Raw genomic sequence first — 144179 nt, 5'->3', positions numbered from 1 at the left:
TGGGTAAGACCAATAACATAATTTTGTCATACAAATTTTAACATTTAAGTCAGTTTTTAAAACAGTTGCATAAAACTGTATTTGCTGAGTATTAGCTAGAATTTTGCTAATGGTTCAGAAAGTCAGACATGTTAAAGTAAAATAGCATGAAGGGATGATGTTTTAAAAAGTTAAAATATTTATTGTTTTGCTTCCAGAAAGAAACTTTGCTATTAGCTGATGCTTGCTGGAGAATGTTTTTGGCTGAATGTTATTGTTGATTTACTCTGAAGGATGTTAAGTTGCAGGAATATGAAAAAATAATAATCCTCCTTCACTACTACATTCATTACAGATTGCAATTTTGCAGTAAAATGCTTGCTCTCCCCCGCCCCCATATGAACACTGTTCATTCTCATTTCTTTTAAAACTGCTCCTTTACCTTATCTGAAATAAAATACAAAAACTTATACCCTGAGAGGAGATTATGGGGATTGCCTCTTTTCTCCAGAAAAGCTTCATTGAGATAAAGAAATTAAAGCAGTCATGCATACAAAGAATAAAGGAAGTATCCCAGATTCACATATTGAAATTAAATTGTGAATTTTCAGAATATAGCAAAAGATATTCTGCTGCTTGCTTTATTGAAAGTTGTAGAAGACCTGAAGTAACAATACAGTTATACTTAATCAATTAATAATAAGAAAAATCCTATACATGAAATTACTCCCTGCCAAGGCACAGGCTGTTATCTTATTTACCACTTAAGCTACTGTGGTGGCTTTCATATGTGAATGGAGTAACATCTTTCAGCACATATGGGAATTCTTAGGGTGCCCAACGGTACTGGTGATCTCAGCCCCACGAGGTAGATCAGACTAGGAAATCACCTCCATAGGACGACTAAATCTACTTTTATTGAGATTGGCTATAATAAAAAATCTTCCAAATCTGATTCTGCTGTATCTCCTCCCCTATCTTATACTCCAGTGAATTAAGGAGGTATCTGCCTGAGCTGTTTCCAAATATTATCTCACTCTTCTGACTTTAAAATGTTTCAGAAGCTTTTGTCTAGGTAACAGTTCCTGCATATTTCCCTCAAGGTCATCTTCTTTACTTTCTATGGTGACTATGGAGCAACCAGAAGTTGTGTAACTAGTTCAGGTGTAGGTGCTACTAGTAATAATTCTGGAATTACTCAACTGCACCTCTAAGAAAGAGGTACAACTACTTTCTTCTATACCTCTATCTTCTTCAGCTGACCAATCTATTCTGTCAGCATGAGAAGACTGTTCAGTATTTTTAGCAGTTTGTCCTGAATACTTCTTCTCAAATTAGGTTTGAGAAGGTCCAACTTGGAATATAAGATTCAATCTAAGGATAATATCACAGGCATTTCCTTGTTGTTCCTTGCATTGTGTTGCTATTGTGCCACCCTGTTGTCATTCTGAAGGGCCATAAAGACTGGGTGATTCCCAGGCCTTAGACTAAACTGGTTGGTGCCCCTTTGCAGGATGTTAGATGTTGGTGGGATGCTTTGGGGTCTTCTGGGTTTGCCATCTTGTTCTCCTTTCTTTTTCTTTCATTCTAGCTTGGTTTTGCTCTCTGTTGTTTCCATTATATGGTTTTTTTATATTGTCTGGTGTATGTTTGGAGGCAGGCAGCATCAAATGAAATCAGATCAATGTGCAAGTTTTTGATTTGGTTGCAAAATGTGGTGTGCACATTACACCTCTGCTCTGCAAACTGCATTATTTGCCAGTTTGCTTCTGGATTCAATTGAGGTGCTGGTAATGACCTATAAATCCCTACATGGGGATTTATAGAAGCCGGGTTACTTATGGCATCGTCTCTCCCCAGTTACATCTACCCATCCTATCAGGACTGGTGGAAAGACATTGCCATGGCCCAGGACTTAGACTCTGAATCTGAAGAAGCTGCTCCAGCTGAACCTGTGGAATGTCAGCCTCCAGAGAGACAAAGCCAAGAATCACCTGAGGCTGATCAAACACAGGCACCATCTGAACAGATAGAGCAGTGAGATGAGTCTTTTCAGAGACTATGTTTTGGTTTGCATTCCTTGTTTGCTATTATCTTTACTCTGTTGAGTAAACTGCTAATTTCCATAGCAACTCTGTGTGTGAGCTGTAATTGAAACCTGAAGCAGGACATGGCATGTTATGGGTCCTGTAGATTATCATGCCATCCTATGGGACAAAGGAGGAAAGCCCTTTCTGTGGTGGCACTGGCCCTTTGGAACATCATCCCCCAGTGGTTAGATTGGCCCCAACACCATTGGCCTTTTGGAAGGTCCTGAAGACATAGCTTTGCCATCAGGCCTGGGGATCTGGTGGAGGAATGGAACTCACAAAATAGTTGCATTGTTTGTCAGGTATGGGTTGCACTGTCTGACAGATTATGTTTTGTGGTTTAATTGTTTTTAATTGATTTAATTTGTTTTTAATGGTTTTTTGCTATTTGGTTACGTATTTGTGTTAGTTTCTAGTTTTTTGTTATTTTTAAATGTGTGAGGTGCCCAGAATCACATATGTGGGATGGGTGGCTATGTAAATTGAGCAAATAAATAAATAAATTTAGTGTGATGTTTTATTCAGATTCTGATCATAAGAATTCTTGATACTTTGGACAAATCTTTTAGCTAGTCCATTTGTAACTGAGTGATATGGGGCTGATGTGATATGTCTTATTCCATTTTCTTTCAGGAATGTCTGAAACTGTTCAGCTACACCCTCTTTGTGTGTATTTATGGTTGAAAACTTGGAAAAGTACAATTTTAAAGGACCAATTGTGAGGACTCTGATTGCATATACAATGTAAATATAATTAAGAAAAACTAACTATTTACTAATGGCAGCCCAAGAGTCAACTGAGAAAAGAAAATAACAGGGTAATGATGAAAATGATGGAGGGAGAAAGAAGAGAAATAAAACTGCACCAAGATTTTTATTTATGGCAGGAAAAAATAGTAACATCAGCGAAGAAGATGTGAGAAAACAACAATATGAGAAAAAATCCATTCTCAAAACTGTTTGTTTCCAATATGTAATGAAGAAATATTAGGCAGTTATGAGGACAAGATGAAAGGTTAAGACCAGAGGAAAATAATACATCATAGATAGAAAAGAATGGAATGTGTCATCGGATTATAATTATCATTAATACTAGAAGACCACATATGGTGATTCCGGTGGGGAATCATGGTGGAATAACACTCTCAAGGCATGGAGAGACACTGCATCTGAGAACACCAGCTGGAAGGCAGATTCTGGCCAGTGTAATCTCCCTGGATCAAAGGGAGATCATGAGGTAAACCATGTGCACTCCAGATGGTGGTTCCTCATGAGTAAACTGCAGAAATGGAAAAGTTTTTGCAGCTGGCTCAGGAGTTGAGCTGTCAGGAGCACTGGAATTCTACCTATGCTCCTAACTACAGTGGAGCTGATATGAACATTAAGCTCTGCCTTCCCCATTTCTTAATTGCTTTGGGAAATAATTAATTTATGCATGAAGAGAGATTTCCTCTGAGGCAAAAATAAGACTTCTTGCAGTGAGTTAAACCTTCTCTCGAGATTACAAAAAAGAAAGAAAGAAAGAAATACTTGGATTTAATTATCCAAGAATTCTTGGCAAAAAGTTTAATTAAGACAAGATGTTGTAAAATGGATAAGGAGGCTGTCTCCCCCCCCCCCTATTTTTGTATTTGTATTTTTATCATTTTTACTTTTGATGAAAGTGCTTTGGTATAAATTTTCATTAAGCTAGTTAAAGAGACCAATACAGCATGGGAATCCTTGTTGTTTATTCTTAAAGAGTACATTGGTGGAATCTACGTAACAAAAGATAAGTAAAGAATGGTAAAGAATCAGACTAAGATATTTAGTTGCCATGGAGATGTAATGCTTGTTGTGGCTGAAGCTATGGAGAGCTACTAAAACAAAAGTGCCAAAACCATAAAAGGATAATAATGAAAAAAAAGGAGAGGCTTGTCTTTTTCTTTTGCCTGCTTGAGACATCTTCATCTTTGGATTACTATTAAAAAATGGCTGCTAGAAAAATGGCAAAAGAGGGTAGGAGGGGCTAGCTTAGAGCAACCTGTGGAAAAAATAGTTACACAAGAGATACTTCAGAAATTTTGAACAGATAGCAGATAAAATGGATGCTTTTGAAAAAAAGAATGGATTAAAGATTTAAGTCAAAAGAGGAGATGAGAGATGTTAAAAAGATGGAAAGTTCTATAAAGTATATATCTGGAGAGGTAAAACAAATCTATCATTGAGTAGAAATTTTAGAGTAAGATAGAGGTTCAAGATAGAGAGTTGGAAAGAAAATTGGATCATCTGGCTTTACTGGAATTGAGAGAGAGAGAATTCTGTTTGAGAGTCAGACCTGTTCCAGAGGTTCCAGATGAAAATATTAGAGAGCAGATTATTAATGTTTTGGCAATGTTTTTGGACTTGGAGGAGGAAGATATGGATGCAGAAATCAATAAGATTGATAGAATAAATTCCAGATTTTCCAGAATGAGGAATGTCCCTAGGGATATTTTGTTAGGAAGATGAAAAGGGATCAAATCCCACAGCAGAATTTTAATACAAGGTTGAAAATGGATAATACAGATATAATTGTTTTGAAAGAGATCCCTATCAGAATTTTATGTAAGTGAAAAGAATACACCTTGGCTGAAAAATTAAAACAGAAAAAGATCCCATTTTGATGGGATAAATTGGAAGGTGTTGATTTTTACTTTTAAACAGCAGAGATTTAGACTGAATTCTGTTCAGAAAGCAAGAGATTGTTTGGTCAACATCGTGATGTACTAGAATTTTCTCAAGGGGATTTTAAAATAAAATCAAGAGAAGATTTGATAAAGAAGGATATAGTTGTCAATGTTTTTCTTATGTACATTTATCAGAAAGGTTTCAAGTGGATAAAAGATTTTATGGTTTTGAACAATGCAAGACTGAGCTTGAAATAGAACTATGTACAAATGATGAACATGTAATTGCTAAAATTTCAACTTTTGTTGAAATATGAGACAAGAACAAGTGAAAGAATGTATTATAAAATGGTCTAAAACTTTTGGCTACAATATACAAATGGATCAATGGGAAAATATGTGGTTGAAAAGATTGAAATTTATGTTATGTTCTAGCTTTAAAGAGAATTTTATTAAGTGATGTATCAATGATATTTGACACCAGAGCAATTATCTAGAATGTATAAAGGTATTTCAAATCTTTGCTGGAAATGTGGACAACATGAAGGGACATTTTATCATGTATGGTGGACATGTAAAAAACCCAAAAACTTTGGATACAAAAAAGTACACTAATTCAGAAGATTTTAAAGAGTAATGTACAATTAAAACTAGAGACTTTTCTTTTGGAATTAGTGGACAGACAGCTAGAAAAAAGCCATGGAACTTTGTTTTCATATATGACAACTGCAGTGAGATTACTGTATGCTGAAAAGTGGAAAAGTTCAACACTACCCACAATAGAGGAATGGTGTAATGGTTGCCTATTCTAAAACACCACCAGACTCATAAGTGTGAATTCAAAGATATCTGATTTATTAAAGAATAGTATACAGGATCACAGAGAAAGCTGAGAATGATGAAAGGGTCCATTTCTATACCCCAGTCAGACACTCGATAGCCCAGATAGTCAAGTTGGGTTTTGTGCAACTTACATTTGGAAAGTTTGCATAGAGTCTGGCATCCCTAAGCTTGTGTAACACCTGTCTGAGGAGGCGTTCATGTTCCTCCTTGGTTTCAGTGTAAATGAGGACATCATCTAAATAAACCAGAACCCCTTTAAACAAATAATCATGTAATACTTCATTAATCAATTGCATGAAGACTCCGGGTGCCCCCGCTAACCCAAGAGGAAGGACTTTGTATTGAAATGACCCTAGTGGGCAATGAAAATCAGTTTTCCACTCATCCCCAGCTTTTATGCGAATGCAGAAGTAGGCTTCGCGAAGATCGAGCTTGGAGAAAATCTTGCCCTTTGACAAATGAGCTAACATGTCCTTCATGAGGGGTAGAGGGTACTTGTTGACAACTGAGATGGAATTTAACCCTCGATAGTCCATACAGAGTCACAGCGTGCCATCTTTCTTTTCCCGGAATAACACAGGAGCCCCAACTGGGGAATTAGGTTCAATAAACCCCCTTGACAGATTTTTGTCAATGAAGTCCTGTAATGCCTTGAGCTCCTTCTGAGTCATCAGATACATTTTTGGCTTGGGCAATTGAGCATTGGGGACCAACTCTATTGCACAGTCAGTTTTCTGGTGGGGGGATAACTGATCTGCTTCCATCTCCCCAAATACATCTGCAAATTCATGGTATTGAGCAGGCAAGCCTTCTAAATGTGGCAAGTCAGGGCACGGCGTGGCGATCGCTGCCTTCCAACCCCCGCTTGTGCAACTATCTCTGCTGTAGGAGCTTGGTAAAATCCATCTGCAAAAGTCACAGTTCTGTGCTCCCAGTTTATATAGGGGCTTCGATAGGTCAACCATGGGATCCCCAGGATTACCAAGGGATTGCCCACAGGTGCTACAATGAATTTCAAAGTCTCACGGTGGCTGCTGATTTGCATTGCCACAGTTCCAGTGAAATGGGTTGCCCCCCCCCCCCCTGCTGTTGAACCATCCAACTGTGTGAAGATCAAAGGATGCTGGAGGGGGAAACTAGGCAGTTCCAAAGCAGCAACCAGATCAGGGTGAATTAAACACCTGGAACACCCAGAGTCAACTAAAGCCCATACCTCTGTAGTTTTTGTGCGGGAACCCAATTTCACTTTTACTGCTAAAGTGGGACAGTCAGCACTCACCATAGCATCTTCGCACCCATCCTCTTCCACCTGCCCACTGGCGCTCTTCATGGCAGGTGGCTGGCATTTCCCGCCGGCTCCTTAGAGTCATCTTCAGCCTCTCCCGAGAAGTAGATTACCTCTTCAGCATCGGCTGTCCCTTTGGCTGCTGTCATTCACTGTGAGGGGGGGGGGCAATTTGGCTGGTGGCTTCCCCGCTCGATCTCCAGCCTTGGCTTTTGGGCAATCAGCTGCTCGATGGCCCTCCTTTCTGCATCGGAGACACTGACCCCTTGCGTAGTGCTGATCTCTCTCCTCATCCCAGGCTCTATAGCTTGGCTGGGCAGCAGTCGCAGCACTTCAGGGTCCCCTCATGGTGGTGGGTGGTTTTTCAGATTTTCTAGTTTACATGAAGGTATGCTGAGTGTGCTCAGCCTTTCCTGCCAGACAGATCCAGTCGTACAATGACTCAGGGTCGTCTCTACACAACGCCCAATGTAGGACGTCCTGGTTGAGTCCCTCTTTAAAACGCTCTATTAGAATGGACTCAGACCAGTCAGTGATTTTCCCAGCCAGAGCTTTAAACTCTAAGGCATAATCAGCTACTGACATTTGGCCCTGGGTAAGATCCTTCAGTGCCTTCTTAGCTCTTGCCTTGGCCAGAGGAACTTCAAAATGCAGCTTTAACGCCCACATGAAATCATCGAAATAATCAAGTGCAGGTGAGTCAGCATCATTTAATTGAACATACCAGTCAGCCGCTCGACCCTTCAACTTGGTGGCAATGGCAGTTATTTTAGCCTCTTCGAAAGGGAAGCATGCCCCAAACTGCCTCATATAACTTTTAGCATTAGTTAAAAAAAAAGATAACTTTGTTGGATCCCCATCAAATTTGACAGAAAAGTCTCCCACTCCGCCTCCGGTTGGAGTGGGACCAGCAGGCACTTGAGTTGTTTGGCCCCAGGTTACAGTAGCTTTCCCCTTACAGGGTAGGGATACTGATGGCCCGGCTCTGCGGGATGGAGATTCATCCCGGAGCCATCTCCGGCCCCGCTCTGCCAGCGGTCTGGAAGGGAGGATGGGGGATGATTGCGGGAAACTGGGATCTCCTCGGTATATCCCCTGCCCCTCCAGTGACAAAGACAGGTTTTTCAACATGTACTCCATCGATTCTATTTTGCTTCCACCACTCTTAGTCTCTCAGGGGTTCGAGAGTCCCCTCTCCTTTGTGCACCCGGTTTCCTCTCAGTTGATACCATAGTAGATTCTTTGTCTCGGGTTAACAGGAACTGATACTTCCAGGACATCCCCGACATCCCTGGTTGGGGTCCCCCACCTCATCCAAGGTGATCAACTCTGCGAGCAATTCGCTGGGTGCTGGTTGCTTTGGCTCTTCCCCATTGTCAGATTCCTCTGCATCAGAATTGGAATTCGATTCATCCCTTGACAGGTCTCGGGATTCTGAAGGTTCTGGGGTGAGATTCAGTTCTCCGCTCTTGACCGTTGACTCGGGCATCACGCTAGCCGTCTCCTCGAGTCCCCTGGTCGTGGATTTTGACTCAGCCATCATTAACTATTTTCCCTCACAAGAGACTGATCTTGGTAGGAGCTAATGGTACAACTTTGGAGATTCTCAGCTTTATGTAATGGTCGCCTATTCTAAAACACCATCAGACTCATGAGTAGGAATTCAAAGATATCTGATTTATTAAAGAATTGTATACAGGATCACAGAGAAAGCTGAGAATGATGAAAGTGCGCCAAATTCAAACTAAAAACTCTCAGTGCAAATGAAATCCCTCCCTCCATAGAATCTTCTCAAATTCACAATCCCAGGTGCTCCTAACGGTTTCTGATGGTCTGTGGGAAAAGACCTTGAGCAGAGAACATAACCCAAACACATTCCATTGTACTGATTTCACATACAGAGCCTGGGACAAGGTCTCACAGCAGCTCCCTCCCAAACAGAAACGCGCATCAGCGCCATGGCATGTGAAACGTTACAATGTATAAACTACATTGAATCAGTGAACATGACATATGGTTGGTGAAGATGATGGAACATGCAGAGATGGCTTATACGCAAAATGTGCTTATGGTTTGTGGTTTTGATGAATAGAAAAAAATTGGATAATAGAAAAAAGTGAGCTTTTTTTGTAATCATAGAGTAAGAGATAACTTTGTAATCATAATTATATTTTCTGCAAAGGAAATTGGAAACTTCTTTCTATTTCCTTTCCTTTCCTTTCCTTTCCTTTCCTTTCCTTTCCTTTCCTTTCCTTTCCTTTCCTTTCTCTTTCTCTTTCTCTTTCTCTTTCTTCTGTATTAGTTTCTGTTAGTTTTTATGTCTCTTTAAACTTTTAATAAAATTTATATAAAAAAGTAGAAGACCACATATAAGAAGGATTATATACATGATAAAAAGCTTTCTTGGCCTGAACTCAAATTTCATTTACCTCATTGTTGCCTTGGTGGCAGCTCGTCCCTCTGTCCTTCAAGGCCATCCCCTTTATTCACTACATATGTGTACCACTTGCATGATGTGGTATTTTACCAAGATGCTCAAAGGATGTGAATCTACACAAAGGCATCCAAGAAAGCCAAAGGCAGCCATAAACACCATGCACCAGTGAAAGAAAGTAAACATCAAATGATGAATGAGGTTGTGAGAAGGGGAATTATCAGCTGTTTGCAAACAGCAACCTGACAATGCAGAATATATTCTTTGGGAGAGTTCTCCCTTGTTAAAATTCAGAATGTCAGTATTTCAGGAACACCAGGAAACTTAATGAAAGGGAAAGGCTGAAAGAAAATTGTTCTTTCTTCCAATGACTTAACTTCTGCAAAAGCACACTAAAGGTGGGCCTGATTGAGCACGCCATGACAGAATTTCCTTTCCCTGGTTTAGAGAGTACTCTGTTACCTTAGCTCTTCAATACTTCCTCTACAGCAGGATTTAGAAGAGTTTTAAGAATATTTCTGGTTTGACTTCTCCAGCAGCAGTAGGGGAAAGGTAAAGATAAAAAATTGCAGAAGTGCTATCTGGGTTATATTTTTATATCTTCTATCAGTTATGGAATGACTGAACTTTTAATTACAGTAGAATCTGGCATACTTATTTATGTATATCAGTGCAAAAGAAGTGGCCATAAAATAGAAATTTCCTTTCATATAGGTAAAGAGAGACTCCCCTCTAGCAGTCTACTTGTAGTGATGTAATTAAGCAAGTGAATGTAATTAGAAAGCTGGAGATTCCCTCACCTTGGGGCAAATTTGGAGTGTGTAAAGGGCGGCTGGGAGAGGAGGACTCTTTTCTAATGAACCTCCATTCAAATGATTTAAGAATAACTGTGGAGTCCATGAGTACTCCTGTTGAACTCTCTAATTCTCATCATTCAGAGAGACCTCTCAGACTCAGAAGATGTTGTAGATAAAAATCAGATGAACTCTTTTATACTTTTTTATAATGACAACATGGCTTCAATCCATCCTGTCTTACAAATATCTTCCCTCTCAATACTTATGAGACCCAATTACTTCCTTCCAGCCAAACAGAGAAAGTTGCACTTAGAAATAACTGTCTTCTCATTGAGCTACCTGCCTCAGAAATTCTCTTTTCTTGGGAAATGTTGAGATCAGTTGCTTTTGGAAAAATTATAACACTCAGTTCTAATTATTCTTGGTCTGCTGTACAAAGCAGAAAGACCAGAAGATCATGTGCCATTCATTTTCCTGCTTTTTGTGAAATAACAGCAACAATAGACAAGGAGGTCGGAAAGAAGAGAAGCTCAAAGTGTGGTAACACGTACTTTGTATTTAAGGGGAGCATTTCAAGTCCCCAAGATTAAGACATTCGAAAAGGAAACACATATTTTAACAATGTCAACAGCAAAGGCCTCAGACAAGTATTGCTCCAATTCTAGACACAGATGGTCACAAAGAAACAATGCAGAAGTTTCATAGAACTTTGGGTTACACACTGTCACACATACCCAGCAATACTTTTTTGAAAAGGAAATATCTTAATCTGGCAAAAGCTGACAACAGGAGAAGTTGACTTATCAAAGGATTAAGCCTACAGACAAAGATATATGAGGATTTGTTCCAGCAACAGTTAAATCCTGATGTACTTCATCATTTGCATAACAGTACCTTAGACTGCTATTGCATCTTTATGTAACTGGGATACAGATGGAAAGGGGAAGAGCAAGTGAACTGGATCTGGTGAAATAAGACAATGATTTTCACAATCTGGTGTGTTCCAGATATGTTGGATCACGTCCCATCATCCCCAGTCAATGTAGCATTGGATAATCTACCATAAAGGACCTCAAATTCTCAGAGTGAAAAGTAGGCAATTTTTTAGAGTACAGACCACAGTTACAATTTTTAAAAAGTCTGATAATCATGGTGAGCAGTTGGAAGGAACTACTCCTTATATGGCTTGGATTGACTCTTTTTATTTTTACATGGAGTAGGGTTGTTTGCTTTAGAAAATTCTAACAGCTAATCTATAATCTATCTATCTGTCTGGCTATATCCTCCTAAAAATCAAGAGAAAACAACGTTGATTTTTGGCAGTTGTAGTGAGCAAGGGCTTTAGGTATTACAAAAAAGACACATGGGAGCCATGTGGCTTTAGGGCCACAGATTCTTCATCCCTGCCTGATGGGAAGAAAAGCAATATTTCTGGCTGAGTTTTTTAGGCTGTGTTCACACCAAACTCTTATCAGTCAGCCAAAGACTTAATAGCGAGACAGGTTCCCCTTGTTCAGTATTAACCATGGTTAGTTTTTTTGGTTTTGGGTGGCTTGGGGCATTGTGTAACTCCTGCTTTTGGTAAAACTATAGCTCAAAATGTTTTGTGCAAAAAAGGAAAATAAACTGAATAAATCTGTTTGAACATAGCGTTCATTTATGTAATGATTTACTAACTCTGTATCTCCCTCCATGATATTTATTATTCCTGTGCTTTTACAGTTTTATTTTTTAAATTAAATTTTTAATGTGTCATATGATAGATTTATTTGTTAAATTCAGCTTACTTTAACCCTGCCATCATTGGGAAATAGTTGTTCAGAAACCGATCTAGTGTCTCCCTCCATACAAAGCTTGGCATTACTTTTCCAGCATTTATATATGGCAGGCATCCTGTGGGCACTCTGGTTGCTTAAGGATATGGAATTTTGAAGGTACAGATGGAGCTGTCATTTAGAAAAAGGAAGGCATATGAAGTACTGCAACTCGAAAAAACAGCTGACAATGAGAGTCACCTTGAGAACTAAGACAGCCATGTGACCTGGTGTACAAGAAATGTCAGGGGAATTGAAAAATGAATGGAGTCAAAAGAAGTGAAGTGATACACTCAGAAAAGCTATAAACTTCTCAGACAGAGCAAGTAGAGAATTTTCATAGATAATTAAACTGCCAGAGAGAAAAAGATGGAGGAGAAGGCAAAATTCAAAATAGGAAAGACACCACCAGACATCTTTTTACAAATTACTTTTTAAATTCCACTGAGTATCAGGGCTAAAAATTTGGTTTATATAACCCCATGTGAAACAGTCACTTACAAGTTTTGCTTTTGCAAAAAAGAAAAAAAGACTATGCAAAGTATTGCCCAGAGATTACCCAGCATATTATTGTGTTAATGTTTAAAAATAAAAGGAATAAATTAAATCAACCCAATCTTGCAAAACTTATTAAAGGATAAATCAAATAAAATGGGTCCTATAGGAATGTCAGAATCAATTCTTGTATTTATATGGAAAGAGCATGTTATCTGACAGGTTACCTTAGTAATAACAACTAAATTAGTTATGATTTTTATGTCCTTGTGATTTTCATAACTATATACTCTTAACATGTCTAAATTCATTATTTTTAATGTGTCAAATGATAGATTTATTTCTGTTCTCCCACTTATGAGAATTTCATAAGTAGAAATCAAGCCAGGATGGAAAAATCTGACTGATGTATATTACTTGGATTATTTACCCAACACCTATGCAAACATATTATTTTAGATGTGTAAACAAATAAGAATAAATAAATAACAACACTCATGTGGTTTAACCTGTAGTTATTAGGCCTGGGTTTTTTAATTGCTGCATTTTAATAATTTTTATTGTAAATCATTTCCAGATGCAAGTATATGCAATGTGGCATAGAATTATATTACACAAAATAAACAGATAAAGAATGGTGGGTGAGCAGCCCACCCTTAACTCTAAAATGAACCAAGTGCTTGAGAAGCACTTTGCTCAAAACTTTCAAAGAGTCTCCATAATTTCACCAGTTTGTCTCTCCCCCAAGGCACAGAAAGGGAAATGCTCTGTTGAAAATGATAAATACCCACCAAGTCTTCCTTCCAATAGAACAAAAATGCGATCTGCTGTCACATAGCATCTTTACATGGTATTATGGAGTTGGAGAAGTTTAGGGGCTACAATGAATCGAAGCCATTGGCAAAATAAGTGTGCTGCCTAGCTGCATTTTCTACTATTGTAAAATCTCTACTGCATTCCTTTATATTTGGCAATACCAGTTTCTGGGCTATTTTCCTTTATGCAGAGGAATCCAGGGCAGGAGTTCCATGCATAACTTACATGTGGAAAATTAGGATTACCTACCAAAAAATGCTGCTCACCAGAAAAGACATATTGTGTCTTTTCATTCCCTTGCCATCTTTATAGTTTCACCATAGCATGAAAACATTAAAACCAAGAGGTTTATCAACTACCCATGGAAGGGCCTACCATGTGTAGTTGGCTGGCTGTGTTTAGGTGGATGACAAGTGATGACAGAAGTCAGCAAATACTTCTGGTCCAACAGCTCATTTGTCAGCTTCTTATGTAATATTTCAAGAGAGTTCTGCAGTCTCAAAGATTTCACATTATTACTGGATTACAGCAAATTTTATATTATTTTGGGGGCAAAGGCCCTCGCAGTTTGGCCATAGTTCTGACCCCTAAGATAATGCAAATATATCATACTGTATGATAATTCAATCAGAGTAAATGGAAAATAAATCAAAATAAATATAAGACACACAGAATACTCAATGGTATTTGAATACAATATAAAAGGAAAACAAAACAAAGTGAAAGATACTTCTAAAATATAGACAATAATCAATTATTCTATTCTATTCTATTCTATTCTATTCTATTCTATTCTATTCTATTCTATTCTATTCTATTCTTCTAGATTTCTCTTTTTCAGATAACAAGGTTGCTTTCTCATTATAGCACCAGTATAATTCCCAAGCAAGTTAATGAAAAAAATGCAATGAAAAAATTAGTCCTTCCTAACAGCCAAAACAACAAATTTTTGCTCTAGGGCACAATCTGTCTCTCTTAGAAAGTACTGAAGATCAGTAACATAAGTTTTCTATGGCTGTGGTTTTTTGCATTAATTCCATGAAGCATCATTATCATTGCAATGAATGGGCAATAGATATATTTATATAGGTTTACTAAGAAATAAATTTTCTTTGCTTTGAATTAAGACTAGATTGTTTGTATTCTATAAATGCTTCCCCTCCAGCTACATTTACATTGCCAAACAGTCTCAACCTAGCAATTTAGCCTGTTGCAAACCTACTATGGCTTGTAGTAATCTCCTTTCGCAGATGGAAATCTATAAGAACTGGAACTTTTGTTCAGCTGTTCCACATGTATCTTTAATATCTCTGTTAAATGAAGAATCTAAAATAAATACACATGACTTTATGAAAAGAAAGAAAATAATAAAAAAGAAATACTAAAAACAGTAAGTCAAAACAATATTAAGCTTTTGTCCCCAACTGGTAATTACATCAAATTATTTATAAACATTACAATTGCTTCTGGTTGCAAACTTTACAGCATATATTTCCTCATTAAAATCCACCTTCTAAGTATCTATAATTGAGAAAGCCAAAGAATACCAAAAAGAAAAAAGAAAAAGTCAATAGATGTTTCATTGATTATAGAAAGGGCTTTGATTGGTTAAGCTGTGGACTATGGTTAACCAATCAGTCTTTGATTGGTAATGTTAAGCTGTGGACTATGCTTGGGAAAATGAGGATCCTAGAACATTTCATTATCATCATGAGAAACCTATGCACAGGTCAGGAAACCACAATACAATGCAAAATGGAAACACACTGGCTACAGGTCAGTAAAGGAGCAAGATAAGGCTGTATATTTTCCTTATTTATTCAATCTATATGCTGAATATAAATTGAGAGAAGCTGGATTGTAAGAACATGAGTATGGTCTTAAAGTGGAGGAAGAAACATCAATAACCTGTGCTAGGCTGATGACACTACTCTGAGAGCTGAAAATGCAAACGATCTGTTGCAAGGTCTACTAATGAAAATCAAAGGGCATAATGAAAAATGGGACTAGGATTAAACACAAAGAAGACCAAACTACAAGTACAGCAACTAGCCTTAGAATTGACAATGAAGATATTGAAGTGGTGGGTAATTTCTGCCCTTTAGGATTAACTATTAACCGTAAAGGAAGTAGCAGTCAAGAGATATGCTGCAGACTGACACTTGGTAAAGCAGCAATGAAGGCCTTGGAAAATTTATTCAATGCCGTGATATGTCTAAACCCACCAAGATCAGAATCATGCAGGCAATGTTTTCCTTATGACATTCTATGGAAGTGAAAGAAGGAGAGAAAGAGTATCGACGCTTTTGAACTTTGGTGTTGGAGAAGACTCCTGAGAATACCATGGATAATACCTGAGAATACCCAGGAAACAAGCAAATGGATCATCAGATCAATGCAGAGTTCTGACTTAAGGCACAATTTATTTATTTATTTATTTATTTATTTATTTATTCATTCATTCATTCATTCATTCATTCATTCATTCAATTTGTCCCCGCCCATCTCCTCCCATCGGGGGACTCTGGGCGGTTATCCTGTTTTGAACACATTTTGCTAAGACCTAGCTTTCTTGAAAAGTCTGTAATGCTGGGAAATTGTCCCTTTTTTCTGGCATTCAAAGAACAAAATAAAGTATAAGTTAACAATGATATATATCTACATGTTCTGCCATTTCCAATGTTATTTATTTATTTATTTATATTCCAAATTTCCATCACCACCCATCTCCCCCTTCACTTCATTTGCCATAGCATGTATGGGAAACCTATGACCCACAGGTCACATACAGCTCTCAAGTCTCTCATTATAGAGTCAGTGCTCCTTAAAAACTGAAAAAAATACTATTTTTTAGATTGAAAAACACTGTAATAAAAACAATAATAAGATATGTATGCCCTCTTAGTACAGATAGACAGTCAGACACACAATTAAAAACCCGACCTCTCCGAAAATGGGCTGCATATATTTCGCTGGTTATTTCCCACTGTGACCCTTGGCCATCATTTTTTTAAGTGCAGCCCAAGGCTACTGAAAAGTTGCCAATCTGTAAATTAATAAATGAGCTGATACACTGAGCAGAAAGCTGAATAAAGATCATATGTCAATAACTCATTTCTCCTCTCCTTATATTATTAGTTATCAAGTGCCAGCACATTCATTCCACTTCTACAGATGACAGAGCTAATTCATTGACCTGAATCTTTTCAAAAAGACAGTCCATTATGCAGATCACCCAATATCCTGCTGATCAAATAGAGCATACTGCAGTCAGAATCACCTAATTCCCACTCAGGCTGCTTTCAGTTCTTAAATAACAAAGATCTTATGATGTCATAAAGTCTAACTTTTACTCACCAGCATAGTCAGAGGAAATGGAAACTGTATTTCAATAAGGTATTAAGTGTCCTTTCCACAGATGGTGGGCCAAGACAAAAAGTCTTCTTGATGGTAGCTCCTTCCCACCATTCCTAGAGGTTCAGAGGTTTGTGCAGCCCCATATTCCTTTGTTGTAGAAAGCAAAAAACCCAATATTGTTCCAATGCTCCTTTGGCCCTGGGTGGTTATGGATGGATGCTGTATTGCCCTTTTATTCTTTGTCTAGTTCTTATTTTTGGCTTTAGTTTTATCCTTGTGATTAGCCCCACAGAGCTGTTTGGGGCACATTATAATTTTTAAAAAATCTGTTCAATCGTGTCTGATTCTCGGAGACTGCCTGGACAAGTCCCTGCAGTTTTCTTGGCAAGGTTTTTCAGAAATGGTTTGCCATTGCCTCCTTCCTTGGGCTGAGAGAAAGTGACTGGCCCAAGGTCACCCAGCTGGTTTTGTGCCTAAGGTGGGACTGGAACTTACAGTCTCCCGGTGTCTAGCCTGATGCCTTAATCACTACACCAGACCAGCTCTATATATTATAAATACTGTGAAAACAAACAAACAAAGGGTTTCATATAAATTGGGTTCATGTTCCTGGAGGAAACAAGGACCCAATTTATATATATTTCTCAACTGCAATTTTGGTAATTGCTGCCATCCTACCCTACCAATTGTATACTAAGCTTACCTACTGTAAGTGGTAGGCATACATTGCAGATGTATATCAGTGTATGCGTGCAGAAGGGAACACCCAAGCTGAAACACTATTCTGTATATAGTACATCTGTTTGGGAATAAAGGTATAAACAATAAATAGAGCAGGTCTCTTTTTAGAAAAAAAAATCCTCTGAACTGTATTGATATTAATATACGGGTGATTTTAATGTGCCCAGTCTAGTTCTAAGCATTATTCATTAATGTACCACTGTTTGCCTTCTCTTGCAGATTACTAATGAGAATAGCAAACAATGCAGGAGCTGACCCAGATGCAGAGCTTGTGAATATTTGATGCCCATGACCTTCTGTGGCACCAAAGAAGGCACTAATATCTGAGATTGGTACTTTTCTACCACTTACAAGTTCAAATATTCTGCCAAGTAACACATATTCAGTAATATGTTCTGCCAAGTAACACATATTCCCAATAAAAGTTGCAAACTTGCTTACATGTACTTTCTCAGCTATAATACTCTGTGGGAAGATGCCATAGGATTGGGGAGTATGGATGAAATGTGCCTTTTCCAACACAACACAACACAAAACTCCCACAGGTGAGTTAAATGGAGAACATGAGAAACTAACCAGATTAAAGGACATGGGGAGTATTTAAATGTTTCAGAATATAGCTCCTGCATGCCAGAAAAGTTGTACAGAGAACCAGAGATTTTTAATACATGTTTATCTTTACTAAAGTAACTCAGAACAGCTATTCATAAATCCTACCAAATAGCTTTCTTTATACTTTATACTCTCTCTCTCTCTCTCTGTATGTCAATAAGCATTTATTTCATTCCGGCAAAATACAAAATTTACCAAAAAACCCAGTGCATCGTCAGCTAATTAAACTACAAAATAAACAAACTCCAGATAATTTATGGGTCAGATATATTTAGCCAAAATTCACTTATTCTGATGTTTAATATCTAAATAAAAGATAATAATTACTATATTGCAACAATTGGTAGAACTGTATTTCTGAACAGCCTCTGTCTACAGTCCCAGTAAAGAAGAGAGAGTATCAGAGAACATTCATCATCTTTCTAGCCTCTAAACAATACACTCGGGAGACTTTTTTGGGTGGGGGGGAAGCCACAACTCTACCAAACTATTCTGTGCAATTGCTACAGCCAATAGATTTCAAAACCTAGTTTTTTTTTTAAACTCCTCTTGATGACTTGATTGATAATATATACAATATGATGCTCATACCTATAAAATGTCAAGCTGCTGTGATGATGATGATGATGATGATTTTGGGCATTCTCATCCTTTCTCATTCTTTATTATAAAGGGTAAATGCAATGGAACCACTGATTTCTAAAAATAATTGCTCTTAAGAAAGCCAAGATTCTCAGATTGATTGGAATTCCCAACTAAAAGTTTACCATTGTATGCTTAATTTTAATTGTGCTATCTTTAATTTGGATAAGTTTCTTTGTCACACAGGCACATGAAGCAACAAAGCAAAATTTGGTATCGCTCTGTATGATCTTGGTTGCTACAGGATGTAGATGACCATAACTGGCATTTCTGCTAAAATCATAGTCTAGTTGTTCATTCTCTTTATTTTTTATTCACTAACTCTCAGATCATAGACAAATTACTAAGAACTAAATTTCACTGAATATTTAGGAACATCTTTCCAATGTGGTATTTATATTCTTTCATCATAGATACCTATGATATATTCTGTAAATCTCAATGCACTCTACAGCCGCAGTTTATTGATACAGTTCTTTTGTCAGAATATCAAATTCAAAAACACAACTTGTGTTGTTCAATCAGGCAGTCCTGAATGCTAGCTTTCCAAGAAAAGGAAGGCTAGGACAAGCCTGTCTTTGTGTATTACTCACAGCCCCTGTGGAGCTCTCTTATAACAACTCCTTAAAGGGCAGAGTGCTAACTTAATCACAAAGCACAGCAGGGAGTGCTTCTTAGACAACTAATCAGGCAGAAGACCTTGCGGAGCGGACAGTTAATAGCTCAAGCCTGGAGTTTCAAGGATGAACCCTTTGAAACACACCCTCGGTGAATTCCCTAGAGTACATTGTGGCAAACACCCCAAAGTTGTTTTTCAAAATTATTTCTGCATGCATATTTTGCAGGGAGTGCCGTTACAGTAAACTCTCATCAAATACGCATAGGACATGGGCACACATGAGGGGTACACCAGACAGAAAGAGACAGGCCAACCCAGAGAATGTAACATCTTTTCAGCTTCTCCCCCACAGCCATTCTCTAAAGTGGCTAAGATTATGCCTATATTGGGGTAGAATTATTAGATTCAAATTTTAGACCTAGACTGGTATGTGGTATCAAAGCTGGCCTGTTGATCTATGATGCATTAGCTCATTGTTTTACAGATAGTCCTTGCTTAACAACCATTCATTAGTGATGGTTTGGACTTAGGATGGTGCTGCAAAAGTGACTTACAACTGGTCTTCACACATATGACTGTCACAGCATCCCCATGGTCACGTGATCATGATTCGGATGCTTGGTAACCAGTTCGCATTTATGACTGTCGCAGCGTCACATGGTCATCTGATTGCCATTTTCAACCTTCCTGGCCTGCTTCTGGCAAGCAAAATCCATAAGGAACTGCACGATTTGCTTAACAACCACATGGTTTGCTTAATGTCTCCAGTGATTTGCTTAATGACCACCACAAAAAAGGTCGTAAAATTGGATTTTCAGATTTGCTTAATGTCTACTTCACTTAGCAAATGAAATTCCAGTCCCAATTGTGGTTGTTAAGCGTGGGCTACCTGTATTTTTTTGGGAGAACTTATGATTTTTATTGTCAAGTTTTCACTAAAGAAAAAATAAAATTCTTTCTGCTCTCTAATAAATCTGGTCTCATGACTGTTCTTCTGCATGATCGTTACCTATCCCATAGGCTTAAACCCAAGCTCATCAGATTCAACAGTCAGCTTCTACTCTGAAGCATATTGTCTGCTGTGTGACCTACTCATGGAATATCCTGCTTCTTAGTAATCATTTCAAGTGAGAACTGAAGAACATTGTTAGACCTTTAACCTGACACTTTAATACAAAATTGAGCAACGTTAACTGAAGTGCACTTAGGACAATTGGAACTGGACAAGTACTTCACAAATGATGTGGATGCTACTCTAGGCACAATGGTATTTATTAAATCATATTTATATCTCACTACTTATATTATACATGTACAGCCACAAAGCTGAGGAAACCATAAAACTACACAGGAATGAGTTTTTCAAATGTAGAGATAGGAAAAACCTGCTACCTATATGTGATTTGGAAAACAACTACTTTATTAGAGGATACAAATTTTACCACTCACACAACAACTTGGCATGATGAAATTATATTTTTAATGAATGTAAGTTTTGCTACTAGATCTGTTTCCTGATTATTTCATTCAAAGAAATATATAGGGAGCCCTGCTGAATCACTACTAAATGTACTAAATGGGGCCATTCTCACAGTGGAAGCCTACTAGTCTCCCAGCAGATGGCCTTCAGAGGCAGTCACATTGCCCTCAAGGCTAATAGCCATTGATTGCCATGACTTGCATGAATTTGTCCAACCCTTTCTTTGCTGGCTGGAGAGATAATTCTCAGAAGTCCAGAAGCATGCAAGCAACAACTTCTGTTGTCTCTCTCTTGATAGTGGTAACTACTTAGCTGAATGGATATTTAATTCTGTTAACTATGAACTTGGATATTTTACAGTATATTCATCCAAACCTGTGTTATAAGTGTGGATATTTATATTTATATTCCTTCAAACCAGTTTTGTAAATTTTGTTCCACAGACCCCAAGTAACGAACCACCTCCCATAAGTTGGTGTTAAATGTATGGCAAAAGTTGTAGAGTTTTTGTACTGTTTTGCTCCATAAACCACAAGTTTTGTGTCAGCCCTTTTAAGCGAGTAATGGCCTTCAGATTACAGTGAGATCCATAGTTCACACCATTAAAATATACTTCAATCAAAACCTATGCCAAAAACTTTACAGCAGCATCTCCTGTGCAGTCTGGCGATGTACGGTAGAGTGTCATCAGCATATTGAAACTACTCCACATTGATGCACGATCTCATCCAGCGGTTCATGTAGATGTTGAAAAGAAGGGGAGAAAGGAGTGAGATCTGTAGCACTCCACAAGGAAGAAACCTATTGGTTGATCTCTCTCCTCCCTGCACCAACTCACACTGAGAAAGAATGGAGCCACCTTTTCAAAGCATATCCAAGTCTACTCACCGATGCATATGATATTCTTATGCTTATTTCATTATGTGGTGGCCAAAGCATGTGTCTGAATCACCTTTTATTTTACAATCATTGTGGTCTGTAGCACTTCCATCCTCTTCTCTTCTCTTCTCTTCTCTTCTCTTCTCTTCTCTTCTCTTCTCTTCTCTTCTCTTCTCTTCTCTTCTCTTCTCTTCTCTTCTCTTCTCTTCTCTTCTCTCTCTCTTCCCTTCCCTTCCCTTCCCTTCCCTTCCCTTCCCATGTGGGTATATAATATTGATTACATATAATATAGTCAATTTAAGATTATATATAATGTTAAAGAGGGGAAATAAAATTGAAAAAGACAAATAAAGGAGAGGAAAAGTAAAGCAAAAAGAAAACCCCAAAGTAAATAAAAAGGGAATTTCCCACACTTCAGTTAAATCTCAGGAAAAGGCATGATGAGGAAGCTCTTCCCTTTTTTGGAAGTGGGCTGCAGGCATCGCAAAAGGAGAGCTTTGCCATTGAGAGATTGTTAAAGCCTTTTCTTCCTCCTGGAGAAACTCATAGAAATTGTCAATCTAATTTTTCTGCCCATGAGTTTGATGAAGAATTTCAAAAGACATCTGGGCTGAGCTGTAGGACTCATACATCACATCCATGTCTCAAATGGGATACAAGGAGCATCCATCACCACTGAAGATCAATGAGGCAGGTCTTACTCTGCAGAGGCTGCACTGTTCAATGAAGACTAAGAGTAATTATTTGAAATATCTGCCATAAAAATAACAACAACAAAAGCTCATGGCTAAGAAGCTGACCCCTAAGCTAATTACTGTATTAACATTATTTTCCAGTTAACTGTGACCATGTCTGCTTTCCTACTTGTCAGAAGCAGTACCAAAATATCACTTCATACTTACAATTTATTTGGAACTGTAACTTGGATTCCTTTTCTCTGCAACTACCTTTTTTTATTATTGCTTTGGTGTAGCTTTACTGTTTTCTCACATGCTCTTGGTGTTCCACGCCTGTGTGTCAAAAATATATCAAAGCAGCAATTCTTTATGTCACATAGAGGAAAATGTTACATCTCCAAGACCCTTTTTCAGTTAATGTTTGTGCTTTGGTTTTGTGTGTTTTGCATGACAAACTGTATCAAACACTTCTTACATGTAGCATATTTCTAGAGTTTGGAGGAAATTATAATTAAATCTAAAAATTTTAATCAGGTTTTAGATTCCTTATTAGATGAGGATATTACTCCACTTAAATTTCAATTCTCATATCTGGAAAGTATAGTAAGCTTGTATGATGATCTTTATTTTATTTATTTTATTTTTTGCAACAAAGTATCATTTTCAGTTCCACATCAGGGTCCTCATCTAGATTATTTTCTGATATTTTAATATTTAATTGAATGGAGGAATAAACATATTATAGGTAATAATAGCTATATCAGATAATTATCAATTACTACAAGAAACTTGACTTATTTTTAAAGTTTTTAAAATAAATCTTTATTAAAGGATTCACTTTTCATAATATCAAGGCAATACATTTGAAAAAAAATTCTCATAGATATTCTGCAATTATATTGATTGTTTGGGACATCATTAAGTTCATGGTCATATGGGTATGATTCATGGGAAAAGAACAAGAACCAAAAAGTTAAATGAGAAAATAAGAGCAGAAGTTAAAGAACTTTAGAGCACATATACAGGCAACGTACTCCAAATTATATGAAACTTTTATGAGTGCTAAACAGGAAGTTTGAAAATGCACTAGAAATCTTCAATTTTCAATATTCATTGAGTTGTATAAGGCAGCTATACTGGGAATGATATGAAAGACTTAAACTAATAGTCTCTGCACTGAAACAACTGCAACGGTGTCATATTATTTCATTAAGGATTTATTCTCTCCCATTGGATTCATTAAGGATGCCCAGGATAAAATATATAGTGATTCTATCTCAATGAATCAACATTTTAAAAATGTATAATACTGAGTCAAATGTAACTGAGGATGAAATTAATCAATTTTTAATATAAAAATATATTTTCCCAAGGTTACACATGATTAAGCTCTTAATTTAGCTGCACCTTTAAACTGATCAAAATTTAATGATGTTTTAAAATTAGCCCAAATTACTTTCTATAATATGTTTTTGCTCTTTCTTTTCCCCCCTCTTTTATCCCCTCCCTCCCTTCCTGTTGGACATCACTGAACAAAAGCAACATGTCACATGTCAGATTAATTAAAAATGTAGATTTTCATGATGAGTACAAACAATTGGAATCTAATACTATTTTGCTTCAGACTCCCACTTTCAAACCTATATCAAACATGATGATGAAGCTCCCTCCAGTTCCCATCCCAGCAGGATGGGTCCTGGAGTCAGGTGACCTTGGAGGCCACCCCACTCTTCAGAACTCTCTTCCAGTAGAAATGTGATTAGCTTTATCCCACCTTTTCCTAAAGGAAAACTCTGAAGACCTACGCGTTCCATTTTGCACAGGAAGAGTACATTCTTTGATTGGAAGTTGGAATTGGAGGCACATGGTATTTGTTGGTCTTTACTTTTTGATTTTTAGGCTTCTATATGCTTGGGGTTTTCTGCAGTATATGCTTATATTGTTAACTGTGTAGAGCCTGGGGGAATGGGTGGCATACAAGTAATGTAAATCAAACAGTCAATCAATCATTGTAGGCTGTGTTTTTTATTCATCTCAGATATTAAAACAAAAGACTACAGTTGTATTATCAGAAAGGCATCTGCTTATATGTTTCTATGAACTAATCCCTGATAGGGGCTCACATCCTGGGCTTAGAAAGCAACTGAACAGTTTTGCCTTGTGTAGGAGGAACCTGTCCTGCCAAATGTGTCTTGCAGGAAGATGAGGCTAGTTATGCTGTTTTGTTTGGAGATCTAGAAGCTTTTTAGGTAGCCAAAGCCTTCCCTCTATCGACAGATTTCACTCATCAGTTGCTTCAGTGCAGCCAAAGAGGTCTTTTGTTCTTTATAGTTAATTGGCCACATATCTCCTGGCATTGGTTGTGAGTGTAAGGACAGATAGTGACAAAAAGTGCACCAGTGGAAAAGTGGTAATTTCCCCCCTGTTTCTGCCTAGCTGTAATGGGCTGTGACAACAACCTTGGGAGACAGGAGGAGCCACAGCCCAGACAATGGTTAGGTAAAAGATACCTCAGCCCACAGAAGGAATGGGGGAAGAAAAGCATCCCAGAAAGGACCCTCCCTAATTCTCTAGAAAGTAAAGGCAGGGGAGGAGGAAAGTGTTTGCAGACTTGCAAGACTCTGTTACCTTACAATAAAGGTTGTGTTAGTACTCACAGTTTTGGTTTATTGCCTGGAGTAATAAACAAATAAAGGGATGCGGTGGCACTGCGGGTTAAACTGCTGAGCTGCTGAGCTTGCCGATCGGAAGGTCGGTGGTTCGAATCCACGTGACGGGGTGAGCTCCTGTTGCTAGTCCCAGCTCCTGCCAACCTAGCAGTTCGAAAACATGCAAATGTGAGTAGATTAATAGGTACCGCTTCGGCAGGCAGGTAACGGCATTCCGTGTAGTCATGCCGGCCACATGACCATGGAAGTGTCTACAGACAAATGCCGGCTCTTCGGCTTTGAAACGGAGATGAGCACCGCCCCCTAGAGTTGGACACAACTGGACTTAATGTCAAGGGAAATCACTACCATTAATAAACAAATAACAACTGGTGTAATAAACAAATAACATAAAGCTAGTGTCCACTCAAAGGGTGGGCACTAGCTTAGTGTTATTTGTTTCTAATGAAAGTTGTTTCTTTTTTTTTAAATACCTCTTTCTGAACAGTTTTGCTTCTTCCTCAGCTTGGGACCAGACATGTTGGGGCAGCAACTCCAAACTTCTGGGAATTCCGGGACTTGCAATTGTCTCAGATGCCTTGTAGCACAGTTCTTGAAGATCGTTACTCTATCTCTGAAGTCTCCATGTCATATGATATTTGTCTCTTGGAAATTTGCATCCCAAGGGGAATAAGATCCATCACATAGCTTTTACTTTCATAACATGCCCCTCACCCCATGGGTTAGAATTGCAAGTCCTTGAAATTTCTAGCAGCATGGGAAAAAAAAAAGTAAAGTTATGTTTCACTTCCGAATATCAGTATTTAGGAGATGACTGTATATTTCTCAGTGTTAACGGATACATAACAAAGAGATATTATTTTATAATATTGTCTGCTACTTCTTGTTCAATGACATTTTTCATATTTTACTGCCTAGATGCAATCTGCAAATACTTTATCAACTTGCATCCAAATTTATCCAAATATATATATTTTGGGAGAATTATTACATTAAAACATTCAGTAATCATGGATACTAAAAAGAGTTTGTTTGCAATCTGAAATTTGTTAGGAATTACATTTAACCAGAGATGTATTAGATTGCCCCGTCCTAAGTTACTGCTTCTGTTCTGTTATTTATTTATTTTTCTTTGCCTATATTTTTGAATGTTAACATGAATGAATTTGTCTGCAGCTTTTAAACTTTTTTATTGATCTTTTTTTAAAGAAAGCAAATGAGCAAACAAATAAAAGAAAGAAAAAAGGAAAATAATTGATACAAAAATATAATATCAGTAAATGAACAAAGAAATTACCAGAGTTGTATAGTTAGTGCTCAGTATATCATTGATGAGGAACTAACCATAGAAAACAAATTCATTAAATTAATTTGAACAACAAAGAAAAGCATTTCAAAGATATTTTTGAATCTCTTATCTGAATGCCAAAATCTCCACTATTTCGTTATTTAAAGATACCATTAAAAAAGGAGAAAGAACTAATAGCTTTATAAGTAAATATACAGTATCTAACTTCCCCTTTGTTGTACACCAGGTGATATACAATATTCATAAATATTTAACATTTTCATGTATTTCTGATTTTGGTTCTTTGGTCAATTCTTTTTCCCTTAAAGACCATCCTCTAACTCAGGCCTGCACAACATACAGCCAGAGGGCTGCATGCAGAGTGCCAAGCAGCCTTGTGCAGCCCACCAATACCATTGAAAAAGGAATAAATTTACAGACACCACCGCTAATGCCCCAAAAGACATGATGCTGAGCATCTCCAAGCCTCACCGATACCAGCTCCAGCACTTCTGCCGCTCCACTAGCTATGGAACAGCTGATTGACTCTCCAGGTATTTCTTTGTGGTCTATGATAATTTTTAATTTATTAATGTGGCCTTTTCATCTCAATGAGTTGTGCAGGCCTGCTCTAAATGCTTAAATTTGCCTTGCTGCATAATATGTATTACAGTATATATGGAAGTCAGTCTTGCTTAAATTTGGTCAATGAACATATGCTGTTAATTTTGCCATTACTGTATATTCTCAAATTTTAAGTTCCCAGTCTGATATAATCCGTAATATCACTATCTTTTTTACAGTGCTTAAATTTGTCTGCATCTTGAGCACACTTACTAAGTAATAACAACAATTTAAATTGACTTATTTCTAAAAAGGTTTAGGGTCAAGACTATAAAACTTCTCTTTAGGCTTCCTATTATGTACAGTATACTGTACTATAAACTATATATTATATAATAATAGTATTGCAAAGTGAAATGAGAAAGAAAAGCTCAACCAACTTTGCCTGAAACAATGTACACAATTCAACAGTAAGAAATGATATGGGATGGAGCACTTGAAAAAGTATTGAACTGGCCCAAATCCAAAGTGCTTGTGAAAATCACAACTGAAGGTCAACTGCAAGAACTGTTTGTAACAGACTGATACAGATTGAAAAGACCTTTTTTACAGCCATCCATCAAGAAATGTCACAAAATCTTAGTGGAATGTATAAAAATAGGGATCTTCTACTTCATTATTGCACATATACTGTGCTAATGTGCCAAGACATAAGAAAATAGGAAATTGTGCAGGTCCAGGGAAAGTGCATATCTAAAAGCCACTAATTTTTAGTGCTTACTGATTAACATTTTAGGAAATAAAAAATGTAAGAAGATTCTGAGCTGAACTTTTACATCCGATTGCCTTCACTAAACAACCCCATTTCATTCTCATTTCCATCATTTGCCAGTAAATGAGGATTTAAGAGAGCCTAGGAGATGATTGAAACCGCAAGAAATATCACTTTCCATATCTATTCTTGCTTGCATTATGATTTACCACTGAATGTCCTCACTGATGTCTGCTTGGGACATTTTCACCAAACCATGCAAATGTCATTCCCTTAGTGTTACATGATAGCAATGGGCATGAAATGCATCAAACTTCAAAAGGCCCCCAGGAAGCTGGATTCATCGTTCTACAGTCTTTCCAGCCTATCTCATTTTCACCAATGTTCACTTGTAAATTTATTACTGACAAATTTATTCTGTTCCATTTTCAGCTTAATCTAAATTTGCAAGGAAGTTCACATTAGAATACATATTTCTAAATATTTCTAAATATACTGTTATGTGTATAGAGATTTCCAAACCTATCACTTTTACTACCAAACTTCTTTAGGCAGAACTATTGCCTCAGGTGTAGGTGGCAGCTGGTAACAACTTGGAGATACATTTCAATGACAGCTATGATAGTTCTCATTACTAAACAAACAGCTACAGATAGAAAATTAAACTGGGTCTAAAATAAGATGGAGAACCAACTTTTCACTGTGCAGAAAATTCTAGAGAACTATCTCATAACAGCATCATGAATCTGCTGAAGAGTTTACCTGAAGAACTTCCATCTTATGCTCACTGTTCAACTCCTAAAAGAAACTGAATCCTCTCAAGTACGGTACAAGAGCTCACCATAAAGAAAGTAAGATTCTCACACAGATTCTGAGTCAGCAGTTTCATCGTAAAAAAATAAGGTAGACCAGGTCAGGGAATATCACATGAACTACTGGATTTCTGAAATCTTGAAAGTCTGTAAGAGATTCTCTTCTTCCCACTTATATTAAAGAGAATCAAAGCAGGGGAGTCTTGATATTTTTCCTCACAATATTCTAATCAAGAACCACCAAGAAGGAAACCACAGCCGCACCAAAACTGGTAGGGCCAACTACAGCATATAAACAGGCAGCAAACTCCACACTCACTTACACTGATGATGTTATCTAGTTGAGTAATGAAATGTCTGCAAGCAAACAACGAAGCTCAGAGAGCACCAAGGACTCCACAGTTCAGCTCTGAGCTACAGATACTCCCTTCTATTGAAAAAAAAAAGATAATTGGAAGTTTATTAAAGCTTATAAATACTTTGCAAATACTACTTAGGACAAAGTGTGAGAATGTTCCTTCCATCTGCCAGTTAGTCGGTCTCAGAAAGTAGGAGCATCACTGGAGGAGCTTTTTCTGCAAACCTCAATGTCTGGACAATTAATGACACAAGAGGTATACCTCAGATTGCATGACCCTGATCAACATTCTCTAATATATGGACTTTGGTATGCAACTTCCTCATATATAAATCTAACTCATAACATACACTTAAAATTAAGTTACTGTTTAATATGCACTTTTTTCTAAGTAGCTTTTCCAAAACAAGCTTGTTGTGTAAATTTTTGAGCCATGAGAGATGGACTTGAGTAGACACCATGTTCTACTGCCATCTGCTCCATTACAGAACTTTTCTTCATTTTAAAATGCATTTCTCTCAAAGTAAGCACAGTGTGGCACTATCTCTGAAGGTCTTCCTTGCCTTCACTCGATCTGCTCAAATCATATGATTTGAGCTCCTGCCCCTTTTGCTTCCATTGTCCTAGATGTTCATCCTTTTTCTAATTCCATCTCCTTCTTCCACCAATTTCCCTTCTCTTTCATCCACAACATACCTCAACACTAACTTACATCTTGAAAGAAAAACAATAATAATGTAACTGCTTTGCAAGCTAAAACACAAGGAAACCCTCCAACTTCATTTTAAATTATCTCTAATAACTCTTTGACAGTTGTGATCATTGCAGCTTGCCGGTCATTCTCAATGAAGTATAAATTCAACAATTTTGTGATAACTGTTACTTAACAGGAACTGACAAAGGTGGTAGCATTATACCCACTGCTATGCTTTTTTTTTTAAAGAAGCATCTTCATATACGTAAAAAAGACAAGGAAACACTAGCATAACTATTGAAGGTGTACATAAACTTTATAAAGAATTAGTGATTGCTATTGATATGCCCCTATTCATTAGTACCTGAACAAATCAATTAATGGATCATGGTGGGTTATTAGGACTTAGATATTCTCAACATTACTTTTAATATACACCAAAAACTTCAGACCACATTAAAGAAAAAATAACTCTGTAGTTAATATTTCTGCTTAGTTTCCCCAACTGGTTAAATGTTCAACTAAGGCTAAATTCCACACCTTCTTGTACTGCTGATGGAATGAATAAATATCCTGCTGTATTCTGCAATTAATAAGCTATAATTTCATGGGCAGCTGTTATTAGCTGTTAGTAATTAAAATTAGTAGGTCTTTTTCTATTTCTATATGCAAGTCACTCATAATGAAGCTGATATAGGGCATGGGGTTATTATTATTATTTTTTTAATAATCCTACTATATAAATGACATTTTCAGTCCAAAACTTTTTGATTGATGACCATTGCTACCAAACAGGAAAGTATACACCAATCTGTTCACAGTTTTCCCTCCAGCATGTTATTCTTTGGAGTCCTTGGTGCGCTCTGAGCCTGCAGATGTTTCATTGCCAGACTAGGCAACATCTTCAGTGCGAAGAGGGAGTGGGCCTTGCTCTCAGTTTATATACCGTGGCTTGCCCTGCTTGTGTTGGTGGGGGTGTTGTTCTCTCCTTGGAAGTTCTTTGATTGGGCTGTTGTTTGCTGCTTGGTTGATTGCCTGAGTTAATAGTTCCTTGATTAGGGTGTATTGTGCTGTTTGATGGTTCATCTGGTGTTAACCCTAGTGTTGATTTTTGCATATCTGGGTGTTGATTGCTGGCAAGGGAGTGTACTGGTCTTTTGGCTTTTCTATTGTCTCTTTTGAATGGTATGTAAATGTTGTTTACCTCTATGTGTCTGTTGATGGCTGCTTTGTCTGAGTTCCAGGCTTCCAGGAATTCTCTGGTGTTTTTGGATTTGGCTTGGTTTAGGATGCTCACAGTTTCCCAGTTGAAACTATGGTTGAATCTGTCCATGTGTTGTGAGATTATGGAGTTCTCATCATGTCTTCTGACTGCTAGTTGGTGTTCGTGGATGCACTCTGCTAGTCTTCTGCCTGTCTGTCCTACATAGTGGCTGTTACAGTCTTTGCACTGTATGTTGTAAATAACTCCTGTTTTTTCTTTTTGGGCTATTGGGTCTTTTGGTTTGCTTAATATGTTTTGAAGAGTTTTAGTTGGTTTATGTGCTACAGTGATGCCATGCAGTTGTAATAGTCTGTTGGTGGTTTCTGAGATGTTTCTGATGTATGGCAGTGTTATCCTTTTCATAGTTTCTATTGGTTGGGTTGTAGTGGGTTGCGGGGTGAGGCACTTTTTGATAAAGTTGACCGGGTATCCATTTTGTTGGAAGATGCTGTACAGATGATCTTTTTCTTTTTTCTGGTGTTCTGGATTGCTGCAGTGTGTAAGTACTTGTCTGAATAATGTTCTTACACAGCTTCTCTTGTGGGAGGTTGGATTGTTAACTTTGGTAATGGAGCACTTGGTTGGTGTGGGTAGCTTTCCTGTAGACTTGTGTTTCTAACTTACCATCATTTCCTCTACTGATGAGGATGTCCAGGAATGGTAGTGAGTTGTTGTTTTCTTCCTCCCTTGTGAATTTTATTCCATTAAAGATGTTATTGATGGTTTTGTGGGTTTCTTCCAGTTGTTTCTTTTGTATTATGACAAAGGTGTCATCTACATACCAGATCCATACTTTGGGTTGTATGTGTGGGAGTGCTATCCTTTCCAGACGCTGCATTACAATCTCTGCTATAAGTCCTGAAATCTGTGATCCCATGGGTGTTCCTTTGATCTGTTGGTATATTTCTCCATCAAACTGAAAGTAGGTTGTAAGGCAGAGGTTGTTGAGGTCCATTATCCTGGGTATTTCTATTCTGGTGTATTTGGCTAGGTCTGGCGTGTTGCGCAGAACTGCAGTCATGAATTCTTTTGCTAGTGCTGGGTCTATGGATGTGAAGAGAGCTGTAATGTCAAATGATACCATGATTTCATCTTCTTCTATTTTTATGTTTTTGATTTAGTTACTCTTGTTTGTATAGATGTGTTACAATCTTGCAGGGTCAAATACCATCCATGAATTATTTTAAGATTTACTTCCCTAGTTTTGGCCAATACATGTTTAAGGAGTTTTATGGACTATTCAGGCCCAAACACTCTCATCAATAGTTCCCCAATGTAATTTCCTCAAACTTTCCTTAAACTCACTAAAGTCCCAGTTTCTGAGGAACTTATACACACACAGATATTTGATGGCCCAACTTTTTGCATTCTCCTATTGTAAAATTAGTTTCTCTATGGTCACTGATGGTCTCTTTAACCTTGATTTCACCCTAGAGTTAAAATAAAGTGTATAATTCATGGGGTCTGTAACCACTTACATTCAATCTTCTCTGCATCTTTAATTAACTGCTCCCCTGTTTTGGGCTGCACTTTACTATATATGTTACTTAGTCTGTAGGGACCTGCTCTATTCCATTACTTTTGCCCTTGTCAAAAAATAAAGGATGGTAAGTAAAAGGAACCAAGGGGGAATGACTGGGGCATTGCTGACTTCTCTTTCTTATTGAATAGTTCAATAAGAAAGTACATCACTGAACATTATTGAATAGTTATTTGAAGAAATATACTCTTCATATATTATATATTACCTTCTATCTGGTCTAGTTTTAAACTTTTTATAATGTAGTAATCTTACATTTTTTATATCACATTCCTTGATTTCCATAACCATATTTTGTTGGAACATTGTAAGCAATGCTCATTATTTGTCTAAACTGGAAACTCTCAAAATACTATCTTAATATTGGCACACTCAAGTCCTTGTTCACATGGTCATCATTAGAATTCTTGAGTTGAGATTTCTTTTCTTCATGTATAAAATACATGGATTGGCAAAGAAGGCAGCATGGCAAGCTGCCAATGCCTTTACCCTGCTTCCTGCAAGGTGAAGTTATTGATGACATTCCAGATGAGTTGTTAACCTCACCAAGCTATCAATGCACTTGAATAAGACACTATTGCAGCTGTATCTTATAAGATGGAATATACTACAGTATGTAATTGAATCTGAACAAAATTCAGCAATTTGTGAATATGCTATGAGCAGTTCTGAAGAACAAATGCATTCTTGGGAAGAAACAGTGGGAGGCACTGAGTACATAATAATAATTTTAAAAAATAGAAAGCAGAGCAAAAGGGGAAAATGTGATAATAGCAAACATTAATACCTGCCTTATGAATAGACACCAGGAGCAAAGAGAGATTTCTCTTTACCTTGAAGCATCATGACAGGCAAAACAAGCACCTTGCCTAGTTGGTTGAATGAGGCAGAGAACATGTATCACCCTCACTGATGACTGACATCAGTCATAAACAGACATAAAAAGTGAGTATGATTTAATGCCTTCTATTGTCTGTCATACCATGTCATTATATTAGGAACACAGCTTGAAAATCAGCAGAGTGACAAAGAGCCAAAAAAGTAGATGCACTTGCCCAGCTCAAAATTTCTTAGGCAAAAGAATATAAAAAGATGGGTTAAGATTTAGGTACTGCACTGCAAAGAAATTTTATGGCAACCAGGCAGCCTTTTATCAGAAGGAAACAGAAACCAGATCACTTCTTCATAGAAATGTCCTTTGATCAAACCCCTGTATTGGATTGTCTAGCACAGAACAGCACTGCCCGTCTCTGTTTTGCAAGTTTTAGACTCAAATCTTTCCTAGAAAATGTCAAACATTAAATCTGAGCAACTTTTGCAGCAAACTATGTATTCCACTATTAGAGCTATGCCTCTTGCTGTGTAACTGCAAATATGAGGCACTGCGGTAATATAATAAGAAAGAGAAAGGTGGCCTAAGGGTCATAAGGAAGATCAAGGAAAAGGTCAGCCCAATTCTCTCGAGGCTTTGCAAGAAGATCCAAGGAGCTCCAAACTTTATGATGACAAAGATTTCATAGGACTATGTAAACTCTAAGTGAGAACTTGATTTGGGGAACCACCTTTCAGAAATGAGTGACTTCTTTATTGGGCACCTCTGAAATGTTCAGTAAAAGACCTCGCTGGCATTTGTAACTAAGTTCAAAGGTTGAAAACAAACCTGGAAAAAGAGATGGTTACCTGAATGAGTCACAAACTGGTGCTTGTGCATGTTCCCACCTGTTCCAAATCAGTAACATATAGGAGTGCATAACAGAAAGAAAATTAAACAGACCAATAATCAAATTAAATGTCTATAAATGTTAAAACATTTGTCACCTCTGAAGTTTAACACACACAAAAATAGTGCATTGTGGAACCTTTTTCAAACTATTCAGGAATTAATTATAAAACGTATAACTGTTCTAAATGGCAAGACAGCTTGTTACTCCCAAAGTATTTTTAAACCTATCTCAAAAATATGTGTGAGTGTGTGGGTGTTACAGACAGTGGTGGGGACAACAGTGACGGACAACCACTTGCATTTCGAGCTGTGCACCATTTGGAGGGATAAGGCCCCCACTGCCTGACAAAAAGATAATTCATTTAACTTTAACTGAATTACAAATCCATGCTAAGCCAACTCAGCCTGTTAAACCATAAACTTCTTATACTCTGTGTTTGTTTTGCTTTGTTTAAAAAGAGAAAGAAAACACACCTGGACCACTGGGAAATGTTGGAGCTACTTTGACAGGTCAACCTCTCAGTTTATGTCTCCTCAGCATTCTACTTCTGATGCTCTTTATCTCTTCTTTTTGCTCGACTTCCTTCCCTTTACTATACAGTGGTAACTCTGGTGCATTAAAAATGCACCACACTGAATGTGGAGACTTTCAAGCTGTGTGGTCCTGTAACTACATAGTGGCTTAGTCTTAGGGAGACTTCTGCAGCTTTCTCTTTTTTGGATAATCATGCTAGAAACAGACTGTGAGGCACCATTCATGGCTTGTTAGTAGAAAAAGCAGACCACAGAAGAAGTGGCATTTACAGTAAATGTTTTGGCCAGCCCCAGTGCCAACCTGACCCCCATTCACTTATTGCTGAGAGATGTGCCCCAGTCATATATAATTTCACATAAGAGCATGCTCTGTATGAGTCAGCCTTCAGTCCATACATGGACAGTTGAGAGCTGAGCTGAGATCCCAACTGTGTGGGGGAACCAGTGCAGGACCACTGCAGAAGTGTAACATTCCACTAGCAAAAGACCAGCAAAGAAAATCTTCTAGCTGGCAGCATTAAAGAAGTTAAGAGCTGAGAAAATGAATGAAGCCCAAAGCTGAGTTGGCTTTCTTGCCCCCAAAGAGCTATGATAGGCAAAGAATTTAATGAGGTGATAAAAATCAACTGTCTATCAGAGAACTCATCACACCACTAAACTGCCCTCAGGATTTCCATATATGGGAGCAAACTTGCAATATGGTATATTGTCTGTAACAACCCCAGAAGCATAAAAAAGCCACTGAATCTGTGAAGTGCTTCACAGCCACTTGATGTGATTTTCTGCTTTGAAATGGATATCTATTTCAGTTCACAAATCAGATTCACTAGAGTGACTTCGCCAAAGCTTCGTTAAACTGAACAATCCTTTGAAGTAGTGAGCAGCCCTGACACAGACAAGTGGTGAAAAAGTTGACAGCATTCACTCTTGTAAATGTCCCCAAATGGTAAAACAGTGTGGGTCTTCTGACCAATTAAAATGGGGAACACCAAGACGGACCATAGTTGCCAATGAAAAAGGGATTCCCCTCCCACGCATGGACTTTGGAATGAAATAGCATTTAATAGGGGATGATGTCAGTTTCTCAGAAAGCATACAGTTTTATGATGCATTTCCTTTTCTTTTAGATGATATACAGAAAAACCACATGATGGAGAATGCTATCAAAAAAACAACCACAAATCTCACACATCAAAAGGGCGGGGGGCACCTTTACAGTGCTTCTGAATGCATGCATGTATTCTGTATAAGGAGGCTGGGTGATATCTCATCTCTGGTTAAGTCAATGCAAGAGACATTTCTCTTTTTTGACCTCAACTTTTATCTTTCCATTTAGATCCAAACCTTATACCCTTCCAAAGATTACATTTTAGTTGGAAACTTCTGTGTTGTTGAAATGATTCTCAAGAGGCCATAACCACCTGCCACATGCTGATGGAAAATATGAAATGGATTCATATACGTATGCAGTCATATACATTTCAACAATAAAAAGTGAACATCCAGTCGCATGTATTTCAACAATTTACATAGGCTTGTTTCACTCTATAAAAAATGGGAAAGTGCTGATTTCTCATAACCTAAAGATCAGTTAAATGTCAAGCTTTGGAAAGTCCTGGAGAATGTAACCACTATCTGGCCATTTGTTCAATGAACATATTCCAGCAATTCCTTAATATCTTCCTCAGCTCCTCTTTCAGTCTTCTTTATGCCCATGACATTTGTCTGTCCCTTTATAATTTCCACTTCTCTGTGCAGGCTCATCTAGAGATTTATCCAACTGAGACACATCACCAGAAAGTCAGTGACTGAAGTAGTTGTGTCAGAATCCAAAATTGAGGTCAAGCACTGGACTGAAGAACAGATTTGTATTGTAGAATCTTTTTGTTGTTGTTGTTCGTTTGTTGTAACAATGACTTGATAACAGATATATTGTTAGAAGTCTAGTCATGCTCTGGCTTTTATTTACTAGACTTCCACACTGAATTTAAATTTGGGTCCTAACAGGGAGATTAAAGGAAAAAGAAAGGCTAGAAGTATTTGGTCTGCAACCTTCCAATGTATCTAAAAATGAACACAATATTTCCTGTGTAAATAAATACATAAATCCTATGATGATTTGCTCAATATTATCCCAATAGTGAAACACAATGTTCAGTGCAGCAAGATTTCAAACTAACAGCAGACATTTTTCAATATTATAACTATGCAGCCTATTATTAGACTACTGTACATCACCTGGATTCAGTAAAACAAGTTGGTGACAAGGAGAAATATATTGACATACAACAGATGACTAGTGACAATTAAGATGGTTTTCATGGCACCCAAATCAATGTGAGGTTTTATTGTCAGGGATTTTTCTTTAAATAGCAGATATGCTGAAACAGACAAATATAACTTCAGAGTGCATGCTAAAAGCTCTAACTAATAAATGCAAGTGCAAATAATATGTGTACTGTATAATCTATATGTTTAAGAGTGTTTACTATTATTTGTTACTTTCAGTGGAAAAGAGAAATATTTTTCTTGTTATATTAGACAAATGAATTATGTGGCAACTATATTCCTTTATGCTATATGAATCAAGTGAAAAGAAGACAAATGGTATTATATTTTTATGTTATTGCCACATAAGTAGATATATTAATACTTACCCTTTTGTAATAAACAGAAATAAGTTATGCATCATTATTATCAGTGTAGGAGACACATTTGGACCCTTTCTTTTCTGAAATGCCCAGGTATATCTGTAGAGGCAAATAAAGAAGTCAAGATGGCAGGCGCAACTATGTGATAGAAACCCTCCTTTTTTGCATATCTCATCAATGCGATGCCTTAAAAGTAGGCAGGATTTCAATCACACAGTTGTAGCCACCATCTTGATTTTCTGAGCCATTCCCCCCATCATTTCCCAAGCTGTCAGCATATCACCACTATGCTGATATTTTTGCAAACACAGTCGCTGCTTGATAGCACACTTGAATGAATGTATTGCAGTACCTTCCATGCAGTATTATCACTAAGAAAGTAGTCACAACTGAAAATGCCACATGCATTTCATCATTTGCATTTATAGAGCAGACATTTATGGTGAGTCCTTATTAAAACTGCAACTGCAGGAAAAGTGGAGGGGACACTGAAGGTTTTCATACCACTGTTTGGAAATGTCTGGTCATTGCAGCTGCAGCTTCACTAATCAGCAAGAATGCAGGAGGTTGCTGTATGTGGGCAGCTCATAGAACCCAGAGGAGTTCATGCATGCTTCTGTTTCAGATCCATCCCCGAATAACTGCATGCAGAGCTCCACAGCTGCATGAAAATGGAAGTTTTTAAAATATAAAAAAGGACTGTGTGTTTGTTTACAGCTTTGCAGCTGTTCAGATGTTTAATAAAAGAAAAAAAAAACTGGGGACAGGTGAGAAAGGAAGCAGAATCCCACACCTTGATCCAAAATATCAGCCCAAATGAAAAGGAAGTGAAGTATGTGAATTGTTATAGGCAGTTTTTTTTCCTGTAAATATGCCACCTGGTACTGACCCCCATGCAGCAACTACTTCTTCCTCTTCCTCTCCTCCTCCTCTCCCCCTCTCCCCCTAGTCCAATCCATGTTGGCCTGCTTTTCCTATCTATCACGCTATGAATAAAACTAGTGTACCTACATACTTCAGACGGACTGGAGAGATTGCTGGGTTATATAAAGACTCATTCCCTTTGAAAAAACTAGAGTAAGCTGTTGTGACTGAGGTTTTCAAAAGGCACTCTTATTTAACATTAGAAAATAATTAAAGACCAATCAGAGAAATTTGACTCGAAGAGGACCATCTCCACATTTTCACTAGATGGTTTCTTTCACAATTCCTCATTCCAGGGTTGTATTTTGCCCACTGTCTAGATTGATTGATAGATTAATTCAAATCTGAACCTCTGGAAGCATTTTCTCCCCCTTCACAACACCTCTCAAAAGATTGGGAACTGAAGGGAAACGGACACAGGGAGGAATCATGAAAAATGGCATAGACCTCTATTTGAATTAGCAGCTAATTTTTTTTGGTGTCCTCTATAATTTTCCATGCCCCATATATACTGTTCAAATGCTCTCCCGCCTGATCTGCTAGAGTGGCTTAGGTGTGGGGGTGAATATAGGCAACTATAGTTAGGCAGAGGGGAGGAAAGGAAACTCTTTTTTCCATTAATTTCCTTCAGTTTTCTTATTTTAGAAACCAAGCTGACTTATATCTTTCTATTGAACTGCTATTCATCCTGTTCTGGTATGAAATATTACTGCCTCTGTTTATAGTCAACCATCTCCTTCTCAGTTCCCGAAGGAGGAAATATGGCAATAAAAGAGCGAAACATTTTTAAAATGTAGTTTTTAATAAAGCCAGTGAAGAATATTTGCTAGAATAGTGGATTACAACCAAGAAGAGATGTATTATAATGACCTTGATATAGTAATTCACTATAGTTAAATTACCTCACAGAGCTGAGGTGAAGACAATATTTGAAGGAGGCTATGATTATCATCTGAACTCTTTGGAGGAATGATAGAAGGTCAGGGGAATAAACAATACTACATTTTCCATCAGCTTCACCCAGTACAAAACTCCAGTCTGTTCCTGAGTGTAATTGTATGGGTGACATATGTGAAAAATTTTAAGGCGCCTAAAATGTGTTGTAAAAAAGTGAATGCAATTTCCTTATGCTTCACACATCCAAAATTGTCTTTGGTTTTGCATAAAATAAAGTTTCAAGATGCATTTAAAAACTGGGAGAAAAATCTGAAGAAACCAAGATACACCAAAATAGTTTTGATATGACTAAGGAAAAAGACTCACTATAGGTAAAAGGGAAAAGGGAAAAATGATTTTTGCACACCCTCATTCCTCAATATTCTTTTGAATTTATTGCAGCATTCTTAAACAAAAAATTAGAGGTTTATGAATATCGTTTTTCATATTCTCCATTCACTGATAAACCTGAAGAGTGTTTGGAAAGAAGGATATAAAGAAAACTCTCCTCTTGGTGATAACTTGTGAGTTGCTTGCAAGATGGGTGTTGTAGAAATATGAGAAATAAAATAAATAAACAAATAAATAAATTTAGCATGTTCAACGCATAAAGAAATGGGGGAGAGGAATGATAATAAAACACAGCTCTTACATTTTCATTTTTGAATCGGATGGAAGTTTAATACCCTTCCACAAAATATGGCTTTGATTTCATAATGATTTGTTGCCTATGAGTTTGAACAATATTCCTGTATTATTCTGAATAATAACCATTTATACTATAGTTGCCTTTTAAAAAATCTTCCAGTCAAGCTTTATGGAAGTGGCTCCTGTTAGCTATGCTTGTTTTCTAGGATGTGCGTGCATATAATCACATTAGCAGTCTATTTTATGTATGGGACTTAAGACATCGAGCTGGAAAATTCATTAACAAGTGACTCTAATCCTTCAAAGATGTTTTCTGCTGTGTGGAAGAATGATTGCTCCAACAGAGGAAGCTTTCTATGACCTGTATACCACTATTCATTTAGAAAAATGTTCCTCTTCCTCAAACCTTTAGTTATTCGGTGTTAAAAATGCTATTGAGGAGAAGAATTAAATGATTTAATGCATTTCAGTTTCATTTGGATGCAGTGGAACAGATCTGAGGCTTGGGAAAGTGGAACAGAGGGAAGGAAGAGCCAAGTTAGCTGCAGATATGTTGCAGAAAATGGCATGGTTTAGATGTTTTCCTTATCAGGCAAATGGATAAAAAGTATTGCTTTCTTTAAGTAAAAACCCTCAGGAGTCCTTTTGGAGGACGAAAGAAATACCAACAGAGTGGTATTATCATAGTAACAAATTATTAAAAAATGCCACAGATGTACAGTAGATTAGTCTTTCTCTACCTCATGTGCTCCAGATGTACTGCAACAGCAAATTCCAAAATAACCAGTCTGCTTTGGCCATGCCCACTGGCAGTTCTGGAAGTTGTGGTTCTAGTTTATCTGGAGGGCAAGAGGACAGGGCAAGGTGACAGAAGCTTTAGAACAAATGAGAACAAGAATCATGGTGACAGATCCTTGTAAGCATCTGAACATGGATAGTCACATACATACATACATACATACATAAATATCTCTCTAAAAGTTTGCAAGAAGAAAGAAGGCAAGCATCGCTCAGCTTACAGGGTTCCAGAATTCTCAACAGAAAATGCCAGTACAATATTGTATCTCTTTAGAAAAAGATACTCTGCCAATATCTCTGTCCCTGCTTTCCTCTGTCCCAAATTAAATTTATAAAGTTTGGGACACAGATTTTGCAAGCTTTCATTTTTGTTTCTTCAAGTAATTGATAAGGCCTGCTTGTTTACAGGGGAAAAAGGCTGGCAGAGGACAGAGAAATCCACTTCTGCTAGCCACTTTCTGTAGCCTTTTCTTCAAATCAAACTCATGTGTATCAATGCCAAATATACATTAAATATTACTTTTATTATTCTACATGATATACTTAGTATAAATAAAGCCAAAACATTGGATCTTTTGTTCATTGCAACAGGTCACACTTGGATTGTTAATTTTTAAAAGTTTAAGACTTCCATCGATATAATCACAAACACAAAATAACTGTTTGGTGTCAGAGTGTTCAGGGAGCACTCTGGAGTAGCTGTGCAAATGTGCTTTTGGCCATGACATTCTGGGGCTGCACTTCTAAAGAACAAAGCCCAGTCTTGGTTTTATTATGTTGTGCAGAAGCGTGGTGGTGGGGTGGTCAACTAGGTTGACACATTCATTTTAATTGCCTTTCATCTTTAACTTGTGAATTCATTTTTCCAGGGGTCATCGTTGCTCACAATATCCAGCTCACAACTTCAGGTGCTTTTCATCTTTTAAAAAGATTTATGTCAATTTTGTGAGTCCCCGAACCTGCAAGACCATCACCTTTTAACACTGAATGTGGCAAACAGCTCATTGTAAAGCACATTTCAAAAGGTAGTTTTGCGGCCTGACTTGTCTTTTTGTGCTGGCTATATATACAGGTCTAGCGAAATAATGGCAAGTGGGATGGATGGATGGATTGTCATGAGTACTGATGGTGAGCAGGAGGGAGCCTCTATCCAGGGGGGAAAACGCATGCGTAGTACTGAGGAGTTAAGCAGCCATTCAAAGAGACACAGATCAGACCCGCCTTAACCTTTGGGGTTTATCTGTCTGGGTTTTTCCCACCCTTCTTCAGTTTGTTAGGATTTTCTGTCTAATGTAGCAGTAATAAAGTACTAGAGACCTATTCCTTGTCTCAGCGTGGTTCCTGGCTGTTAGGACATGGATGGATGGATGGAAGGAAGATAACTTATCAAAGTTTTTGTTTCTTACAGTATTCCCTTCTTTATAGGAAGGGTAAAGAATAGTTTGTCATATGTTGTTCTCTAATAACCACAAAGCATCACTGCTACTTGGCTGGCTCCAATCCCATTGCCATTAGGCCAAAATGAAAGGATAAACATATTTTATTGTTTGACAGCGTTTATAACAGATTATTATTAGCAGTAATAGTTTAAGTATTGGTATCACAATTACCATCATCATCATTTATTGATAGGTTACACGACAGTCCTTTTTCTACATCTTGATTGCTTCAGGTTTCTGCAAAGACCTGGAAAGGAACTATCATCCTAAGAAACTAGCCAGAGTCCTGATGGAAAAAGCATAAGAAAGGTACATCTAGTTCAGTATTGTGTCACATAATGGCTGACTTGAAATCTCAAGGAAGCTCACAAGGAGGACATGAAGATGACAACATACAGTTGTTCTAATATAAGTAGTCAATGGTAGCCCTTCCCCCATGAACCAGTCTCCTTTTCAAACATTTAAATTGGTGACCTTCATTCTGATGGCAGCAAATTCATATGATGGGTACAGAATCATCATCACCATCATCATCTTCATCATCATCATCATCTCACCTACAGGACACACACACTCACACACTCTGTCTCTATAGTGTGTGTACACAAACACAAACACACACACACATAAACAGACAGAGTTAAAACCTCCAACAGAGGAGAATATCTGTAGCTCAGGGTTGAACTGTGGGGTACTTCGTGCTCTCTGAGCTTGGTTGTTTGCTTGCAGATGTTTCATTACCCGACCAGGTAAAATTATCAGAGTTAAAACCTGTTGAAACAGATGAAATTACTATTAACTAATTCAGTTTGAAAAGGCCTGATTAAAAAAGAAACGGCTTGTCTTCTAAAAATAGAGGCTAAATGTATTTCCCAAGGAAATATACTCCAAACCTTGAGAACAACCCAAGTAAAAGATATAGAATTCCCTTGTATTGGTCTTGAATGTCTCATCTACCTTCAGTAGATAGTCCCAAGTTCCAACACTGTGCAGAAGAAAGAAAAAACTTATCTCTGTCTGTCTATCATCTATCTTACAGACTGTTGTTTTCAGACCCAACTTCCAGTAGTTTATGCTATAAATAAAAACATAAAAATATACCATAAAATTTTAAAATATAGAACAATAAACAACAAACAACCATCAGCTCCACTCCAATCTCAGCCTTGGTGATAAACATCAAAGTCCTTAATTTTAGCTTGTTTCACAGCCTTTTAAAATGATGTCAGGATAGGTGCCAATCAAACTTCTTAAGGGAAGTTGTTCCCTAATATGAGGCCCACATAGAAAAGCACTGTCATGAGACACTCACCTCTCCCACCTCCTCAATTTTGGAAATTTTAAGCATTCCTATCCAAGATAAGCATCTGGGTGGCTTGTTCCTTGTGGAATTATCCACGTCATTGTAGCTGTAGGTATTTCCATAGCTCCTCTTATTCTCCATTGCTCTAATCTAAGAAGATCCAAATTCTGTGGTCCTTCCTCTGTGGGGAGCGCCTTTAATATCCAAATAATGTTACTTGTTCTTAGCTCACTTTTATTATCTCTACGGTATCCTTTTCAAGGTGGCCATAAGTTCCATCCACAAAACTTTAACCTATGAGGCAGTCCTGTTAAGATAAAGGTTCTGTGGCTGATGGCCTCCAGGCCTGAGAAGTAAATAGTCTATCTCTCCTGGATAAGGTTACACTTCTTCTGACCAAACAGATCAAACCTGAGTGTGTTTTTAGAACCATCATTATCACTAGAATCCCAAGTAGTTGTGGTGTCAAGGAGCACTTTTCACCACTTCTGGTTGTTACCCAGCAGTGATACATGCAACCTCATCTCCTCCATTATCCATAGGGCTGCTTTTATGTATGGTCAAGAAACTGCAGGTAATACAAAATGCAAAAGCTATGATGGTGGTGATATGCCAAGCCACCACCATGTTAACACCTAGTGCATTATTGTGAATACATCTATCATAATATTGGACTTTTTGGTATGTAAATTTCTGTAATATATTGTTTTTGGCAATTAATCATATTTGTGGGAAGATGCAACTTTTCTAAATATACATTCAACATGCATCAGTTGAAACGTATTTTGTATCACATGTTTGAGTTAAGAACAATGGATACTACATCTAATCCTACATAAATGTTTATAGTCAATTAAAGTCTGCTTCTGAGGTAAATGTTAATATTCTTCTAGAATTTTGGAATAAGGAGCTAGAACATTATATATTATAATAGCAAAGGTTTTTTTTAAAATATGAAGTATATATCTATGATATGAAGATAAGACTACTTCAACAAATATTCTTTCATGTCTATTGAAGTCCTCAGAGAATGTTGAAAACGGGTTGGTTATCAGTTCAGATATGGTGGAAATCTAACATTTATGAGGCAACACTTACTCATAGGACATGAACTTTTCTATTAATGTTTCATTTTGGTTAATATTTACAAATTTTTAAATACAGTTTTTACAAATATTTTAGAGTTTACAGGTATGAATGTGCTCTTCATTGTATGCCAAATATTTTGAATAGATTGTTATATGAGGAATTACTTTGCAGGGAGAGGTAGAGGGATAATAAAGAAGGTACTTATTCAGCCTTGGAAAGACAGAATTGACTGATTCAATCCTGGATTTCAGATACCTGCTTAACTTTCTGTTTATGAACTAACACTCCACTGAAGCAAAAGAAAGACTAATAATATTATTTTATGCAGTCAAAATGTATGTGTGTGTATGTATGCTTTTTATATTTTTCCATTTTCTTTCAATTTTCCCTTATTCCTTCATTTTGCATAAAAAATTTAAAAAAGATGGTTCTTAGATCGTGTGTGTAGCACTGCATTTTAAATACTTTAAAAAATAAGTTATTTAATTTAATGTGGATGCTAGTAGACTCTGTGTACTATCTATGCCAGGATGGAGTCAATATTGGTGCCTGCCTCCACTTTATTTTAAAACAAATCCATGACAGATTTATCTTACATTTCTACTTACAGTCTAATCCTGAAATCTCAGTGGGGCTATTCTAAAGTCATTGTGTTTCAGATTAGACCATATTTTATATCTGAAGATTATTCCCCTTGGGTCCACTTCAAGTTTACATTTCCTATTTGCATATAATTTTTACTTGCTATTGTTAACATAGTTTTAGGAATTGAACAAATATATTTTTCTTTTCTGAATGCAGTTTGGAAACACAGTATTAACTATACAGAATGGTTTATTGGCTAGTTCAGAAAAGAAAATGATTTTCTATTTTCAGCTTACATATTATTTACAAAAATCTACTATGCCTCTCAAATACTTCCAGCTCTCTTTTTATTTTTTCTTTCCTAGATTAGAGCTTGGTATCGTGTACTTACCGCTTAGCAGAACTAAAATCTGTCACATTTATTTTAAATGTTTACTCTATTTTGCAGCATGTCTGTGAAAGGTGAAAAAAGGTGAAAGGTCCCCTGTGCAAGCACCGAGTCATGTCTGACCCTTTGGGGGGATGCTGCTTTTGCGACGTTTCCCTGGCAGACTTTCTTTATTATAATATAGAAATTACTTTGCAGGGAATTACTTTGCAGGAAGAGGGAGAGGGATAATAAAGAAGGTACTTATTCAGACTTGGAAAGACAGAATTGACTGATTTCAATCCTGGTGGGGTAGTTTGCCATTGCCTTCCCCAGTCGTCACCTTTCTGGCAAACTCATTTTACCGACATCGGAAGGATGGAAGGCTGAGTCGACCTGAGCCGGCTATCTGAGAATCCGGCCTCCACTGGGATCGGACTTGGGTCGTGGGGAGAGTTTCAGGTGCAATACTGTCGCCTACCACTCTGCGTCATACGAGGCTTTTCAGCATGTCTGTAAAAAGCCAAAAGTTAATGAAATATAGGTTGGTAAGGGTAACTTATTGGTGACTCTTCCTTCAGTACACTCTGGATGCATCAACCTTCCATAATACCAAGGAAATACAGAAAAGATCGCTTCATATGTTATTAAATGATTCTTCATACTAACAAGCTTAAGGTTACCTTTATTCATTGTTCCTTTAAAATATACAGGCCCCTACATGCAAACTCAAAGAAGAAGCAGGTTTATTTTATTTGGAATTATTTTCACCCAGTTGATAATGGATGTAATCAAGGATCATAGACTTGTCATCCGCTCCATGATCTTCTTCCTTCCACTCTCTGTTCATCATAACACCCAGTCTGGACCCCAGGATCACAGGTATTACCCAAACCTTTGAATGAAGCCTGCAGAAATGCTTCAAAACTTGCCACCAAATTGTAATTGTCATGTGAAAATGATTTAAAACATGGAAAGTAGTCACATTAACTGTATTTAAATTTAAAACAAAATTAAATCTAAACTTTTCCTACCATTCCCTGCTTCTTTGTTCTGTTTCACTTACTTTATGAAATGCAAAAGACAATCCTCAGATTTAAAAAAAAATGAACAATTTACATAAATGTCCAATTCCTATTTTCCCATTTTTCGTTTTAACACTATAATTTCAGCAACCGTGGTATGCTTTATCGAAAAAAACCAAGACCTTTATCTGGTCTAAGTTCTACATCCCTTCTCAGATAGTTTTTAAGATTGCTCCAGCTTTCAATGCTAGCAAATCAGAGCAAACTATTGTCTCTGACAAGTGAAGTTCTTATGTATAGGCATACCTTGTAGATATTGAACGTTTGGTTCCAGACCACCACAATAAACAAACAGTACAATAAAGTGAGTCACACCAATTTTTTCCCAGTGCATATAAAAATTATGTTTACAAACCTTCAATTTGTATAAAAAGGCAATATCTGCAAAGTGCAATAAAGTGAAGCACAATAAAACAAGCTATGCCTGCACTTAAAACTTTCCATGCCTGAATTCCAGGCTGTTACATGTATTTGGGAAACCAGGGTCAAAAAGAAAGAAAGGTTGGTCAAACTGAATCTGAACTTTTAATAAAGAAAAAAAAATGCTTTTGGGTCTGGAAAGCTGAGGACTAAGCTCTTGTGCCATAGACCAATCAAGGACTTCATCTTCCTAAAGATGGTGATATGGCCCCGATTCCAAATAGTTATATAGCCACTCATATAGAGGACTAAAGAAGCACTTCACCAGAACTCTAGTATCAGATTTGACAACCAAATGAAGAACATCTTGATCTTCAAGAAACATCAGTCTTATGCTGGATTCCAACCAAGTCTAGCCTCACCATATAACAGAATGGCACTAACTTCATAGGGCACAGTGAGCAGAAAAGAAAGAACTGTTGGAGATGTTAACAAATCAGCATGCCTCATTTTAGCATACTGTGTGTATGAGATGCTCTAGGATGCAGACTCTATGTGCAAGGAAGCTGTTTGTTGCCACTCCCACTTCCTCTCTCTCTCTTCCTCCTTCTTCTACTGACTGAGGAAGCAGCATGCATGCTGCTCTCTCTCCCTCCTTTATGGCCACATGCTTGGGCCTTGAAGAAGGATTTTTCCCACTTTCTCCACGCAACTCTTAGCAGCTATGAGGGCTAAGAGTTCATTAAGTTTAGGGAACAGAAGAAACAAAGAATCTTCATTTTTCCACCGAAGATGGATATAACCGAACCAAGACTCTTTTTTACTTTTAAATCTACTTTGTCTAGGTGTGTGATTCTTTATGCTTGAGAGGGCTGAGTGTGTAGGATCAATAACCTGTATTTCTCTAGTGTGCTCATTAAAGCTAATTTAAGATAATATTCTTGTTCTGTGCACAGCTTCTCCACCATGTTAAGCTCTGCTCCATTCAGTGGTCCTAGCTGTCCATTAATGGCTTCAAGAACAAGCACCTATGTAGAACAGCAAGGCTTCTAATAATGCTAAACTTACCTGGGACTTGTATTTCTCTCTCTCTCTCTCTCTCTCTTTCTCTCTCTCTCACACACACAAACAGCTGGCCCAATGTGATTTTACAAAAGCATAAGCTCTAAAATAGCTGCCATGAAACTATTTGCCAACCTAAGTAATATGCTGGCACAGTGTTTCTCAACCTCATCAACTTTAAGATGTGTGTGAATTCAACACGCAGAATTCCCCAGCCAGGGGGAAGAAGCTGGGAGCCTTCCTTTCCCTAAATTCTTGGTGCTCATTAAGCTGCCATGTACAGGCAGGACAGAATAGAAGAGAAACAAGACTTTTGAAAAGGCAGTGAGAAAAGCACAATGTAGAACTGTCCTACTGTTTATTCCAATTCAAACTACAATGAAACCTCATTTTAAGGGCCATTAATGAGGAAGATGTGTCAGTATACCCAAATCTCCATTAAATAAATATGGATATCTTCACAGCAGTTTTCATCTCTTGTGTAACGTAATTGTAATTTGTGTCAGTTTATGTTGTTCATGTATTAAAGTAAAGTTAATTTAAAGTAAGTGTAATTTAACTAATTTGGACTATTTGGAATACAAAATACTTGCCTGTTGTTTCAGGAAGATATCCAGAGAGAAATCTGGTCCACTGCATCCAAAGCCCACTAAATAGGAAACCATTAAATCAAGGTTTTATATTGTTGTACACCACCCAGAGTTTTTTCGGGGAGATGGGCAGCTATATAAATTTTATTAACGAATAATAATAATAATAATAATAATAATAATAATAATAATAATAATAATGTTTCAATTGTAACTGATGTAAATGGGGAGGAAACTAATTTTATGTGTTCTACTTCTCAAGGAAAGACTGATTATGAATAGTGAAAATGGAGGTCAAAGTGAACAAGCATTATCTAGCCCACAAACACACACACACACCTTTTTTCCTGTTGAAAGCTGAAGTTTTTCAAGGGTAATCTGTTAGTGGTTGCATGCCAAAAGCTTGGATGGGTCTGAAGCTTATAGTGGGTAGGGGCAGAGACTATTGTAAATAGTGTCACTTTCCTCCTCCTCCTCGTTTTTTACTTAATCTAATTTACCTGAGAGTTAGCTACTGCAGAACATACATGCTGTTGCAATGAAGCTGCTCCTGGACATATCTGATATTTGAAAACAGAAGTTTACCAAACAAATATTGAAGCTTTACACAGGCAATATTTGTATTATTGTTTGAATCTGAACGAGGAGTAATCCCAACTCAAGAACAAGAATTTAATACATTCTAAGTTGCATTAAAGCCTTAAGTAGATTGAAACTCTGCAGAGTAATATGTGATAGTATTTTCAGCTAACGTCAGCAATGGATTTTAACAGATTAGAATTCCAGGTCAAAATCAGAAGCATTTTTTCATTAACACTCTCCCTATAAACAGTTTCTAATATTCCAGGAAATTGTAATAGAAACAATAGCTGCCAAAGTTTTCATGAACATGGACATGTACAGTGTTAAAAATGAATACGTTTCTTCAGTTTGAATCACAGTCTTAGTCTGAGAATAATTTTAAGTTTTCCTTTGCTTGCTTTCTGCTGTAAGCTTACTGGAGAAAACAAAGCAAAATCCAGCAAGTGTTCAGGGAGGATGCTACTAAATGTTTAGGACTGGAAAGGCAGGTGGGATGGAAGTTGAAACTGACTTGCAAAATTGTCCAAAAATAGATAGCGCTTGGAATGCCTTCCATCAGATTACATTGCTATGCCTCCTATGCTCCCTTGTGCTTCTAACAACCAATTTAACACATTCACTGCAAATGTATCACAAGCACCAATTCTCAGGCAATTTGGTGATCATGATTTGCTAGCGAGCACATTTTGAAGTGCTGGAATCACAAAGCCCTGCGTAGCCTAGTTTGGAACCAGGCTAAAGATTCCTTTACATCATTCTCCTGTTCACTGAGATTTGCTGATGAGCTTTGCTGATGCTTTCTATGGTAGAAGAAAAGGCTTTAAAATGAAAAGAGATGGCTCATTTCTTTAAATCCCATATGTTACCAGGAATCTATGCACCATTTACTTTTCTTTCAATAATTTGTTTCTCATCAAGTCAGAAACAAGTGACAGATAATTACGTAGCACTGGCTTTGTAACACTTTTCCAATCATCAGTCTCAACAATTTTGGCTATTATCTGTAAAAGATTGAATAATGAGTTATGTTTGGGGAGAACCACTTCCTTTATATCCTCCAGAAAGGTTATAATGGAAGGCATGTTAAGAAATCAAGATGGAAATATCTACTTGAAATTCTGTGCACCATGGAGGTGATGCTCTGGCCAACAAACCACATAGCCCAGACAAAAGAAAAGGAGATCCATATGCTTTTTTCCACTCTTCATGCCATTGCCTGACTGCCTGGAAGATAAGCTACTGCTGTTTTTTTGTAGAGATTCCTGTGGGAAGTTGGACTTCATGTACTTGGAGTAACGTGAATGGTCTTTAAAAGAGCACATGGTATGCGGGACATAAATTAAAGGCGTGCATTTGCGTATACACATTCAGTTTTGTGCTGAAGTTCATTCCCGACTGATATAAGTACGGAAAGTACTAGTACATGTTGTTTGGCTGATGTGCCGCTAAAGTGTATATATAGTGTATGTGAGCTCTGTGCATACTCCTGGTCCGTGTTGATGTTCAGGATGCTTTTATATATGAAGTAGTGTTATGCATGAAGTAGTTTTGCGTTTGTACCATATTGATTAGAGGTATTATTAAGCACTCTGTATTAATTATGTTGCAGCTTTGCACTAAGGAACAAAATGGAGTATTTGAACATTATTTCAGACTTCATATAATATCTAGAACACTGTTTCTAAACTGTGGCAGCTTGAAGATGTGTGGACTTCAACTGCCAGAATTGGAATTCTCTTCTGTTCTGTTCTATTCGATTATTTTCTTTTCTAATATTTGTGTTGTTTTTATCTTTTAAAAAAATTCTTCAATAAATTTATATTTTAAAAAAGGATGAATAGGTGGTGGAACTAACAGAACTGGCCAATCACAAGCCAGGGTCAGTATAATGGACAGTCTTGTATAAATAGAAAAGTTACAAAAAGTCCATAAGCAAATACTTAGGCCTTTGAAGGAACCACTGTTGTTGGACCTGGATTTTATTCCTGTTATTGCCTTATCTTCAGGTCTCTAGTTGGACAACCCATCCAACTAGAATCTACAATGCTGGATAAAGATCTTTGTATTTAGAAATGGAAGAACAATTTCTAGGTAAAAAAATTAAGACTTGTGCCTGCCTTTCTCATGCCACTTGCTTGCTGTTTGATTTACGGAATAAAAGTACACACACCTCTTTGGATTTTTGTGATTTCTCTTTCCTGCAGATCACTAAAAACTAGTTAAAGAAATATGCACTGAAACAGCAATGCCACCGAAACAAGCAGCTATATTAAGAGTAAGCAAGCTAGTGAGAGTGTTTTCAGTGATACGATTGTAAATAGCCTAAGTATTGGTAGTGGGCAAGGAGCTAAAAGCTCTACCTGCAGCATGTTCTATGAATGCTCTCTGCAGCAGACCTGGTCATGTGGTCGCAGAACTTCCTGGGCCTTTGCAGCAGGCCTGCTCACGGGGTTGTGCGACTTCCTGGGACTTAGCAGCCAGCGTGCCTTTTATTCCTTCGTTGCTGTGGAGGACCAGCAGAGGGAAGCTTGTGCCTTACTGTACAAGAAAGGTAAGTACTTTTTCCACACAGTGCTGTATTGACTTATTATTGTACTGTATTGACTTTGGTGGAAAACATACTGTATGACTATCATACTCCCTCTCACAGTGCTGCAAAGTATCTTCTGAGTCGCTTAACGACTGCACCATTCACTTAACAACCGAAGGAAGACACAAGCCCCAATCTTGATCCTCTTAATGACTGCAGTAAAAAAAGGTCATAAAAATGAGTGTAAGTCATAACACTCGGGGCCGGAACTAGGGTCTGTGTCAAACCCTGTGTCAATCCAGGGCAAACATGGATTCCATGCCCATTTTGGCACCCTCAGCGCTCATTTTGGTGACCCCCCAGCGTGGCACCTGGGGCACATGCCCCGCTTGCCCCCCCTCCCAGTTGCGGCCCTGATAACTTAACAACTGTTATGACTTACAACCGAAAATCTGGGCTCAGTTAAGACACTAGTCTAGAAACAGGAGACTGAGAGTTCTAGTCCCGCCTGAGGCCTGAAAGCTGGCTGGGTGACCTTGGGCCAGTCCCTCTCTCTCAGCCCAAGAGCCAATCAGGTATAGCAGGAGAGTTCTAGTCCCGCCTTAGGCATGAAAGCCGGCTGGGTGACCTCGGGCCAGTCAATCTCTCTCAGCCCAACTCACCTCACAGGGTGGCTGTTGTGGGGAAAATAGGAAGAGAAGGAGTATTAGGTATGTTCCCCACCTTGAGTTATTTATAAAAATGATAAAGGTGGGATAGAAAATAAATTAAAAAATTAGGTATGTTCCCCACCTTGAGTTATTTATAAAAATAATAAAGGTGGGATAGAAAATAAAAAAATAAACAAACAAGCAAACAAATTGTGGTCGTTAAGTGAGGACTGCCTGTATTGTAGCATGCTAACTCAGGAGCAGATCCTACTAAAGGTGAGGGTAGTTCACAAATACTGCAATTTCATATACATACAGTATATATATTCTGTAGGTCTTCTTCTTAAAACAAACCAGAACAGTTCACATAGGTCTAAGTGTAAATCATTACAGGACTTAATGTTATTAAATTCTTAGTAATCATACATACAATTGTGGTGCATATCTCAGGCTCAGATCTTTGCTATTTATAGCTCCCTCAGCTGCAGAAGTAAATGCAGAGTGTTTTTAGTGACAACTAAATCCTTTCCAAAATTAATATAAACTAAGAATAATGTTGCAATGGAAAAGACTTCATGACATGTTCTATTCTTTCCTGAAATGTTAATTGAAATGCTCCCCTCCTCTAATTTAGGTAAGTGAACTTTATACAGTGTTAAAAAAAGAATAATTTTAAGCACAGATTTGAGACATAAAGTTAGATAGTTTTAAATATCAAAATGAACAAGTAAAATACAGCAAAGCACCCATCCCTGCTCTTAATAATATGAAGATATCTGAACTGGAAATTGAGTACTACTCAGTTTTGTTTCATACCTTTTCCAAATTAATCACACCTTTGCAGATTGTAAAAGGTGTTCTGCGTGTCAAATAACAGGTGTTTAAATTCAGTATCAAAAGGTTGAATTTAAATTAGTATTATATAAAAAACAACTCTGAAATAAAACATAGGTGGTAACCTTTGCTAGTATATATATCAGCCCTGATCACTGCTGCACATGAGAAACAAAAAATAATGCAAAGGTGCTGGGAACACAATTTTAGGGCCTCTGGGAGGAATACAGTGTGCATTGCTATGGTCTCAGGAATCACAGGGTTTTTAGGATCTCTCTGTCCAAGTCCAGAAACATGGATCTCATTACCTGCAGTAGCAAGAAGATTCACAATTATTGCTTTTCCAGCACTCTTGCATGGGCTCATGGCTGAGATATTGTAAGTTTACAGCCCAGTTTCTCCACAACTTACACACATTCACACATGTGTGTGTGTGTGTGTGTGTGTGTGTGTGTGTGTGTATGTATGTATGTATGTATGTATATATATATATCCTGGAAGGGACTAATAGTATGCTATATCCAGAACTGATAGACATGACTTCCTTCCTACTAAATGCATTGTAGAAATGCCCATAAAATAAAAGGCAAACATGGGAGGAACCATGTTTTCCTTGTATTCTTTCTAGCAGAGCATATAAAAAAGTTGGTTGTTCCATATTGCTTCTTCTTTCTCTCTCAACATGCCAGAGGCAACAAACCACTTTAGACAGCACAGAGTACGCTGTGCTTCAGAGACAGCACTGTTTTCTAATATGCAGAAGCTGCTCCAATTCCCTGGTATTTGATGCTTCACCTTTATTTATTTATAATGACGCTCTGCCATTATTTACAAGCATAAATAATTTTCTCCAGCCCAAGGAAGCGTCTTTTATGGATTTGGTTGGTACAGGAAGTCACAGATTCATTACTCAAGGAATCCACTTAGAGGAGTGTACTTACTTACTTTCTCTGCTATTAGAGATGCTAATCAGTTCACACAAGTGTGCGACTGAAATTACATAGTGGTTCAGGTCACAATGAACAGCTTTGGAACGAGGATGACTACTGTACTTCACTAATTGGAAATCAATCAGTTCTATCTGACATGATCTAGAAATCTGAGAACTTGCTGGGAAGCCTAGGACATGCTTCTTTATCTGGTATGCGATTACATGTACTGTAGTGAAGTGGATCCTCTTTTAGTTTGCCTTCATGGTTAACTGAGCAGGACAAATGTTTGGTTTGATCAACCTGTTACAATCCTACCTCAGGCTGCAATCTTAACACAATTTACCAAGGAGTGAATCCACACACATAGACCTGAACTATTAAAATTCATATATGTTGGGATAAAGCCCATAAGAATTTTCATGGAATTCTGTTAATGGATAACAAAGAATAACTACAACCTCATTTGCAACATTGGGTAAGAAACAGAGCACAAAGGCTTTGTTTGCGTGATATGATTAACTGTGTCATGGGTGGAGTTACTCTATCATGCAAACACCTAAACTCAGTCAGTTGTGGGGTTAGTATGGGGCAGATTTAGCCCCAAACAGCCCCTGTTTGGAACTGAAAGATTTGGGTTCAACTGCCTTCCCTCATCCATCCATGTCTAATTAGCAGAGCATCATCAGTCAGGTGAAAGTAGAACAGTTGTCCAGCCCTTCCTGCCCAAGACCTCAAAGAAAATCAGGTGGTGCTGTAGGTGATGCTAAAGAGGAAAAGCTGGGCTGTCTGTTATAGAACTCATTGACAGGCTTTTCGTATGAGCAGCTGTAATCAGAACTTTGTCCAAATGGGGGGAAAATAACATCCTTAGTGGAGCCTGTTTCTATATGGTTCACATGTCATATGTGAAGAAAGAATCATGCTCCAACCACCTCTATTCAAAAGTGATGTTGTCTTTTTAGCATGGATATCAGGGGAGGCATGTGGTTTCTGTTGCCTGCTTTTCTATGATCTGTCAATTCTAGTTGTATGCCCTGGTGTCAGTCTTTCATGGTAGTCCCGACAAGAAACCAAAACCATGAGTATTAACACTTTGTTTATTGAAAGGTTACAGTAACAGAATTTTGCAAGTCTGAAAGCCCATCTCCCCGCCCTCGCCTTTACTTTCCAAGGAACTAGGGAGGGTCCCTTCTCGGACTTTTACCACATCCCTATTCCTTCTTTGGGCCAAGATGCCTCTTATCTGACCATTGCCCTGACTTCAGCTCTTCCTCCTCCTGTCTCTCAAGGATATTCCCACAGACCATTACACCTGGATACCAGGGATGTGCCTGAGTTTGTTTATTTATTTCTGAGTTTTAAGAGCTGTGCAACTCTAAAATGACTCTGGGTGGTTTATATCAAAGAAGAACAATGATGAAAGCAATGAAAAACAGTAAGAAAATCCCATATGTCTGGACAAACTCCCTCTAACAAAAACATCACCTACAGGGCTCCACAAACATCCCACCCTATGGCCTGGGAGAACATCCTAAGGCTTCCAGAACATCATCAAGGTGGGGTTGTCATGGATATATCATTCCTGAAGGCTAGTGCCATGACAGAGAAGACATGCTTCCTGGGTCCCAATAGGTGGCATTATTTGACTGAAGAGACCCAAAAAGCATTGACTCTGCCCAATCTTACACTTACTTGCAAGTTGTCCTCTCACCCCATTTTTCCCTGCTTTTGGGTTGCCTTAAAAACCACCATGATATTTGTTGTGGTTGCGGTTAGCAACCCCCTTTCCAATTCCTTGTTCCCTTTGCTTTGCTTTGCTTGCAGGGAATCTCTGTGTGTTTCCTTATGTTGGCCCAATTGTGTTGATGCAGCTACCCCCTCTCGCAGCTTGCTTTCTCTCCCCTACAGCCATATTATGGGAGAGAAGATCCTGGCTAGAATTAGTAAAGCAAATGACATATGATAGGATTTGCAGGAGAAGGGGATTCCTGGAAGGGAGGGGAGCAGAAAGGTCAGAGAACCAAAATATGTGGGGTGTCAGTTTTTACATGGATTGGGGCTTTGACCATTATTGGTTCTACCCCACCCCCCTCAGCAACTCTAACCAACTGCTATGTGCCTGACCAGTGAGAAAAGATGTTATCTTGCAATCTTTCCAGTACTCTCCTGGTACAAAAGTTCATGGAATATCAGGAACTTTTTGCAGAGAGCGGATGGGGATCTAGTTGGTATGATTATATTGCTGCTTCAACTACCAAGTAAGGTGATTTGACTGAGTTTGTTACTAACTACATTAAGTGTATTGTTTAGATAATATCAAAGTGTTGCTGATTTATCTCTGTCCATGTTTTTGGGTTAACTAAAAAGGCCCTCCATTTTTAATCAGATTTTTCCTCCTCAACAATATTTTATTATTTTATTTTATTTTATTATTTATTTTGACTGCTCTCCTATGAGCAACAGAAGTTTCCAGAAGGCTAACACACATTGAAGAAAACAGCAGCTATAAAACTATAAGACAAAAGTGTTGAAAGACAACCCTATCTGTCCTAACAGTCAGAAATCACGCTGAGACGAGGAGTAGGTCTCTAGTGTTTATTACTGCTACATTAAACGGAATCCTAACAAACTGAAGAAGTGTGGGAAAAATACAGACAGATAAACCCCGAAAGTTAAGGCGGGTCTGATCTGTGTCTCTTTGAATGGCTGCTTAATTCCTCAGTACTACGCATGCGTTTTCCCCCCTGGATAGAGGCTCCCTCCTGCTCGCCATCAGTACTCATGACACTATCACAGATCACAGCAGTCAACGCGGCCATAAAAGCCATTAGCACAATCAAATCAGTTAATAAACTATCCATTAAGAGAACGGAAGAAATAGAATTATCTTTGCTTGGAATGGAGAAAATAATGAAACAAACTCAAACTGAATACTTTATAATTAGAATACCACTCCAGAAAGGGTCTCTCTTGGATCATCAACCCAAGTAGCACCTGCAAAAGTTTCTGGTCGTCCTGGAACAATGACATTGAAATATACAGTATAGTAAGTAAATAGGTTTTATTGTTGTAACCTTGGGTCATAACAATGTAAGATAGCATAGGTAAAGGTAAAGGTTTCCCTTGACATTAAGTCCAGTTGTGTCCGACTCTAGGGGGTGGTGCTCATCTCCGTTTCAAAGCCGAAGAGCTGGCGTTTGTCCGTAGACACTTCCGTGGTCATGTGGCCGGCATGACTACACGGAATGCCATTACCTGCCCATTGAAGCGGTACCTATTAATCTACTCATATTTGCATGTTTTCGAACTGCTAGGTTGTCAGGAGCTGGGACTAGCAACAGGAGCTCACCCCGTCTCGTGGATTCAAACCGTCGACCTTCCAATTGGCAAGCTCAGCAGCTCAGCGGTTTAACCCACAGCGCCACCGCGTCCCTTGTAAGATAGCATACAATACAATAAAATTGCTGCCGGCTTCCAAGTGCAATTCAAGGTGCTGGTTATGGAGTCCTTGGCACTCTCTGAGCTGGGTTGTTTGCTTGCAGATTTTTCGTTACCTGACTCGGTAACATCAGTGTGAGTGGGGTATTTTTTCCCGTTTATATACAGTAGCTTGCCCTGCCAGTGTTGGTGGGGTGTGGTTTTCTCTTTGGTAGCTCCTGATTAGGGTATTGTTTTCTGCTGGATTGTTTGTCTGGTGTCCAGCTGCACAGTTTAGTGGAGGGCAGGGCAAGCTGTCATAGGCATTCATGCAGCAATTCATGCAGAAACTGCACAGTTCAAGCCCTGAGCTACATATATTCTATTGGAAGCTGCTGGTTATTATCTATAAGCCCTGTATGACATAGGACCTGGATATCTGACAGACCAATTGTGTCCAATCATTTCTGCCTGGCCAGTATGTTTTGCAGAGTGGGTGTGCTCCAGATCCCCTCCATTAAACAATGTCATCTTGTGGGACTGCCCAGAGTCCATTGGAGTTTGGCTGCTAATAAATTTAAATAAATCAATCAACAACACAGAATAACAGTAAAATAAAGTAATAAAAAGAATATTATACAATATTTATTTGTCTTTGCATGGAGCCACCACAGAGGCTCCATTTAAAAACGAAAGAAAATATAAGGAACAATATAATAATAAAAACAGTAAAACAATAAACAATAACCCACAACGGTATATTCTAATATGATCACGAACATGCAATTGAGAAAGAAAGTCAGAGTGGGTTTGTATCAATTTTAGGTGGTCTTGTAGTGTGTGTTTTAGTGAGGTAAAATAAAAGGGTGTAACTGAGGATACTGAGGAGGTTGGCCCAGATTACTGTCTAGTGTATTCTCATAATCTCTCCTTCAAGCCCAGCTCCGTGGCCCTGTGGAGTGTTCTTTAAGCAGGCCTGGCAAAAGACCTTAAGCTGTCTCAGGATAGGATGAGAAGGCGTCTCTTTCAATTCAAGAACATGATCTGGACTTGCAAATGAATCTTACTGACACCAGCAATGGATGACGTGGTTTAGGTTACACATGACAGGCTATGTTGCAACCACAGGTGCTGTCTTTAAGAGAGGGGAATGTGTGCAGGGATCTGGAGAAATGGCTAGTGAGCAGGAAATATTCTTGCTCACCAGCATCTATTTCCTGAGATAACCAACTCATTTTGCTAACCAGCCCTGCCTTGATCTCTCCTCCTGTCCCTGTGGTTGCTTTGCCTGCAGCCTTCAACCAACCCAATCTACTTTCAAAAGCAAGCCATTCACTCTGGCAAAAGGGTTCATTTGTCCCTTCCTTGGCAGCCTGCTGTGTGAAGAAGAGTGTAAAAAGAAGATCTCTGAGAGAGAAGGGATTTTTAGAAAAAGAGAAGGAAGCAGGTGCCAGAAAGGCAGAGAACAGCCTCCCACCTACTTTAGTCCTGGCTGCATTCATCAATTCCATTAGCCATGCTTACTGTTGGTTAAAATCACTGTTTCTTACTGAAGATTAAAAATGTATTTATGCACATTCTAAAAATGTGTGCGTATGGTTTTTTAAGTTTGCTTTCAAATGTTTGGTTTTGCTTTGATCATTCTGTGCTTTTTTTACTTTCAATGTTTTGTTAATGTACCATTTGTACTAAAAAAAGCAGAATAAATTCACAGGTTCAAAACAGCAAAGGAAAAATAAACAGTTTAAAATAATTTAGAGCTGCCTTTAAAGAAACTATGACCAAGTAAAATATTTTTGTACACTAGAAAATCAGTTGGGAAAAAAAGAGGTCACCTTCTTGGGGATTTTACCATGTCAAAGATGGTATACCTTTATAAGCAGGAAAAGTGTTTATATGCAGAAAAAAATGTCTATGTGGTTTCAAAGCCTTTACAAATTATATTAGCTTTGACGTAGTAAAACCCTTAGGAAGTTAATTCTGCCCCTTGCTTTCCTTCAGTATCATCAGACATGAAGGGAAATAGCAAGCTGAGCTACGTTATTGGTTTGCAAATCTGGGAGAGAGAGAGGGAGAGAGAGAGAGAGAGAGATTTGCAGTCTGTAGGTGTCTGTAGGTACAACTGAATTCACATCTATTTTGTTTTTGTTGTTGCTATGCAGATTGCAGATTGCATGCCCAGTAGATCCTCTCTCACTGGCTAGAGGATGGGATAGTTTATGTGGGAAAATCAACTCCCCCCCCCCCAGATTGAGTTAGCTTGATCCAAGAGTTTTGAAGTTGTTGGAGAGTTAGGTTATGCCTCTACATTTGATCTTCCTTTAAAACCAATGAAACCAACATAAAATTAGAGCCCGGAATGTCCACAATGCTTGGGAAAAGGCTGTGCATATATATGCCTGGTATGCAAAACAGAAATAAGAATACTTTGCTCCAAGTCTTCATTAAGCAAGGGAACCATGCCAATTGTTTACTAGACCCCCACAGATAAACAGGCCTTCAACATCACTTTAGTGCAAGTCCCTCTGGTTGGTGTTAACTTTGGAAAATGGCAGCAAATAAATAGCAATACTTCAGCATTGTGACTTGGCTTCTGCTCTCTCAAAGCTGATACTATATTCAATAAGCCTGAACAGAAGTATCATGCGGGTCAGGCAGTGACCTTTTACATATCACTATGAAGACTAGAAACATTAGTGTTGGAAGCAACTGCTTCATTGGCCTGACCTGTATATTTCATTTGTCATTAGTGTGATACACAACAAGCAAATGTAGTTGTGCAGAACCTTTTAAAAATTCCATTGTAATCTTGCCTAAAGAACCAATAGTATTACCTGAAGTGAATTATTAGAGAAATTCATTGCAACTTTGTTTGCGTTCAAAAAGCTAGCCTTTCTCTCATTCAAAAATCCACAATAAGACAATATCTTAATTACAAGATGGTGAGCAAGTTTTCAGGTTTTCAAGCTCCCATATTAAGCAAAGCCTTGGGGAAGAGAAGGAAAAACAACATGGTGTTGGAGCTGCAGTATAAGATGTGTTATTATAGTCAATGAAAGAAGATAATCGAGGTTTTGGTTCTTCCTCTATTCTCCAAGTCTGAGTAAGATTCAGCCTGATGAAAAGTTCTAATTTGTGCTCTTTTGGTTGTTCCTAATAAAATACTCTCTTACTATAAATTTGAGGATTTGTGCAATTCAATAGAGGAAGAATCAGCCAAGTAATGCATAAGTCTAACTGTAATTGATTAATTTATCTTAATGCACAAAGTTTTCATTGAACCGCCCATGTATTTCACCCCCTGTACTTGACTGATTCCATGGGTGCGATGAACATTTGTTTTGAATGGCTTTACTCCTCTTGTCGTAGCAGAAGACACCAAGAATAATATGACATTCAGCTTGATGTTCTTTCTGCTTTTAGCCAGCTCTAGCTTTAGGGACAAAGCTCATATACAGTCTTCTGACACTTTTGTAAGAATCTATTTCCCACTCCCTCTAGGGAACTTAGCAGTTAGGCTGTCGCCTACTCATGAATCAGACCTCCTGAAGAGACGTCCTGTGGAGAAAGCTGTCCCTACTGAAACTTCCTTGAAAATACTTATATATTTTATGAGCTTCGGTATTTATAGTTTCAACAGAGTCTTTGAGTTACATGCCTCCCATTTTCCTGCCTGCATTTAAATTACATTTTTTGCAGACTGATTTCTACAGAAAGACTCCACATTTACATTTAAAAGCGTGAATGAAAATATATCGGCCTGGCCTACTTTCCCTTCTTTTTTGCAACCCTGAGATAATCATCACTGTCATTCTATGGAACAGAGATGTTTTTATTTTTATGGGCCATTGTATTATTGCCTTAATAACGATTCAAGGTAAACTGGAGGGTTTTTCTCAGTTGCTTTCTATAGGCCCCTGAACATTTCAATGTACTGAGATTTTGACAGGTTGCTCAAAACAATTTGCCTGGGATTTAACTAAATAAATGCAAATAAATGTCTTTCAGAAAGATGGGATTTCGAGTTGTAAAGGGAGCAGATGATTTACTAAGGTAGTTGCCTACACATTCACAATTCTAAGGCATTTCTCCTTAAACTTTAGAAGTATTTGAAGCCAAAATATTTTTGAAAGCTATACCTTGGTAAGGGGAAAAGAATCACCCTGGATCCAGAGAGCCCCACATAAGTAATGGATCATGCATGTGGCATCCCATCAGAATCTGTGATAACATATTTTCTGATAATAAATGTATAAACTGACAACCCTGAAGGCTTGGATGTTGATTCTACCACAAATGCCTGTGAACATATCACATACTTGCTTTCCCCCGTCATTTTTTAAACAATCTTAATTTAGGAAAAAAACTAATTTCAGTTGTAAAGTATCTATTTACAATGTATGTGTAGAATATATTAGGACAGTTACAGGGCTGTATTTTGCCTCTTGATATCCAATTCAATTGCCACTCAGCAGAGAAGTTTGCTAAGTGACCTTGGACCAGGTACATTCTTTAAGCCTAATGAAATCCACAAGGTTGTAGTGAGAATAAAATTGCAATGAGGAGATCACTTTCTAATCCAATTTGAGCTCCTGGCAAAAAAGGCAGAATACAAATGTAATAAATCATGATCAATGCACATGTTTCATGATTCTATTTTGCATATTACACTTTTGCCTATAAGAGATAGGGGTTGAAATGCTTTCCTAAACACTTGGATTAAACGTGCACATAATTGCTTATGAAATGTTGGATTCAGCTGCATGAATTTGTGAGTGCAACCAGTTTGTTACACAAGTTTTATAGCCACTATTTTGCAAATGCATACATTAATTGATGAGTGGTTATTTTGTTCACAATTAAATTCATGCAACCATAATTTTGGTTTTTCTGTTTGCAGCACATGTTTTGCTTTTACTCCTCTAGAAATGTGGGTTAGCTAAATGTAGCTGTTGCTAACCATAAGCATTTCAATTTTCAGTTGTAATTTTCAAATCACGCAAGAGTAATCTTGATTGGTGGAATGACATGATTGAAAGATTTCAGGCCTTATATTCCAAAGGACATAAAAGTTAAAATGATAAGTTACACCAAACATTCCCATAAAGTCCCAGTATATGAGCATCATCTTCCAAAACTTGGAGAAACAAGGGACTCTTTTTATCAGTGTGTACTTCATGTTCTGGCTGAACAAATTTCACTGCCATCAGAGGCAAATGTCTAAGGCAGAAAAGACTTCTGTTTGGATTCAAGTTCTTCTTTTATATCATCAACAGAACCTGTTCATTGTTTCCCCTTAGGGCTGACAGAACTTCATGCTGCCAACAAACTGTCAGAGCTACTTAGTCTTGAGAATGGGATTTGCATTTGATTTTCATGTAACATTAAGTAAAATGTTGGAATGAAACTTTATGGAAACTTCTGTATGTCAGATTTATAAATACAGAGGTAAAATACTAATTGTGACTGCCCAGCAACAAGCAACTGGTGTGACATGGCTTTCCATGTAATCTGGGCACTCAGAACCTGCTGTAGGTATGTATATAGTGTGATGGTGAAAGGTCCCCTGTGCAAGTACATCATATTAATATAATACAGATAGTACAAATGTAATGTATCTGTAATATAATACAGATAGTACAAATGTAATATATCTGTAATATGATACAAATATTACAAAATGTAATATATCTGTAATATAATACAGATATATTACATTTGCAACATGCCACTGAAGTAATATAACTACTGCATTTATCTGAAAGGAAGTTGAGTTTTTTTTTTTCCCTCAAATTAATTTGCATGGTCTAATTACCTGGGAACTGGGGAGATAAGAAGAAACTGCTGGAAATAAAGTAAGAGACATTCAGAAACTCAGACAGTTTTGAAGATTAGTTGTTGCTTGAAAGGGGCTGTTCACTTGGTGAATTTAACCCTATTGTAGCACCTAAACAGGCTTTCTTTCTGATTCCTTTCCTTTTTTGTCCTGTTTTCTTTTCCCCTCACCTCATCTCCATCCAGTTTGGCTTCCCCTTTTCTCTTTCTTTCTCAGGGCAGCTTGGGAAAGCTGGGTAAACATGGTAAGAGATGGTATCTGCCCAGTGAATTTGATGGATAAGCTATATCTAGATCCGCAAACACCAACCACTTTATCTCCCTTACTCTTTCCTGCATGGCAGCCATTCTGTGACACTGCCCCTGCCATTTTCCAGAAATTTCAAATGACCTGGATGTTTGAAAACGGTTGCCCTAAGTAATTTATCTCTCAGACTGAAAAGCAGGTGATACAGAAAAAAATAAAATGGAGCAACTAACATCCAGTTTCTGTTCTGAATCCATTAAATTGAACCCACAGCCAGATCTAGGCTGACAGAAATAGATTTAAAATGGTAGTACCATAGCCCCCTGCTATAAATGATAAACCACAATTTATACTTCACCTAATCTGAATATTTCAAACAACTTTATAAAGATATGAGGCCAGTGATTCATTGCTTAAAGATATATTATCCAAATCTACTGTGGAAAAATAAAGCTCAGAACTTTAAAAATTGTACTAGTTCAGAAATCTGTGAATTTAATTTCAGTGAATACTTATACAGATACACTCCTTGCTTTGTCCATATTATCGCTTCATTTTTCCTTCTGTTTTTTCCCCCCATTCACAGCACAAGATTGTCCACTGGATATTTTTAATCAAAAGAGACTAAGAGTAAATAATCAACTCAGCCAGTTTGGTGTAGGGGTTAAGGCATCAGGCTAGAAACCCTGAGTTCTAGACCTTCCTTAAGGCACAAAGCCAGCTGTGTGACCTTGGGCCAGTCACTCTCTCTCAGCCCTAGGAAGAAGGCAATGGCAAACCACTTCCAAAAAACCCTTGCCAGGAAAACTGCAGGAACTCGTCCATGCAGTTGCCAGGAGTCACAAACTGCCTCGAAGGCACAAAACCAAACAAACAAGCAAACAAATAAAATATATATTTATAGAACGAATTTCTTAAATGGCAGCACAGTGAGTACAGTTCTATGTATGTTTATGTAGAAGTAAATCCCATTGCGTTAATGGCCCTTACTTTCAAATAAATGTGTACAGAACTCTAGTCTTAGTATGTTTCTCTATCTACTTATGAAAAGTAACGTTGATCTCTGTGTTGAAAATACCTGGTTGAAAATTCACTGGTCAGAGAAAAGGAAATAGTATAATCAAAGCATTTAGTTTAATTAATAATGTAATAAGGCAAACATTTGAGAAGTGGTTAATCAGCGGAAAACACCCTGTATTTTATCATCTGTACAGTAATTGTAGCCATCAGATACTGTATAATCCATATTAGATTTTGTCACATCAACCTTCATTAATTTTTTTTTTCTCCAGAAAATAAATCTATCTTTTGTCACTGCTTTCCCTAATTAAAAGAAAGAAAGCATTGTCAGGAAGGCTTGGGTTAAGATTTCTGTTGGGAAAAAAAAGGGGGAAACTAATATATAATTGTTCCTATGAAGAGCCTACAGTGTTGTCAACATGCTTCAGTTTGTGGGAAATCTTAAAATGAAAATCTGTTCCAAAAAAGTAATAGAGTTTCTCAGTCTTGCTAATGAGAAGTTGATTTTTTTTAATTCAAAAAAGACAAATGAGATCAGTTAAAATAAAATGAGGTTTACATAAAGCTACTGGATAAGGTTACATGTGTAAATTACATTCAGCGGGGAATACATTTGAAGGAACAAAATTCCTAGAATGCAAAAAGGGCCATGAAGAAACAGACACGTAGAGAAGAGTTAAAATTGTGCCTAGCTGTATGTATTTCAGGTGGATGGGACTGTTTAAAATAATATGAGAAGGATATTGCTTACAGAAATTTGTTAAAATTTATTAAAATTAAAAATAAATTTATTTATTTTTAATAAATTTATTAAAAACTGGAAAAAAATATTTATTCCTAAACCAGTTTGTGTGTGTCCTCTCTCTCTCTCTCTCTCTTTGCTAGCCATCTTGAGTAGCTAAGGTTGGTTATAAATCATATAAACCAATCATGTGGTTGAAGGTAAAAAATATTTCCAACAAGAAGGAAAGAAAAGTAAAAGAGCATTCACTGATTCTGGCATGTCATATTTACTTACCTGCTGTTGAGTTTATGAATACTCTTGCCTCTGCCGTTCTCTGATGAACTAAGGGCTACTATATTATGTGTAATGTGTACTTCAGCATTCATATACATACCACTGGTACACATTTTGCACAATGTTTCCCATTCACACACCTTCATGACAACTGGTTCAGAAGAAGGGACTGATCAACTCTATATTTATTTACTTGTTAGATTCACATCCTATCTCTAGTAGTTCACGGTGGCTTGCTCCCTCCCTCCCTCCCTCCCTCCCAGAACAAGTTCACAAAGTATGTTTATTATTGGGGTGAATATTAGATTTGATTGGTAGATTTTATTAGATTTTATTGGTAGATTAGTTAACATGGATTAATGCTATCATTTTTGTAGCTATAGTCAAAAACTAGATTTTTCTCCATGACGATCTGCCCCTAACCTGGTCCTTCAGATCTTCCAATGGTGTACTCATTGCCACTGTAACTGAATCCATCCACAGTGTTGCTGGTCATCTTTTTTTCTTTTGTTCCACCTTCCCAGCATTAGAGCCTTTTCCAGAGAGTTAGGTCTAAGCATAATGTGTCAGAAGTATGAAAATTTAAATAACATCTCCATGATTTTACATAATATTAAGAGTAAGAAAAGCAAAGAACTCTTAAGCCACTTACTACAAAAGTCTCACTGAGGTCATGTCACTGACCTCAGCATTATGTTTCTTTCCCTCCCTCCCTTCCTTCCATGACATTTCATGGTGGCCTTCTCATTTTTTTCCACAACAGCCTTAAGGTAGGTTGGCTAAAAGAGAGTGAGTAACCCAAAGTCACTTACTATATGTACCATCTTTCTCAAATTATTGGAAGGCTTTGGGGAACTTATTTGTGATGGAAAGGTTGCATATAGGAGTGACTAAGACTTCAAACCTATTTCCCCATCACAGTCATGATCTACATCACCTTTCAAACAACTGATGATATGCAGGAATGACTCCCCACCTGCCACCCTGTCCTAAATTTTCTTGGCAAACAGCCAAACAGTCGACTTAAAGTTGGTAGTGGAACAAGAGAGAAATTTGGCGCAGCAACTCAGCACATGTGCAAACCACAATGGCCACCCATGTTTGCTTTATGTAACACAGCAATGCTTTCCTTATGGCCAGGATCCTATATTTATATGCCTTTATCAATAATGCTCTTTCCCATAAGTTTTCAGAGACGGGAGCAAATTACAAAATGTATTTCATGATGTCAAGAAGCAAATTCTGTGCTCATGAACTTGCATCATGACATCACATGCAAGTATGTAAGGGGCAAAATTTGTGTTGTGACATCTCAATGCAAATTTCATCATTTTGACAAAATCTTGGCTTACTATAGATGCCCTGAACTTTTGCAAGGTTAATAAAAACTTCATGTTTTTGAAGGCTTGAAGGCTTAAGCCCATGGTATTGCTTCTTGTTGATAGCAGCTGGAAATTATCTCTGAATAACCCTGAACTGTCTCTTGAATTATTTTCTCTTGCAAAATGTGAGAATTGCTTGTTTCCTTATATAGCTATCTCATAATAAAAAAAAAAAGAAAATGTAAGAGAGTCCATCCTTTTCTCCCATCTCAAATAAAACCCCCCAGATGCTGAAGCAATTAACTTATATTAGGGGGGAAATGGATATATATTTCCCTTTTCCAGTGATCAATAAGATGAGGTAAAGCAACTAGGACCCTCAGAAAGGAAACTTTTAATTATAGTGCAGTCCTTAAAGCAAGAAATGTTTGCCAATCCAAACTGCTGCCGTTGGATTTTATACTGCTCTGCTCATAAAAAGAGGAGGGTGGATCTCTACACCAAATGAGTGAACAAAAAGCTGCTTTTGAAAGTCACACCACCTGTCACTGCATTCTACCTTAAGAATATCAGAAGCAGAGTCTCAAAATGCCTGGAGAATGTTTGTTCACCTGTTTGTTTATTTAATAGTTTGGATTACCAGAGTGTCTTGATGGCAGGACAGCAAAAGAGCATTATCAATATGATTCTCTTCTGCGTGGTGGGGAGAATCTGCTTGACTTTTCATTGTGTACATCTTTTTCATTTCCTTGCATCTGCTTTCAGGATATGCTATACAGACCTGTAATTTTTTAACAGTAACTTTATTAATGATTACAATTACAATAATAAGAACTAAAGGAAAAAAAAAAAGAAAAAATACAAGGTGCAGAAAAGAAAAACAGAATATACATTCAAATAATATCCTAGAACTTGATTTCTTTTCATTTTTTCTTTGTCCCTTGTGACAAAATTCTTCAAAGCTTTAACAAGCCTCTTTTGTAAATCCAATATAGGAAAATCATCCAGGTCATTCTCTTGGTTTGTTATTTGTATATCCCTTTTAATTATTAAGACATGGACTACTTTCTTTGTATGTCCATTGTAACATCTTTTTTCATGTCATTCTTGTAACTTGTCATTTTTAAATCCTCTTTCAAATCAATCTCAATCATGTCAGGTAATACTTTTTCCTCTTCTATAGCACCTTTTAAACACAGACTATCTATAGAGGCAGACACTCTTATAATTAACCTCTGGGCCCATTGTTCAAAAATATGTTCAATGTTAAAATATTTTCCCTCATTCTGTATTACTAAGTCAAGTTTGAATGTTCTTCCCTTTTAATTGTTATCTTTAGTTGCTTCTAGTTCCCTCTAGTGTCCAATTTTTAAAGTCTTATGTTTTTTTTAAAAAAAGAACTCAAAACAAAAACATTTTCTCACTGGAAGGATTCTTTATAATTAATTCCAAAACCTTATTTCAAATTTATATGGATCCTTAATCCATTTGTAACTTTCTAAAATCAAAGTTTTAATTGGCCTTTTGCTGTTTATTCCAGAAACAAACCTTGTATTTAAAACTTCTGTCACTAAGGATTGAAGGAAACTCACCGAGTACTGTAAAACTTGTTGATCCAAAGTTCCTAATAGCTGAAAAGCAATTAACAAGCAATTTCTTCAAGTAATTAGAAAAGGAAGTATAAGAATCTAGTGTCCTTTTAAAGGTGCTGACCATGGTTTGAGCAAGATGGCTATTTCCTCGTCTCCCAGAACTCTAAACTCGCCAGAGACATTAACTTCTGGTATACTGCTGAGGAGCAACTGTTTGGAGCACTTGTGGGTGATTTCAAGTCTTCTCCTTGTACAGAGAGGAATTATGAAAAGCTGGTCTACTTGCCGGCTCTTCATTTGGCTGTGGTCATTGGCTCTGCTTTTCACAGAGCCATCAATAATTCGCCATTTCTTCCCCAGAACTACAGACCTGCATTTTTGGACTGCCTAAGAATAATGACAGGAAGCTCTGGCGTGGGCTGGTCCATGAAGTCACAAAGAGTCAGAAGTGACTAAACGAATGAACAACAACAACAAGAATAATGAGCATTTAAAGGATTGCTTTTCATTTAATGTCAAGAGATAATTTGGGCTGTTCCCCTCAGCCCAGAGTAGTAAAGATGTAGAACAAGAAAAAAAAAAGCATGTTTCTATAAATGTATAAATATGATGACAAATATACATATACTGTATGTACCCATACTGAACCACTTCTTAACGCCTTTGCAGAGAATGAGATGAAGCATTTTTAAACTAAAGACAGAATATTGCTTCCTGTCCCGAATTTAGGGAAGCAATTTTTTTGTATGAACTTTGTTAGACAAAGATATCCCTTTATATTTTTCACGCAAATATGCAATACTAGCTTACCTGTGTCCAGACACATGATACATGTAATTATGTTCCATGTTACTATTCTATAAATGAGGAAAAACATCTTCCACTTAAGTTATTTAGGAATATTTTGCAAACCTGTAAAATTCTTGGGTTTAGGAACATATATGCAAAGCCTTCCTGTTTAGTCAAGGCATTTTTTAAAAGTATATAAAATAGAAACTCCAAATCAACAATTATTTATTGGTTCCCACTGTCATTATTTTTATTAGATATTTTATTTTATTGTATGATTGATTTTGCATGTTAGCTGTTCAACACACATCCACCAGAAGAGCAGGATACTTGAATAATTAGTGCTTGAATAATTAATAAAAATAAATACATAAAAATAAATAAGGTCCAAAGAACACACTGGTGTGCTAACTCTTCCTATTTTAAAAAGCAGATTAACAACAACAACAACAACAACAAAGTTGTCTGATGAGCGAAAACCTTCACAAAGCAAACCTTGTGTATGTGTGTATGAATCAGAATAGTTATATCCATTCTTTCCAGTTTGGTCAGAAAATATTCAGCAAAAGAATTTCAAGTGCATTCTAAAACTCAAGAGACTATATCTAAAGTTAGGATTTTAATAACTAGGAGGTGTTCTCATGTTATAAATATTTAAAATTAAGACAAGATAAATTTATTATGGCTCATCTTAAGCAATAGCACAGACTTGTAAAATGATTCATGATTTGAGAAGTAAAATCTGTGCCTGAAATCAGTGATTCAAATGTTATTCCATCCAGTGGGCAACAATTTAATAAGGGTGGTTCTTAGTAGGAAAGCTGTCATCATACAACAATCTCTCAAAAGCAAGAGTGTTGAACCTGTGTTTGGTTCTTGTTTCGTTCAGATTCAAATGCGGTCATTGAAATCAGGATGGGTACACATTCAAAGTAGCAAAAAAGAACTGCTCCATCACATTTTCAAAGTAAATTGCTAAAATTCATACACTTGATAAACTAAAGGCTTTACAGGTAGTCCTTGTTTAGCAACTGCCTTGTACAGCGACTGTACAGCAGTTACAATGGTGATGAAAAGTAACTTTGCAACCAATCCTTGCATTTATGACCTTGTAAAGTCTGTAAAGCAAAGAAAAGCTGACATATGATCATAAAATGGTGATGTTTCACTTAGCGATTGCTTCACTTAATGACTGAGTTGCCAGTCCCAGTTGTGGGCACTAAACGAGGACTACCTGTATTTAAAATATAACCATTAAGTTACAACTAAGGAGATAATACTGACTTAAAAATACAAACAATGCTACAAGACAATTACGAATATTATGACTAGGGAAGTCTCAAATAGCCAGGTGATATGCCAAGGTCCTGGGTTCAGTCTCTAGTATCTCTAATAGACTATATTAGAAAATCTTATTTCAGAGTAGATAAACACATTGCAATATACCAACGCTTGTGATAGTGCGTAAGATTTTATCTATAACATTCCAGGTTTAATCCATGACACATCCATTTTAAGGTTCCATTTCAGACTTTGTTCAGGAAAAGCAGGATACCACTAGAAGAAATACTATGTGGCATTGCTACAGGAATGACCATACCAGAGCACTTCAGGTATAAAAGGATATGAAAGAATGTGGATTTTTCTCTATCTTGCTTTGCTGCTCAGAAAACTAATCATGTCGTTTTCTTTTTTAGGATTCCAGCCACATGTCTAAGCTAGCATTTGCATTACCTCAGCAGGTGGGATCTCAGTTGGTTCTCCTGTGGTCTTTGTTTAGCATTTAAAACACAGCTGGGTGTGACCCATCTGTCATGGCAATGAATTCAATAGTTTCATTCTTTTTTAAAGAAATCCTGTATCTAAAAATAGAAAGGAGAAGAGGAAGAGTACAATTGGCTGAGTCTCATAAAATTCACTGGCATGTTGATATTGCCACATACGGAAACATGCCATGTATTGGCTCTTAATATTACTGGGAGAGTGCTGAATAAGTCCAGCGTTCAGCAGAATGCTAAAATTCAGCATCCGTTCAAATTTCACACAATTCCATTTTTGTGACCGGAAGGCACACTCACTAGCCTTACTCTCCATCATGTTTCTAACAAGCTTGCCTTTTGTTCCCCACATGCTGTCACTGAACTTGCAAAAGAACTTATAAAAGAGTGGACTAAAAGACATAAAGCAAGCTCCTCGCTTTAGACATGCCAGTTAGGGCTGAGCTATCCATGTGTATTTGGGCTTTATCTTAAGACAAAGAGAGCCAGTCTGGTCTAGTGGTTAAGGCAATGGGTAGAAACCAGGAGACTGAGAGTTCTAGTCCCGCCTTAGGCCTGAAAGCCGGCTGGGTGACCTAGGGCCAGTCACTCTCTCTCAGCCCAACCCACCTCACAGGGTGGTTGTTGTGGGGAAAATAGGAGGAGGAAGGAGTATTTGGTATGTTTGCCACCTTGAGTTATTTATAAAAATAATAAAGGCAGGATATTAAATATATATATATATTACCCCCAGCATGTCACACTACATGCTATTCTGCAAAATTGCTGATTGCATTTTCTAAAAAAGGGAAAACCACAGGGTTCTTAATCCAGTTTAGAACTATGGTTCAAGAAGAAGATGCCTGAATCATATCCTCCATGCTATCTTGCAGTCACCTTTCCAGCTGATATTTATTCCAGGGTTGGGAGGAAATAGTGCAGAATCATCACATTGCCTTTATTCAGTGCCTTAGCAGGCTTCATATACCCATCTGTGCTAGATCTCTTTTACAATCTCAACAAATTACTAACACCAAGAATGAAATAAAAAGGGAACTATACTTTCTAGTCAACTTGATTTGTGGTGACGACATTCATACAAATACTTGTCCAGTGACGCTGCATAACTGGTTTGCCCTGCCTTCTTCTGGGATGTCAACATCCTAGTCTAGCCTAAAGTCTTGATGGTCTTCTAACCAAATATAACCAGGCGCAACCTGGTTTAGCTTCCAAGTCCAGGCAAGGTATTGGTCAGGTGCTAACATTAATTGAGGCAAGACCAAGAAATAACATCTAGAATACTCCATTTCAAGTTCTCATGGCAGTTCCTATGAGATTCCTGGTTCCATGTAGTTTCAGTTCAGACTATTTTACTTAAATGATAGATGTCTAGTCAATTCTCCATATCTCTTATTTGTCCCTTTCTTTTACCTACTTTGAACTTCTAAATCACAGTTCAGATTTTGCTAGGCTTACCCCCAATGTTGTGATGTGTGAGAGTGGATACCTGTAACATTCTGACAGATTTATTTTCGTGAATAGCAGCAAGAATAGCTACAAGTCTATATATCACAATCACATCCTTCCACAAGCTGTTGCAACAGCAAGCATTTCAAAGCAGTCAGAATAGCTTGCTTTTTCACTTTCAGCTATATTTTCTGGTGTAGATCATTTTCTATAGTGGAATAAAAGAATAACACTCTGCATTTAGAATAATTCCCTAGAGAACAGAAATGTAATGCAAAGAGAATCAGAAATTCCCATCATATTTCTGGCAAGTTCCTAATGTTGTTGTTTATTCGTTTAGTCGCTTCTGACTCTTCGTGACTTCATGGACCAGCCCACGCCAGAGCTTCCTGTCAGTCGTCAACACCCCCAGCTCCCCCAGGGACGAGTCCGTCACCTCTAGAATATCATCCATCCACCTTGCCCTTGGTCGGCCCCTCTTCCTTTTGCCCTCCACTCTCCCTAGCATCAGCATCTTCTCCAGGGTGTCCTGTCTTCTCATTATGTGGCCAAAGTATTTCAGTTTTGCCTTTAATGTCATTCCCTCAAGTGAGCAGTCTGGCTTTATTTCTTGGAGTATGGACTGGTTTGACCTTCTTGCAGTCCAAGGCACTCTCAGAATTTTCCTCCAACAAGTTCCTGATAGTTCAAGGGTAATTCATAAGTAATACTATATCAGACCATATTAAATATTTCAATAGTAACTCTACATTGTACATTGTACAATGTGAAAGGACAAAGACATTTCACTGCATTGGTATTTCAAATCAAGAATGTCACAGTAGGGAAAGGTAGAAAGTGAAAGCATCATTTAGGGTATTTTTAATTTTAATTTTATTTTTTATTAATAATTTTTAAATGAAAAACAGAAAACAAGGAAAAAATGAATGCAGAGGTACAGTATCAGTAAGTTAACAAAGAAGTTACTGCACTACTACAGTTAGTGCTCAGTATATCCCTGATGGAAAATAACCATAAAAAACAGAATATATTAAATTAATATTACAATAAGAAAAAAGAATTTTAGAGATCTTTCTGAATCTCTGAGCTGAGTGCCAAAGTTTCCACTACTTTGTTATTTTATGAATACAAAAAACAAACAAAAAAGGTAGAAAGAAGAAAAACTGCTAATACTTAGTTTCTAACTTCCCTTTGATATACAATATTTATAAACATTCAAAACTGAGGCACTGTCTCATCCCTATTACATCAACCCGCCCCATCCGGTCATGCAGGGAGGGCATGTTACAGGCCCCATCTGTAAAAGAATTCCACCTAGTGGGGTCTTGGAAGCATGTCTTCTCTGCAGTAGCTCCCGCCCTTTGGAACATCTTTCCCCCAGAGGTGAGACAGGCCCCCTCACTCCTGGACTTTCAAAAAAGATTAAAGACCTGGTTTTGCCAGCAGGCTTGGAACGGGAGGGGGAGTAGTTATACCTGGGGATGGCTAGTGCTAGAGTGATTTTGGTGGTCCTATTATACTCACGGACTGATTAAAATCTTTTAGCCATTTAGATTCTATTATATTTCTATTTTTATTGTATTACTGTATCTGGAATGGTTTTGAACTTTAATCCTTTTTAAACCTTCTTTAAACCACCCAGAGTCCCCCCGTGAAAGGAGATGAGCGGTGAATAAATTTATAAAATAAATAAATAAAATAAAATTGTCATGTATTTCTGATTTCAGTTCTTTGGTCAAATTCTTTTTTCCCCTTTAAAACCTTACTCTAGATGCTTAAATATGCCTTACATATGTGTAATATGAAATATAAACAGAAACTACTCTTTCTTAAATTTGGATAATTTGCAACTTGCTTTCTGTTGTGATTATGTGCTGTTAATTTTGCCATTACTGAATATTCTCCAAGTTTAAGTTCCCAGTCTGACATTGTCAGTAATGTATCTTTTTTCTGGTGTTGTGGTAGATTTAGCCTCATGGCCGTGAACATGTATGTTAGTAAATTGTGATTTTTTTTGGTTTGCTTGCTAATATATCTTAGAATTAGGCCTAGTTTAAAAAAAAAACCCTGTGGTTTCATTTCAGATTTGATTTCTAAAATTCTCTGAATTGTACTGTGCATTTCTTTCCAGTACTTTTGAGTTTTTATACATGTCTACCACATATGGGTTGAATTCTGAATACCCATTGGCTGCCATTGTCAGAAGAAAATCAAATTTGGATTTTAATGGGTTAGAATATGTTATGGAAAGTAGGGAATGGAAACTGCAATTTGCACACTGTACTTTATTCAATTGGGACATATTTTCCACTGTAGCACACTGTAGTCCTATCTGTATGATCCAGCATAGATTGAACCCCTCACCATCACTCCATACCACACTGGTTGTAACAAGTTTGATTGGATATTCTTGTAGTGTGCATGTTTAGGACTGAATAAAGAATAAGAATCCAAGTATAAATGATTCAGATATAGGCCTTGATGTACATTGATGACACAACTGATGTACTTCAGAGCCAGCAGACTTTTAGCAAATCTGCTGAATCTGGATAAAATTTAACTTTGGAATAAGAAACCAGATGGCTACCACTTTATATCTGTAATAAAATTAGTAAATCTGAGTTAGAGTCTTACTGAAGCATGAAGGTTTTGGCCATTTCAAATAATTCAGTGATTATGGGGATATATAAAAAGTGTTTTCACTGTCCCTAGGTAAGTGCAGCCCTTCCAATTTTAAGTGGCTGGATTTGATTTTATTGGGTTCTCTTCCTCCCTCCCACCACCCCTTTCTAAGCAAGTCAGCCAGCAGTAAAGGAGTGCCGTGCAATAACATTAACCAATTAAAGGCTTTCATTTAGCAAATCTCTGGGGCATCCTTGAAAATTAAGATAAGACATGGTTATAGTTAAACACATGATGAATAAACCAATTGGAAAAGCTCCAAAGAAACACAGAAGAAAATTAGCTGACTGGAATTCAGTGCCAGAGGATGAAGTAGAGCCAAAGACAAGTACAATTTTAAAAGAGATTAGACAATGGAAAGGTGGCAGAGACCTCCAGCAATACAGCAGCTATGATTGCTATAGGCATAAAACAGTGGGAAGCAATGCCAGCTTCTTGGATCACATGTGAGACGAAATAGTTTCATTTTGCTTGGCAGCATACTTTTCCTCTTTTCCAATGTACATATCTGCAGAAAATAATGTCTTGAGACTATGCTACCAGTCCTAAACAACTAGAGACACCAGAAACATAAATGGCCACAGAGAACTGAAGACCTGATAGAAAATTCCTTTTTTCACTGCTAATCAGATGTTCAAGCCATTCTCCTTTGCCAGTGATCTTACTGCTCTGCCAGTCAATACAAATACCCCTGGGCTGGCTAGGTGTGGCTATAAAATAGTGACCTCCCATGACAGTTCATGTAAAGAAAAAGCTGGCTAATATTTAGGCTGCAACAAACAAAACAAGATTTTATCACACACTGATAGGTAACATTTCCCCTCCAGCTCTTGCCTTTTCCAGAATTCCTAATCCTGACGTCTAAGCAATTTTAACACATATACAACTGCATACCCCAAATACAATATTAACCTAGCATCCTTTCCATAAGGCTTGTGACTGTGTTGCTAGTACTTTCCACAGATTCACTAATGGTACTTGCATATCAGGATAACCTGAAGAAAAGTGGAGACAATTGTTTCAGGGATACTGACAGGCACTAAGGGAGGTGACTCCCTGGTACATTAGTGCTTCCTGGTATCACGTTACAAAATTCAGGCATAGGCACTACATCTGGGCTTGACAACCCATGACCTGCATGTGGCCCCCAGGATTCTATTTGTGGTTCCTGAACTGAAGATGACCTTTTGTTCCTACTCCTATCATTCCAAATGGGCTGATTATAGAGTGACGCATGGGGGGACTGGTGGAAATGAGAGCAGTTTGTCCTTCCGTAGCTCCCACAAAAATATGCCAAGAAAACTGGGTTGTGTGCCTTCCAGCATCTCTGTATGGTCTCTTGCAACTCTCCAGATGATGATGATGATGATGATGATGATGATGCATTTTTAGGACATACTTTTATTCTGCTTTTGTTTTTGTTGCAATTTGCTCTGAATGCATAGGGAAGCTTGTAGACGTTCAGATTTAAATCAATATACCTTTATTTATTGTCTGATGATTAAACAAACAAATAAATAAACAAACAAATCTATATTGATCTGTAGTGCTCAACAACTTTGCTTTGATGACTTCCTGGTAAAGGAATGAAATCACATTTCTTCTGGCTATGTACAACAATTGTATCACCATTATTTATCCACTGTAGATTATAGATTTTTCTTTTTTTCTTTTACATGGAAGAAGATAAATTAAGTCCTTTCCATTGGCAATGCTAGAAAAAGTGTCTCTTGTCCTTCTTGGTATTGGCCAGTTAATGGAGCAGCTATCATTACCTCAAGTACTTTATTAGCAGCATTGTGAGACTTTTTATATCTTGATACCATTAAGGAAATTGGCCAGCTAAATCTCTTTTTAAGGATGGGTGGGGGAACACTCCAAGTCAGGCCATTTCTGCAGTTGTGGTACAAACTGTATATTCTACTTGTTTGAGGTGTTTCAGCAATATATTGATTTTTTCATTAAGCATTTGAAATTATTATCTCTTCTAGTGATGTAATCTTTTACAGTAAGTGCTTAAGCCAGTATATCAGGCTCAGATCAGTGGCATTCATGCCTCTCTCTACAATGCACAATATAAATTGATGTCTGCTTCTGGCAGCACAGAGAGGAATTAAAGCCTTAGAGACAAAAATGCTTGGAATTATGGCAATACGGTCACTGACACTTGGGCCCATAAATAATGACAAGCACATAATGACCCCTGTCAGTATAAATAATATGAATACATATTGGGATATTGTGATGCATAAGGAATAACTTTTATACAGAGAATAACCCTGTTTGAATATTCAAATTATTAGACACTGCTAATCTAATTTAGCTGAACCGTATACACACAGAGAGAGAAATAAAGGTATCAGTTGAAGTCGCCATCAGGCTTAAATAATCGTGACCATCTGAGCTGAGGTTAATCCAGAAGAATTAATTTGGGCATATGAAGGGATGTCAAAGATCACAATTAGAGAAGCAAGAATGTTGTTCTATACCAGGGGTTTTTAAACTTTTTGCCATCACACTTCTTTTTAGTGTAATCTTAATGTACACACCTCCCCTAAAACTCCAAACACCAAAACAAATGAACAACAAAAACAGTACAATAAAACTTTGGGAAAGGTGGATTTATTGTAACAATGTACAACTAAAAGGTTTTTCACACTTCCCCTGGATTGTATCTGCATCTCACAGTTTAGGAAACCCTGTTCTATACATTACATGCAAATATTCTATGACTGGGGGAACGAATACCATAGTGGGAAATATTTCAGGGGAGCACCCATGACCCCTCACTACCTTTACATCATTCCTGTAACAAGTCAGAAATAGCTTGCTAGCCAAATGCTAGCGAAATGCTATACACATATAGACATGCCACCAATTTATTAGGCCTAGACAGTATGACTGCAGGCCATGTCATCTATTGTTAGAGGGAGAAAAAGCAAACAGACAGGAACTAAAGAATACCTCTAATGTCATTGGAAAAAAAAGGGGTGGTCACTCACTATTATGTCAGTATGTATTTAGCAAAATATGCATAGAAAGAGCTAAAAACTCTCCGGAACTTGTAAATTGAACTGATTCAACAGACAGGAACTATGTACCTCTAACTGTTTCCTGGAAAAGCCAGATCTAACAAGGATATCACTTCATCCCACTACAGAAACAAGTCACATGTGTATGTCTTTTTCTTCTCAGGAATGAAAGACACTATGATATACTGTATATGACAGATTCAGTTCTTGATACAAGCCAGTATTTCAGCACGCTCTGGGTTAATTCTTTGGCATAATTTGGTTTAAGGGATAATGTAAAGCTCTCCACACAAGAAGGGCATCAGCTTTAGAAAGGCCATGTTAGTCTGAAGGACAAAGGTCTTTCAGAAGAAGAGTCTGCTCATGGCCATTAGCAGTGAAGGAACTGAACTGCAGAAGATCCTCCTCATATCAGGCTGAACCAAATTTGAGACTGGAAAAATTAGGAAAAGAGAGAAGCCAAACTGGACAGCTTTATCCAACCTACCTTTATGTTTGGTCCTACCTCTGGTTAATAATAGAAGGAGCAAGGATGTAGAAATCACTGGGTTTCATTTTGTGCTGCATTCCTCTGTAGCTCAATGACAGGCTGGATCCTGTACCAGACTGACTCTAATCTTCCAAAGACTTGACCTTTCAATTGTCCCAGAGAGGATTATTTAACTAGGTTTGCTCCCCTTCTTCCCCTTCAAATTGTTCCCACCCTTTTAATAAGTGTTTCATACTCAAGAATATCACAAGTCAAATTCTGGTTCAAACAGGGAGTTTAGTAAGTGAGGCTATGATCAAAAGCATTGGAATATTCCTTCTGCCCACCCACCAACCTTCCCCAACTTAGAAAGTGGCAACTGTAGTAATTAATCACATTTTCTAAGGCAGCTACTGTGAAATGGGAAGAAAGCCTGCATCAGCAATCAAAACGTGCAGGAAGGGTTCAACTTTTGCTGATATTTCTATGACTCTATAACAAGCAAATGTGATTTGCTTTCACATCTACTTGAGCCTAAGGTTCCAACTTTCCTGTGTCTTTGTTTAAAATTTGCATGATTATTCCAATATCAATCAGAGCTTTTCAATTCTTATATCTCCAACTAAGGAATGAATGGATAAAAACTACCCAAGAAAAAATTTCAATATATGTAGCCAATATAGACATAAAAATCAAGCCACAAAAAATTGGCAATCCTATTAAGTTAATATTCTTATGAATAAGCTTGATTATGCAATTATTTACCTCTATTGGTATTTACTGTGAACTGAGTACATGGAAAATATATCTTTCCAAACAAGGACTACTAATTCCTGTGAACTACTTTAATGTAAGATGATGCAGTTCTAAGTCAGGTCATGAGCACTCATTTTTAATCATACATGGAATAGATATACAATGAAATTAATTACAGAAAAATAACATGCAATATTAGAAATACAGCAACCAAGAAATCCTTCAGCAAAGGATCGTTACCTTGTTGTGGTGCTTGAGCTTGAGCACCTCAATGATGCCATGAGCTAAACCATGAAGGGCTACCCAAGACAGGAAGGTCATGACAGAGAGGTCAGACTAAATGCGATCCCTGGGGAAGGTAATGGCAACCTACCCCAGTATTCTTGCCGTGAAAACTAAATGGATCAGTACAACCAGAGATATGTTGGTATACCATCGGAAGATGAGACCCCCAGGTCGGAAGATGGTCAAAATGCTACTGGGGAGGAACAGAGGATGAGTTCAACTAGCCCCAGACGTGATGACGCAGCTAGCTCAAAGCCGAAAGGATGGCTAGCGGCCGACGGTGCTGGTGGTGAACGGCAAATCCGATGTTCTAAGGATCAACACACCATTGGAACCTGGAATGTAAGATCTATGAGCCAGGGCAAATTGGATGTGGTTATTGGTGAGATGTCAAGATTAAAGATAGACATTTTGGGCGTCAGTGAACTGAAATGGACTGGAATGAGCCACTTCACATCAAATGACCACCAGATCTACTATTGTGGACAAGAGGACCACAGAAGAAATGGAGTAGCCTTCATAATTAATAGTAAAGTGGCTAAAGCAGTGCTTGGATACAATCCAAAAAACGATAGAATGATCTCAATTTGAATTCAGGGCAAGCCATCTAACATCACAGTGATCCAAATATACGCCCCAACCACAAATGCTGAAGAAGCTGAAATAGAGCAGTTCTATGAGGATCTGCAACACCTACTGGACAACACGCCTAAAAGAGATGTTATTTTCATCACAGGAGACTGGAATGCTAAGGTGGGCAGTCAAATGACACCTGGAATTACAGATAAGTATGGCCTGGGAGAACAAAACAAAGCAGGACATAGGCTGATAGAATTTTGCCAAGACAATTCACTCTGCATAACAAACACTCTCTTCCAACAACCTAAGAGACGGCTTTATACATGGACTTCACCAGATGGACAACACCGAAATCAGATTGACTACATCCTTTGCAGCCAAAGGTGGCGGACATCTATACAGTCGGTAAAAACAAGACCTGGAGCTGACAGTAGTTCCGATCACGAATTTCTTCTTGCACAATTTAGGATCAGACTAAAGATCCTAGGGAAGATTAGGGAAGACCCACAGATCAGCTAGATATGAGCTCACTAATATTCCTAAGGAATATGCAGTGGAGCTCTGGCGTGGGCTGGTCCATGAAGTCATGAAGAGTCGGAAGTGACTAAACGAATAAACAACAAAACCAAGAAATCAAGCTGTTAAAAATTACACACAGAAACAGCACATACACATTCACGATATTACTTCATGTGCTATTGTTTTTTTATCATACTTATCATGATCTTCCTTATTGCAGCATCATTCCTATCCTTGATGTAGTACTACATGAGATTCAACTCACTTTGGATACTATTGTATGAATAAAACACAGGAAACCAAGCCTTTAATCTGGAAACTTGCCTTGCCAGGTTGATTCCGTATCTATGCAGAGTTGTTGAAGCACATCTTGGCTTCTTTTGGCCCACCAGTTTAACCAGTTAATAGGATTTTATTGACTATTCTGAACTTTTTCATTTTAATTGGAAGGCTTGGACAGGGAGAAGAGCTTATGCTTAAGCACTTTTTAAGAGCTGTAGGATGGCTTACAATATGATAAATTGTGAGTGAGAAATGCCTCTCCTACAGTACATATAATTACATTGATTTAAAGGTGAATATATACTTAAAGTTGATTTAAAGTTGAATATATATTCTTGGGAAAGAGCCAAATGTTTAGTCACACATCTGCTGAGTACAGCCATGTGTTTGTCCTGCTGAAAATATAGCTCTAAAATACTCACAATATACAGTATATTTAATATTCTGTGTTTGGACGTAACTCATTTAGTAGCAGCTTCATAAATAATTAGCATGTACAGCATTTTGAAATTTAATTGTACTGAATTTTCAACATTAACAAGACATCAAATGGCAGCAGTTTATTTTTAAATTTAAATTTTAAATTTTATTTTAAATGCTCATTTCAGAAATATACTATTTCTGAATCTTTATGGTATTAATTGTTTACCTATTAATTATTCATCCTCTCTTATAAGCTACTAGTCAACAGACTAATTCAAATGTTTATAGCTGCATGTGTGAACTTGCTACAGCATATACAAGACAAACTGAGGTTACTTTGTGAAAAATCCTTTCTTAATAGAAAAGCCATATTTAATAAAGCATCCATAACAAGTTTAAGATATTCTCATTTTAAAAAAGAAAAGAAATGTTAAAACATAACGTAACGTAACGTAACGTAACGTAACGTAACGTAACGTAACGTAACGTAACGTAACGTAACGTAACGTAACGTAACATAACATAACATAACATAACATAACATAACATAACAACAGCCAGTCTGGTCTAGTGGTTAAGGTGCTGGGCTAGAAACCAGGAGACTGTGAGTTCTAGTCTCGCCTTAGGCATGAAAGCTGGCTGGGTGACCTTGGGCCAGTCACTCTCTCTCAGCCCAACTCACCTCACAGGGTTGTTGTTGTGGAGAAAATAGGAGGAGGAAGGAGTGTTAGGTATGTTCACTGCCTTGAGTTATTTATAAAAAATAATAAAGGTGGGATAAAAATAAAATAAATAAATCTGAAGTGAATTACTTCAGATACTGTTCTTCCAGTATATACAAATGAGTTTTGTTCCTGTTTTTATTCAAATACAACCCATATTCATTGTAACCCAATTACAATGGAAACTGTATTGAATTTTACAACCTTCAAAAGCATCTCAGAAGGGACTCTCCAAAGAAAAACAGGAGAGTATTAGTCTTTCATTCAAAGAATTTTGTCTCACTCCTGAAACTGAACTAAAGCAAAGTAAATGAAATTAAGAGTTGAGTTTGGCCACATTGTCTAACCATCATACAAGGTTCAAACAGGATAGTGGCTTGAAGTGGTAAGGCAGGGGGAAGCAGAATGATGAAACCAGCATCACAGTCTTACAACACAACTCCCACCACCACCACCTTTGGACTTGCATCATGAGGTCTATGTATGAAAGGGGCAGTGCTTATGGTATGTTACTGTTGCTTTCATGAGTCTATCAAGAACACAAAGCTCCTGCAGATACTCATGGCAACAAGCCCCAAACAGCTGTAGCCTGCCAGAAAGTTTTGCTTCAGAGTTGAAGTGTTCTAACACAAGATTCCTGCATAAGGAGGCCATGCTTTTTCTACTGAAGTTTCTGCTCTCTCCTCTCTACTGCAGTGTTTCTCAACCTTGACAGCTTTAAGTCAGGTGGACTTCAACTCCCAGAATTCCCCAACAACCCATGCTGGCTGGGGAATTCTTGGAGTTGAAGTCCACCCATCTTAAAGCGGCTAAACGTGAAAGGCACTGCTGTACTGAGTAATGGGAATAGTGAGGTATATGGCTCTACACACAGCTGTTGGAATGAGAAAAATGGGAATTAACTACTAATGGAGCCATGATCTCTTTGGTTAGCTATTTTTGTTTTTTGCTACAGCTTTGGTCTGTTTATGCATATAGGATATCCCAAACAAGCAAAGTTCCCAGTTTTGAATGCTACTACTGCTAAATGACTGTTTACATAGAATGGTCTGAAACGGAATATGAAAACATGGGATACTCTTGCCAAGCATTTCAGATAGTCCATTTACCATTTCTGAAGTAAGATCCAAACTCAAAAGGAAAAAAAAACCATGCCCACCACACAAATAACAGATCATTTTTAAAATATTTTTTTGTTAAAATTTTGCAAAGAACATACTAACACAAACTAATAAAGAGTAAAAGAAGCAAAGAAAGAAAGAAAAAGTACAGAAAGAGAATAAAAAGAAATAGAGGAAGCTTCCTATTTCTTTTGCAGCAAATATTAGTACAATTATGAAATTAACTCTTATTCTATGGTTACAAAAAATTAAAAAGTTCCCTTTTTTCTATTATCCAGGTCTTTTTTTAATCACCAAAACCACAAATCATAAGTGCCATACAAATAACGGATTAGAGGTGATCCTGGAATTCTCAGAAAACATTATCAAATTCTCCAATAAATAAAATCATTTTTTTTCACATTAAAATTGGGCACCAGACAATTTAAGTAATCATGGGCATACTCTTTGGGAAGAACTCAATATTATTACTGCTGTTGTTAAATTGTCTAAATTTGAGTTATCTGGAATTGTATAAACTCTGGCAGATCACCAGAGCTGACCTATCCTTTTGGTTGTTTAACATCTGGTTGCTTAAAATCTGAGATGAAGAGGAAGTGAGAACAAAAATTAACCACATCTTTTCCTCTACGTTCTCATAGTAAATGAAGGTGTGTGCTGTGCTTTGAGCATAAATGGGCAAATATGCACATGTTCACTGTGCATTTCTGTATCACAATCTGGCTTTCAGCCCTCTGAAATGTTTTTCAGGAGCCAGGGTGCCCCTCACAACATAAACAGAATACTCCTGTTCTGTATCAGTTGCATTCATAGTAAGGGAAGGATGAGTGAACCCAAATCTCCTACAACAGTGTTTCTCAATCTTGGCAACTTTAAGAGGTGTGGACTTCAACTAGCTGGCTAAATGGCACAATTTCTCTGATTGAAACACATGAATCTTCTTCCAAACAGAACCATTCTTTTAAAACTTTTCCAGCATTCTTTTCCTAACCAGAAAGAATTTCTGGGGTCCTTAAAGCTCTGCTGGAAGTGAAACCTGAGCTTTCTCTTGTTTGGACCTGTTTACCTTCTCCTATTTATTCTTTTATAATAAATTGATTTATTCTATTTCTAGCTCACCCTTTTGCTCCGATGAATGCTCAAGGCAGCTAACAAAATTAAAAAATCAAAAATCCAACAAATGTTCAGAGCATCAGTTAAGATGTAGAGAAAGAGGTTTACAGACCTTCTAAATGCTGAGATGGTAGGAATTAAATGCAGTTCCCAGTAGCCTGGAAGCAAAACAGGAGAAGTTCTACATATCAGAACAGTCTTCAAAATGAACTCTTCTGTATATCCTAGACAGATTCATAACTGCAGCGGTGTTATTTATTTATTTGTTTGTTTGTTTGTCAAATTTATATGGCCGCCTGTCTCACGAAGAAGGGACTCTCGGTGGTGTACAATAAGATTAAAAACAATTAATATATATATAAAAATTATTATTAAAAATAAAAATAAAAACGCAGGGCTAAGAGAGGACAGCAGATGTTAATAACAATGGAGCCACCTCAGGCCTGATGACATAACCAGATTTTGAGGGACTTCTGGAAAATCAACCATGATGGAGCCAGCCACACTTCAGGGGATAGGGGAATGTTCCATAAAGCAGGCACCATGGCAGAGAAGGCCCACCTCCTGGGATCTGCCAAATGTAGCTCCCTAGTTGACAGGACCCGTAGCATGCCTCTTCTGCTGGATCTGATGGAGTGGGCAGATATAATTGGGGAGAGGCAGTTCCTCAGTTAATCCAGCCCCATGCCATGTTATCTCAGAGATTCAGACTGTTTAGGACTTAAAAGGTCAACGACGATCTATTATTTATGCATAACAAGTAGGTAGCTAGTATAGAGCTTTCTGTATAGGCATCATGTGATCCTTGCAATAGTTAGCAGCCTAGCTGCCACTTTTTTCACCAATTGCAACTTTTCAAGGTTAGCTCCATATATGGTGCATTGCTATATACAAGATAGGTTGTAAACATGCTGATCAGGAATTCATATTCTATTATTCCATTGTATAGAATCATGGGCCTGGAAGTGACCTCAGACACCATATCATCCACCCCTGCAACCGGTGCAGGACCTCTAATACTTCCCAGAATAGAAACTGCCTTTTTAGAGCTGCATCCAACCAACTCATCTCTCACAAAATCAAAAATTCAATATTGTACAAGCAGAGGTAGTATAAATAGTATGGATTGGCTTATTTAAAATCATCATGAAAAGGAACTATTCATTGTCAGTAAATAAACATGGCTTAAAGACTCATCACCTGAAGTGTCAAGAGAGCACAAGCTTCTATCTGGGGGAAAACAGATCTGCCTTTTTTCACAGGGGCAAATTGTTGCTGAGCCCAAAATATTTTTGAAGCTGCCAGCCTTCTACTGTAATGCATTTGGCCTTCCTCATCAGATGGAAACCATTGGCACTTATATTCAACATGCTGGCCTGGATGATGCTGACCAGATGCTCTGTTTTCTGAGTCTTGACCAGCTCCAGTTGAAGTTGGTGAAAAGAATCCAGCTAAAATTAAGAACACTGGATAGGTTTTTAGAGAAACAGATCCATTACAGAATAATTGTTTAATATTCAGAGTTTCTATTTAGATTTGCATGTTAGCTCACACAAATGAATTGCATACAAGTGATAGAAATGTTGTTTTGACGGTAATATGATACTCAGTTGAAATATATCATTGTCATGGTATACGACACATAAAAGCACTTACGGTATAAAAGCACTATGCGAACAGTGGATGTGATATTTGACACATACTTCAGTACACTGAAAACCTTGTTTTCTTTCTACATTTCCACAATTCTAGTCCTTACGATTACAAATACAACTTTGAAAACGTAAGATAAATGGTTGGGATGATGGCTGGGCTGTAAAGTAGTTAGGGTCAAGATTTCAAGAGGTAGAATTCACTGCTTGCTCTGTTCACCCTAATGCTTTACCTTTTAAGGACAGAAAAAGAAAAAAGGCTAGGGGCCATAAAGGAGATTAAAGTTGTGTCCCTACAACATGCTTGCATATTATTAACACAACAATGTTTGATTTCCTTGGCTAAAATGTGGTTCAGTGTGTTATGCAAAAACAGCTTAAATCTATACAAATACATGATTTTCAGCCTTTCATGGAACAAAGTTTTGGTGCAAAGAGAATTCACAGCACCAGCAAGTTGAAACTGATTCAAATTGCTTTAAATTATATATCTGATGTTTTTTGAGAGTCTTTTGCACTGGGTGGCTATAATAAATCTAATAATAATAATAATAATAATAAACTGAACATCTGTCATTTCCCACCCAACCCCTTGCCTTCAATATTTGCAAGCATTTGTCACTTAGGTACATATATATAAATATATATTATCTTTTACTACCCAATCACACTACACCACACCAATCCCGAGGACATGCATTCACACAGACACACACATACGCACGCATGCACACACACATGCATATGTATATATGTGTGTAAAGAATGCCTACCCTCAGTAGACACATTCTTATAAATCGCATCTTCATGATTGATTAGAAAACAATATAGAAACACAACAATTTTCCAATGTCCTGCATTGCCTTAATGAATTAGATTGGATTGAGCTTTTGCTCAGCTGCAGATACTGTGACTCGGTCATCAATGGATTGTTTTGCGTCTCTGGAAATCAATGAGCCAGATTAACATCCAAATTTGCAATCTGTTTTCAACTGTCCTCTTCACTGCCGAGCTCCATTGTGCTGCATTGGCAAGCAGCTTTGGCTTTTAGACATGGCAACCTATTTGTTTGCCACGGGCATCAATATCACAAAGCTATAAAGTCCTCTAATGGAGAACTGCTAGCAGTCCACTTCCAAAGGACTACTTAGCCAAGTGCTTGACAAACCAAATGTTAGCTGCTAAGTAACAGCAAAGAGTTCTTGGGCTTGAAGAATGATGAAGGATGGATACCTTTGTTCAAACTGTTCAGATGGATCAGCATACCAGTCCAAAGTTCATTACATTGAGTTCAGGATCTGTAACAACAAACCCCTCTTTCAGATTCTACTTTTGTTCTCCCATCTCCATGGCAATAAGCAGATGTCAAAAACAATCATTTATTCTTTCCCCCTTCTTGTCCTGTGCTGATTCTCAATTGTAAACTTTGTGAAGCAGAATGTGAAAGTTCCATACATGCTGATCAATTAATGAACAAGTGGCACTTTAAATTGTCATCTTCTATCCTCAACCCTTACCTGAAATCTCCATCTTTTATCCTCAGTATGGTGGGAATCAGATACTTTCTCCAAAAGTCATGATGGGAGCTTGTGGTTGGGCAATTACCCAGTAAATTGGGTAACCTAACAATCTGTAGCTCCTATTATTATAGTCTGAGAATAATTATAGTCTCTTTTAATCAACTGTACAATATTATTTATAATAATTGTTTATAAAGAATAGAAAACATAGACAATTTATATTTGTATAATGCTTATTGAACAAAAATATTTTAAAGTGGACTGTTAAGTTTAAGAGGTTTAAATATAATAAGTAGATTAACAATGACTATGCAAGGGTATAGTTGGACAGGTATATGCAATTATTGTTGCACTCAAAGACATTCTTTGATGGGGAATGCTACCACTTTTTTTCCTACTCAGATTTTTAGAAATGGAAATCCATTTTCTCTGGCATTTCACATATGCAAAAAGGGTAATCAATATTTTGCACTTTGTATTCTATGTCTGCCATCTGCCTACCTATCAAGTAAGCATTTGTGTGCATTTTGCACATTAACTCTTCTTTGCCACATAAATGCTGAATTGAAAAATAGAATATCATAATGGCTCCAACACATTCAAGCATCACTGCATAGGGATTACAATGCTTAAAGGAGAGTACTCTGCATGTTGATGGTGCTGCTGAAATGAAAAAAAAAAACATGGTTTCTTTACTGGATTAACTCTTGTAACAGCTAGACTTTTTCATAGTGAAGCTGAGATCTTTTGTCAATGGACTGGAACGCAAAGAATTTGTCCTTGCTAGCACGCATCCTTCCAATGAACGTAGGTGTTGACACCCATGTCTGTTTGCAGATATAATTCACTTTATATGCATTTATTTCTTAGGAAACTTCACTTCCTGCCCATCTTTGAGCACTACACGTCGCTATATGATTTAATACATTTTTAAATAGAGATGTATGATCAATCTGCCCATGTGGAGTATTTCCCAGCCTTGAAGTCACCCAGGCAACTACATGTCAAGGTCCAACTCAGATCCATATCCAAATCTGCTAAGGTCCACCCTTTAAAGCAGGATAGGCATTAAGGCCTTGAAGGCCACTCTAAAAGAAGAGAAGTTCAGTCCCTAAAGGCCACAAGGAATATTGTAGTAATGGAACTATGTCACTCTGTGTGTGTGTGTGTGTGTGTGTGTACAGCAGAGATTTTCAATTTTTTTATTGTTATTGGGGGGATATTAAAAGTAAAATAGCTATCAGTCTAGGTGATATTTACCACATATATCTTGCTTGATATTTTATTTTGCAGCAAATAACTAAATAAATAAATAAAGCCATCAACTATCTGACTTTCGTTGTAAATTTTTGTGCTAGACTAGAGTCTGAGAGGCACGTTTTAGGAAGCACAAAAACAGGATGGTGAGGGAGCATGTGTGCCCTGGGACCAGGGATCGTTTGCTTGCGGCCTAAATGTTTGGACGTGGCCAACTATGATTTTCTTTTTATTTCTTTTTAATTTTCTATGGTGAAACTGGCTGCTTTTGAAACCGGATTTGACAAAGGGGAGCAAAATAGCAACAAAAGCAGTTTGCAATATGGCAAGGGATTCTACAATTCAAAAGTATGAAATTCAGGTAATTTGACAACATTCTTCAAAGTCTCCTGGGGTGTAAGCTATTTGCCAGGTTATTCTTTTGATTTTGGTTAGCAGCAGAGACCAGAAATACAGCCTGTTAGGGGGAATCCCTGGTGGGTGACTGCACGGAAATTGAATGGATTCTTTGTTTAAGCTCTGTGACATGATGATGAAGGGACAGGGTGGGCCACTCAGCACCATACAAGCTCGGGTTTATTTTTTGTCATTTATTCCCAGGGAAATGTGTGTGGTATCTGGAAAAAAAATAGTGTGGTGAATAAGAACTAATGCTTAATCGAGCAAGACAAAAATGCTATTGGGCAGGACACTGTATTTGGGGTAAAAAAAAATCACTGTGAACAGGAGAGGGTATTATTCCCCAAAACATCAAATTCAGACTTTGTGGATGATTCCAGACTGAGATGGCAGCTAGAAGGCTTGTGCTTAAGTTCCGCTGGTTGTGTCAACTGCCTCAAACATTAAATTTGGCTGCACTGACACCTACTTCAGTTACATTTAGATTACAGTATTGCAACATGCTCTACATGGGGACTACCTCTGAAAAAATGTCAGATGTGCAATTGGCTCCAAGTACAGCTGTGAGGATGCTGTTAGGTATGAGCAAATGCAAGGCTATACTGATGGATTTCTTGGGGTAATCTTCGATATTCAGGATGATCTTTCAAAGCTACACAGCTTGAGGTCTTAAGGTTTTCTCTCAAAAGAAAGAGAACCCAGAACGTCTCAGAAATGCTGCCACGTTTAAAATGTTGAATGGGAGAGAAAGATCATTAAATACTATAACTTGATATAAATAATCAAGTTAAAATCCAATCAAATTCAGTTTTTGTATGGTTCAACCTGCTTTTTGGAATGCAAATGACTGTGTGATACTCAAAGCCTCAGCTTGAGGCTGACTTAGTTGCAGAATACCCGAGGAATCATCTTCTTCAGTACAAACCAGCCCATTCTTAAGACATGAGGAAGAGTCACATAATATGTTGGGAAGTTAGGAGATCAGTGAAAAGGAATAAGAGAAAAAGCTTTCTCTGTCGCTGAACCTAAGCTGTACAATTCTTTGCACTTGGAGGTTTAACTGACCCTAGAGTCCAACTTTACAGGGTCTTACATCCAATAATCTCTGGGCAGCACTTCTGAAGAACTCCAAAATGTCTTAGATGACAATAGCCATTCTACCACCCTGCACTAGGGTCTTGGCTGATGTCATACCCAAAACATGGATTAGGTGCATTTCTCAAAGAATAACACCCCTTCCACACCCATCCAGGGATTTGGTGATACACACTATGTCAGCATTTCCATTTGTAAATCTGTAGAGATTTCTGTAAATAAATGAAATAAACAAATGAAATAAGTAAATGAAATAAATCTGAATGGAGCAAACATGTGTATATTGACCACTCATTTCTATTACTATTCATTCTAATTCTTTCTTTCCGTGGGCAGTAAATTAGCCAGATGGCAATTTAAGAACCTCACCCAGGCAAAAACTCTGATACCAAATCATTGTTCTCAAACATATTTTAACATTCATTTTAAAGTGCACATAGCTAAAATATGCTTTCCAACTGGTGTGCAATAATGGTCCCTAAAGGGCATTTTAAAACACTAAGTCCATATTAGATGGTTACACTCAATAAATTAAAAGGAGAAATTAAATAGAGTGTTATTACACATAAAGTCAGTATTACATGCTACAGAAACTCAGTTCTTTTCATCTTGTCCTTTCTTATTGTTTATAATACACAGCTAGATTTATTTTATAGAGGAGGATTGTGGGTAGGTGAATTATGTCATATTAGAAAATCTGTTTCTTTTAGTATTGTCTTCATTGATTGGCAGTGTCTCTCCAGAGAATGACATAAGGGTCTCTCCCAGTCCTACTTGGAGACGTTAGGAACTGAATCCGGAACTTTCTTGCATGCTAAGTATGTACTCTTGCACTCAGACGCAGTGCTAAAAGCTGGCCCATGCTCCCTCATCAAAACAACATGACAGCTATGGGCATATAGTACGGAAACATGATTGGTCAGTGGATTGCTAATAAATGGTGGGTCATACATTGAGTACACCTAAGAGCAAGCCCAACCATCCATGAGGGTGTTGGTATGCAATGTAATAAATCCCCAAGTCATTTTTTCTAACTGGTTTGATCCTAAGTTCTCATTACAAGCTTTGTTTAAAGTCACTGTCTGCTCTGCCACAAGACTGCTGTGCTTTATCAAGATCCTAGGGTCTAGCGGGAATAAGGCTTTCTTTGCTTATGGAGCTTGGTCTATAGTTAATGTCAGTGGTGTCCTTGTTGCTTCTGACTGGTCAGGTTAGTTTGTTTCATATGAATGATGCCATGTTTTTAGCTCTTGCCTGAACATTGATAACAGCTGGCTGAGCCCTATGTGTGTTTTGCATTTAATTTACCTTACCTCCTCACAATCAAAGCAAACATTTTCTCATCTCAGAATTTTTCTCTAGAAACAAGCAAAAAAAAAGAAGACAGTCATTCCACTCCAACACATAATGGAGTTTCTCAAACCATAAAAAGAGAGGCTTCGTCACTATACCCCCGAAGCAAGGGGAAAGAGCAGAGGCTGAATGTCAGGAAGGGAAGATACACTCATACGCATCATTAGACAACGCCATCTATTGGGACCCCCGAAATGCGCCTTATCTGGAACAGTGCCTGCCCTCTGCAACGAGGTTCCACATGAGTTTCGAACAGCCCCCACCTACGGCCTTTGTTGAGAATAATTGATGCCCCCTTTCTTCTTTTTCTCTCTTTGTTTCCATCCAGGTTTGTTTTCTCTACCATCTTTCTTCTGTTGTTTTGTGTTGCTTTTGTCTTTTTTGTATTGTTCCTTGTTTTTAAGTGTTTTTAACGATTTGTAAACTGCCCAGAGTCGCTGGGAGTTGGGTGGCATATAAATGTAACAAATTATTACATTATCATCATCATCATCATCATCATCATCATCATCATCATCATCATCATCATCCACAGATACTGAGCGTGAAAGATGGTTGAGGAGTGTACAGCCCTGACTTTTGGGGTTTATCTGTCTGGGTTTTCCCATGCTTCTTCAGTTTGGTAGGATTTTCTGTCTACAATAGCAGTAATAAAACACTAGAGACTTTCTCCTTGTCTCGGCATGATCTTTGCTTAGTCAGGACAATAAATGTAATAAAAATCACAATATCTGCCTTGTTTCTTTGCTGCCTGATCCCTGAGCTTAGTGACTATTCTCTTGTTGCTCATCCAATCAGCCAAAAGCAAGAAAATGAAAAGAATCCAGAATCTCCCCTGCCTGCTCATTTGCTCATTCATACTGTTGCTCACTTTTTTACTCTCTGATGGTAAAACTGCCAGAGGAAAAAAAGTATCTAATGACAGTGGCTGCAAGGAGAAGACCCCACCAAGGGCATGTTGCCCATGGGGATCCAACATTCAGTGGAGCTTCTCTGGAGGATTGTGAAAGTAGAAAGCAGAGGCAACATCAAGGCAAACTCCCAATATTAACTGGAATTTAGTAGCCATATCACCATCAATAGGGATTTGATTTTAAGATGAATCCCACTAGCAACCAATATTATTATTATTATACATTAGTCAGGGTAGATTATTATATAATCAATATAATCTACAGCAATTTGATGGCACCAGAGATGCAGAGGAATCCCTGGAAAAAAAAAAAAGATGCCCTTGTTTCAGCCAACAGCAGTTGTGAATTGCAATGCCATGCAAGAAAAAAGCAACCCTTAACTTAAACTATGGTATTAAATATAAACATATTTATTTCATTAAATGGCTTTAGAGTTCATAACAGACCTTTGAAGTTGAAGCACCTTGAAGAACCACTTCCATTTTCATATCACTGAAAGGCTGTGACATCCACCTATCCCTGTCAGTGCTGACTTTGAAGTTGCACAAAAAGCATAAAATGGGGAGTTTGGGATCCAGAGAAGGCTATTATGCTCAAAGTTCTATTGTACTTCTTAAAGTGTAATTTCTATATTTTTTAAATTAGACATACTAAGACCGCACTAAAAATAACCTCAATTCATTGCAGGTAATGAAGATTATTTCAAATGATAATTTGAGAACAATTGTCCTGAACTTTTGATGCCAAAAACGTATTGCAAAAAATAACCCAAAACTAACCAAACCCGTCTTTTATTTCTTGGTTTAATCCAGGAGATAATTGAGTAATAAACCTATATTTAGATACTTCTGCTGATTCACAGAGGCTTTATTTAGTGTGGAACAATAGCTGCAGTTTTGCATTTAATAGGCGTTCTTGCTCAGAAAAAGAAAGATTCAATTTAAAGAATAGATATGTAAAAGAAATGAGGTAAGGTGAAGAAGAATTGTTTCTTGTTTATATCTAAAGAAAAGGTTTTTTTTATTTTTTTTAGCAAGATTTTATTCATTAAAAATTTCTACAGAAAAAAATTCTACAAGACACATATACAAAAAGATTTTTCAACAAAACAAATTAACAAAAAAATCAACATACATTTCTATACATCTTACTATAATGTCTTATGATTTTAACTTTTCTTTTTCCTAAGGAAAATAGGTGTGTCAACATATACAAATCATGTAAATAAGAGGTTTCCGACTAAACTAGCTAAAGATATATATTAAAACCCCTAATGTGACTCCCAATAATTTTGAACTCTTATTTTACTCTTTCAAAATATTCGCTTCTTTACAATACAGAACCCAATATAATTGCTTCATTTTCATCAGTTGCATACAGGTAATCTAAAATTGGTTGCCACATTTCCTTAAATTTCAAAATATTATTATCTTTCATTAGACATGTTAATTTTGCCATTTGTGCTAATTCGATGAGTTTTATTATCCATTCTTCCATTGTTGGAATAGGTTCCCTTTTCCAATACTGTGCATATACTAATCTGGCCGCTGTGATCATGTAAAGCATCAAATTACTATATTTTTCTTGTTAATCGCCATCTGATAAAAAAAAATCTGTTTTTTTCCCCATCTTATTCTTAAAAATTTTCTGAAACATATCATGAATCTGTGCCCAAATTTTTTTTGCTTTGCTACAAGTCCACCACATATGATAGAACGTTCCTTCCATTTGCTGACATTTCCAACATGTATTTGAAGTGTTGTTATACATTCTTGCTAGTTTTTGTGGTGTCAAGTACCATCTAAACATCATCTTATAAAAATTTTCCTTTAAATTATAACATAATGAAAACTTGAAATCCTTAGTCCACATTTTTCCCATTTTTCTAATGGAATGTCATAACCAATATTTCTTGCCCAGTTAATCATGCATGTTTTAACTTGTTCATTTTCTTGATTTGTTTGTAACAAGATTTTATACATTTTTGTAATAATATGATCATTATTTAAATATAATTGTTTTTCAAATTCTGATTCTTCTTTTTTAAATTTATAGTTCTTTTTATCTAGCTTGAATCATTCATTTAATTGGAGGTAAGTAAACCAATTACACGTGTGGCCTTCATTTTGTAGTTCTTCTCGAGATTTTAGAATAGGCAGACCACTTTGATCGAATTTTAATAGATCTTTATATCTTAACCATTTAGTCTGGTCACCTAAGCTTTCTCTTCTTGAGAGGGCTTCTAATGGTGATATCCCATTTGGTATATTTGGAAGTAATCTTTTTTTGTATTTGTCCCAGGTCTTAAGTAACGTTTTTCTAATAATGTGATTATTAAATTCTTTGTTCAATTTTACTTTTTCATACCAGATATAAACATGCCAACCAAATTTAATTTCGTGTCCTTTGTTCAATTTTACTTTTTCATACTAGATATAAACATGCCAACCAAATTTAATTTCGTGTCCTTCTAACTGTAAAAGTTTTTGATCTTCCAATATTAACCAGTCTTTGATCCATAGAAAACAACAAGCTTACAGATATAACTTAAGATCAGGTAATCCCAGGCCTCCTTTCTCTTCAGAAAATAGCAAACATGGTTTTAAATAAGATTTAACATATACTACTATACCATTTATTTTCTTATCGTTTGCTGTTACAAATTCATTACCCAATTTTCTATTAAGTAAATACTTTACATCCTTTTTTTTAATAAGTGTTTCTTGAAGGCAAATAACATCATTATTCAAATTTTTAAGATGATGAAAGATTTTTTTCATTTTGGGGGGACTATTTGCCCCATTGATATTCCAAGTAATATAACTAATACCCATCATGCCAGTAATTCTTCATATTCTTTGGAAGTTGTGGCTGACTCTTCTCTGCTAGTTTCTTTGATATTTGTCTTAATATGGTCTAAATCCTTTTTGTATCTTTCTAGAAATTCTTTAACCTTGTGCACTGAATTCAACTTAAACCTCCTTTCCTGAAAGGTAAAGCTTACCCCCTCTAATTTCTCCCAGTGAAATGGTATGTTGTTTCTTTTCAACATTTCCATTAAACCTACATATTCCTTCCTTTTTCTCAAAATTCTTATCGGTATTTCTTTGAGCACAATAATAACTTTTCATTTAATTCTAATTCTATTGTCAAAGTGTGCATGTAATATCATCTCTTTAGTTTTTCTCCTTGAAAATTCAATCAATATGTCTCTAGGTTTATTATGTGTCTCTGCATATTTTGAATTTATACGAAACATCTTCTCAGTCTCCTCTTCCATCTTATCTTCTTCCCAATTTAGTAAGTTTGCTAGTGTTTGACTATTATTTCCTCTATCTCACCCTTCTTTCCTTCTGGTATACCCCTAAACCTCAGACTAAATTCCTTGTCTCTTGGTTCTAAAAAGGCTATTCTGTCTAATTCATTTTCTTTCTCTACTTCCAATTCTTCTACTCTTTCAATCACCTTTTTTATTTCCCCATCTATTTTCTCATGTATTTTATCTAAATTTTGTTTCAATCATTTCCCAAAATCTTCAAAACATTTTTCCAACATTATATTTATATTTTGCAAGATTGTTTGTGAAGTCTTTCCAGAAAACTCTTCAAACATTGCTTGAAGTCCATCATTTTCTCCTGCTCCCGATTCTCTTCTGTTTTGCCTCCTGGTATTCATTGTTAAACTGTTCATATAATATACACAGTATTTAAAAGGTTATATCCACTACGTTATAAGGAGAAACTTGCTATACAGCTTTTGTCCACCAAATCCACTATATGGTGAGAAGTAATATAGTCTCAAGAAAATGGCTACTCTATATTAATAATTAACTTGCACTCTGTTCCTGTAGTCCTTATTTTCTCCTTTTAATCCCTCTCCAGTTCATCCACCCATTTTGAAATAAAGTGACTCACCAGGCTTTCCTGAGTCTCTACAGCTACATTTAGTCTCTTCTTCTTTCTTCTATTAAGTTGTAAAATAGCCAAGGAAGTGGGGTGGTCGAGGGTATTGTCTTTTAACAAGACGTTCAATTGCAGCTTCTGCTTACCGAAAAGAAAGTGCTTCCCAGCTGAATCTCTGCTTCGCAAAGAAGTGACGTCTGCCGTTTTTCTTGCTTGTCAGCTGTCCGGAGAGCACCTTCGCTTTCTCACTCACAGCTCCTTTCGCCAGGAGTTGCTTTCAATCTGGAAAAACCTTCCAACTCGTCATATCAAGCTGCAATGAGAACTCTATCTGTAAAGCTTCAGTAGAGTTCAGCCCGACACCATTGCTCCCACACCGGAAACTGGAAATAAAAAAAGAAAGAAAAGTTATATATTAAGAAAATAAATGATGTGAAAATATTATTTTGATTCTACTGTAAAAACAGCCTTCAACACAGGTAGAATTAACTTCCTTTGATGTCAGAAGCAAGAAGGAAAATTTCTCAGAACTGTTATTGGTTAACACCACTTCTACCATTACAACTGCTATGATTGCTATAATCAGACTTTATGGTGTGTATATGTGTGTTTGTGTGTGTGTGTGTATACTTGACAGTATATGCCCAAAGGTAACTGGTTGGGCCAGTGCTCTGCAGAAAAAAACCCAATGGGTTACAGCCATCTGTGAACAGTTCAGTCTAATTACTCCAATGCATTTAAAGTCGGTTCTGCTGCAATCACTGAAAGATATAATTTATGACCAGTTTGCTTCCGGGTCCAATTCAAAGTGTTGGTTATCACCTTTAAAGCCCTACATGGCATGGGGCCAGGCTACCTGAAGGACCGCCTCATCCCTACAACATCAACCCGCCCCACCCGGTCAGGCAGACAGGGCAGGTAAGAGAACTTCATCTGGTGGGGTCCAGGAAGCCGGCCTTCTCTGCAGTAGCCCCCACCCTTTGGAACATCTTGCCCCCATAGGTGAGGCAGGCTCCTTCACTTCTGACCTTCAGGAGGGCCCTGAAAACTTGGTTCTGCCATCTTGCGTGGGGCGGGAAGGTAGGCAGCCATTCATGGGGGTGGCTCACGCCTTAGAGCCCCTCCACCTGATTAGAATTTTCTAGACTCTTGGATTTTACACTTATTTATATTGTATTTTATATTTGTAAATTGTTTTATTTTTTATAGGATTTTAATTGTTTATTATAGTTTTAATTTTATTGTAAACCGTTCAGAGTCCATCTTTTGGAGGAGATGGGCAGTGGCAAAATTTGAATAATAAATACATGAATGAATGAATGACTGAAGCATCATTGCTTTCAGTGGGGATCTGTTACATTGACTTTAGCTGGGTTGTGTTCATATTAATGTGCTATTCAGGGAATATCAGATTGCCAGAAGCTGGACTGCAGCAGCACTGAGAAGTTCTTGCCATGTCATAGATTTCTAGACACATGCCACTAGATCTGACTTGAAAGTTATGAGATACTTTGCCTTTCATTTAAATTAGGATGCTGAGCAAGATGTCTTCTGGGCATCCTGCACATTCGTGGATATTTTCTCTCTAGTTTCTTTCCCTACCTTCCTGCCATTCCTCCTGAAAAACAAGAAGCCAAGCACAAACACATCCACAGCTTCTTCCATAGCATGCATGCTCCTTTCTTCTAAAGCTAGAAAAGAGAAAGGGACAAGGAAAGGGAATTGGAAAGAGAAAAGTTAGTGCTGCTTGGAAGGGTAAGGAAGGAAAGTATGTCTTCTATGGAAATACGGACTTTTTATATTCATGGAAATCTTCAGACCCCACAAGCCTATGAGAAAACAATATTTCATTGTTTCTACCTTCTCTCTACAGATGCATTATATTGCTTAGCCCTGTGGGTTTAGCTGGCAAAATGATCTAGCCATATTTCTGCAGTATTTTCTAACAGTCACCAGAACAGGCCAGCAAGCAGTTTTGTAGGCTAGGAACAGACAACATTGCTCTGTACTCACCTCATTTCCATCATAACATAATCTCCAGGCATATTTTCTTTCTATTTTATATTAAAGTACTGTTTTCTCCATTATATCATCTCAAGCACTACTGTCTGTTTTGTCCATTGTACTTTATTTTCTTACTGGCTAATCTCAGCAGTTCATTGCAACTTTGCAGTCTTTGCAGAGGCTGGACTACCACCATCATCTCCCCCCACCCCACTCCAACTAAGACCGCTGTCTCTAATGTCCTCTGAATCTACCTGTATCAGGAATGCTATAATAGCACCGTGGTTATAACATTTGCCTTGTAAATAGTAGTTTGCTAGCTTGAAACCTGGGAGAAATGTGTTGGGATTTTTAGTTGTTATTATTTCTTTCCCGGAGGTACCTACTTGTCACCATGCTTTTTTTTTAACATTTCTGCCATCACCGGATTTATTAAAGAAAAGAAAACATAAGGAAAAGTAGGTAGCTCAGGGAAGGAAAAACATTCATTTAAAACAAGTTTCATACAAGCAGCCTTCAATAGAAGGCAAGTGTCATATTCATTGCACTATTACATAATTCCTGGTAAAAGTAGTTTAGAAGATATTAGAGATAAGAGGGCAGTAAGATACCATTTTTTATTTTAAAGCTGATTGCTGTACCTATATGTATGTGCATTGTATGCTTTAACTTTGTAGATAAATTCAATTTAACTTAGTGTGTGTACATATGTATGTGTGCATCTTTCTGTGTGTGTGTGTGGGTATGTATATATATTGGACCAAATACCTTACAAGCTGTTGCCAGATTGTCTTACAATGGACAGGAGTTTCGTAGCCTGCTTAGAAACAAATCAGCATGAGCATAAGACAGGAGCAGCTTAAGGGTACCATGTAGATATTTCTTAAGAGTTAAGGTGACAATTAGATGAGGTAGAAGAATAACTGTTATTAAAACTCTCCTTACTTAAATGGCAGCTGCAGAAGGCATTTCTAATAATCCCCATCCCAGTCTTAGTTTCCCAATTGAAATCACTATTTTAAGATGCTATTTGCCCTGAGGTCAGACTATATAAACAGATTTATTTATTTTTTAATCGGTTCAAGCGTGACTGATTCTTGGAGACTGCCTGGACAAGTCCTTGCAGTTTTCTTGGCAGGTTTTTCAGAAGTGGTTTGCCATTACTTCCTTCCTAGGGCTGAGAAAGAGGGACTGGCCCAAGGTCACCCAGCTGGCTTCATGCCTAAGGTAGGATTAGAACTCACAGTCTCCAGGTTTCTAGCCTGGGGCCTTAACCACTACACCAAACTGGCTCTCAGTATTAACAGTTAACTGCTGTCTATGAAAATTCTTCAAGAAGTTAAGGGATCTAGAGAAACCGACCTGAGATGCATTTCTTGGAAGCATAGAATTCAGACACTGGCTACTTCACTGGGTATCTGACAGAAATGTAAAGTGTTATAAATAAATTGTATCTTGGGAGCACCAAATGAAAGTCAGGAACTATACTGAGCAGAAAAGCATCATTTAGCAACTATCTCGATTGGTAGAACTACAAAAGTGTTGGCTTATGGACGGTGTTGCTTGCATTTCCCTGCTCCACTACACATTGTCAGCTTATGCTTCAATTCCCAAACAAGCACAATGGAAACTCTAACACTGCCCTTTTTGCTTCTTCTAGTGTGCATTGAATACTAATATTGCAATACAATCAAGCAAGGTAAAATAGCTTGTTTGGAAATCCTCAGAAAATATGGACTGGAGTTAGCTTGTTGGTGTCATAGATCTGTCCCAGTATTCACCCTGTTGCACCTTTTTTTAAATTGAATCTCTCTTCCCCAACAGGAAAAGTGAGGAAGGTAATAGTAATAGCAGTAGTAATAATAATAAAATCCTTCATGTACTAGATTTTTTTTTCTGAGGATGGATAAAAAATCAGGTTCTCTTCCTGCTGTGTATCATTTTTCAGGTTCAAAAATCAATTTGTGCTTTTTGCTTTAAAGTGTTTCTTTTCCTTGATTAAAAAGTTATAATTCCTTCTGCTGATAGCTGGGAGGCTGTTACATCATAGCGTGGTAGGTCACACAAGGCTGTATTTAGATACATATTGGGTCATTTCTTAAATTAAAAAAAAAATTGCAGGCCAATTTGTTTTAGTGTCCAGCATAAAGATAAGGGCTTTAAAGGCATATAACAGATTTATAACAAAGGACATATTTGCTCAAATATAACCAAGGTATGTTTTTCTTTTTCTTTTTCTCATACAATGATTCAAACTATTATGAAGTAGCCAGGCTTTTTAGCATAAACCTTTCTATATATTGGGGTCAATCCCAAAGTATGATAAGGTTCTAGCTCCCTGAAATGGTGTATCTAAGTTAAACCCTTGCGATTTTAGTCCCCAAATTTTGCACTGTTGCTTGCCTTAGCTTCAAGATATGGGTTTTCTAGAAAATATTGAATGAAAAAATTTTCTTATGCGAAGAGAAATGATTCTAATTAGCATATCTGTCTCAACAGCCGTGTTCTGCACAAGGATTTGAGGATCAATTATCTGGTGAGAAAAAAATAGCCTATTTTATGCTCTCTGAATATTACATTTAAAGGAGTTAAAAGTTTTGATATCTGGGAAGAAAACTTACTGCAGTGTTGGAAACAATTTTGGGCGATTGCAATATACTTTTACCTTCTTAATCTTTACGGCAATCTCCTGAAAAGCAAAGAAATTCCAAACCTATCTGAAGTAAAACATTTTGGCCTTGGAACATTTTCTGTCCCATGGCTTTGCTTGAACAATCAAGAATGTTCAAGATAACGTTCTTTATAAAGCATTACTCCACATTGTTTTATATACATGTTTGGTTGTGATTTTATTGTCTACTATGTGATCCTGCTTGCTTCCCGCTTATTTTAAATATAAAAGGCGGTTGTAGGAAGCCCCATTGTGTTTGAGGACTAGTTTTGTCTCCTGAGGGCTAGAAAGTGGCAACACATTGGTCTCTCTCTTCCTGAAGTCATGTTTCCTCCCAAGATGCTTTCCTGGAGCAACCTCTACTCCTCAGAGCAGTCTGTCTCTTGATCAGAAAAACAGAATGGTGATTCTGTATTTCTCTCTGTAAGGAGAAAGGAACTGTTAGGATGAGCAAGGTTTGAGCAAAGTTGCAATATTGTGTTGGCATAATCTATCCTGCAAGCCAGTCGATCCCATCTCTGATGAACAGGTTATAGCCCATATTTATATTATACTATATTTAGAATTTTAAAAAAAATCTTAAAAGTTCCTTTCACAGAAAAGGTTTTACATGTAGTACATTTTCAGCACACACATACCAGGGTCCACAACAAAAGGATTAGACATCCATGAAAAGACAGATTATAATTTATATTTTAGATATGTTTTAGTTTGTATGTATGAAAATCAAGTGCTCTCAAACTCTTGAAGCATAAGTAACTCATTTATTACTATATATAGATCTAAGCCTTTGTATAAAAAAATTGGGCCTTTTAAACAATTCCAAGCCACCTTTAGTAAAAGATTTGTGACCACATTTGATCCCAGCATTACTGTTATAATGTTGTTTGTGTGTATGTGCATGTTTGTCTTTGCTTGCTTGTTTTGTTTTTCTAATCAGCCACTGTGACTATTTGCAAGTTGCTCACAAATTGTTCTTGAGTTTCTAGGATGAAAGTTTCTACCAGACAAACTATTGACATTTGGACTGAATAATACATAACTGCTATATGTTACTGAAGCTGGATAGAGATGTTTGATGCTACAAAGCCAAATTTATGGAAGAGAATATGTTAGTTGGATCACAAATTCATACCGTGTGATAGGGTAAGCAAGATGTTTTGCCCACATTGAAGTGCTGGGTGATGGTCACATATCCATGGCCATACACATATACACAAACACAAACATATGCATATAAAGTGTTTTTTCCCCTCCCAACAATCTCAGTGCTGCTAATATAGCAATGATGAGGAAATTACTTACCCCCAGCTTCCACTGCTTCCACTTTATTTTATTGCCACTTCTAATTTTTTTCAGGGCCCTGTTTTTGTGAGGGCAAAGTGTGCCAGACACTATCTTCTCTTCTGAAAAGTCTCTATGGTCACTGGGCCTTCCAGAAAGATGACCTTTCAAGAAATTGGCAATATTGGCTGAAACACTGAAAAATCAGAGACAACAGGAAAGTGGGGAAAAGGCTCAAAGACTGAGGATGTGGGGAAGTGGGGAAAAAGCTCAGAGATTGAGGATACTTCCAAAGAGACCTACCCTGAAGGCTTTGGATGCCTGGTTTTAGCCCAGAGGCCCACCCCAGCACAACAGATGTTGTATTTCTGATGATTCTTTGTATCAAATGGATAATTAAGACCTCAATCCCATACTAATATTTCTGGGAAAAAGGTCTGTCCAGGTCAATACACTTCTGAACAGGTGTTTATATAATGGGGTGGTTTCAAATTTGTAGGATAGTCTTTAATGAAACTTTCATCCATCAAAGTTCTGGTGCAAAACAGTAAACAGAACATCTCTTTGGTATTACTGTACCAGCATCTAAAGAAACCTCTTGAGATGGCAGCTGAGCTGTACATGATTTCAAATGGAAGAGCAGGTAACACTTTCTTTGGGGTCTGGCAAACTTCCTATCATATCCAGCTCATTTGGCTGTGGATTTTATGTATTTTATGCTAGTTTTTAATATGTTTTATGTAGTTTTTTCCTGTTTTAAAATTCTACTTTTTTTTACATGTTTACGTTTGTTTTAACTGTTTGCAGTGTAAGCTGCCCAGAGTCAGTCAGTCATATATACATACGCAATGGGCGGCTATAGAAATTAGATAAATAAATACATTTTAAAAGGATATTATAGTTAGTGTGGTTGTTACTGTAAATTGGTGTTTCAAGAATGCCTCTAGTCTCTATATACACCAATGAAATTCTTAGGTAGGTATCCTACCTAATTACAGACCCATAAGCCTTATTGATATAACAGCCAAGATGTATGCAAAACACCTCCTGAGAAAAATAGAGGACTGGGCAATCGAGAAAAATATACTAGTGGAAGAACAGGCTGGGTTTAGACATGGGCACTCCACAATAGACAACTGCTTCATTTTACACCATCTCATCGCTAAATATACAACTGATGGAAGGCACCTGTTTACATCTTTTATTGATCTTAGCATGGCATTTGACTCCATAAATAGAGATATCTTATGGAAAAAGCTGGCCAAGTTAAATACGGAACCCAGACTGTTATATTTGATAAAGGCCCTCTACACAAATACATCCTGAAAGTCCTTACTGGAGTCAATGGATCTCTTACACAGAGCATACCCACCCACAAAGGTGTCAGACAAGGATGTATCTTGGCCCCAATATTGTTTAATCTCTATGTTAACGACATTCCAGAATTCCTCCATTCTACGGATGTTCACATGCCAAAGATCCTTAACAGACATATCAATATCCTCTTCTGTGCAGATGACATGGTTTGGATGGCACATTCCCAAGCAGGCCTGAGAAGATTGAAATTTGGTGCTTACTGCGCCTCAAACTTTTTGAATATTAACAAGTCCAAATCCAAAGTGGTGGTTTTGGGAAAAGACGGGCCAAATACAATTGGCACTTGGATGGGGAGCCTATAAAACAAATAGATCCTTTCTTATATTTAGGGGTGGTTTTTACAGATACAGGGCCCTGGGCTAATCATTACAAGCAAAGTTCTACAAAGGCCACAGTAAGTTCTAAAATGCTAATTAAACTACTTAGTTACAACTACCCTTGCTCTCTGGTCTCCATTTTGAAGGTCCACAAAGCAAAAATTGTACCAGTGCTAACATATGGTGCCGAACTATGGGGCCTCTCAAAGGCCTCCTTACTTGAACAAAATCAAGCACGCTTTTTAAGAACTATTCTCGGGACTGACAGGAATACAGCTGCAGCAGCAGTAAGAGCTGAAACAGACACCCATTCCATTTACAGTCTATCAGTAACCAAAGTCTTTAACTATTGGTGGAGAATTCTCCCAATGGAACATGATAGACTACCAAAAATGTGCTTCGAAGAACAGATGGGCACACCTCAACCCACCACAAGGATCAATCAGCTCCTCCAAACTATCGCATTCCTCGGCTTTTCATCACAATATTTACTTTCAGCCGGAGACCAGGCCAAGGCAATATTCAAACAAAGAGTCTTGGATGTTAATGCCCAAACAGACATTGAGTCACTTTCGCACAACAGGTCATCGAAATGGCTGGCCAAGAATAAACTGTCCTTTCAAATAGAAAAATACCTGACAATGGGTCTGACTCAATACCATAGGATAGCTCTTACTAGAGCAAGATTTGAACAACTAGATTCTATGGTCAAATACGGACGACTCCACCAAGTGGAGGACATGTGCTTGTGGAGCATCCGAAGTAGAAGACATTGCACATGTCCTATTTAACTGACAACTATTTGCCCCAGCAGGGGCTCAGTACCTTCAGACATTAATTGACAGAACCACACACTGGGACCATAACAAAAGACTATGTTACTTCCTCCAGGGCACAATACATATGTGGTCAATAGAACTGTTAAGTTTATAGTTAGAGCTGTCCAACTGAGAACGCAACTTATAGAACGCATTGGGGTGGCATGTAAAGGTGACAAATTAATTTAAACTCACATTGTTTCTGTATTTTATCACTTGTTTTATCACATCTTGCATTTTTATCTTACAATTTTATCTCTATTTTATCCTACTGTATTTTATTGTATTTTATCTCACCACAGTATATTTTAGTTAATTTTACTGTTTTTTAGCTGTTTTATGGTACCATATTTTATACTTTATATTTTATAGTGTCTGATGCCCAACCTTCTGATACGGTCATTTGACTAATCAATAAAGTTATTCATTCATTTTATTTCCTTAGGAAATAAAATGAAATTGAAGTGGAGCACAACAACCTGCTGGAGGTTGCCAAGCTTTCACTCAGCAAAGCCCCTCACACCACAGAGGTGGTATGATTCACCTTGCTGAGGTACAGAAGTGTGCAGTTTCCCTCACTGAGGCATTTTGAGGTGCTTCAAGACCTCATCCAGCAATTCCAGTAGCTTGTCAAGGCAGAAGTGGCTTCTGTGGAAGCTACTGGACCTTCTGCATGAAGTCCTGGGGGAATGGAAAGCCCTTTGGAAGACTCAGCATGATTGCTTTTAGATATGCAGGGGCTGCATTGCTTCCCGAAGTAACTTCAAAGGGGTACTTTGCACAAATTTTCATTAAAGCAAAATATCCCTTTGAAGCTTTGAATAGACCTAGCAGATGTGATCTAGTGCTTTGTTTGACACAAACAGTACAGAGCATCATCTCAGTTTGAATGTGCAATGGGGAATATCCTCAGTTTGCTTTCTGAGAAATTGGCATTTTGTGACAGACTATTAGGCATGACAGCCACTTGGTAAATAAGCACCCTTACAGCAGACTTATTGTGAGAATACCTACTTTATGATCTAACAATTCCAAATGTATCCACAACCCTCAAAATTTTTGGCAGAGTGATACTGATTCTCTCTAAATATGCACCTCATGTTATTGTCAGGATATATACTAGTAAGGTAGCAGAGGGTTAATCAAGCTCAGTTGCATAAATATATTCTGCTTTCCTTGCAAAGGATACCACTACTTTTTATAACAGATATTGGGCAGAAGGATTGAGCTACTGTATATGACCAAAGTAAAAATATATGGGGAAGTGCAAATAAAATCTGTTTGATACTGTGGTGTTGGACTACAGTCCTCAAGCCTCCTATTTTCAAGGAGCTGGTACCAGTAAATCAATCTTTAATGTTACCTTTCAGATACTATGGATCTGCTCATTTTTTTCTCCCTCTGACAAAAACTACTTGTTCTTTGTCCTGGACACTGGATACTTTCTGGCATGGTCAAGAGTGTGTCTTCAGGAGCACGCACACTACCACTTCTTTCAAGGCTGGTGGCACTACCTGCTCTCCCAACTCCCAATCATCCAAAGGACCCAGGTGGGACATGGGTCCAGTTCACGTGTTGCCAAGCTCATGTTGCTCAGCACTGTTTCCACTTTTTCAGGATCCTCAGGACAAAATGAATTCCAGATAAAATCACAAGACTCTGCCTCTGTTATCTAAGTAGATTCTGCCCAGATATAAGGCAAATTTGAACTCTCTGACTAGTAAAAGATTGCCTCCCCAATTCATAGCAGCCAAGACTCAGTCTTCAAGAAGAAAGTCACCCTAAACTAGGTTGTTGAGGTACAATATGCTAATGCAATAAAAATACCAAAATAGGACCACTTTGCTGCCCTTACCACCACAGTGTAGATTCGTATCTGCTTGATGAAGTTCATTTCAGGTCTTCCTCTGCTGATGCTCTAGATAACTCTTTGTCCACTTCATTTCCTGAAGGTTCTCAGTAAATCCAATAGATCCTTTTAGCTGGGCAGAGAGGTAAAAGCTGGATAGGAGCAATCTTATCTAGCTACCTCTGTATTCCAGAAATAAACTAGCCACTGGTGGGAATGCTGTTGAGTTTATGGGAAATCATTAGGGATTAGTCTGAGTTTTCAGTTTCTGAATCTGAAGTGCTTGACCTGACTGGGCCTCAACGTGCATCACAGGAATTAGCTGGAAAGAGAGTCTCTGAAGAAACACAAGTGGAGGCTGAGTCAGCTAACCTATAACCCAGGGTCTAGGCAAGGTTCTGTGCCCAGCAATACACTGAAAATTTTTAAAAGAACAGCAAAAGAAATCAAGTGATTTACTTGAAAGAAAGAAGTATGATCTTTCCCAATTAGTCAAACTGATAGTCAGGGCTATATAAAAGAGATGGCTTTTGTCTCTGGTTGTTTGCGGCAAATAACATTCCAATAAATTTTGTACTGTGATTGACTGATGCTCTCCCTCTTTCTCTGCTGTTGTTGTGTTACCTGGAATCTTGAATTGGAAACAGATTATTTTTGGGTCTTCCTAAACTTGAGATTGGTCTCTCTGGACTATTTTGCTAAAATAAGCCCTCCTGCCTGTGTCAGTGAACGTTGTGTTACTTTGGTGAAAGATTTACAACAGTAATAAATATTTTGAATTAATTACCAGAAATGTGTGCATAACTGGCAAAGAACAGAAAGACTCCAAGAGACTTCCAGAATTTGTTTGGATTCATCGGGTGCCTGGGACAGACCAAGATAAAAATCCTTTCACTTGCAGAGATTCAGACTGGCAACTAGACAAATAGGTTTCAGTAATACACATGAAGACCTCTTAATTCATCCTTGACTAAGTCATGGACCAATGTGATCTTATTGCAAACACATCTGTCACTTTATAGAAGCAACTTGTGACCATAACCTCTGCCAATCCAGATAACTGACCCCAGTACTTTTCCCACACATACACTACTTCCCCCACACATTACCACTGTAATACAACCACCCCGCTCATGTTTCCCTTGGATCTACCTATGGTTCCTGCACATTTCCCCCTGTCCTAACAGTCAGGAATCACGCTGAGACGAGGAGTAGGTCTCTAGTGTTTATTGTTGCTACATAAGACAGAGTCCTAACAAACTGAAGAAGCATGGGAAAACTCAGACAGATAAACCCCGAAAGTTAAGGCGGGTCTGATCTGTGTCTCTTTGAATGGCTGCTTAACTCCTCAGTACTACGCATGCATTTTCCCCCCTGGATAGAGGCCCCCTCCTGCTCGCCATCAGTACTCATGACATCCCCCATGACCAACAGAGCTATCTCCAAGACCAGGGCCCTAGTTCCTACTAACCTCCAGGTCCTCATTTATCCAACCACATCCATTTTAGCGCCCAGACAAGCTGGTCATCTAGCAACCTGCCACTCAATAAGAAAAACATACTTTACATGTATCTGTGTATATGTGTGTGTGTTTATGTATGTATATATACTCTGTATATATACACATAATTTATTGTCCCAACCCATAGGTTATAATATAATATACTGTACAGTAATCAGGCTTCCAATAAAACAGTAAACAATAATTAATAAACAAAGCTTACAATTATATGAAATCAGGTCCATGCCAATGTCTTGTATTCATATGCTATTTTATTCTGGCATTCTTTTGATGAAAAGGCTAGAAACCCCCACATTTTTAATGGATTTTGGGCACATGTTTCTACTGTATATGCATTTTGTATGCTGTGGAAATGTATGTCCAAAATTAATTCCAAAAATGTACATTTTCTAGTAATATATATAATGGTCACTTATCCTCATTTTTTTTTCTAAGCAGATACTTAATATATGTTTCCCCACCCCCCTATGGAATTTTTCATAATGTATGCTTTATTGAAACACAGGTAGTCCTAATATATTTTTTGCAGGCAAATTTCACAAATATGTTCTGATTTTGTATGCAAATTCCCTTAGCAAAGTAATGCTGCTTTATATGAATGTTTTCAGCTGAGAATGACAGACAGCAATGCATTTTGTTCATTGCTGCCATCCATGCCCATGATGCATATAATTTTGATGGAGCATATCACCTGAAGAAAGTAATGATCAATTTCTTTTACATACCTGTGCTGGTAAGGATTTTCCCTAATTTTGGTGGAGATGGTAGTTTAGTTTTTGGAGTGGGATTTAACCTCCCTAAAATGAAAGCAGAAACTTTCTTACCCAAGCAATCATGTATGTTAATTTGCTTAATGCTCTGGGTCTGAATGCTTCAGTCATAATATTCTTAAACTGCCTCTGCTGTGGAATACAACTGCCTGAAACATTTTCAGATATGATGACAATATCACCAATGCCATGCCAAATTCATAACTACCAAAGGCGAGAAAATTAATGTTTATCAAATTAATTAAGGAGGTTCAATTCTACAGTGATCCTAGAAGTTCTGAAGCTAGGGACAAGTTAAAAAAAATTTACTATTGAAGGCACTATTATAACAGCATGCTGTATGTGGCCTTAAGTGATCAAAAGTCATATGTTGATGACCATAACCATTTCAAAAAGATTAATTTCTAATCTCCAGAGTTAATTTTAGCTAATTTGTTTAAAGCTTTAATTAATATTATGTCTCCACACAAAATTATATAATAATCTATTTTTAAGAAAGTTCACTTTTCAATTGCCTTGTATGAAATTGAATAGGTACAAAAGTCTTTTCCAGAAGTTAAGGGCACACAACAAATATAGGAAAGTCACTTCCACTCTAGTCATATAATTTACTATTCATTATAGTCATTTAATTTACTGAACAGCAAATTAACAGTGAAGACCTCCTGTGGCCTGAACTCAACTATAGAAACATGGAATTTTTTAATGCTACCAATATAAATGAGTAATAATATTAATGATTTGATTTGTTCTCTTTCACAACCAGAAGTTAATTAGACATAAGCAATTCTGCTTAAAGAGCTGGTTCCCATAGGTTTCTATGGAACCCTTTTAATGGAACAATCCTAAGCATATCTTCTCAAAATAGCCTAAAGGAACAAGCAGTTTCTTTCCCTGCTCCAAATCTCTTCACAGTTAGTTGCTGTACAAAATGGCTGGTTATTTCAGAGAACACAGATATCTCCTGTATCATACATATCTAATATGTGAGAACTGATGCTTTGGATGTAGACTAATAATATCGTTTCAATCTTACCATGTATACCAAAATTTGGTAGCACCAATTCTGGTTGCAGGATGTCGGAAGAGACATCTTGTTACTTCCCGTCCTACCTTACCATGAAAAAGATAGGAATGCAAACCAATAATGTTCTTAACTAGTGTCTGACCTAATAAGCTACTGCTATCCTCTTGATTGGTTTTAGAGCTTTTGAAAATATACAAATTGTCCTACTGTATATACGTTGGCCATATCCAGACCACCAGTCTAGGATCATTCTCCATCTCTTGAATCCTTCTTTGGAAAATAAGCAAAGGTACTGTCTCTCACCTTTTATTATTCTCTTTCCATTTGTAATTATATAGAGATCCACTTCTTTACTTCTTTTTATTTTATTTGCTCATAACATGCAATATATCATGTTTGGTTCAATTGGCAGCTCATGGCTGTGAGATCAAAACAATAAAAACAGAGCATACAACTACTAAAAGCAGTCAGGCTTTTTAAAAAGTCAGCAATATTAATACTTTGGGGAATAAATTCTAATAATTAAATAAATAAAATGTTGGCATTTTAAACAAGACTAAATAAGAATATTACACATATTTTGGGAATTCTAAGCCAATTATAAAATTGTATTCATAACCAGACAGCAGAAAGTGAATGATGGAGAAGGCGGATCAGTCAGATGGGGCAGTCCTATCATTTGACAGAGTGCTGTAGGAACCTCAGAACAAAGATGCTGGGATGGAAAAGGAGCAGGAAACAAATGTTGGAAATCCAGGCTGTGTGTGTCAAGCAGCCAGTTCAGTATCAGTCTCTAATCTACCTGCTGTCTTCAGTTCTAATAGAGAACTTCTTCATGGGATAAGTAACAAACAACTGTCATCTGTTAACTTTCCTATATCTTCTGTTCTGGGGTAAAGGTGGAGCAAAGCCAGCGCAGGCCATATTATCACTATCCACTGAAAGAACATAGAAATTCAGTCAATTACAATAAATCACAAATCTCAAAAATATATGCAGGAGATGAAAGGCAGTTGTTTGAATCACCTTTTCATGAAGGATAGTCCTTAAATATGAAACTCAAAAATTTGATAGGTATTCATTGCAAACCATGATGACAAAAAGTGATGTAATGTGTTGCACCATTATAATGCAAATTCTGGCCTATTATACTTACATCACAACATCAAATGCAAGTCACAGGATTTGCACTGTGATGTCTTGGTGACCTTTTCATCTCCCCCCTGCCCCAGGTGCCTAGGAACACCAAACCAGATTGTCCCTGCAATATCAGGTTCTGTTGTTTTCATAAAGAAACAATTATGAAGATCAACTGTTTTTTCCACTCCACAAAATCACAGAGCCATATTGCATCCCTTCCAATTCTGAAGAGATTCCTCCTTAATAATGCCCCAATAAGACTCAGAAAAGACTAACCTTTTTCACCCTGCTCAGGCAATCCAAACCCAGAAAATCAGTCAGAACAAGACTGAAAGAATACATTGTCTTCCCAGTATGTTGCAAATCCCACTGTCTCTGCCATTCATCTCTAATCTCTCATTTAAGCCTGCATTTGATCTCCAAAGGCGATAAAAGCAAAGGAATATCTACAACAGCATGATACAAACCCTCCTTAGCTGCATGATCTACCTTTTCATTCCAAAAATACCCATGTGAGCTATGATCCAACAGAGGTTAACCAAAAAACCCACTATCTGCAATTCTGTGTTTAGAAACCAAATTTCATTCACCAGAGCATTCTCATTTCCCTCTCCCTAATTATAGACAGCCATCAATCCTGACAAAGAATCAGAAAGTATTACTGTTCTTTCAGTTTGGAGATTCCTAATCCAGCCCAAAGCTAACAACACTGCTATTAACTCAGTTGACATAATTGAAAGTCAGCCTGACAAATGAAAACTCTTACCAACTATAAAAGCAGGAACATAAAACACTGCACTTGCTTTCCAAAATGATGGTTCCCCTTGAACCATCAGTATAAACGGAACAGTACTGACTCCAAAGATCAGATATATGCTCTGGGGCCTCAATTTTAGATTCTATAAGGCAGACACAACTTCCTATTCTCCCGGTTATTTTTTTTCCCCCCATCATGATGCTGAGCTTGGATGTATTTATAGAGTGGGTGCCACTGTTTGGAGGCTTTTAGAAAGTTGTGGATGGTGGGAGGAGTTGTGTTTTGGACTCGATGATAGAAGAGTCTTTCTGGGTCACTTCCCTACTAGACCTGGCTAGACTGGCTTTCTTTGGGCCTGTGTGGTTTGTATTCTTTGCCAGGCCTTGTGATGGCTAGGGACAAAACTGAGCATGGTGCCCAGCGTGCACTTCCTTACCTGGGTCATTGTATGGAGGACTGTTTTTCTGAGCTTGGCAGGGTCTAGATTGTTGGACTGCCAGGTAGCAGATCAGCTGTTTCACTCTGGGTGGGCTCTATGCATTTTGCCACACTTGGTGGTGGAAGGAGGTTGGCAGAATTGATGACAATGGAAAAGGCCTGCTATTGGCTTGCAGAAGAGTGATGATGAAGGTATGGCAGGAGAGTGGATGGTGGCTGCATTTAGGTTTTATTGTGGAGGTTGGTTATTTAGCTGTGGTGGAGTCAGGGCCACTCTGGGGTGTTGGTGTTAGCCTGGGTCCTATGGCTGTGGTTTTCATCCCCCCATCCTGTTGGGTAGCCATCTTGTCTCCTTCCTGGCTAGGATTTGGAAGGGACCTTGTAGCAACCATCTTAGGGTGTGCTGGTTTGAAATGCAAGCCGTAATGACTCAGAAGGACTTTGGTTGAGAGGACTTTGGTTGAGAACTAATTGACTTTGGTTGAGAATTGGTCATCAAGAAGAAAAGGACTGTGGATTGTGAGGGTGATTCTGCCTATCTTTCCCATGGGTGAGAGCTGGGGAGAAGGGGCTTTGGGCCACTGAGATTGTGGATATCTGGGGGCTTAACCTGTCTGGTGAGAGGGGACTGGCTGAAGGCATTGTGTGAGGGTGCAAGGAAGTAAGGGAGTCCCCAGTTAGCTGGAGGCACTGAGTGCTCAGCAGAAGTGCCTCTGGACTTAGGGGGCCTTGGGAGTGGTTGGTAACTATATGGGATTGGTGGGGGGTGGGCCTGAACATGGACTGATTTGGGCAGAGGATGAGGGAAGTCTCTGAAGGGAGGGGTGGGCTATGTGATGGGTAAGGGGAGATATGATGGGAGACAGGGGGTGGGCCACTCTTGGGAACTACCCCACAGGTATATCATTCCTGTGGTGTGTTCCAGTCCCTCGATTTCATTCCTGGGCCCTGGTTGGCAGACCTTCGAAGTCCTGGGTTGTTGTCTGCTGCTGCTGAATGCCAGGTCTATCTGTAATAAGGCCACTCTCATCCATGTCTTGATTGTGGATGAGTGGGCTGACCTGGCATGAGTTATGGAAACTTGGCTGGGTCCAGAGGGGTGTGGAACATCAGCTGAGTCCCCAGGGTAGGGGTGGTGGGGTGGTGGTCATCCAAGATACTTGGGAGGCATCCAGGGGTTCTGTCCCACAGATTGCAAGACCCTATTTATTAAGTTGGGCTGTAGAGATCAGTTGGGATTGTTGCTATTGTACTAGCCTTCCTGCTGCATATTAACTTCTCTGCCTATGCACCTTGACTCCATTGCTGGGTAGAGTTCCCCAGGCTTATGGTCTTCTCTGGGGACAGGGCTACTTCTCTGAAGTAGCTTGGAAGTTCATTGCCACCATGACAGCCATGGGCCTGTCCCAGGTCATCCAGGGCACAATGCATAATAGTAATCATATGCCTGACAAGTTTCTTTTCTGTTGGAGCAGTGGCAAGGTGTTCTGGATTTGGGGGAGATATTAGTTTCACTCACGTCATGGTCAAATCACCCCCTGATGAGCCTGCAGTTCTCTAGTGTCACTGCCCACCACAGGGAGGCTGGACCTATTAGATCAGTCCATCCCAGGTAACTAAAGGACCAAATTGAGTTCCAGAGGGAGCTTGGGGTTGTTCCAGAAAGTCTGCTGCATGATCCAACAGAAGCCCTGGTGGTCACCTGGAATGAAAGGGCAGATAAAGCTATGGATTGGATTGTGCCTGAGCGGCCTTTCTGTGCCCACAGATCCCAGAATTCCCCTTCATTTAAGGAGTAGCTTAAGCCTAAAGACCTAGCTCTGAGTACATGAAGGGACCCATCTCCTGGCTGTGTTAGTGATTACTGATTGTGATACTTTCCTTGGCTGCTGTTTTTTAAATTTTTGTACTGGTTGTTGTAATTGTTTTTATTTTAATGTTGTTCACTGCGCAGAGACTTGTTGAGATGCTTTACAAATTGATTAAATACATAAATATTGATACGCATTATTGGAGGTATCCACATGCTGTCACTTTCCTAAACAGAAATTGCACACCCAACTTCTGATTCTGATTCTTTGTATCATGGCACTATACTTCTTCCAGAGACATTACATACCTATCAATCTTCATTATGTATTATTCCTTAACTTTCCTGATCATGCCTCAATTTAACCCATAAAGACTGATCCAACAAGTACCTGTTCAGAGATGCAGACCATTTCCCTGTTATTCTCTGCATAACTTTGCAGGCAGTGGTAACAAATCAGCCTCAAGGCCTTTGTTTGGGTAATGTCTATACAATATATTTGGTGATAAATATGTTAGAAGGCCATATTCCACTACAGACCTAATAAAAGCTTGACAGAACTTCAACATTTCTTTATCAGCCCCCAAAATATTACTTGAGATATTCCATAATGGGTTCAGCACATATCAAATTGTAGGCAAAGCTTGTTATCCTTAATGTCAATCTTCAAAATATCTGGGGCCATCTTAGCGCTGCAGATCTTCCGTAATTGCTAAGTGACTGCTGTGCAAAGGTGTGGTTACCTGGGACATTTGGAGAGTGTTCTTCTGCAAATTAGTATGATTCAGATCAGCCAATTCAGTACCAGTAGCTTATACAAGTATTTAGGCTCCATTGTTTTATATGGAAAAACATTAAAGCTAGCCTATTTTATGAAGTTTGAACATTACAGTCAAAGAAATGAAAGGCTCTGATGTCAAGAAAAGATTCTCAGGCATTAAAATAATATGCAACTGAAGTGTATTTTTATCTTCTTGATTTTTAGGACAATTAGCTGAAAAGCAAAGACCATACAACTCTGAAACTGCCAAACATGCAATTTTCCAGTCCACATCTCTCCACTTGTCTTCCCCTTCTGCAGCCTTATTGCAAGACAAAAATTGTTAATAGCTTCAGAAAGAAGACAATTAATAAAACATAGAAAAGAAGATAAGGCTTTTCTACCACTGACGTTGATGCTAGAAAGAAACAATGTGAGTTTCTCTGGAATTCAGAAGCCATTGTTGTAATGCCAAGCCTAACCTCAATGGAATGTTGATCAGCTCCGGCATGACAGTACTTGTGGCTCTTTTATGAATTTAAAAGCAATATATACCTTTCATGTTGCTGACACACATCTCATTCATAAATCTCTTAGGTCTCTTTATAAATAATTTCATTCATTCACTTGCTTTTAAAGCACTGTGTTTAAGACTTAGGTAGCTACATAATGTGCAAGGTACATTAAGAAGATAGAAGCCAAGATAGGAACATTCCTGTATATTTGTAGAAAAGGGAATGGAAGTATAGGAAACCTAATACATTTTCTTTTTTACATTCACAGATATACCAAATACCAAATGTTAGTCAAAGGTGGTTATCAAGCAAACCTATTGAATTTAGGGCTTACTTATTTATTAACAGAACTTACATGGCCTCATTCCAGGCAGCTTACAATACTCCATTAAAAACAAAAATAAAAACAAAAATGCCCTTTCCCCCAGGCATGAAATCAAACAGTCTCCCAGCGCACCCTTTTCCTAGCCTAATACTTGGGGGAAGAAGCAGGTCTTCAGGGCCTTCTGGAAGGCTAAAAAGTTAGGGATTCCTCATATCTCAGGTGGGAGGCTATTCCAGAAGGCTGGGGTGGCCGCTGAGAAGGTCCAATTCTGAGGTCCCATCAGGTGACAACATTTAAGGGAAGGAACTGGGAGTATGTCTGCCCTATCTAACTTAGTAGGATGGGCAGTGGTCCCACAAATAGCTTAGCCTTGCATCATGTAGGGCTTTAAAGTTGATAACCAGCACCTTGAATTGCACCCAGAAAGCAACTGGGAACCAGTGCAGTTCCCACAGCAGTGGTGTAACTTGAGTGAACCACTCGGCACCCAAAACTGTCCGTGCCACTGCACTCTGGGCCAGTTGCATCTTCCAGATGGTCTTCAAGGACAGCCTCATGTACAGTGCATTGCAGTTTTCCAAATGGAAGGTGACTGTTATCCCTACTGCTTACCTGCCTTATGGCCAGAATAGGTCAGCAAACAATTTTTGAGACAGAATAGCTGATGCCAACTTTCATTCACCTGTCTCAGGGTGTATTTTCCTGCCCTAATTTGAGAGAAGTCTTTTGCATTTGTGCCACCTCAAGAGCTGTCATCTGTTTTGGCTGGAGTACTTTACATCCTTCTAGATTAACCTCAGCAGTTCATTGGCTACTTTGCAAAGGAAGGGAGATCTCCTCAAATGTGGCAATAGCAGTGCTCATCTCTAACTGCTTCTAAGGCCTTCTCTTTGCTATTTGAATTGTGAGGTTTCAGCCTGCTTCTGACTCCAAAAACAAAACTTATCCGGAGTCAGAAGGGGAAAAATGAAACTCATCAGGAGAGAGTTGGAGAAGCTGAACCAGGAAGTTACTCAGCAAAGTGGGAGAATTTGCAAACGCAGTTTGGACAAACTCCAGAGGGGGATTTGAACTCTCCAATCAGCGCTCAAGACAGGAGACCAGAGAAGCATGCGAATCAGAAAGCAGCTCAAGAGCTTGGCTGCTGGAGAGAAAAGGCGCAGAAAGGATCATCTTGAAAGGCAGACGCGCGAAGAGCAAGCTGCTGGAGACAACCGATCCTTCAATCTCACAGCCCTTGTGGAAGAGTCCTTACCTGTGTAAGAAGCCTTGCCTGCAGCCAGAGTGGAAACAGCACCAGTGTCTTCTCCCTCTGTGGAACCACCTTCTGCACAAGCTGCTCCAGTCGAGCCTCTCCTTGCCATCCCTGCCGAGCACAGCCATGTTGCCGCGTTCCAACACATTCCAGGTGTGAATCCAGCCTCGCCTTTAGCTCACAGCCTTGCCTAAGATCTCCAGCCCTGTCCAGTCTTGACTCCAGCTCACAGCCTTGCCTAGAACTTCCAGTCCAGTCTCGCCTTACTTCTAGCTCTCAGCCTTGCCCAGACTCTCCAGTCCAGCCCAGCCTTGCTTCCAGAGATCAGCGTTACCTCAACTCTCCAGCCCAGTCCAGCCTAGCCTCCAGAGCCAAGCCTCGTCTAAAGGTTCCAGCCCTGTCCTGCCTAGCCTCCATGCTCCAGTCTGATGCTGCCTGCATGCCAGTCCATGGAACCTTGCCTTCCGTTTCTTCCTTGCCTCGCACTCTAGCGTCACCAAGTCTGACAGCTTCAATCAGAGTTAGCGGAATTCTGCCTTGCGGTTCTGCCTCAGTCTGACACCACAGCATTGCCTGTTCATCTGCCATTGCCTGGGTGGTCTTGATTGAAATTGCTTGCTCAATCATTCACAGATTTTACCGTTGTAAATAGTTGTTTTTAATAAGGAGTTTGATAATACTGCTGTCTGGTCGCCTCATAGTCTGAAAGGACAGGAGTTAAAATGTTTCCGTGGCTAACAGCTTTTCTTAGTATGTACTGTAGGTGACTGCCGGTTCAAAACCCAGCTGATATATATTTTTTTAATTACTATTTTTGTTCTGTCAGCTAGCTAGCTTTTGCTAGGTAGCTGAGGACTTGTTAAAAACAAAAGTGCAAGGTTTCTGTGTTTTCATTGTTTACTTGAGGTAAAGCTAGCTAGATGGTGGTGGGAAGTTAGGAAAAAAGGGGTTCAAATCAGCAAGTTATGTACAAGATACAGTTCTTAGCCACTGTGCTATTTTAGCACCAATGATAAAAATTAAAACTTCTAGACCTTCCTTTTTTATTAGTGTTAAAATAGCACAAGAGGAATATTTGTTTTAAAGGGATTGTTCCTGCATATACGTCCATTTTGTTACTTTAGCTTTGTGTGTGTGTGTGTGTGTGTGTATATATATATATATTTAACTTTGTATAGATATAGTTTTATACACATGACCGTTCTACCTAATGCTGGTAAATACTTTCAAATCCTTCTGGGAAAAAGCAATCCAAAGGAAATTGAACTATTAAGGCTTTTCCAGTGATGCTATTTTACCATTAGGGCCAGATCAAGCTAAATTAGCTTCAAGACAGAGGATTTTAGACATAAAAGGTCAAATAGAAACTGCTGCCTTTCCATTGGATATGTTTATAAATAATCAGATTTTAGCTCACAAACCAGCTTCATACATATACCAAATTTCAACCACTAAATTTAGGAGAGCTTTAACTCTAACCCATTTTAAAGCCTTCTCCACAGGAAGAGAAATCCAAGAAAATTCCTTTTGAAGCATAATATTGTTCCTGTGGCAAGGGAGTCCTTCTTTATGGTCAATTTTATAAGGACATTCATTACCAGCTGATTACTCCTTTTTTAACTAAATTTCCAAGGCATTCTGATGATTTCTATTTACACTATCTGTTAGATGATTGAGATAACTATCTCTTTAAAAGTAGCAAGATGTTGTTACATCATGTGTAAACTCCCTCCACAAATGGCCAGTAAAAGTTATTGCTGCAGTTAAGTGCTAATTTTTACTTTTTTAAAATGTTACTTTACTCAGTATGTTACATCTATTCACCACAAATTACACTTTTAGACTCTGGTGCCATCAAGATGATTAAAGCAACACCCATTCAGTCTTTAGATTCTCCATCATCACTTTTATGCCCTGCCTAAATTTCTGGATCATAGTATTACAGTCACACCATTAATATTCAGCTTGATATACTTGTAGACTTTAGCAATTTAGTGATTTTATATACTGTATAACCATTTGTATTAAGTCATTTTAGCCTTATATATAGTTTTATGTAATAGTATACCTGTTACATAGATTTATATATTTGTATTTATCATTGATTTTAAAAGCCTGTCTGTCTGTCTGTCTGTCTGTCTGTCTGTCTGTCTGTCTGTCTGTCTGTCTGTCTATCTATCTATCTATCTATCTATCTATCCATCTCATCTAATTTTAATGGTTTGGGTACAACGTTTCTATATTTGTGCTAGCCTCTTAAACCCTAGCTATTCTTACAATATATAGGTGAAATTATTGCATAATGGGATGGTTTTAATTTTAACATTGAATGTAAATGTATATACTACCCACATATATTTTAAAAAATTGTGCCCTAAGACCCAATCACAGGAAGGAAAATGATTGGCAATTGCTTTTCTGGAACAGGAAGGTAGGAGGGCAGAAAGCAAGGGAATTATCCAATGGGAGGATATAGAACCTGCTATCTGGACTGGATACTTGAAAGCTTTTGTCAAAGGGTCTTACCTTGGCCATGCTCTTCTTAAACCAGTTTAGACTTAAGCTGCCATGAACCCAGGACACAAACAGATTAAGTGGTAAATGCCAATGAAGTTAATTGCTGAGCGTGTCAAATAGAGGTGAATGAATGTTAATAGTTTGTTTAGTTATTTATTCATTCATTTATCAAATTTATAGGCTGTCCATCTTATACAAAGTGACTGTGGGTGGTGCACAATAAAGCCAACAATTAAAACATATTATAAAAACCACTTAAAACACTTAAAAAATTAAACAGAAATAAGAACAAGATTGCAAGAGGGTTAAAATCAGAATGCTATACATGGGTGCGGCCAACATGCAGGCTTCTTGATGCCAGGGGATCCCCAGGTCTGATTAAAAAAACCATGGTTTGAGGGCTTTCTGAAAGGCCAGTAGGGTTGGGATGAACGTCACCTCCAGTGGGGATAATGTTCCAAAGGGGGGTGTTGGGGTAGAAAAGCCTCATCTCCCAGCTCCTGTCAGATGGAACTTTTTAGCAGACAGGACCTGCAACATGCCTCTCCTGCCAGATCTGATGGGACAGGTAGATGTAATCGGGAAGAGGCAATCCCTCAAGTGACCTGGCCCCATGCCATGTAGGGCTTTAAAGGTCAAAGACAGCATGTTGAATTGTACCTGGAAGCAAACTGGTAACCAATGCATCTCACAGAGCAGATGTGTAACTTGTGTCCTCCTAGGGGCACACAGAAGCACCTGTGACACTACATTTTGCACCAGATGAAGCTTCTGGATACTCTTCAAGGGTAGCCCCATGTAGAACACGTTGCAATAGTCCATTTGGGAGATGACCAGGGCATGAGTAACTGTGAGCAGAGCCTTACGATCCAGGAATGGGCACAACTGATGCGCAACACAAGGTTGCACAAAGGCCCTCTTAGCCACAACTGCCACCTGCTCCTTGAGCAGGAGTCATGAGTCCAGAAGGGCCCCCAGATTGTGCACTGGATCTGTTTGGGCAGTGCCACCCCACCCAGCACCAAAGATGGTAAAGTCCCAGATTCAGAAGTCCCTAAGACCCAAAGCCACTTGGTCTTGCCAGGGTTCAGTTGAAGCCTGTTGTTCCCCATCCAGATCACCACAGCCTCCATTCCTATAGAAAGTCATTCCGTATCCACCAAACCCTTACCAAGCATATAAGACTCTAAACCTTTGGCTAGCTGAGAATTAGAATTAGAATTGAGAAGGCAATTAAGGCAAAAAGAAACTAAGATGCTGTTTCTTGTTTGGCCACAATAATGTGGAACACTGAGAACTAAACTAGATGATTGGTAAAATGAGTATTGTTTTGTTCCATTTCCAAATGCTATTTATTTTATTATGAATGAACAATGGCTTAGTATTCTGTTACTCTGGTCCTTTTGCTTGGAAATATTGCCCCCCTTTTCCCATATCTACACAATAGGGTTGCACAGCTAGGGAAAAATGTCTTTTAAAATGCATGCGGACATGTCTGTGGCACCTGTTGAGAACACTTTACCCCCCAACCTACATCTTTCCCGGATCACATGCCAGCCACAGAAGGGAACTGCACAAATGCATGAAAAGTCACAGCTACTATAAGGTTTCCCAACAGCTGGGGGCTATTTAGAAAGGTAACATGAGTTTTGAAAGGGACAGTGGTTTATGTACTTCTGTTTATTCCTTAACTCTTGCTGTCTAGTGCTTTGGTTTGGAATGTATGAGGCAGCCCTTAGGAAATATAAACTGTTGATAAGATATAATCACCTCCCTGGCTTTTTGTGCTGCTTATCTCCATCTTGAAGCCAGCTAAGATTCAACATGATTCCACAGGTAGACTGCTGGAAATTTCATTTAGGAATGCCACTGCAGTCCACCAGATAAGATTTCCAGTGTTGATATTTTAGTTCCAAGTGATAGGCAGAAGCATCTTAGATCCTCTTATCTCAGAACCTATCCAGATTAATTTCATTCTGAAGGAATATAAGGATGGCTGGTTGCACAAACTCTTAGGAATGCTTTTCTGAAAAGAAAATAGCATTTTGCTGATGCTCAAACCACCCTAGGTAAATATGGTGAAGAACAGTACTAAAATGGCACATTTTACTATAGCTGCCACCAACTCTATAATACATCAGCAGTATGGAATAAAATTGGCAGGGTTTTGAAACTTGTTATGAATCAGGTCTGTTTTGAATCTTAAGACTAGTTTCAGAGACAGAAGTTTAATGTATGTTTATGTATCTTTCTCTTTCTTAATTTCCCACGTCATTGGTTGAAGATGTTTATGATTTAACAACTTTTATTTCTGCCTGATTTTTTTCTCTTTTCACTCATATTATAGTAACAGTATTTTAAATCAGTGCTGCTTTCCCCTTGTTGCTGAATTTAAAATTGCTTTATCATTAGGTATGTTTTTCATTTATGACTGTAGTTGCTGTGTGCTGAGAATTGAAAGACAGGCTAGCAAGCTAGAAATAAATAACCCATAAATAAAATGGAAAAGCCTAAGAAAATAATGAAGGTTGAGATTCTCTGGATAGAATGGAGCCTGAATATCACTTATTGGCTGAACCATACAGCCAATTAATTGGCTACAGGTTTTTCTAGCATGATAAAGATCTAAGGTACACACATGTCCTCATAGCTTAAACAGAAGGGAAATTAATAATAAAAAAGAAAGGACAGCCATCCCTCATTTGTTTTTGAGAACATCCAGACTGTGAGTTGCTGATACCACAAGACTACATATGCATGTAACTTGATACCTGTTGTTTTCCTGTTGAGTCTTTTCAGTAAGTAACTCTCGCTTAACAACCACAATTTTGGACTGGAATTTTGGTTGCTAAATGAAGTGGTCATTAAGTGAGTCCAACCCAATTTTACAACTTTTTTGCGGTGGTCATTAAGCAAATCACTGCAGGCATTAAGCAAACCATGTGATTGTTAAGCGAATCATGCAGTTCGCCATTGATTTTGCTTGCCGGGAAGGTCGAAAATGGCGACCACATGATCATGGGGATGCTGGAATGGTCATAAATGCAAACTGGTTGCCAAACCCCCAAATTGTGATCATGTCACCACAGGGATGCTACAACAGTCATAAGAGTGAGCACCAGTCGTAAGGTTTTTTTTTCAGCATCATCATAAGTCTGAACGGTCACTAAATAAATGATTGTTAAGTGAGGACTACCTGTATATCATGAACTGAGTCAGGACTGATGTTATTCAATAAGCAAAGTCCAGCCAATCTTAAATACAACATGTCAATATTAATTTGTGCATTTGCCTTATCTTTGACTGATCCTCTCCATTTTGTGCACTTTGAAAGAGTAGTATGCACTTATTTAAATAATATATTTATGAATATTTTTTTGTCTAGCATTCACACAAAAGATGAATGTTACACTGACAATCTCACAATAAATGCTTTAGAATTCAAGAACAAAACAGTTACCAAGTTGAACAAAATATGACTTACTAAATGTCTTTTTGTGCCAATAAAACACAACAGCTCTTTAGAGCTTTCTAGATTCCTTTCTGATTTTTTTCTTTTTACTATTGAGGGCACTCTGGAATATTTCTATTTCTGTACATCTCTTGTTTTCTTGTAAACAAACAGCTTCACATGAAATACCTCTTATTCAGGCCATACATTATCAATTACTAGTTTCAAATATATGCAATTATCCTACTGATTTCTCTGCAGCACAGCCACTCTGAAGATTCCTTTGTGTGTTGCTTTGAGAAATACTTAAGATCATACTTGAGATATGAGAAAAACAATGCCACCAGCAATGTATCTTTGCAGGGAAAACATATCAAAGCTTTAAAAATGGGGAGGAAATTAAAGATAAAAGGGCTTTGTAATTGTACCCGCCCTCCTCCGAAATAAAATAGAAAGTGGCTTCAGAAAATGTTCATTCAATGGCAGTGATACAACTCACTGAATGTTAGCATCTTGAGTAATAAAATTATTAAGCAGCAAATCAGACATGCAAAATATTTAGTTACGGAACTGTTATTGCAAAGAAAACATTTGACTTGAAGAAGGGAACATATTTTTTTAATAATTTGAAAACTACAGTTCAAAATATTGTTAATATTCTGTTGACTAGAGTTGATTGATACTGTTGCTTAAATAATTGATTTGTGTGTATGTGTGAATTGTGGTACAAACTGATCTGCATCAGTTTAGATGGATTATTTCTGGTGTGTCTTCCAGAACTTTCTCTTCCCCCACAGCACTGCATCATTCCTGGTCAAATATAACCCCTTTCCATAATGGGTCCAATTTGGCATTTATCCTATGCACAACCTGCAATGGACAGACTTAGATATCAAAGAAGAAATGCACATTTGATTTTAAATGTTTTCAAACCTAGATGGTTCCTTGGCATACTTGGTACTAAAAACTGATCAAAGAATGTTAGAATCTGTAAAGATAAATTCTTGTGTTAGCTGTTATGTATATGAAGCTACTATTGAAGTAACTAGTTATTTTGTGACAGAATCAGCTCAGAGATAATTGTTATAGCTTTAAATATACTTTTGGCATGGCTTGTCTGTAGGTTGAGTCATGGCAACTGGATTTCTTTCTTTTTGGTTGAAATGTTTCGCTGCTTCTCCAAGCAGCTTCTTCAGTCTGGGCAAAGGTTGTTAAGGGGACCCCATATATGTCTTCCAGGGTGGCTGCATTGTCCCTACACCTGAATGGCTGTTAATTGTGCCATGGAGGTATGGACTGTCTTTGGGATGTCTTACTCCTAAATCCCTTGTTCATCCCCAAGTGGATCATTAATAGTGGCCTTCCTGGTAAACTTGTGAAGTGGTCTTAATCTTCTTGGGGACTAATGAAGAGCAGCATGAAAAATGGGGGACAAGTTGTGTCTGAGGCCTTGGCCTCTATTGAGGGAAGGATTTTCCACTTTGGCATGAATGGATTCCTTAACCCCTCTCTCAAACCAGCTATCTTCTCTGTCCAAAATGTGAACCTTATTGTCCTCAAATGAGTGTCCTTTTTCTTTTAGATGAAGGTAAACTGCTGATTCTGGACACTCATTTGAGGACAATAAACACCCAGTTCTGCCAGTAAGTAATCATCTTACCATTCATAATGAGAAATAAGACAGCAGTTCTCAGATGTTATGGTGTAGTGAAACACTAAGATTTCAAATAGGATTTTCTCTATCACAAATTCAGGATCTGCTCTAAATGATACCATTAACTAGATTCTCACAGATTGAAATCCATGAGGAATGTGAGGGTTTTGGAACGTAAGACTGTCCAAAAGAACCCCTCTTCCATGTAAAGAGTTCAGTTTGAGCTGGATGGCATTTCTTGACCATAAAAAGTTAGAAACGGTTCTGGTTGCTTTACTCAAGTATCTGAATATACAGTAGTAGGAGAAAAACCCTGATATCCCTCTTGAGTATAGATGATAAAAGTATGAGGGTTAAGATTTTTTTTCTTATTTAAACCCCTCTTTTTAATATGATTGATTTGGAACATAGTTAAATAATAAAAATCATTTAAGAAATAGCCAGTTCTGATACTGGTTAAGAAATATCAGCTACAGCTACTCATTGGCCACATTTCTACATAGAGCTAGAATGATGTAATTTAAATTTGTGCCCAGGGTCCTACAGAACTAAATAGGTACATGTAGAATATAAAAGCGTGGGAGAAATTTTCAACCATAAACCATAATTATGCTCATCAAGTTCTATTAAAAATAGTATCAGTAGAAGTTAAACTCTTCAGTGGGTGGTTAAAACCCAACATTTTCAATACAGTCAGAGCTAATTTTTCCCTACTCTGCCTAGTGAAGCTGACTAAGTGGGAAGTGTGGAGCACCGTCCACTCAGGGTTCTGGCTTATGGAAAGCCCAGTCTGGGTAAGATGCACCTGACACTGTTCTTGGAGTCTTTTTGGGCAAGAAAAACATGCTTTTTGAAACCACAGCTCCTGGAGTATTGTGAGTATGAAAAGCATATCCCTTAACAATGTGGAGGAAAATATTTTGCCCTCATGATGTAATTTGAGTACAGCACTGTACTCACTAACACTGAATTTGAGTACAGCAAATGCACTGAACTGGGCTCTGCATCTTCCCAACTGTAATCTCATAAACAAGCTATTAGTGCTCATCTAAATACAGTCTTTTTCATTCCCATTTTATTTTGGTTCTTGATTGCTTCCTCCAGTTCACGACCCAGAACATAATTAGTGATCATGCAGATAGCTCATTGGCTCTCTTATGGCCTGTTTACTAGCAGGGCTGGATGTTTTTGTTAGAAATTGAAGAATAAAATTAGGCAGACAAATGTGGCCTTTTCCCAGCATTTCAAGAGAGTCACAATTATTTGATCACAGATCCAAACTTTAATTCTAGTAATTTATAGCTGAACATGTAATTGTCAATGAACACCTTGTCCTTCCCCAGTTTATAGGCCTCTTTAAATAGCATCATGTCACAGTCAACTATGAAAACAAATAGCAATATGAACAATGCATACCACTTTCAGATCAGTTGAATATATATTTTGTCAATGTTTGTTATGGTCAAGAGCAAAAGTGTCTACTATAAGTGCAATCTTATTCAAGTAAGAAATGCCTAGATTTCATCAACCTCAGTGTAATATGCAACGTAATCCCAAAGATATCTTCTTGGAAGTAAATCTCATATATAGTGGACTGATTTCCCAGTGAGCATGTACAGCATTGCAGTCTTCAGTGAGCACATTAATTACATCTCATCTATTTACTGTTGACATTTGTCCTATTACAGGTTGCACATAGGCCAAATGGTACAAAACACATATATACGTCATATCTGCTGCATAATGCGTGCATTTGTCACTCAAAGTCACATACTCACACAGAAATAAATGATTGGGTTACAATTTTAAAACATGTTTAATTTGAATAATTTTAAATAATGAGCCTTTAAAATGATCTTTTCAACTCTAATTTACAGTCGTATAACAGCCTGGCATAATTCACTTGATTTACTATAATATTTTTGCTTGTAAATCCAAGGATTCTTCTGTGTCATAACCTTGGTTTTTACTGTGAAACAGATTAAACCTGAATTTTGTGTTTGGAAAATACTTGGATGATGAAATGTTTTCTGACAGTATCTTAAAAGTGAATGCTAAGACTCATTATACTTCAATAAAATATTTTGGACAAGGTCAGTACAATATTCTAATCAGGTTATTGGCAATGCTACAGTAACATTTTATCAGTTCTTCATGCTTTTGTTTTTAAAATTACAAGAAACACATAACAATTAAAATTGAATTCTAAACCAGGAATGTGTCCCAAGTATCTGAACTGAACAGCAGTTTCAGTCTGTTCAGACAAAATCCACTTCTTGTTATGCCCCCTCTTCATTTCTGCAATATCATTAATGCAAGTGGATGTCATTTTGTGGCTGCTGTTAAATAATTGCTTTTCTGCTAACTTCTTTACTGACTATATATTACTAAAAGCAAGTTCTGTCACTTTTAAAGTCCAGTAGATCTTTAATTTATACTTTAATGGCCACTTTCTGAGTCTTAATTTGTTCCAACAATCTAGTAAACCTCCTAAAGGACCATGTTCTGTGCAGAAAAAATTCAAAAGAGCAGAATTTTATTAGATCAGTTTTTCTCACTGTTCTGTTCTATGACCCCACATTTGGTCCCATCCTAGCTGGTCACATATCCGTGCACCCACCCAGGTCAGATTTGTAATTGAATTATCTTCAATCACTGAAGCAACTCTAGTGTAAAATTATCTACAAGCATGTTCTTGCAAAGTAAAAGCATCACTAAACATATATTTAGAGCAAAATACTTGTCTATTAAATTGCTATGTTCTTATGGGTTGTGTATGTGTATATCAACAAAGGCAAATTCAAAGTGGGACAATTTATGCAGGTCTTTTAAGAATCCAGAATGAAACTGGGTCATCTTAGTCGGGCTTTGGTATAGATCTGCACCTCCCTGAAGGTTTGATTCTGATTTATATCTTCAGAATTTTTAAATGCCAGTGCATTCTTATTAAAGCCACTTTCTCATACAACTGATGGGGTGGACAGATGGGGAAGGAATGGGGAAATTATTAGCCAGTTTTCAGAGACAAGCCAACTTTCCTCCAATTAAGGGTGTTTCGAGTGATCAGTTGATTGAAGCCAATAGAATTCTAGTGTCATAGGGATAGGATGTAATTTTTCTTTTTAGATGTTTTATTCCACAGGAGAAGTTACTCCTGAGGTTGAATGTTAGTGGTTATGATTTTCTGCATTAAACAATTTTGACCCTTTAGTATCTGAGATAATATGCCTAGTGCTTCACATTGGGTATTATTTATGTGATTTTCCTCTATAATTCTGACAGAGTTTTTGTCTAATTATACCTGATACAATAGAATATGTTTGCTGATTGCCCCCACCATTGGAACTTTGATACTTGCTGGTATATACAGTATTTACATATATATTCAACCTCCCAGCAATATAATTCTTTACTTTTCATTACAGAAGTCTCTTCAAGCTGTCTGCTGAAATTCAGCATTCTGTATAAAAGCTGCTGCTTTGTGTACAAATTTCAATAAATTCTGTCCCAAAAGAACCAAGGCAAAGTTTTACAAAAAAACAATAAACAAATAAATGTTAAGGAAGCATAGCTCAAAAATCCTACACTGATTATGATGCAATTTGACAGACTTAATCCCATACTAAAGTCTCATTTTCCAATACATTTCTTAGCAGTCTTCTGAAAAACAAAGCAATCATTTGTGTTCCTCCCATAATGAACAATATTAAAAATAAAACTTTGTATTAAGGAATCTCATTCTTGATTTGAGCATTGGATTTACTAGAGTAACTCATGATTCATTCCATGAGTAAATAAGTTTATTTCTGAAACTCCAGAGTCAGACCTTAAAGCAAATGTAATGGTCTGTACACACCTCTGTTGTATAACTGTTTCAAAGCAGTATTTTCAAGAGTAGGGATTATTTCACAACTTTGATGCCACAAGATCAGTTTTAAGACGAATATACAGGTTTTATGCAGTCATCCAAAGTTCTCAGAGTCGGAGATTTCACAAAACTAGGTGACTACTTTTTTGTTTGTTTGGCAGTTATCAATGATAGCAGGATTGTTTTGGTTCAAGTTTTTAAACAATTATTGCTTAAAAATATTAAGTTAATACATCATCTGGGTATATTTTATATATGAGTTTGATAGCATCCAAATTGCCAGATAGCGAGTCTTGCTTCAGACAGATGATTTGGCTTACTTATTTATTTAATTTTATTTACACTGGGGATAGCAACATATGACCACTGTTGTAGACTTGTCAAATCATTGTGAAAAATGCACAAAGACAGGCTTTAATCAAGTGTAGTAGGATACAAGCCTCACTGATATAAATTGAACCTACTGCCAAGTAGATTTGCTTGGCTATACATTTATTGTGGCTGTGGCTGTGGCTATATGTGTTTGTTTGTTTGTTTGTTTTACCTAATTGCATTTGCAGAAGATGAGCTTGGACATCCTATAACAACAGGTGTTTTTCTTTGGCTTGTTTAAGCCCTTGGTTTGGCCCAGTACATGCAGGGAATATTTAATCATGTTATCTGCTGAATGACGAGTGTGACAAATGCTCATTGAGCAGGAAGAGACCTGTCAGTTCCCAGCAATTTGTAGTTGATTCTTCGATAACAGCCAAGGAACAAAAACCAAAAAGTTTAGCCATGCTCTTGGCATACAAACAATGCTTTTGAGTATTGCTGGCAGGATCCCCAAATTTCATAGCCAGCATTGGGATCTTTTCCAATAACACGATCTGGATGAAGTGACACAGATGTATGATAGGCCTTTCTATCAGCTGGATCCATTCCCACCCATCCCAGGTTTCATTACATAGCTGAACATCATCCAAATGTCACAGAGCCAGAATGTTTTGGCCCAAGTGAATTACAAAAATGTTGAGAGAAGGGAGAGTCACAAAAAGGGACATGGTTGCCAGAGACCTCTTTCATCTGGTGGCTAATTTAGGTAACTCCAGTGTGACCTTCCATGTGACATTGGAAAACTGGATTGATTTCAAAGGATAGCAAAATAATAATGATATGTATTTATATTATTGATTCAAAGGTTTACTTCAGCCATAGTGTCTGAAATAACAAGTGCATCTCAGCTAAGTAGAAAGAATCTTATCTCAGAGGGCTTGATTGCAATTGGACTTCTGTGCACTGTAGAGAATTATAACTATTATTCTAAGGGTCATTATCCATTCCAGAATAAGAGTTGACCGCACTGAACAGGGCCTTGACTAATTGGCTAGGTACTGCAATAACAAAATCAAGCAGTCTAATAAGTTTTCAAGGAATTCTGAGGATGCTAAAGTCATAGTTTTAAAACCATGCCATGGGCAATTGCATAAGCTTTACTATGTGACTGCAGACCCCGACTGCAGAGGTTTTATCTACTCACATGGAAAATCAGTGTATTTATAGTTGAAGATGCACAGGCTTAGAACTGAGTAACATTTTACTTTTCAGAACAGCAAACACAGGCCATCATTCAAAATTGTGTGATGTGCCCATGAGTTCAGAGCATACCCAGATGATCTAATCCTACTCACCCTCTATAGATTTTATACATAGAGGGAATGTTATGAAGCAGCCATCAGAATTTTGAAACTCCTGGCCAATAGTACAAGGGGAGAGGGACGTACAGAATGCTGTATTTTCAAAGTTCAGAAGGACAAATAGCTTAGAATAAATACTACATGAATCAAATAATAAATAATCAAATAAATTGATAGTGTGGAAGAAGCTGGTGTTTCTCATCAACTTGTTATATTTGAGAAAGGGAGAAGGACAATTATGAAATAGTTTTTATCCAGAGCTATTACAAATTAATTAAATATGGAAAAAAATATGCAAGATTTTCATATTTTGGGAGTTTGTTTCTGGTACTTATTTTGCTAAATAAAGCCCTATAGCCCATCCATCCCCAACCTGGTGCTATGTGGGTGTCTTGGATGACAATTCTATGCTGGCTAAGAATTCTGAAGGATGTAATCCTACACATTTAGAAGACATCTGGTCTGGAAAGGATGTCCTACCTAAATCTATTTCACAATCTCTAATAAAGATTGGGTGAACCCATTCTTGAATGCTTTTGTTTATGATTATAGCAGTGTAACAACAAGACCAGTTGCCTTTTGATAGCAAAAGATTACAGACAATAGCCATCTTCCTCAATCTGGAATCCTCTAGACTTGGCTGGGAATTCTGGGATGCATGGAAGGATGGATGGGTGTTCTGATATTTGCAGTATTCTGGTATTTGTTCTGGTATATCTAGAAGGTAGCAGAATGGGTACAACTCCAAAATGACAAGAAGACATCCAGCATGAAGCAAATAGATAGCATTTTGCTAGATATTTTAAATAAAGAGTAAAACAACTCTACCTAAAATTATATTTTTTGCTGTAATTTATTTATGTATTTATTTAATGCATACACAATTAACAAAACCATCTTTAACCTTAAAATAAAAATTTAAAAAATTAGAAAAGAGACAACCCCGAACAAAATAAAAATACCCCCACTGATTTTCTTAGATGCAGAGTACACCTTTGACAATTTGAACTGGGCTTTCCTGTTCAAAGTTTTGGAAGGTACTTTGGAGAGAATTTTATACAATGTGTAAGATCAATTTATATTTCACAGAGAGCAGAAATAATTGTTAATGGAGATCTAACAAAGCCTTGTGAGATACAAAAAGGAACAAGGCAGGGATGCCCACTGTCTCGTCTCTTGTTTATTTTGGTTCTTGAAATACTGAATAGAGATATAAGACAAGATGAGAAGATTGTGGAGTAAAGATTAAAAAGAAACAAAAGAAGCTTTTGCAGATGAGGGTGTTGGTTTTGGAAGATCCTTTAAAGGGAATTGAAACATTAATAGGAAAACTAAAAGAATTTGGTCATTAGCAGGTTTTAAGGTTGAAGACAAGATGTTAACAAAAAAGTGTTTGTTTCAGACAATATCTGTTTTGACAACTGATACACCATTTAAACAGTGGCAAAAGGATATATCTAAATTTGTTTGGCAGGGGAAAAAAATCACAAGTTAAATATAAGGCGTTACAGGATGCAAAGAAAAGAGGAGGATTGGGTTTACCGTATTTGAAATTGTATTTTGCAGCTTCTGTTTGGTTTGGATGAAAGAGTGGCTGCTGCTGAGAAATAGAAGGCTTTTGGAATTAGAAGGACACAACCTGAGATTTGGGTGGTACGACAGAGTCAAAGTTAATCTGGATTTTAAAAATCATTATGTTAGACGTCCCATATTGAGAATATGGAATAGATACAAACTCAGGTTGTGCCTGAAAACACCTTTATGGCTCTCAGCACAAGAAGCATTTTATTGATGAGAAATAATAGGCAAATACAAATGGCTAACTTATCATGAGATACTAGAATTTTGTCAAGGTGAATACAAAATAAAATCAAGAGAAGAACTGGTGGCAGGACATAGTTGCCAATGGTTTTCTTATTTAAAGTTATTAGAAAGATTTAAAGTAGACAAAAGAGTTTATGGTCTTGAACATTGTAAGACAGAGTTTGAAATGGAATTATGTACAAATGATGAACATATAATTGCTTAAATATATAAACTTCTATTGAAATTTTAAACAAGAACAAGTGAAATAATGTATGATAAAGTGGGCTAAAATTTTGGTTATAACATACAAATGGAACATGGGAAAATATGTGGTTGAAAGGACTGAAATTTACTTACTAAGTAAATTAAGTTATAATCTTAAAGAGGATTTTTACAAAATGATGTACGTTGGAATATGTCACCAGAGAAATTGTCTAGAATGCATAAAGGCACTTCACACTCATGTTGGAAATGTGAACAGCAAGAAGGGACAATTTAACATGCTTAGTGGATGTGTAAAAAAGTTAGAAAACTTTGGATTCAAATACAAACACCGATTCAGAGGATTTTAAAGATTAATATACAATTGAGACCAGAGCTCTTTCTTTTGGGACTGACGGACAGTTAGAAGAAAGTCTTAGAACTTTGTTTTTGTATATGATAACCGCAGCAAGATTATTGTATGCACGAAGATGGAAAGATTCAGCAATACTAAATTGGAGGAATGGTTGGTGAACATAAGATGGCCAAGTTGACTTCTCTGATATCTACATTTATTGCTGACTGGAAACCTGTTATGGACTTTTTGCAGAAAACATAAAAAAATGAACTTATGATTTATGGTTTTGATGATTAGACAGGATAAATCAGCCTTTCTCAACCTTTTGATCCTGGAGGAACCACTGAAATATTTTTCAGGCCTCGGGGAACCCTTGCACATTCAGGCTCAAATATATGCCAGAAGTTACAAAATTATTATATCAGTTTCATGGGTAAGCCTGTATATATTCATTAACAGTGTTCCTAAACTAAAAATAATGAAACTTACCTCTTTAATGTGAAGTTGCCCGAATTTGAAATAACTTTTTAAATAAATCGTGATCTCCCAGGAAACCCCTAGTGACCTCTCGCAGAACCCTAGGGTTTCACAGAACCCTGGTTGAGAAACCCTGGAATAGATTATACAGAGAAGAGAGACATGTTGTAACTTTAGAGAAAGAGGTAAATTTATATTTGTACTTATAACTGCTTTAAAGAAGATTGGAAGCCACTTCTTTGTGTCTTGTTTTTCTTTCTTTTCTATTTTTCTATTACTATTTTTTCCTTTCCTGTACTTTTAGCTTTCTCTTTGATTTTTCTTTTTCCTTTTTCTTTCTTCCTTCATTTATTTATTTATATTTCAAATTTCTGTCACTGCCCATCTGCCCCAAAGGGAGATTCTGGGCGGTTTACAACAAAATAAACAAATTAAAACCTTAAAACATAAATTATGATACAGACCATCATTACAAATAGATAAATATAAGATCCCTGTGGCAAAAAGCTCTCATTCAGTGGCAGGGGGGGGAGCACTACGGTGCCAACCACCCCCAGGAAGAACTGTTGCCCTTCTCATCCCAAGCAAGGCAGCAGAACCAGGTTTTCAATTCTTCCAGAAGGCCGGGAGTGAAGGTCCCTGTCTCACCTCCGGGGCAGAATATTCCAAAGGGTGGGTGCCACTGCAGAGAAGGCTCACCTCCTGGACCCTGCTAGATGGAAGTCCCTCGCCGAGGGGATCCGTAGCATGCCCTCTCTGCATGACCAGGTGGGATGGGAATATTAATTAATAATTTAATTAATCAATATTTATATTAGTTTGTATTAGTTTTTACCTTTTTAAATTTTTTTAAATAAAATTATATATATAAGAATAAAAATACAATCTAAGAAAGCAAAGAAAGAAGAGGAAAAAAACTGATACTATTATACATGTCAAAAAATAGTTGTTGGAAATGTGTGATCTATCTATTTTGGAAAAGACAATATTTTCCACTAATCAAAGGATGCAGCAATATGTGTTACCATGGCAGAGATTTTGTGATATTTTACAATAATATTTTGTACTGTTCATATTATAGTAGTGTATTCATTAGTAAACCAGTGACTGTTGTTGTTTATTCGTTTAGTCACTTCCGACTCTTCATGACTTCATGGACCAGCCCACGCCAGAGCTTCCTGTTGGTCATCAACACCCCCAGCTCCCCCAGGGACAAGTCCGTCACCTCTAGAATATCATCCATCCACCTTGCCCTTGGTTGGCCCCTCTTCCTTTTGCCCTCCACTCTCCCTAGCATCAGCATCTTCTCCAGGGTGTCCTGTCTTCTCATTATATGACCAAAGTATTTCAGTTTTGCCTTTAATATCATTCCCTCAAGTGAGCAGTCTGGCTTTATTTCCTGGAGGATGGACTGGTTGGATCTTCTTGCAGTCCAAGGCACTCTCAGAAGTTTCCTCCAACACCACAGTTCAAAAGCATCTATCTTCCTTCTCTCAGCCTTCCTCATGGTCCAGCTCTCGCAGCCATATGTTACTATGGGGAACACCATTGCTTTAACTATGCGGACCTTTGTTGTCAGTGTGATGTCTCTGCTCTTAACTATTTTATCGAGATTTGTCATTGCTCTTCTCCCAAGGATTAAGCGTCTTCTGATTTCCTGACTGCAGTCAGCATCTGCAGTAATTTTTGCACCTAGAAATACAAAGTCTTTCACTGCCTCTACATTTTCTCCCTCTATTTGCCAGTTATCAATCAAGCTGGTTGCCATAATCTTGGTTTTTTTGAGGTTTAGCTGCAAGCCAGCTTTTGCACTTTCTTCTTTCACCTTCATCATAAGGCTCCTCAGTTCCTCTTCGCTTTCAGCCATCAAAGTGGTATCATCTGCATATCTGAGATTGTTAATGTTTCTTCCAGAGATTTTAACTCCAGCCTTGGATTCCTCAAGCCCAGCATGTCGCATGATGTGTTCTGCATACAAGCTGAATAGGTAGGGTGAGAGTATACAGCCCTGCTGTACTCCTTTCCCAAGTGACTACTGATACGTATAACATATAAGGTAGATTTTTTCTCAAATAATAATAGTGAAGCAGAATTAAGAAGGGGCATGTCTACAAATCACAAAATCCTGAAAGTTATAATTAACAATATCATTAATGGAGATAAGTTTTCCATTAGCTGCCATCTTCTGCAAAAATGTCCACTTTGTGAGCATGCTTGGCCACTCTCTGCAACAAAAAATGTACCTAGCTGGGAAGCCAAGCCCTTCCCATCACAACCTGTTTAAGTGAAAGATGAATCACTAGTGTTTACTCTAACTTTCTACAGTCTAGACAGGAATAGTATGCTTTAACAATACTCATATTAAAAATTCATTGCCTTTGGAAAGCTGCCATGGAGCTTTATTGGACTATAACCTTTTCAACCCAGGTAACTATGGAATACACTCCAAAAAAGAAATACTGCCCTGCAGAGTCAGCAGAGGGAGGGAAAGGCTGGGGTGTATCAGAATATTCAACATCAACAGTGATAAGCCTGAAATCTTTCTGAGTAGCCAACTAGTGAAAATTGTTTTGGGATGAAAAATGGTTCACTTTTAATTAAAAAATGATGGCTTTGTGAATGTATCAAGAAGACAAAGTTAGAAATATTGTCAACATTTTTTTTAAATGGTCTTTCTGATCTGGAACAGCTAGTAGTCTGACATTTCTTTTAGAAAGTTTCATCCATTTATCAGATGTAATAGGAATTCAGGTAGGGGGACAAAATAGGGTTAGAGTATATTCAAATGGTAGCATGGCATCAGAGCAAGTTAAATAAAGGTGCTTTGTGTAATTTTTGTACACTTATTCAAATGGATTTTAAAGGAGTTTTCTGGGCTTCTGTTTTTTGCAATAAAACAAATTACTGATTGGGGTTGAAGAAGTAGTGATGGGTCTGTAAAGGCTATGTTACTTGTCTATAAAATAATTGACCTATTATTTCCTAAATGAATGTCATGCAATCATTGCATGACATTTTATGTACCTTGGCTACTTAACTCAGTTACTGAGAGCTTTATTTGTGGATTATGTTTGTGTTACCAATATTCAAATATTTTCTTTTGCTTATGGTTCTATTGACCTGAAATTTGGTTAATTCTGGCCCAAACTCAATATTATAAAGTGGCACATATATGGACTTTAAAAAGATATTTGTTTAGGAATGAGGAATGCAACTACAGAAAAATGAAACCTGGATTCCTGTAGTCTTTATTTTTAAGGTCTTTTTAAAATAGAAACACAAAAATATACATCTAATATTACATATTTCATGAAGTATTAACTTCGATGCTCCTTTTCTTGAAAACATATGTATCTCCCAAGCTACCTTGATAGGATGGTATCCATCAAACCTTTTATTTGTTAGAGATCTAGCCTTAAAGCAGAAAGACTGGCTTGAATCCCACTTTAATTGTAAACCTTATTTCATGAAAATATTGTCATAGCCTAATGGTGGAGCACATTCTTTGCATGAAGAAGTCCCTGCATCTTTTAGAATGGTTGGAGAACTGCTGGAAAAGGATGAGGAATAATCAACCAGAGCCTATGATATTTGCCTACTAGTACCAATTTTTGCAGATCATAAAGCGCTGCAGCTAGTTTTTGACATCATCATCATCATCATCATCCTGCATTGGGGCAGTTAATGTGAGTGGGTTGCTTCTTAAAAACTCTTCAGAGTGCTCCCTAAAAATGGACAAAATCTTTACATCAGCATACCAGTGATCTCACTGCATCATTGTCATGCCCTTCTGCAGATCCTGAAGTCCAAAAGAGTTAACACAGATCAGACTTGCAAAAAGATTATCTACCATTAGTATGGACAATACTGGACTAGGAAGAATGATAGTCAAATCTTGGGTAAGACAGCTTCCTATGTTCATTTTTCAGGATTGTGGGAGAATGAAATGGAAATTACTGTTCTGAGCTTTTTGGAGAAAATATATGAAATATAAGTAGATTTGACCAGGTTATATGGATGTCTAAGGCATTATATTTTTTACATGTAATTAAAACTCATTCCTAGCAACATTTATCAACATGTTTTTTTCATGCACGTGAGCAGATGAGCATACACACAGAGAAAGAGACCATGGGCTTTCCTGTGATTCTAATCCTCCAGGGCAGCAGCAACCAACTGTGTCTCATTTGAATTATTTTCCTAACACAAGCTGTTCACATGGTGTTTCTGCCTGTGTATCTTGCACAAGGAACTGTCTATCACAGTATCACTTCTTCCAACTCTATCCAGGTGGGAATATCTTCTTCAATACATTTAATATTACTGCAAATGTTAAACAGGACAATCTCAAGGATGACGAGAAACTAAAGCAGAGGATATGCAATTTTTATTAGTCTGGGGAACACAAAATGTCATTGTACTCTGGCTGAAGGCTGTTGGGTATGTGGCCTGTGAGGGCATGGTTGAAATTTTTATCACTTTTTTTTTTTACAATATGTGGGATTTAGGGTGGTTTTAAAGAGCAAGATGGATGCCTTAAAACCTAGCAGAATTTTGTCCTTTAAAACTCGTAAAAAATAGGGAAAAATAGCCTGGTGTTTTCAAGGATGCTGGGTTCAAAAGAAATCAGAGGGTACCTTAAGCCTTTCCTTTTACCACTTAAAAACCCTTCTCTCTCCCAAATGAAAAAGCTGGTTTGAAAATATCAGCACTACCCAATCCAGAGAGTTTTTGTGATCACAAATGGGATGCAAAGAACCCCTTGTAGGGACAGGTTGCTCTAGAGCACTGTTTCTCAACCTTGGTTACTTGAAGATGTGTGGACTTCACCTCCCAGAATTCTATGGCTGGGGAATTCTGGCAGTTGAAGGCCACACATCTTCAAGTTGCCAAGGTTGAGAAACAGTGCTCTAGAGCCTTAGCTGGTAAGAAAGTTTGTAGCAGTATAAGCAACAAACAGGAGAACAAGAAGGCCTTTCTTCAAGGTCTTTCTCCTGTTCCATCAGTGTCTCCTGCACACCACTGCTCTAAAGCAGTCTTTCTGGAAAATGCAATGGTCTCTTTTAAATGTACAGCTTCCAGCTTCCTGCTGATTAATAAGAGTTCAGGGCAGATTTGGCATAATCTCAAACACTTCTTTGATGGTATAGTCATTACCCTAGTCACTGGAGTGGTTGTAAATATTCGGAACAATTGCTTTTCAAATTCCTGCATTCCACAAATGAATCACTGGGCTCTCCGCCCTTACCCTGAAAGAAAGGTGAACAACTAGTGAGCGGATTGTCAGAAGCTGAAGAGTGATGCTTCTGCCGGCTTCCATTAGTGTATTTAAAGATTTCAGTGCACTGATTAGTACAGTCTGCCTCTCCCTACTCTTGATATCACATTCTTCAATTCTCTTGAGTCCCATTAAAAATCTTCTCATTTTCTTCTTATAGTCTCCATGGTTCTGAAAATAGCAGAACCTTCACAGCTATCCTTACAGCCTGATAAAGTGAGTAATTTCAAGATACTTACTCTGCCTTAGTCCACAGGTAGTGTTAAAAATATACTGGCAAATATTCTTGCTAGTCTTTGTGAACTATTTGCAGGATTCAATACACCTGAGTGTTCAAGACAATTCTAATTACAACATTTAGAGCTCATTCAAAACAACAGGCAATAATTTTTTTCTCCCTCCCTGCTTCTCTCTCTGTGTTTTTCTTTCACTCTTAGGAATGATTCTCATAAAGTAATTTTGTTCTTTAATGAACTCAGTATCTACCCAGCATCTAGTTAAATATCTTGTCCCTATGTTCTCCAGCGCATAGCATCTGGCAATAAAAGTATGTTTCTCTCTTAGGATTTACTAATTCCTTGAAAACAATGTGACATTAACAAACTAACATTTGTTAGAAAATCTCTATGCCCCCCAGCTAAGAGATTTGAGGAATGCAGTTGAAAGTTTAGTTTCCACAAATAGCACATGAAGTGTAACACTTTAGAATTAGAGTGGGGGATCAAATGCTTGAATCCTATTGCATAGGGATGTGCAAATGTTTTGTGCACAAACCACTGCATGTACAGAGCATCTAGATATTTTGTTCTGGACAGAATCCAGAATGCTACTGTTTAGGACAAAGAAAGTGGTTTAAATGTTTTGTTCTGTTTTAGCTGCTCTGAATAGACATTAGATAATCCCCTGTTCTCTGAAATGATAGTCTCTGCCCCTTGGATATATGACAGGCCGCAACTCTGCTTGCCTTCAGAAATGCTCTTAAAACCTGGCCTTTCCCCCATGTGTTTGGGTCCAGCTGACTGGAGTCCCCTTTTGGTTGTCTAATTATCCCATTTGGTCACCACTTTTTATTTTCTATATTGGGTTGCACTTTTTTAATGTGGTATGATCATTTTTCATTGTTTATTGTTTGTTTCTGTTGTATGCTGCCCAGAGTCACTTAGAGTTAGGCAGCCTTATAAACCCATAATATAAAATAAAACAAGATAAGATAAGATAAGATAATAAGAATATCAAGACAAGACAAGACAAGACAAGACAAGACAAGACAAGACAAGACAAGACAAGACGACAAGATGTTGTTGCTTGAAATTGGGGTGCACCTTTTAAGTTCTTTCTGGATCAGTACAGCGGAAGAGAGCAGCTATATCCCTACTGCTGTTGCTTTACGCTGGGCAGGGAGATAATCTTGGTGGAGTTTGGGGGTAAAGGAACAGCCATGGGTATAGTTAGGAGTATATGTAGCAAGATGGATGGACTGTTATAGTAGTGATGGGTGCACCATTGGAAGACCTGAAGGTCAAGTTTGGGGACAGATCCTCCTGGAGAAAATCTATGTGGTTGCTAAGAGTTGACACTGACTTGATGGCTCATCCTCATCCTCATCATTTTGTTGGTTTGTGTTCAACTTGTAAGATTTGTGTTCAACTTGCAATCTACCAGAACACCATGATCCTTCTTATATGTATAACTGACAAGCCATATCTCCCCTATCCTATACTTATGCCATTCATTTCCCCATGCCAGATGCAGGACCTTATATTTCTTCCTTTAAATATCATTATTTCTGTTTTGGCCCACTGTTGTAGCTGCTCTAGATCTTTATGAACCTTCTCCTTCTCCTTCTCCAAGTGTTAGCCACTGCACCTAGGTTTATGTCATCTGCAAATCTGATCATCATTCCTGTTTGTCCTGATCATTAATAAAAATGTTGACCAGAATGGATCTAGGACATAAGTCTGTGGCACTCCACTTGACATTAATCTCCAAGCTGATGTGGAGCCTTTTATGAGTACTCTTCAGCCAATTATGAATCCATCTAATAGTTATGCTATAATACTTTAAATTAGCTTTTTTACTCTCTATTTGTTTACCAATAGCTGCATATCCCTCCTTGCAAGAGTAGTGCAATGATGGCCAGCTAAGCTTTGTTTCTGTAATGAAGAAGTAAAGGTAAAGGTTTCCCTTGACGTAAAGTCCAGTCGAATCCGACTCTAGGGGGCGGTGCTCATCTCCGTTTCTAAGCCTTGGAGCCGGCGTTGTCCCTAGGGACACTTCCGGGTCATGTGGCCAGCATGACGACTCGGAACGCCGTTACCTTCCCGCCGAAGCGGTACCAATTCATCTACTCACATTTGCATGTTTTCGAACTGCTTGGTGAGCAGGAGCTGGGACGAGCAACGGGAGCTCACCCCGCTGCGCGGTTTCGAACCGCCGACCTTCCGATCGACAGCTCAGCGGTTTAACCCGCAGCGCCACCGCGTCCCTTGTAATGAAGAGGTCAGATGTAAATTTTGAGTTGAGACATTTAAGAATACACTGAATCTGGGGTTGGGGGGGGGGTGAGGACCTCCCTTACATCTTCAGTTTAATGCTACCCTAGCCAAAATCCTGAAAATCTATGCTGGACAGGAACCAAGAATCTGAGACCAGTATCTGCCATACTTTATTTTTGCATACAGAGAGGTGCCCCAAGTTTCAAGTGGGTTCAGTCCATTTGAACTTTTATATGGCAGGCAATGCTGAAGTCTCCTGGATGTGGTGAAAGAGACCTGGTTATCCAGACCTGTGGAGGGAAAGGAGAGTGTAGTCTCATACATAATAAATTTCAGAAATAGGCTGAAGCAGATCACAGATCTGGCCCAGTCTACTCTAAAAGGTACCGAGGCAAAGTAGAAGAAGTGTTATGACATAAAAGGCAGAAACAATCCTTCCAGTTGGGGGAGAAGGCCAAATGGCAAGGGCCATTCCAGATAACAAAGAGGATGGGTCCTGTAAACTATCAAAGGAGACCTAAGGAACAGAAAAGTAAAAGTGTTCCATGTAAATCTATTAAGGAAATGGAAGGAAAGCAACTAATTGACACTTGTGCAAATCATGGGGATAGAATGCATTCCATATGACAAAGCTAAAACCTATGGTATGGCAGTGAGCCAATTGTCCCTATGCCCATCAAATTAGCATAGGTGCATCAGGCTCTTCCGTAAAGCAGGAGGGTATGTGACATATGGATTTTGTGGCTAGGCTGGCTACTGCTGTGCTGGTGTGAGTCAACAGAAGGAGAGAGAAAAAGTGGGGAGAAGCAGCTCAGGTATGGCTTTGGAGGACAGCTGTGCTGTTACGAGGGAAGTTGAGCTGCTAGCCAGGACTGTTCTGATGGAGGCAGCACTTTGATTGGCCCAGCCTGGTATCTAGGTGTTGGGGTCCAAAGTCCTGAGGCTTTGGAGTTACATGTAAAATGTTAGTTAAGACATTCTCACTATCACTTATCATCAGTGCACTGTTTCTCCTTGCAACAGACCTATCGCCTCTTTGCCTTTCCTCTTCTTGTAATCATATCTGAGAAAGACTTTTGTTCTGGGAATTTCTCTGAAGCCTCAGTTTATCTTGAATTTTACCTTTTCTTATACAATCTCTACAGTACTGCTGAGTACTACTCTGTATTCTTCTGATTTATCATAGAAAACCAAGGAAGCCACTATTAAATGATCCAAGCAACTATTGTGTATCAAATACGAGATTACTGTATTTATAAGGGAATCTATGCTCCAATTTTTGTGACCCTTTCTCCTGCCTGATAGGAGTCCTGCTAAAGGACTAAAGGACTCACTTTTGGGTGGAAAGGACAGTTTCCATCTGTTCCTTGTTTTGGTAATGGCCAGATCTTGTGTCGGGTTGTTTTCTTTTGACTATGAAGGAACTAGCCCCTGCAGGTGTTTCCATGTTTATTTCTTTAAATGTCTCCAGTTTTTCCCTCTAGCAGAAATTGATTGCAATTGCATCTTCTGTATCTTATTTCCCATCCTTTTTGGAATCTTTGCTCCTACAGGATTTCACACCATTGGATCTGACCTACCTTCCATCTGAGTTTACCCAAATCTTCTCTTCTGAATTCCATGACCCCACTCGGGTTCTTCTCTATTTCTTCTACTCTTGATATCATGAACTCCAGGATAATACAGTCATGAAGATTCCAGTCACCTTCACTTCTTCAACCAATTCATCCCTGTTGGTAAGGGTTAGGATCAGGATGACAGATACATTTGCTCTTTCTTCCACTTTCTGACAAATGAAATTGTCAGCAAGAGAGGATAGGATTTTTGACTCATAGCAGAGTTAGATTTCCAGCAAATGTCAGGCAATTAACATCTCCCCCTATCACTATCATGTGCCTGTTTAAAAGTTTGGTCATCAAATAGGCCTCATCCAAACTTTGTGTGTTCGGGCAATCTATAATAAAATTCTATGCCCATATCATTTTTTACCCAAACATTCAAAAGGATTGTCATGCTCTGATTTACAAATTTATACGCAGACACATGCTTTCTTTATGTAAAGCACAGTACCTCTCCTTTTTTGATGAGTCTGTTCCTTTTGAATAAATTGACTGAAACCCTTCCAGGGCTATGTTTCAATCATGTCTATCATCTCACCAAATTTCAGCTATGCTGATAACATCATATTTGTCCTTCTGTGTTAGGATTTGAAACTCTCTGTTTGTTTCCCATACTCTGTGCATTAGTGTAGAAATACAGGAAATTGTGAGTGGCATCTCCTAGTAGCTTTGCTGTTGTAATTCCTCTCCGATCTCTCTTTCCCTCCTCTGCCCTCATGCTTCTTCCTTTGTTTCATGCCTTTTTGGCACTAGTTCTTGGCAGTATATTCAATTTTAGGCTTCTGTCACCTTCTCTCGTTGCTTTAATACCCTCCTGATGAAATTGGCAAGGCACTTGTCGAACATGACCTTCCCAGTTTTGGTATTTATGCTGAATAAATTATATCTTCCTGAGGAGGAAGTAATAAAATACTCAGAACTGAAGATCTCATTAGTATGAATATCTTATCCCAGTCTTTTAATAACATAGTTCCTCTTTATTCTGATTAATGGAACTGAAAATTCACAAAAGGATTCATACAGGAACTCTAACGTTAAAGAGAGAATATGGGGAAAAAAATGTCTCTCCCTTTCGCTATTCATGATAAGGTCACACTCTCCCAAAACACAGTGAAATAACTAGAAGGAATAGTTGCCCAGTAGACAAATTGTGCAGAGTAGAAAAATCCATTTACGATGCCACAAAGATATTGAAAATTTGATGTGAAATTAGTCAAGTGGGATCTGCAGTCTGTAAAGTTGATTTTGAGCAGTTTACAAGTAATAAAAAACCAACCAACCAATAAATAAATACATAAATGTTTATTTTTGATTTTGCAGGTTTGACAGTAATGCTTAATGAATATTCATGGGTTTTGTCTGTAATTTTTAAATAAGTGAGTGTATTGAAATGTAAATTTCAGCAAGAAAAAAATCAGTATTTTTTTTAAAAATTCAGACTTATCTCTTTAAGACTAATAAGTATGTCTTTGTTTGCTGTTTGATCATTTCATAAATATACAAATGAAAATGTGTGAAAAAATGTAACCTTTTTCTAAAACAACAAACAACTGATGTAATATTTTACTGATAATTAAATCTTCCTTGCACAACCTATGATCCAGAGATGCATACAGCTTCTCAAAGATTTTTTTTTAATCCCCTCCTTTGCTACCACCAATTTTGGTTAAAAGCTTAAAATTAAATTAGGTGACTTTAAGTTTAAATAAAGTAGTGGGGGGATGGATGGAAGAAATCAATTTATATGGATGGGGTTTAAAAGTCAAAGATTTACTCTGAAAAGGCTTTCTGGTGATGACACCCATTCCTC

Source organism: Candoia aspera, chromosome 7 (genome assembly GCF_035149785.1).
Source record: "Candoia aspera isolate rCanAsp1 chromosome 7, rCanAsp1.hap2, whole genome shotgun sequence".
NCBI classification, from domain to species: Eukaryota; Metazoa; Chordata; class Lepidosauria; order Squamata; family Boidae; genus Candoia; species Candoia aspera.
This window is presented reverse-complemented; position numbering follows the sequence as displayed.